The 121,896-nt window shown below is 52.1% G+C and overlaps 8 protein-coding genes and 1 long non-coding RNA gene across 18 annotated transcripts in view; all 9 read left to right on the top strand.

Moving 5' to 3' along the window:
* Positions 1-3,502: 3,502 nt before the first annotated feature.
* On the top strand, positions 3,503-16,141 carry KIF17 (kinesin family member 17; the record flags this gene model as incomplete). Its single annotated transcript, XM_082295595.1, is given in 15 exon segments — positions 3,503-3,595; positions 3,965-4,066; positions 6,360-6,549; positions 7,651-7,741; positions 7,743-8,068; positions 8,721-8,741; positions 9,091-9,188; positions 9,800-9,947; positions 11,265-11,286; positions 13,842-13,878; positions 13,880-14,077; positions 14,886-15,143; positions 15,404-15,451; positions 15,546-15,634; positions 15,748-16,141. Coding segments are annotated over 15 exon segments (2,100 nt in total). The 5' UTR covers positions 3,503-3,517.
* Positions 16,142-16,209: 68 nt separating this feature from the next.
* Positions 16,210-21,600, top strand: DDOST (dolichyl-diphosphooligosaccharide--protein glycosyltransferase non-catalytic subunit). Its single transcript, XM_082295707.1, has 11 exons — positions 16,210-16,353; positions 17,503-17,613; positions 17,841-17,927; positions 18,183-18,286; positions 19,067-19,161; positions 19,487-19,580; positions 20,002-20,150; positions 20,425-20,572; positions 20,691-20,811; positions 20,952-21,058; positions 21,149-21,600. The coding sequence occupies exons 1-11, from the start codon at positions 16,215-16,217 to the stop codon at positions 21,296-21,298; spliced, it is 1,305 nt and encodes a 434-aa protein (XP_082151833.1). The 5' UTR covers positions 16,210-16,214; the 3' UTR covers positions 21,299-21,600.
* Positions 21,601-23,031: 1,431 nt separating this feature from the next.
* On the top strand, positions 23,032-45,601 carry DDI2 (DNA damage inducible 1 homolog 2). Of its 2 annotated transcripts, XM_082295546.1 has the most exons (10): positions 23,032-23,200; positions 27,734-27,863; positions 28,833-29,063; positions 30,964-31,090; positions 32,908-33,035; positions 33,571-33,699; positions 34,451-34,554; positions 34,966-35,155; positions 39,267-39,329; positions 39,423-39,541. In XM_082295546.1, exons 1-9 carry the CDS (start codon positions 23,063-23,065, stop codon positions 39,281-39,283), a joined length of 1,194 nt encoding a protein of 397 aa, XP_082151672.1. In that variant the 5' UTR covers positions 23,032-23,062; the 3' UTR covers positions 39,284-39,329; positions 39,423-39,541. The 2 variants fall into 2 exon arrangements, with proteins under 2 accessions (XP_082151672.1, XP_082151671.1); XM_082295545.1 differs by lacking the exon at positions 39,267-39,329 and having other exon boundaries at positions 39,423-45,601.
* Positions 45,602-50,390: 4,789 nt separating this feature from the next.
* Positions 50,391-75,888, top strand: PLEKHM2 (pleckstrin homology and RUN domain containing M2). Of its 2 annotated transcripts, XM_082295919.1 has the most exons (20): positions 50,391-50,561; positions 61,023-61,129; positions 61,281-61,390; positions 62,825-62,924; positions 63,411-63,498; positions 63,977-64,163; positions 66,375-66,434; positions 68,701-68,935; positions 69,999-70,751; positions 71,015-71,084; positions 71,165-71,255; positions 71,539-71,603; positions 71,952-72,040; positions 72,613-72,745; positions 72,826-73,016; positions 73,303-73,368; positions 73,722-73,881; positions 74,092-74,271; positions 74,355-74,471; positions 74,810-75,888. In XM_082295919.1, the coding sequence occupies exons 1-20, from the start codon at positions 50,502-50,504 to the stop codon at positions 74,945-74,947; spliced, it is 3,000 nt and encodes a 999-aa protein (XP_082152045.1). In that variant the 5' UTR covers positions 50,391-50,501; the 3' UTR covers positions 74,948-75,888. The 2 variants fall into 2 exon arrangements, with proteins under 2 accessions (XP_082152045.1, XP_082152046.1); XM_082295920.1 differs by lacking the exon at positions 66,375-66,434.
* A 1,007-nt stretch (positions 75,889-76,895) lies between these two features.
* Positions 76,896-79,080, top strand: SLC25A34 (solute carrier family 25 member 34). Of its 2 annotated transcripts, XM_082295653.1 has the most exons (5): positions 76,899-77,437; positions 77,971-78,036; positions 78,380-78,532; positions 78,623-78,757; positions 78,849-79,080. In XM_082295653.1, the coding sequence occupies exons 1-5, from the start codon at positions 76,982-76,984 to the stop codon at positions 79,029-79,031; spliced, it is 993 nt and encodes a 330-aa protein (XP_082151779.1). In that variant the 5' UTR covers positions 76,899-76,981; the 3' UTR covers positions 79,032-79,080. The 2 variants fall into 2 exon arrangements, with proteins under 2 accessions (XP_082151780.1, XP_082151779.1); XM_082295654.1 differs by lacking the exon at positions 77,971-78,036 and having other exon boundaries at positions 76,896-77,437.
* Positions 79,081-79,238: 158 nt separating this feature from the next.
* TMEM82 (transmembrane protein 82) lies at positions 79,239-82,462 on the top strand. The gene is made up of 6 exons (XM_082295655.1): positions 79,239-79,504; positions 79,588-79,660; positions 79,876-80,050; positions 80,794-81,202; positions 81,775-81,962; positions 82,075-82,462. Exons 1-6 carry the CDS (start codon positions 79,426-79,428, stop codon positions 82,138-82,140), a joined length of 990 nt encoding a protein of 329 aa, XP_082151781.1. The 5' UTR covers positions 79,239-79,425; the 3' UTR covers positions 82,141-82,462.
* A 2,177-nt stretch (positions 82,463-84,639) lies between these two features.
* On the top strand, positions 84,640-87,545 carry FBLIM1 (filamin binding LIM protein 1; the record flags this gene model as incomplete). Its single annotated transcript, XM_082295645.1, has 8 exons — positions 84,640-84,675; positions 85,435-85,652; positions 86,033-86,166; positions 86,258-86,369; positions 86,459-86,628; positions 86,721-86,899; positions 86,996-87,113; positions 87,432-87,545. Exons 2-8 carry the CDS (start codon positions 85,460-85,462, stop codon positions 87,543-87,545), a joined length of 1,020 nt encoding a protein of 339 aa, XP_082151771.1. The 5' UTR covers positions 84,640-84,675; positions 85,435-85,459.
* Positions 87,546-91,668: 4,123 nt separating this feature from the next.
* Positions 91,669-96,145, top strand: LOC309581224. Of its 3 annotated transcripts, none has more exons than XR_014227030.1 (5): positions 91,669-91,805; positions 92,159-92,464; positions 93,014-93,157; positions 94,607-94,735; positions 94,983-96,145. It is a non-coding gene; the product is annotated as an uncharacterized lncRNA (long non-coding RNA). The 3 variants fall into 3 exon arrangements; XR_014227031.1 differs by having other exon boundaries at positions 93,014-94,274; XR_014227032.1 differs by having other exon boundaries at positions 93,014-94,278.
* Positions 96,146-102,284: 6,139 nt separating this feature from the next.
* SPEN (spen family transcriptional repressor) overlaps positions 102,285-121,896 on the top strand; it is a 65,601-nt gene continuing 45,989 nt past the window's right edge. For all 5 annotated transcript variants that reach the window (XM_082295716.1, XM_082295718.1, XM_082295717.1 and 2 more), the window contains exons 1-2: positions 102,285-102,448; positions 120,471-120,791. In XM_082295716.1, the coding sequence (XP_082151842.1) occupies positions 102,366-102,448; positions 120,471-120,791 (404 nt within the window). In that variant the 5' untranslated portion in view covers positions 102,285-102,365. The remainder of the gene's footprint in view (positions 102,449-120,470; positions 120,792-121,896) is intronic.

Here is a 121,896-nt window from a genome sequence, read left to right as displayed (position 1 = left end):
ACCCCGGTGTGTGTGTGGGGCTGACCCCGGTGTGTGTGTGGGGCTGACCCCGGTGTGTGTGTGTGTGGGACTGACCCCGGTGTGTGTGTGTGTGACTGACCCCGGTGTGCGTGTGTGGGGCTGACCCCGGTGTGCGTGTGTGGGACTGACCCCGGTGTGTGTGTGTGTGACTGACCCCGGTGTGTGTGGGGCTGACCCCGGTGTGCGTGTGTGGGACTGACCCCGGTGTGTGTGTGGGGCTGACCCCGGTGTGTGTGGTCTGACCCCGGTGTGCGTGTGTGGGGCTGACCCCGGTGTGTGTGTGTGTGACTGACCCCGTGTGTGTGTGTGGGGCTGACCCCGGTGTGTGTGTGTGGGGCTGACCCCGGTGTGTGTGTGTGTGACTGACCCCGGTGTGTGTGTGTGTGACTGACCCCGGTGTGTGTGTGGGACTGACCCCGGTGTGTGTGTGTGGGGCTGACCCCGGTGTGTGTGTGGGACTGACCCCGGTGTGTGTGTGTGGGGCTGACCCCGGTGTGTGTGTGACTGACCCCGGTGTGTGTGTGGGGCTGACCCCGGTGTGTGTGTGTGGGACTGACCCCGGTGTGTGTGTGTGGGACTGACCCCGGTGTGTGTGTGGGACTGACCCCGGTGTGTGTGTGGGACTGACCCCGGTGTGTGTGTGTGTGACTGACCCCGTGTGTGTGTGTGGGGCTGACCCCGGTGTGCGTGTGTGGGGCTGACCCCGGTGTGTGTGTGACTGACCCCGGTGTGTGTGTGTGGGACTGACCCCGGTGTGTGTGTGGGACTGACCCCGGTGTGCGTGTGTGGGACTGACCCCGGTGTGTGTGTGTGTGACTGACCCCGGTGTGTGTGTGGGGCTGACCCCGGTGTGTGTGTGACTGACCCTGGTGTGTGTGGGACTGACCCCGGTGTGTGTGTGGGGCTGACCCCGGTGTGTGTGTGTGACTGACCCCGGTGTGTGTGTGTGGGGCTGACCCCGGTGTGTGTGTGGGACTGGCCCCGGTGTGTGTGTGGGACTGACCCCGGTGTGTGTGTGTGGGGCTGACCCCGGTGTGTGTGTGGGGCTGACCCCGGTGTGTGTGTGTGTGACTGACCCCGGTGTGTGTGTGGCTGACCCCGGTGTGCGTGTGTGGGGCTGACCCCGGTGTGTGTGTGTGGGGCTGACCCCGGTGTGTGTGTGGGGCTGACCCCGGTGCGTGTGTGGGGCTGACCCCGGTGTGTGTGTGACTGACCCCGTGTGTGTGTGTGGGGCTGACCCCGGTGTGTGTGTGTGGGGCTGACCCCGGTGTGTGTGTGACTGACCCCGGTGTGTGTGTGGGACTGACCCCGGTGTGCGTGTGTGGGGCTGACCCCGGTGTGTGTGTGACTGACCCCGGTGTGTGTGTGTGGGACTGACCCCGGTGTGTGTGTGGGACTGACCCCGGTGTGCGTGTGTGGGACTGACCCCGGTGTGTGTGTGTGTGACTGACCCCGGTGTGTGTGTGTGACTGACCCCGGTGTGTGTGTGACTGACCCCGGTGTGTGTGTGGGGCTGACCCCGGTGTGTGTGTGTGGGGCTGACCCTGGTGTGTGTGTGTGGGACTGACCCTGGTGTGTGTGTGGGGCTGACCCCAGTGTGTGTGTGACTGACCCTGGTGTGTGTGGGACTGACCCCGGTGTGTGTGTGGGGCTGACCCCGGTGTGTGTGTGTGACTGACCCCGGTGTGTGTGTGTGTGACTGACCCCGGTGTGTGTGGGGCTGACCCCGGTGTGTGTGTGTGGGGCTGACCCCGGTGTGTGTGTGGGACTGGCCCCGGTGTGTGTGTGGGACTGACCCCGGTGTGTGTGTGTGGGGCTGACCCCGGTGTGTGTGTGGGGCTGACCCCGGTGTGTGTGTGTGTGACTGACCCCGGTGTGTGTGTGGCTGACCCCGGTGTGCGTGTGTGGGGCTGACCCCGGTGTGTGTGTGTGGGGCTGACCCCGGTGTGTGTGTGGGGCTGACCCCGGTGCGTGTGTGGGGCTGACCCCGGTGTGTGTGTGACTGACCCCGTGTGTGTGTGTGGGGCTGACCCCGGTGTGTGTGTGGGACTGACCCCGGTGTGTGTGTGTGGGGCTGACCCCGTGTGTGGGGCTGACCCCGTGTGTGTGTGTGTGACTGACCCCGTGTGTGTGTGTGGGGCTGACCCCGTGTGTGTGGGGCTGACCCCGGTGTGTGACTGGGGCGATGGCCATGGAGGCAGTGAAGGTGGCCATGCCCTGGGGTGCTGGGCGATCGCCGGTGTGGACAGCGGTGGGGCCGGTGCCTCCTGTGGAGCCCCCCGGGCAGTTCTCCTTCAGTGGGGCGTTCAGTGAGGAGCACAGCACCAAGCACGTTACAACGAGATCGCCTACCCGCTCGTGGAGGTCAGTGGGGACCCAGGGCAGCCCCACACAGCCAGGGATGGGGGTAGTTTTGGGCACCACAATGAGAGAAAGAGCTCCAGGAGCATGTGTTCAATGCTCTCAGGCACAGGGTGGGATTGTTGGGGTGTCCATGCAGGGCCAGGAGTTGGACTCTGATCCTTGTGGGTCCCTTCCAGCTGAGGATATTCTGTGAACACATAGCCTGAGACATGGGCTGAGGAGTTTTACAGGTGATCCCTAAATGGAGCAGGATCCACTTGATCTTCCCCACACTGGAAGGTGTCCCTGCCCATGGCAGGATGGTGGAATGAGATGAACTTTAAGGTTCCTCCCAACCCAAACCTCAGCCTCGCTTAGACTGGCAAAATGAGAGGGGATCCATTTGTTTCCTTGTTAACAGATGAGCACAGAAAACAGCTGTGGTGAGAAATGAACCTGTTAAGTAAAAAAAGACCAACCTCCCTCCCCCAAAAAAAGTTTTTTTAGAAGAAGTAACATGGATTAAATGGCTCATGATGGTTTTAAGATGGAAGTTCCTGATCATGAGAACAAGCAGGGCTAGAAACAGAAGATACTAGATTAATACGTTCTTTTTTTCTTATTTAAACCTTAAGAAATCCAATTATTTTCTGTTCCTACCACACTTCTCTGAAATAGGGACAAGTGACAGTGAGCAGCTTGCCAATCAAAACTTATTCAACACTAGAGACCATCCCTTTGGCCACCCGACAAACAACTATTGTTGTAGTTGTCTCTTTCAATCTCATAAGATTTTGTGCCCTATGGCAAAAATATTCTGGTTTTCTAAGTGTTGGTGTTGTCAACTGCTTTTCAACACCTGCATTGCTTCAAGATTCCCAGTTTTAAGAGAAAAACATTGATTTATATGCTAATTTTGTAATTACTATACTCTGATGGTGTGTGGAGATTAAGCAGCTGTTTGATGTTTACTTCCAGCTCTTTCTTTTAAATACCTTTTAGGGGGCGGGGATGACTCTGGACAATGTATTTCCAGTTAGGCAAAGATGATGGTAGTTTTCTTTGGTTTTTTCCCCATTTCCAGGGTGTCACGGAAGGCTACAATGGCACCATCTTTGCCTGTGGCCAGAGTGGCAGTGGGAAGTCACTCACCATGCAGGGAGTTGTGGATCCTTCCTCACAGAAAGGGATCTTTCCCAGGGCATTTGAACACATCTTTGAGAGCACACAGGTGGATGTGAAAGAAATCCTGTCGGTAAGTTTTTACTAGAAAGACTTTTTTGGTGTCCTATCTCAAGAAGTGAGTGGTGATGGCACATGAAGTGTGAATAGGGACAGGTTTGGGGTGCACTGCTTCTCATCCTTAAGCTGAGGCCTGTCCACAGTCCGATGAACTGCACCCTTATCCCACACGACATTATGGACCTGAGGTGTGGAAGGACCAAAAGTCCCTTGCAGTGTTGAGTGGCTCCAGCTGGTTTGAATTGCCAGGGGAGATTGGATGGGGTGCTGATGGGTGGTGGGCACCCAGCTGTGGGAGGGGCTCTGTGGGCTGCCCGTGCTGTGCAGCCTCTCCCCAAATCCTCCCTGTGTTGTGCAGTGTGCTGAACATGCCAAGCTCTGGCTGAGAGCCTCCTACCTGGAGATCTACAGTGAGGACATACGAGACCTTCTAGGAGCTGACACCAAGCAGAAGCTGGAGGTGAGGCGGACTCATGGTGTCTTAATTAAGTGCTTTAATTAGCTCAGATAGGTGTTACCATGACTTACAGAAGTGCAGCAATGGTCTCTGTCAGAAGCTTGAGTGCTAGAATATGAAGTTATGTGAGGAATATGGAAGCTAAGAGGGGCTTTTGAGGGACTTCAGTGAAAGTTTAGGAACAGGATGCAGTTGGAGACATGTGTGGTGTATCCCACATGATAGTGGCTGGTAGCTCAGCAGCAGCTCTGTGAAAGTCCTTCACTGGACAAGGATGGAATAAAGTGCCCATGGGGCAGTTTCTTCCTCATCCTCTTCATCTCATGCTTGTCTCTAAAGCAGGAGAATTCTGGGCTTTATAAATGTTAAATCTGATCCAGTGGAGCCATGGATGATCTCTTTAGCTGCCTAAACCAAAAAGGCTGATCCATTTTGAGGGGCCACAGCAGGTATTACTCCCCATGGGAACACATGTGAAGTTTACAGGACCGCAGGAGGGTAAACTCTCCTGAAATCCTAATCAGGGGGCTGATCTTTATAACATTTACCTCTTGGTGGCTTTGCAGATCTTTTTGTATGTGTTCCTGGAGGGAGCCTGAAATCTCCTGTCCCAATTTGCTTCCTTGCAGGACTGCACTGGTAAATCAAACCAAGGCAGTAGCACCTTGAGACACTCTGGGATGGCAACAGACGCAAACTGCCTTACAGGGTAGATATTTCTAACAGCTTTCTGGCTTTAAGGCAGGCAAACCCCTCTCTGCTCCATGTTCCAAGTGTGCTTCACCTGTCTGGTGCTGAGGGAGAGTGGGAGAAGGGGACTTCTTGCTGCAGTTTCCCATCCTTTGTTCCACATCCGCGGTGACACGGGTTTCCATGGTGACGCAGTTGGCACTGGGAGGGCAGGAGCTGGGCAGAGCAGTTTCCAGGGTAACTCTGTCACTCTGCCTGTTGCTGCCTCCACTGAGTACTTGAGGGAGTCGTGTCCTGCGGAAACAAATCCCAGGCTGACCCACTGCATTCCTCTGTGTCCCCCAGTTCCCCCCTGAATCCCATTTTTGTTCATTCCTTTGCCTTTCACCTCAGTGACTACAGCCATGTCCTTGGTCAGGTGTTCCTTGGGGACTCTGCAACGCCCCCAGACAGAGCCAGGCCAGTCCTGAGGTTCTCAGTAGCACAGGCAAGTCACAGTGTATGAACACTTTGGCTGTGACTGTACCTGGATTCATCCCGGGCATCGTGGCTTTGGAACAAGGATAAATCCCACCCAGTTAAGTTTTCAGCCACTTTTGCTATGTTCTGTGGGATTTTTTAACAGCAAACACTATTTTACATCATTTCTTGTGAACATCACTGAAGTATCTGAGCCTCCTCTTTGGAAGTCACAGTGCCAAACGTGGTCTGTGTTGCTCTGTCGTGACAACTGTATCTCGATATCCCAGCTGACATGATAAAGATAGTTTTAGTGATGAACTTAGCAGATGTGGGGTGTAACAGAGCTGTGGAAAATTAATTCAGCTCATTTAAAATTCCCAGTGTGGAGGGGGCTGGTGTAGGAGTGCAGGGATCTCTGGATTATTTGTATTTTTTATGTAGGTTTGATGGGTAACTCAAAACTTTGGATATTTCCATTGCTTATTAGCATTCTGTATGAAACTTTTCATCTGTGTGGTTGATAATTACTGAGAAGGTGCTGTTGGGTATTTAATTCTCTGCCCCAACCAAGGGGCCCAAATAGGATTTTTGCTCATTTAAAAATTTATTAATCTGGAGAAAAATGATGACAGTTCACCTGTGTGTGACGGGTGTGACTCTGGGAATGCTGTCAGTGAGCTCAAGCCACCCACTCAGAGCAGAGAGTTCAGCAAAGCACTGGGAACAATATCTGGGAATATTGTATCTGTGCTTTGATATTAAAAAAAGCTTCCTATGATTGAGGAGATCTTAGAGCCTTTGCCATAATAGGTGAGATGTATTTTGATTCTTGTTTAAAATATGCAGCTTAATAATAGAGAAGATGGAGGGTGGATAGGAGCTGGGTTCCTCATGGCCTGGGGGATGTCTGAATCAATCAGCAACTTTTTTAACTTAAATTCTTTTAGCCATGAAGGTGGTTCCCTCTTTTTCTGTGGTTTTATTCCTCCTTCAGAAATAAGGCTTTTTGGTGGCAGTCAGATGTGTTTTTCTCATACTGCAGTTTAATTTCATGTAGCACGCAAGCTTCCAGGCCATTCCCAGTGTAATTTTCCATGGTTTCAGTGCCTCTGGTCTGACCTGGTTTGCGTTGTCCTGTTGGCAGCTGAAGGAGCACCCAGAGCAGGGGGTGTTTGTGAAGGGGCTGTCCCTGCACGCCGTGCCCAGCATGGCACAGTGTGAGCAGCTGGTGGACACGGGCTGCAGGAACAGAGCAGTGCTCTTCACCCTCATGAACAAGGACTCCTCCCAGCCCCACTCTGCCTTCACTGTCAGGATGGAAATCTGCACTGTAGGTGGCTACCTGGATGTCCTGCCTTAGGCCTGGGCCTAGCAGGGTGCAGGATCTGTGTGGTCACTCATCATCCCACAGCTACCCTTAGATCCCAAATGATTGTAGGTCCAGGAGAAAAATCCTCTTCTCTGTGAGGGTGGGGAGGCCCTGGCACAGGGTGCTCAGAGCGGCTGTGGCTGCCCCTGGATCCCTGGAAATGCCCAAGGCCAGGGCTGGACGGGGCTTGGAGCAACCTGGGATGGTGGAAGGTGTCCCTGCCCATGGCAGGGGTGGAATGAGATGAGTCTTAGGGTCCCTCCCAACCAAAACAATGCAGGTCATATCACCCGACAATTCCTTCACTGAGCTTAATCATAGGGCATATTTTTAAAAGATGGAAGAATCCTTTAATAAAGTTTTAGCGACTAATTTTCGTTTCATGAGTATCTTATTGGTATTTCTTTAGTTGGAAGAGCTGCCTCGCTGGGTCCGAACAGGGCGCTGGAGAGGGCTTTTCTGGGACCAGAAAATTAATCTCTGCCTTGTCTTTGACCCTGGCTGCAAACAGCTTGGCTTCGTTTTCTTCAGCTGTTTCAGTCACACAACATCTTCCAAAATTGTGGTTCCAGATGTTGATGACAGTACCTCATTTTCCACTCAGTAAGTGAGGGATTTAGGGAGTTCCTGAATTAGTACAGACAGTGGATGCATTGTGTGGGTCTATCAAATCCCAATTTTAATCCCAACAGGGAAGAAGAAGTGTTTGCACTCCTCTTCTGTGCTCCATATTGGTGCAGGGCCCTCAGTCTAGGCTGAATTTCTCTGATTTCTCTGGCTGAAATTGTAAATACTGTGGAAATATATGGAGGGGGCAGTGTGTGTGTGTGTTCAGAGCTCACTGGGAGAGTAAGAACAGGCATGAATTTTTATTGTGGATCCTGCTGAAGAAAGCACTAAAATGTGCAGTGTTAAGATTTAAACAGATCTTTATTTGCTTCAGGGAGTCAGGCCCCAATGCAGACAGAGAACAGGGCTGGAGCAGGATGTGGTGCTGAGAGAGTCCTGGCTCTTGACTGTTGAGATGCTTCCTTCTAAGAGCTATGTGGGAATTGTTTCCATGCAGATGAGCGAGGGCAGGACCACCTTAGGGCTGCCAAACTCAACTTAGTGGATCTGGCAGGAAGTGAGAGACAGTCAAGAACTGCTGCTCAACGGGGCCACCAAAATCAACCTCTCCCTGTCCGCCCTGGTCGATGGCAGGTGCAGACACATTCCCTCCCGAGACTCCAGGCTGACCAGGCTGCTCCAGGACTCCCTGGGAGGGAACACCAGGACCCTGATGGTGGCATGCGTGTCTCTGGCTGATGACAGCTGTGAGGAAAGCCTCAGCACCCTGCGCTATGCAAATCCAGCCAAGAACATCAGGAACAAGCCCTGCATCAACGAGGACCCCAAGGATGTGCTGCTGAGGGAATATCAGGAGGAGGTTAAGAAGCTGAAGGCCATTCTGGCTGAACACATGGACACAAGTGACTTGTCGGGTAGGAGAGTCCTTATTGGCTGCAGAGATGTCAAAAAAGGGGGTTTTACACATAAAATGCTAGCTAAATTTCACCTCAACCTTTCCCTTACCTATTGGAGGAAGAGTTCTCCATTCTGGTTACAGACTTTTCCTTCACTGCTGCCAAATTGACCTTATTCCACTGGCAAAGACCATCTCAATAATCCAGTGTTTTCAATAGTGACAAATTCTGTTAGAAAATGCTGACATGATTCAAATCCTTCGTTATTTTTGGTGATTGTGGCTAGAATTTGGTCAGTTGCAGAAGAGAGGTTTCGGCCAGAAGAACAAAAATGAGCTGCAAAAGAAATAATACTGTAAAATTCTTTATTGAATATATATATATGTATATATATATATTTTCAAAGTGAGCATTCAGCTCTTGTTCTCCTACCATGTGAATGTTTGGCACTACAAGAGAAGTTTTGCCCTCCTTAGGGCAGTGCTTGAGGACTCAGCCCAGCCTCAGCACACTTGCTCTTTCCTCTGGAGGAGGAACAGCAAGTGTAGGAACAAATGGGGAAAAACAGTCTTTAGGGAGCTGATCACCTGGGAAGAATTAAAAAAGGGCAACTTTCAGCAGGGGAATAAGGCTGTAGGATGACTTTTTCCCCCTTTCTGCCACCTTTCAGAAATAGCTGTGAACAAAGAAGGTAATTTCCTTGCACTTTTCATTTTCCCAGTGTCTTTTATCTCCCAAGTCTGTAGCATAGCCCTGGAAAAAAGCCTCCTGTTATTCTTTGAAAGAGATATTTGTATCTATAAATACCATATAATTAAATTCACTTTCATGTTTCCCCTGAAGCTGGAACCTCTGCCTCTCTCCCCACACCTATGGAGCCCCAGGCCTGTGGGTGTTCTGGCAGCGAGCGTGGTTTGAAGGAGCACAGGGGTTGCCATGTTCTTTCTTGGCACCCACCTTCTTTGTTCTCTTGCCAGGAATTCTGCAGACAGTCCCACCCAGTGACTGTGAGTGATTTTTATTTCTACTTTGCTTTGTAGGGCTTCTACCTGCTGAGGCTGCTCACCTGGGAGCAAATCCAGCTCCCTGCCTCAAACCCCAGGTGGATCTGGAAGCAGAGAAGCAGCTGATCGGAGAAGTAAGTTGGGAAGGGATATCCAACTTTGAGTGGCTTTGACTAAAACTTTGTCATAGTAATCATTACAAATATGGTTCAGCCTTTCCAGAACACTTCTCTTTTTCTATTTCTTTCTCTATTTTCTAATCCTTGGACTTCTCCTATGAACAGACCATGTGTTATGGAGGCCATGTGCCTTATTACAGCCCACCTCTTGTTCCCACCTCTCTGGAGATGGATTAGAATGTATTCCCAGGAAGAATTTTTGGAGTAACTACATGTGAAATTGTCAGAGAAGGGAGGAACAGAGTTGAGGAAAGCAGTAGTCAAAGATGTTAGGAACAGAGATGAAGAAAATGAGGAATACAGAGCCAGGAGGAACAATGAGGAGCCAGAGGGAAACAAAACTCTCTCCTTGCTCTTTAGAAAGTTCATTCCAGGGCACCACAACCACCCAAGGCAGCCGTTTCTAGGGCTGAAGAGTCACTTTCCATCACTACTGTGTCAAGTCACAGAAAATGTCAGTGAATACGGGGTGGTGGAGTTGTATTGGGATGGGTGTAAGGTGTGACCTGGAATGGAGCTGGATGTGACCTCGGGAACAGTCACAGCGCTGTTGCTGTGCCTTACAGGAGTACAAGGAGAGGCTGGCCCGGCTCCAGGCCAGCTACCAAGCGGAGCAGGTGCCCCGCACCCACCTGGAGAAGGACATCAGCAGCCTGAGGGATGACTTTGATCTCAAGGTGTCTGTTCTCAAGGATCTCCTCAGGAAGGAAGCAGGTGTGGAGGAGGCGGGTGGAGGCTGCGCAGCCAAGCCCAGGTGCCCTCAGGAGCAGGGGCTGTTTCTGCAGTCAGATCTGTGGCAGCCACTGCAGCCTTTAAAAGGCAGCGGCTGCTACTGCAGCAATGCTGCCTGGCAGGAGCAGTCCCTGCTCCCAACCCGCCCTTATCCACAGCAGGAGCAGGAACTCTGCCTCTCCTGGGCCAGATTTAAGACTGTCCCAGCTTTGTCCTCTCCCCTATTTCCCTGATTTCTTTCCGTGTCGGGACCAGCCTGACCCAACCCTGTAAGCCTTGAGGCAATGAAAAGCCTCATTTTTGAATGAAACACCTGCTTTTTGCCCACGTAGCAGAGTTCCCCCTGGCTGAGGGCAGCGTGTCTATGGAGCAGAGGTCACTGCTCTGTCCCAATCCCACTGGACTCTCATTCCCGAGGGCGGGGTGGCTGCCGCAGTCTCTCCCTCCATATGCAAATGTGCTGCGGCACTTGCTCTCCCGGTGGATTATCCACACCATCGCTCACTGCAAGGCAGACATTCCTCTCACATCCTGTAAATTGTTGCCAGCTCTCCTCTCCATTACTACTTTTCATTGACACCCGCAGTGCCTCAGGGCATGGTTTGCAATGTGTTTATACAGCACTTATCACCCACTAGCAATCGTGGAACCTATATTCTTCACTTTTGGTGCTATCAGTTTCTAAGGTGAAGGCTTGAGAGGTTCTTTATTTTTTCCCCTCTGATTACAAATCAGAGCCTCTGAAATGGATTATTTTTGGAGCCAGGCTCTCCCAGCCCTGTACAATCTGCATTCCTTACCCGATACACCCTCTTGGTCTTTCATGGTTTTTACTGACGAGCAGTAGGTGAATGACAGTCCTTTTCCTTTCAAACACGTCATTCCTAGCTTTGGGTGAAGGCTTTGGGGGATGGTTTCACAGATATATGTCTAGTTTTTCACAGCTCATTACCAACATTGTGGGGATTTCCACTTTTCAGCTGACACATGGACTAGAACGACCTCTGGCCAGACACCTTCACATGAAGCTGGTGTTGCTTCAGCGCAGGAAGAGCCAATGTCAGCCCAGGTACCCTTGAGGCTCCTTCTCCCCTCGGGATGAATAAACCTGAGTGGGTAATGTTGTGCTTTATCTCCCCCAGGACTCTCATTGCGTCTTTCCAGAGCTACAGCCTTTGTTTTCCTTTTGTCTCCAGCACTCAGCAGCACCTGGGACTGTCACAGACACTGGTGGGGTGAGCAGGGGCAGTGCTGGAGCAGTGGGAGCTGTCACTGCCCCGGGGATTTCCCTGCCTGCAGACCAGCAGCTGGTGCTTGCCAGGTCAGTGATATCCCTGCTCATGCCAACTGTCCCCTGGGCAGCACCCACAGGCAGCAGCAGGTGCCTTCTGCCATGACACCACAGCTGCTGAGCTCCAGCTGTCAGTGCAGCCCCAAATCAGGCACATGTGAGTTAAAATGATGAACTGGTTTGGGTGGGAAGCTCATCCCATCCCACCCCCTGCCATGGGCAGGGACACCTTCCACTGTCCCAGGCTGCTCCAAGCCCCTTCCAGCCTGGCCTTGGGCACTGCCAGGGATCCAGGGGCAGCCCCGGCTGCTCTGGGCACCCTGTGCCAGGGCCTGCCCACCCTCCCAGGGAACAATTCCTTCCCAATATCCCATCTAACCCTGCCCTCTGGCAGTGGGAGCCATTCCCCCTTGTCCTGGCACTCCAGGCCCATGTCCAAAGTCCCTCTCCAGCTTTCTTGGAGCGCCTTTAGGGCAGCAAGAGGGGCTCTAAGGTGTCCCTGGAGCCTTCTCTTCTCCAGGCTGTTTTTACCCCAAAAGTAACTTTGCCCTATTTGGGTGGATGAAGAGCTGTTCCTCGTGGTGCTCGGTGAGGCCAAGCGCCAGAATTGTGAGAGAAAAATGGGGATGTTCAAGTCAGCAGACGTGGATGCCAAAAAGTGTGTGTTCCTGGTAACAAATCCTGCCTGGAGCTGCAGGCAGGGGAGTCTTAAGTGCCCACACAAGTTATGGAGATGCCTCCTTTTCCTCTTGAAAGAGGTCCTTGAAGGGTACTTGGAGCCCTCTCATGTACCTACAGGTAAGGCAGCAGCTGTCCTGTGGCTCATGGGTGGACTCTTCCCATCACTGAGGCCACTTTTGCCTCCAGCTCATGCATCTCACAGTGTTTGCAGCACATCAGCCAGAACTGACAGCAAAATTTCCCAATAATCCTATTTTAGGGGCACTGTCTCCTGGAGGACAGGGCTGGGATATGAAGGATGCAGGCTCAAGACTTGTGCTCAGCCCATCTCAAAGGCAACCCCTTTCAAGGTTTTCTCCATGTGAGAGCTATCCTGAGAGAATTCCCTCAGCCAGAGTACACCACCATGTACTGAAGCAGCATGGGGGCTTGGGCTGCTCCAGAAATACACGACTGAAGCAAATTCTGCTGGTTTCTTGCTTACTCCATTGTGCAGAACGATATCACAATTAGAAAAGCTCAACCTGAGATATGCTGTGGATGACAGAGTTTGATTCTGAACAGTTCTGTGGGTTTTAACCAGCCCTTTTGTGGGTTTTAACCAGTCTTTCAGCTTTCCTGTGGCATGTGCTTGCTCTGTTGGGTCTCTCCTGGTTCAAAAAGGAGCTGCTATGAATTGCAGAACAGCAGTGTCTGTAATTTGTGGGCAGTTCTGTCTGTTAATGGAGAGATCTTCAAAGAGACCCTTCATTTGGATATCAAATGTTAGTGGTCCTATTGCAGGACTGGTCCTATTGCAAGAATTAATCCTATTCCTTTTGTGTCAAACAAGGGAAAATGCCCTTCTAATCACATTGTTAAATCCAGGTTCTGTGCAGATTGGGCAGGAGGGTTTGGTTCCACAGGCATGGGGATTTCAAAGCTGCCTGTTCAAGCTTTACACATCGGGGCAGCTCAGCAGAGCAAGGATTGAATCCTTGGATTCAATCGTGTATTAAGCAAAGGAAGGGGAAGGTCGCCTGGCGGGAGCAGTGCAGCAGAATAGCAGGTCAGTTCTGGGGGAGAATGAGCCATTTCAGAGGGTTTGGAGATAATTAAGAGGCTGTTATCAGTAAAGGGCTTATCAGCCAATTTGAGCCAGTGCTGGCCTACCTGAGCTATCTGCTCTGCTCCAGATCCTGTGCAGACAAAGGAATGGCTCTGGAGCATGGCTTTATTTCCATGTCAGAGCATGATTTCAAATACAGGCCTGTGCCAGTGCTCCATTAACAACACTGAGGTCACACAATCATCAACTGTGGCTGATACTACCCCAAAATGGAAACGACACTGTGGGTTTCAGCTCTACCACTCCCACATCCACCATTTAAAATAACACTCTGTGTAATTTTGGCACCTTTTGTGCATCTTAAAAAAACCCTAAATGTAGTAATATATTCAATGTTTATTTAAATAAGAATTTAAATATACATTACACAAAACAAGGGATTTAAAGAGAATTTTGTGAGCGTAGATATGGATTTCTGGACATCCTTGTTGACTGAGGTGTTTGGAGTAACACATGCTTTGCCTTTGTGGAGTATTTTGCCCAGAGCAGCTGTGGCTGCCCCATCCCTGGAAGTGTCCAAGGCCAGGTACTGGAAGGTGTCCCTGCCCATGGCAGGGGGTGGGACAAGATGGTCTTTAAGGTCCTCCCAACCCAAACCATTCTGGGATTCTACTTCTGACAGAAACTGTTAATAATAAGTAGAATTTGCCATGATAACTCAGGGCAAAAAATCTTATCACAATTCCCAAGTTTCTGTGTTTCCCTAAATGTCACCCATGGAAGGACGTGCATCCTCCGTGCTTGTGCAGCCGGTTCTTAGTACCACTAAGCTCAGAGAAGTGTTTCCCTTCTCCAGGCTGCAGATGCTGGAGCAGCAGGCGGTCGGGGGAGAGAGAACAAGCTCAAAACAAGGACCTGAAGGAAAAGCACAAACGCCGGAAGAAATACGCGGACGAGCGGAGGCTGCAGCTGGTGGCTGCACTGCAGGAATCCAACCAGGACAGCAGTGAGCGGGCTCTCCTCAACGTCTACGACTCCATCCAGGAGAAGGTTCGAGCCAAGAGCAAGATGCTGGAGAAGGTGCAGGGAAAGGTGAGGGAGCAGCTCCTTCCTCCTCTACATCCCCGTTTTTTACGTTACAGGGTTTAGGGCTGTAGGTTTAGAGAATGACTCTGGCTGTATCAATATTTCATACACCACGTGGTTTGTGTGGGTTTTTGCGAAATCCCAGATGCAACAGCCCTCAGGTGGGGAATTAAGCTTTTGAAGCCCAAACCCCACCAGTTTTAAAGGCTCGGTGATACTTGGCTGGAGGAGGATGTGTTGGGATGGGAGGGGATGCGACTCCCTCTGCTGACCTATGGATCTGCTGCAGCTCCCATCAGTTCTAAGCACACTTTCTGGGGGAAGAAATAAAGCATAAAAGTAACGCTCTTAAATTTTACATTTAAAATCTTCATTTTCAAAACACTTGAAAATCAGTTTTGCTCTGATATTTAGTGGCAGAATCAGAGGGGCTGCAAAAAAAATTACATTTGTGTGTACAGTCCTAGACCTGCACATGAAGGACTTGCTTTATTTGGGTATTTAGGTTATCAAATAACTATTGCACCTTTTTAAACGAAGTTAGGAACTTCCAAGAGTTCCAACACTGCAACAGTAAGATTAGCTTCAGGTTCATTCAAAAATCATCCCTGTGGAGAAACAGGAGAAATCTTTCTTTAAAACAGACATGGAATAATATCTGCACACAAATTTCATGCTAATTTGTACCTAAATTAGAAATCTTTCCAAATATTGAAGCTTTCCTGACTGTCTTTCTCTAGCTCGCAAATTCCTGTACTCATAGTAACCATCGGTCTCTCCGCCTTATAATCCTGACCATTCGTTTTGTGGCCAGCTCCGGGCTGGCCAGACCGAGATCAAAGACCTGCAGCTGGAGTTTGGGCTGGAAAAGATGGATTATCTGAGCACCATCCAGCACCAGGAGCGGGACCTGATGCTCTGCCAGCAGCTGCTGGATCAGGTGCAGTCCCTTGTCCACCGCGACTGCAACTGCAGCAACCTGGAGAAGATCAGGCGTGAATCCGTCTGGGATGAGGAGAGCGGCTGCTGGAAAATTCCAGAGCCTGACATTCAAAAAACGCACCTGCCGCAGGTAAGGGGACAGGGCCCAGGTGAGAGGAAGGTGCTGTAGATGTCCGGAGGGTGATGCAGGCACGCAGCTGTGACAGGCTGTGTGCAGTTATAACATCTTCTACATAAAGTTCGTCTGGAAAGTTTGAATAACACGATCTAAGGTGGCACGAGGTGCGGCTCCCTCGGGAATCTCTGAGCAGTGCCGGGATCAGGGAGCGCAGTCAGGGCAGCAGTGATTGTTCTACACACAACGACTCTTAACGCCACCTCTTCCCACAGCCCAAACCTGCCCGGACAAGCCCCTCGAATGAGAGCGGGGAGCCAGCGGTATGGCCCATTCCTCCTCCATTTCTATCCCATTTTACCAATTTCGCCTTATCGCTGGGGCTGCTGACAGCGTTTCCCACCTGGACCACTGCAGGCTGGTGCTGGACAGGAGCGACAGCGAGACCACCGCCAGCAACTACTTCCGATCCCGGCGAGCCGGCCAGATCCTGCACCCAGACCAAGGTAACCCCCTTTTCCCAGATACCGCCGGCACTCTTCATTTCCCTCCTTTTCCTTGAGGAATCAAATGGCGACCCACCCAGGACCAATTCTGCCTCAACCCTTTGACCTCTCAGGGGTTTCTCGCAGGTCCTGCAGCCACCCACCGCAACCCCTTCCTCTCCCCTTCCAGCTCCCGCAGGCTCCGAGGGGGCTCCGAGCAGCGCCTGCACCATCCCCCAGCCCCGACCCTTCCGCCTGCAGTCCCTCGCCTTGGCTGCCACCGCCGACGCCAAGCGCAGGAGGGGCAAAGGCGGCTCCGGCAAAGGCGGCTCTGGCAAAGGCAGCTCCGGCGGCAAAGCCGCTTTTGGCCCACCGCGGTGTCCGAGAGCAGAGGGCGGCGGGGCCCTCCCTCACTCCTCCCTCACTCCTCCCTCACTCCTCCCTCGGGCGGCGGCGTTTGCGCTGCGTGCCGGCGCCGCGGAGCTGTCTGTCGCTGATTGGCTTGGGGCTGCGGGGCGCTGGCTCTGATTGGCTGGAGGCTGCGCGGCGCTGCGCTGATTGGCTGGAGGCTGCCCGCTTCTGAGGTGGTTCGGCGAGCAAGATGGCGGCGGCCGCTGTGGCTGTGTGGGGGCTGCTGGCGGCGCTGGCGGCGGGCGCTGAGGGGGGGCCCCGCACGCTGGTGCTGCTGGAGAACGGGAATTTGCGCGACACGCACTCGATGTTCTTCCGCAGCCTCGCGGGTACGGAGCGGGATTCCGGGAGGGGTTGGATGGAGCGGGAGGAGTGGGCTTGGGGACCCAGAGTCAGGATGGGGGAGAAGGTTGGAGTTACCTGAGGGAAAAGGGGATATTTGGGGTCTTCGGGTTAGGCCGAGGGAGGAGATGAGGTCCCCTGGCGGGGCTGAGGGCGGAGCCAGGGGTCCCTTGCTGGAAGGGGGGGTGTTTAGATTCCTGTGGTCAAGATAGGGGTCCCCTAGGGCAGAGGGGGGTGATCGGGGTTTCCGGGTCGGGATGAGGGAGGAGATTTGGGATCCTGCACCGGGCAGAGGGAGGAAATTGGAGTTTCCAGGCGGAAAAGAGGGGTGTTTGGGGTTCCCATGTCAGAGTGGAGGAGGAGACTGGGGTCACTGCCAGGCTGAGGGAGCAGATCGAGGTCCCCTGAAGGAGAATGGAGTGTTTGAGGTCTCCTGGTCAGGCTGTGGGAGGTGATGGGGGCTCTGTGCCTGCATGAGGGAGGAGATTGGGTTCCCCATGTCAGAATGGGGGAGGAGATCGGGGTCCCCTGGTCAGGCAGAAAAGGAGATTGGTGTTCCCGGGGAGAGGGGGTTGTTTGGGTTCTCCTGGTCAGAATGAAGAAGATTTGGGTCCCCATGTCAGGCTGAAGGAGGAGATTGAGAGGGGAGTGCTGTTGGTGTCCCCCGGTCAGGCTGAGTGTGAAGAAGGAGGAGATTGGGGTTCCCTGGTTTACAGGGAGGTGTTTGGGTCCCTTGGCCAAGCAGAGGGAGAAGACTGGGAACCCTGTGCCAGTCTGAGAGAGGAGATTTGGGTTCCCTGGAGAGTGGGGGGAGGCTGTTTGGGACCTTCTGGTCAGAATGAGGCAGGAGATGGGGGCTGTTTCCCCAGCTGTGCTGTGTTTGGGTCCTGCGCAGCGTCAGTCCCTGTTCGATGGGTGACAGCAGGGCATCCTTTGACATCTGGGCTCTTCAGGGGATCCACCCCCTTGGGTTTATGTGGGAATCCTCATGTGCTGCTCCTAAAAAGCCCCTAAGCCAGTTTTTCCAAACCACTCTTTCTTTGGGGGAATAAACCTCTGGATCCTGCTGCTGCTTTGCTGCTCCATGGGTGGTTTCAGGCCATGCAGAAGTTGTCACTTTTGTCTCCTGGCTGCAGACAGGGGCTTCGACCTCACCTTCCGGACAGCGGATGACGCCGGCCTGTCCCTGATAAAATACGGGGAATTCCTGTATGACAACCTCATCATCTTCTCCCCATCCATAGAAGGTAAATCCGTAAGGGGAAAGCTCTGGTAGCATTTCTGGAAGAGGATTTCCAGCTGTTTTGTGAATTTTAGTTAAATCTTACACTTTAGATGTACTCAGTAGCAAACTGCAGCTCCATCGTGGCCTGTATTGGTGGTTCTGCCATAGATTTGGTGATTTGCCATGGTTTAATTCTAATGGGAGGTTATTTCTGAGCTCTAGCCATGAATTGTTGCTGTTTGCTTTCAGACTTTGGTGGGAACATCAATGTGGAGACCATCACCGCGTTCATCGACGGCGGCGGCAGCGTCCTTGTCGCCGCCAGCTCAGACATCGGTGAGTGCAGATGTTCCCCTAGAGAATTAACTCACTGCAGCAAAAACAGCTGCTCCTTGTGCACCTCGGGTTTTGTGCTGTGAGGAAATGGGTGATTAATGCCTTTAGTAACATGTTCAGTGGGAATGCAGCTGGGGAGGTCATGTTGCTCCCTGGGGTTTGGCTCATAGAGCGTTGAACACATGACTCTCAGCTGAATTTACTTTTTCTTTTGAGTTTGTGTCTTGTAACGGAGAATCTGTTGTGTCCCTGCAGGTGACCCCCTGCGAGAGCTGGGCAGCGAGTGCGGGATCGAGTTCGATGAGGAGAGGACAGCGGTCATCGACCACCACAACTACGACATCTCCGACCCCGGCCAGGTAGCGGCTTTGCCTGCACCCTTGGGCTGCTTTAACGAGCACGTGGGTGCAAAGCTTTAGGGACAAGTCCTCTGGCCCTGTTCTTCCCATTTTTCCTCTATCCCTTCTCTCCTGTCCTTCTCCCAGGAAAGTGGTAAATAATCCATGTTGCAACATTCAGTTCTGCTGCTGTCAGCATCCTTCAGGCTCTAGTTTCAGATGGTCACCGTGTGCAGGCAGGGAGACTGATTAATGCTGGTTCTGGATCCCTCTGAAGCTTGGGGGGAATTTCACATGAGGATGCAGTGTGTCCGACACCAAGTGCAATGCTTCAGATGTGGGAGGGGAGATTTTCAGTCCCAGATTTTCAGATCAGTATAGAAACACAGAAACATTTCTACAGTTTTTCCTACCTGGTATAATCCAGCACTTTAAAATTAAATTATATATTAAGGTCTGAACTAAATATACTCTGATCATTTTTTGTTTAAGGTAAACTGTTGAAGCAGCACATATGTGCATGTTGTCCTGGTTTGAGAGTGAAGGTTGCTAAATACAGGGAAATTAAACACTAAAGGTGTTGCTGTCTTTATCAAGTGGCAGTTTATATTTCCTTGAGGATCAGTATTAACCTAACTTGATTATAAACAGAAAAATGCTGTTGTTTTGCTTTTTAATTGAACTACAACGTTCACCCAACAGTTGTAATTGTCTGTAAAAATGAAGTTAACTTTTAACTGCAGAGCTGTTGTTGTCATTAAACCCCGACTCACCTCACACAGATCTCTCTCGTTTCCCCAGCACACGCTCATCGTCGCCGACACTGAGAACCTGCTGAAGGCCCCCACCATTGTGGGGAAAGCAGCACTGAACCCCATCCTGTTCCGAGGAGTTGGGTGAGCAGCAGGGGCTGAGGTGGGGGTAGAGCAATGGAACCAGTGGTGTTGCTGTGAGGTGAGCATGGGGTCAGCCACTGGGGCTCTTAATGTGAGCTTAACAAATCTCTCTTGATTTCAAACAAAAAATAGAAGGAAACCCTCCAAAATAGCTTAGTTGTTGACTTAGGAATGGTTCCTAACAAATTAGTGGTGGAAATATTTAGTTTCTCAGCAGGTTCAAAGGGTGAGAAGGTCCATGGGGTTGACCAGGTGGCCACACGCTCCTCTGGGTGTAGGGGGCCCTGGGGATCTTTGTGCTGCTCACTGTGGCTTTCCCTGCAAGGATGGTGGCTGATCCCGACAACCCGCTGGTGCTGGATATCCTGACTGGCTCCTCCACCTCCTACTCCTTCTTCCCAGATAAACCCATCACTCAGGTACGCTCCCTTCCTTTCTCTGCTGTTTTGAGCTGTGCTTCTGCAATTTAGTCCCTTTAAATTCAGCTGCTTGGGAAAATCCTGGAGTGTTTGATTTCCTGATTGGTTTTGAAAGGATTGGGCTGTTGGCTGCTTCCCCATGTTGCCTTGGGAATCTTCCTCTCTGCTTTGTGCTCGTGGGGAGGTGTTCAGTGTGAGGTACACGTGCTCTGGAGGAGAGGCCGGCCTAGATCAAAGCATCTCTCCCATTCCATCCCACCCGGAGTGGCTATCAGAATCCTATTCCTTCTTTTTCTGAGCTTCGTGGTCGCTACTTAACTGCAGCTGGTGCTACGACAGCCAGACTGTCCCACTCCACGGCAAACTCTTCTTCATGCATTCCCCAATGGGCTAAGCCCTGTTCCACCTCGTTGCCCCGCAGTACCCGCACGCGGTGGGGAAGAACACGCTGCTGATCGCGGGGCTGCAGGCGCGGAACAACGCCCGCGTCGTCTTCAGCGGCTCCCTGGATTTCTTCAGCGACGCCTTCTTCAACTCCGCCGTGCAGAAAGCGACTCCTGGCTCCAAGAGGTGCGCTGGCTTCCCTGGCTGAGGAATGTTTGGGGAGTGGTTTGAGGACAAAAGTCCTGGGAAACAGGCAACAAATGTTTATGTTTTGGGAAAGAACAGAAAGCTTGAATTGAATCGGGGTGACATGTCTTTCGGTGTTGCGGAACAAAGAGCTTTGGAAAGCAGCTCCTTCCTCTAACCTCAGCTCAGTTTGTGTTGCTTTCACATCTGTTTGGTTTAGTTTGGGTTTGGCCCCTGGGTCTTCTCGGCTGTCTCAGCCTCCCGTGTTCCGCAGGTACTCGCAGACAGGTAACTACGAGCTGGCCGTGGCCCTGTCGCGCTGGGTGTTCAAGGAGGAGGGCGTTCTGCGCGTGGGCGCCGTGTCCCACCACCGCGTCGGGGAGCTGGCGCCGCCCAACGCCTACACCGTCACTGACCTCGTGGTGAGGCTGCCGGCCTGGCGGGGCGGGGGCACGTGGGGGCCGCCTGGGAATTGGGGAACATTGGAGCTCGGAGTCGGCCGAGGCTCGTTTTCAGGCATCGCTGGTTCGTTTGTCCCAGGAGTACAGCATTGTGATCGAGAAGCTCGCTGATGGCAAGTGGGTACCCTTCGACGGGGATGACATCCAGCTGGAGTTCGTGCGCATCGACCCCTTCGTGCGCACCTTCCTCAAGAGGAACGGTAGGTCCCCATCAGGAGGAGCAGGAGGTTCTCCTCAAGAGGAGCAGGAGGTCCCATCGCTGCTCTGGCCCCACACTGGGGGTGTTTTCACCTTCCACAGCTTCTCGTGTCCCCTCAGTGTCACCCTGTCTCTCCCTCAGGTGGCAAATACAGCGTGCAGTTCAAGCTGCCGGATGTCTATGGCGTGTTCCAGTTCAAAGTGGATTACAACCGGCTGGGATACACCCACCTCTACTCCTCCACACAGGTAAGCGTGGGGGAGTGAATCCCACCCTGTCCTGGCAGGAAAGGCTGCCCCAGGCTGCTGGACTGCAAGGGCTGCTCTGTCCCGTGCCAGGTGTCCGTGCGTCCCCTCCAGCACACGCAGTACGAGCGGTTCATCCCCTCGGCATATCCCTACTACGCCGGCGCCTTCTCCATGATGGTCGGCCTCTTCATGTTCAGCATTGTCTTCCTGCACATGAAGGAGAAGGAGAAATCCGACTGAGCTCCCTGTGGGAGCCTTTTCCTGGTGCCAGGAGGGCCGGGCAGTGCTCAGAGCCTCGCGTGTATCCGTGTGAGGACTGGTGGGTGCCGGATGCACTGTGGGGCTGCGTTTGGTCTTTTTTATTTTTACACCTGGGGGGGTTGTTGGGAATGAAAATTAAATTTTGGGGGGGGAAATCCATTGCCAAAGTCTCTGCAAACCCGGGGACTGAAACACTTCCGGTGTTTACTGATGAATCACTGTTTGTTTCACTTCATTGTTGGAATGATTTGGATTGCAGATTAACTCCCAGTTCAAAATAAAGTCCCTCGTTCCTCTCACCCTGGAGGGGAGTGAAGTGAATTCCTGGCGTGGGGCATTCAGTGCAGTCCTGGACCTGAGGGCTGTGTCCCCACCTCACCCTCGCCCGCTCCGGGCGTTCACCAGGGTGAGCTGGGAGAGAACAGTCAGATGGCGCTGGGGCTGGAGAGTGCTGAAAGGCAAAAAGCGGAGTCTGGGGAACTTGGGACACCCCAAAAAGCACAACGAAGGGTCTGGGCTGTCACCAAAGGCACACAGAGGACAGGACACCTCAAAACCCACCCTGTGCCCCGTAAAGCAAACAGGTGAGTTCAGGGATACTCCAAAGGCTCAGCAAGAGCCGGGGATCACCCCAAAATGCACACTGAGGTGTCTAGGGGAAAAAATACCAGCTGGAAGATGTGATCCCAAGAAAACTGGAGTGAAGTGGAGGAGCTGAAGGGGTGGCAGGGGTGTGAGATGGAGTGAGCGGCTTTTGGGGTGCACCAGGGCTGTTTTGAGATGGAAGGTGGAGAAATGATGCAGGGGGTGACGGGGTCAGAGGTAGCAGTGAGTAAAAGGGTGAAGAAGATGATGAGGCCTTGAGGGCCAGCAGATGGGACTCAGGGACCCACAGGGATCCCTGGGATACTTGGGACATGGGGACCAGCAGGGGCACAGGGACAGCCAGGGCAGGGCACGGGACCCCCAGGGGACACCTGGGACAACAGGGACCACCGGGGCCACAGCAGAGTCCAGGACACTGATCCCTGAGGCACAGGGGCCCTGGCACACAGGGGCCCCCCTTGGGTCAAAGGGACACAGGGAGTGCCAAGGGGCACAGAGACCCCCTGGAAGCACATTGGCACCAGGGATCCCTGCGGACAGAGGGACCCCGGGGACATCGGGGACCGCCAGGGGGCACAGGGATCCCTGGGGAGACAGGAACGGCCGGAGGACAGCTGGGGACACTGGGCCTGCCGGTGCCACAGGGATCACCGGTGCCACAGGGATCGCCGGTCACCAGTGATGCCCAGGGCCATAGGGACCCCAGAGGAGCACTGGGGACACCGGGAAACCAGAGGACAGCCGGGGACACCGTGGGACACCAGGGGACCCCAGGGAATACTGTGGGACACAGGGACACCAGAGGACCCTGGGGGCACCGTGGGACACCGGGACAGCAGAGGACAGCCGGGGACACCGTGGGACACAGGGACACCCGGGCCCTGGGGACACCGTAGGACACAGGGACACCAGGGGACCCTGGGGACACCGTGGGACCGGCGGTGACACCCGGGCCCCTCCGGCCCCGCCCACGTGCCGGCGCGAGGAGGGGGCGGGACCTCCTCCCCCCGGCGCTCTTCGATTGGTCCGGAGGCCGTGATTGACGTGGGCGCCTGACCGGCGGGGCGGGCGCTTTGCGACGGCGGCGCTTGACGGCGGCGGCGGCGGCGGCGGGTGCCGATCGGGGCGGGGGCGGCCATGCTGCTCACCGTGTTCTGCCTGCGCCGCGACCGCTCCGAGATCACCTTCAACCTGCAGGTGGACGCCGACTTCGAGCTGCAGAACTTCCGCGCCCTCTGCGAGCTGGAGTCCGGCATCCCGGCGGCCGAGAGCCAGGTCAGGGCCTGCCGCCGCCCCGAGCTCCGGGGAGGGCCCGGCCGGTGCCCCCGGGTCGGGGTCTCCGGGGCTGGGAGCGGCCGTGTCCCCTTCTCCCGCAGGGTCGGGGTCCCCCGGGATGGGAGCGGCCGTGTCCCCCACGCCCCGCGGGGTCGCGGTCCCGGGATCCCCCCCGGCCGTCCGGAGTTTGGGGTTGTTTGGGGTGGCGGGTCCCTCCCGGTGCCTCCCCTCGCCGACCTTTCGGGTTTGGGGAGAAACCTCTCGCTTTTCGCTCAAAATCCTCTCGGGAGAGGGCTCCGAGTCCCCGGTGACTCGTGGTCCCTCCGGGAAAGGCTCGGTCCGCGCCCGCCGCGCAGCTGAAAGGGGGAAAATAATGTGGGTTTGTTTTGGTTTGTTTTATGTTGAGGTTTCGGAGGAATTTGATGCTTAAACGGGGCAGGAATTGGAGCGAGGGGAACAGGAGTCGGAACGCGGGGAAAGTGGTGGCCCGTGGGCTCCTCACACCCCGGGAAACGGGGCTGAAATCAGTTCGGGAAAGGGTTTATTTATCCCACCAAACCCCTCCCCGGTCTGGGGCGGAAAGGGCACATTGAGTCTTTTCCTCCCTTTTTTCCACACAGGTGTGGGGACCGAACAGGCACATCCGTGTGGTTTTCCCAGCAAATATCCCTCTCCAGCCCGGATCCACGGCTCACTCGCGTGCCAAAACATGGGGGAGGCTGCGTGTGGGGGCGGCTCTGGGCCATCTGTCTGGGGTTTGCTCATGTTTTGGGTTCAGTCCCGCGTTTTTGGCCGTTCCTCCCCGTTTGTCCTGGGCAGGGCGGTGTCGGCTCCTTTTCTCGGCGCCGGCCATGCCTGGCAGAGTTTGTGGAGTTTAGTGGTGGTGGCTTTTGCTTCCCGAGCCTTTTCCCAGTCTAAATTAACAAAGTGATTTTCCGGCCAAGCCGAGATTAGTCAGCGCTGGAAGAGCTGCTGCAGGGGCAGCCCTGGAGCTGGAGTGTTCCTCACCCAGCAGGTTCCCGACATTTGGCTTTCCCTCTGCCTTGGGAGAGCCTTGTTTTTTGGAATGGGAGGTTGGTGTTGAGAGAGAAACAGTCTCAGAACAGGGGTAGAAAATCCGGGTAGGGTGGATTTTCTTTTAGGAAAAAATCTCTTGGTTTTGGGCAGGTGGAAAGGGAGAACCCACCTCACACAAAGGTTCTGTGCTTCAGCAACCCCCCCGTGGCTGTGTCACAGCCACCAGTGAGCTCCCAGATCTGGGGACAGCCCCTGAGTGGGGGACTCTGCAGTGGCTTTGACATCTCCAGGCATGAACTGGAGCATAAACTCCTCACTGTCACCTTTGTCCCTTGTGTCATGGTGACCTGCAGCTCTGGGTCTGATTTAGGATAATGAGGGGTCACTTCTCCGTGTATTTTTTGTCAGGAGTTCCCTTGTTTGAGTTTTTCCAGCACAGCTGACCTGTGTGGGGTTTGGGTGCTGCCAGCCCCAGGCAAGGGGAGCAGCGCTGCGCTTTTGTAGCCACCCCTGCCTTCCTTCTGCTCATCCATCTGCCACTCGTGCATCATCCTGTGCCGTGTCGTGTCGCGTTTTCAGGCAGTTATTTATCGCTCCTCTCTCTTCTCTTTCTGCCTGGCGTTTGTGAGGTGTTTTTAGGACCTTCAGTGGGGAGAACAGGTTGGACGTCAGCAGGAATTTCTTCATGGAAAGGGTGGTCGGACATTGCAAGGGGCTGCCCAGGGAGGTTTGGAGTGCCCATCCCTGGAGGTGTCCAAGGAAGGACTGGACGTGGCACTCAGTGCTCTGGGCTGGGGACAAGGTGGGGATCGGGCACAGGGTGGACCTGATGATCTTGGAGGGCTTTTCCAGCTTCAATGATTCTGTGAGAAAGTTATAAAGATAAAGTTATCAGTGAAGCAGCTCCTTGTGTGGAAAGATTTTGCGTTGTTAAACCACAAATAGGCGGTTTTATGTTTACCAGACTTGGCTGTTTTCTGCCCTTTTTCCTCAACCAAGGTGAACCTTGCATTGAAGGTGCTGTGTTGGCATGAGAAAGGATGCATTTCGTTGTAAGGGGTGTGCAGGGTGGAGTGAACCACTCTGTGTGGAGAAGGGTTAATCCCAGCCTTGTTCTTTGCTGGTTTGGGCAGTGAATTCCGGGTGCTGCAGTCTGGGGTGGGGCAGGGAGCTGTGAGGTGTCCGAGGGACAGCTTTGGGCACAGGTCGGTGAGATAACAGAGGTGGCTGCTGGTGGCTGTGGTGATAAGAGGAGCAGGGCAAGGAGAGGGGAAACGATCTGACTTTCCACAGTCTCCTCCACACACCAAGGCTGTGGCTTTCCTGGAGAAGGGATAGGAGGCTCTCAGCAGAGCCACACTCTTCATTCCTTCCCTTCATTTATTTTCTGTATGTGCCCTCCCTCTCCTGTGTCATCCTCAAGAATATTTGATGGGTCCAGGATCTGGCTTGATTGATGGCTGCAGGTGGTATCCAGCGCTCCTGGTTGGGGTTCCCTGCTCCACGGGGAGGTTCTACCCTCTGGCATCAAGCACAATGAATCCATCAGTGCCTGCATCCCTGTCTGAGTCACCTCCAGAAGAACCTGTGTCTGGTGCCTGCCAGCCAGCAGAACTGCCATGAACCAGACAATCAAAAGGCAGCAAAATCCAATCAGTTTGTTTTAAGAGTGGAGCGGAATGGGTCAGAAGTGGATTAACCCGTGATGCTAATGGACGTGGTGCGAGTGCCAGACGCTTAATTCATTGTCTGGGATGTAAGGCCAAATGCTCATAAATCCAATCCCAGCAAGATGACAGAGGTAAAGCCTCACTTAAACTGATTAACTCGTCTCTTCCAGAGTGTCTGCGCGGGGAATCTGCCATTTCAGATTTGGGTGTGCAGCTGGGATTTATGACACACTGGCTGTTGCTGCGGCAGCACCGACTCAGGCCAGTAACATGAGAGGCTGCACTGGGGCTCTGCCAGCACCAGCTGACCTTGGTTGTGCCAGTGGTGTCGTGTGGGGTAGAGACCAAACACCTTCAGAGCGCTGCACATGGGCCCTGGGAGGGACCTGGCTCGTGAGGTAGCGCTGAGGCTGCGCACTGTGGTGGTGGGGAGGAGGTAGGGAGCTTGTGCTCGGTTCCATCGTGTGTCTTTCCCTGATTCTCTGATTGCTGCCCTACGGGGTTCTGGTCATTTGTGCTCCTCCTGCCTTGCCTCATTTTGGCACTGCTGCTGACAATGGATCTCCACTGCTGAGTGCCATAGGGAGAGTCTGTGTAAGATTTGGGAGTTGCTGGAGTGAAGCAATGAAAGTCTGTAATGTCATCCAGACCTTAAGACAGGTACTGATTGGTTTTTTTGGATGTTGTTGGATCTGCTCACTGTGATAGCATCAGGCAGAGCCACAGCCCATCCACGCTGGGACTGCAAAAGCTTCTCCCACGAGGCTCAGCCAGTCCCAACCTGTGGCAAACGTGTTGTTGCTGAACTGGCCTTTTCCAGCCCCAAAGAGATGGTTTGGCTAAACAAGGTGGTGAACATGAAATTTGATCGTGTGCCTGAGGGGCTTAGGCCAAGTTCTCGGTGCTCTGGACTGCTGCCAGGGCAGGAGGTGGTTGGGCCGATCTGCCTGGTCTCGCTGTGCTCCAGCGACGGCACAGAAACCTGGCGTTGCCAGATACCATTTCTGGGAGCTTCTGTTCCAGCTTTATTTTACATTTTGGGCTTTCCCATAACTTAGGGCCTCTAGGTATTACGGGTCTGATGTTCATGGAAATACTCTGTGGGGATTATTCACCTTTATCTTAGTGTTTTTATGTTTAGTCTGTGGACCCCTTGTTAAACCAGGTTATCAAAACAGAAGTGGATGTGAGTTTGTGTTTTATAGTCACGAGAAGTTCATTCCCTCCATGGGACTGATGGCAGTCTTGGGAGCAATGCCTTTGGGTGCTCCGAGTCTGGAGAGTTACATCACTGGAGTGAACTGGAAAGCATTGAGCTAATGATTGAGGTCCCCGTAAAACTGGTTATTCTGGGGAGCTGAGTTGTGGGAAGAGGCAGAATGATGGATGTTGGGCTGGATCATCCCTGGATCTACTCAGATCAGCGCTGCTGGCATGTCTGCAATTGGTCCGGGGTCAGTGGGTGCTGACTTGGGGGCAGGGAACGCTGCAGGAAACGTCCGAGGCTTGTGTGATCATAGAGGTTGGAGTTTGGGAATGTGGGCAGACAGTCCTGGTCAGGACTTGCTTCCCTTTAATGATCTTGGCCTCTGATCAGGGGAGACCAGCCCTTTCTCTGTGGCTGTCAAACCACGGCTGGATTTCAGCAAGACCAACCCCTTGTTGTCCAACCACGAACGTGTCAAGGCCCTGCCGTGCCTGAGGCCGGGCCTGTGAGGACATCACACCTTCCCTTCTGAAGCTTGAGATGGATCTGGAAGATTTACTGGAATGTTTTTTTTTAACATCTTGCTTTTTTTTTAAACTGTTTCTCTGCTCGGTGGTGCTGGTGGCTCTCCTGGCACAGATTGTTTATGCGGAGCGGCCGCTGACCGACAACAACAGGTCCTTGGCCTCCTATGGCTTGAAGGATGGGGATGTGGTGATCCTGCGCCAGAAGGAGACGGTGGAGCCACGGCCTTCCATGCGCTTCCCAGGTGAGAAAGGCTCTGTGCCAACACTGTCTGAGATTCATCAAGACTTACCCAACACCAGCTCCCGTGAGTGTCCTTTAGCACCTTCTATGCAAAGCACTGAGGGAGGGACGGTGGCTGGGATGAGTCAGGGGGGCTTGTAAATGACCATAAAGGCTTCTGATTTAGTGTTTTATTCTGAGGAAGCCAGTACCATTTTACTTTTTTGGGGGGGAAGTGTGGAGGCAGTGAGGAGGTGACTGGTTCAGAACAGGTTTGGTAAAGGTGTGTGAGGTCTCCTACAGCCACTGGTTCCCTTCCTGCTGGATGTGATGGCACAGTTGTGTGAGTGCCTCAGACCCAGGAACAGCCTCTATGGACATGTGTCCTGAACCTGCCCTGTGGCAAGTTCCCTGAGGAGCCACATCTTGCCAAACCCGGTGGCTCGATCATGTGTGCATCTGGGAATGCCCTGTGCCTCTGTCCTGCCTTCCACAGCCACTCCTAGCAAATCCCAGTCATAAAATATCCCTAGAAAAGGTGCCACAGGCTGAGAAGGGCATGGGAGCATTGCTGAGGTCCTCGTCCTGCCTCAGCTGGAGGATGGGTACCTGCAATGCAGGTCTGCAGGAATGTTACTACTTTTTTTTTCCCCTGCTTTTTTTTAACCCGAGAGACTCCAAAGTGCCTCAGAGCCACTGGGTTTAGCCCTGCAGTCCCTCCATGAGGGATTCATGTTTGTGGAGCTGGGAATAACTAGTCAGCAAGTGCATTTCAGGGGATTAAAAATGGGGCAGGCAGACGAGACCAGTTACATAAATGCGCCAGCGTTGCTAACCCAGTAACCCGGGGACGTGGCTGTGCTTCCGACACAAACTGCTGCTCACAGAATCTGCTCTCGTGCAGCATTAAGGGGCAGCTCATCCTTCCCATGGTTTTTCCAGCAGAATTGTAACCACGAAGCACCGACACCTCTGCTCTTCCTCCCTGCAGGTCTGCCCAGGATAGATTTCAGCAGCATCGCCGTTCCCGGGACATCCACGCAGCAGCACCAGCCCCCGGCGCAGCGTCCTCGCCCATCACCTCCGGACGCGCCGTCGTTCCCTCAGGGCCTGGACAACCCGGCGCTGCTGCGGGAGATGCTGCTGGCCAACCCCCACGAGCTGTCCCTGCTGAAGGAGCGCAACCCGCCCCTGGCCGAGGCCTTGCTGAGCGGAGACCTCGGTGAGCTGGGCTTGGAGCTGGTCAGGGTCGGCTCCCATCAAAGGCAGCCCCAGGTGTTTAACGCTGGGATGTGCTGCAGGCTCCTTGATGGTGCAGATAAAAGGTGCCAGTTGGGAGCACTCAAGGCAGAGTTCCTCCATTTCTGGGTGTATTTCTTCTGCTTGGCATCTTTAATATCCTCTGTCTCCTGCTCGGAAATATCAGATGCACAGATGATTTGGGTGTCTGTGAACACAAGTGGCTCAGCTCCTGATTTTTACACTAAGACACGCTCTTAATGCACATTTTCAAATAAAGGTGGTGTGTTTGGTGCATCCCAGATCCTGCTGGGACTCAGCAGAGAGCAGCAGACGCGAAACCCAGCTCTGTCTGTAGTGATCATGTGCTGTGGAAGTGAATCACAGAAAGGGAGAGGGAAAGGAACAAGGAAATGGTGTCTTTTAGGAACTTTCTCAATAGAAATAGTCAAACATGTGAGTTTCTGTTAATCTTGGAAGTGTCCGCGTGTTCTGGGCACAACTGAAGCCTCGTCCTTCACTTCCTATGCAGCTGATGTTGGTCCCTCATTCTTCCTGTGGTGAAAGATTTGAACTCCGGTGTCCTTTCAGTGTGAAAAGAGAGGAGTTTTGGGTAGCAGCAGATGAGCTCCTGAACCTTTGCAGGATGTTTAGTTGGGAGATAAATCCCGTGGAGTTTGGAGAAATAAGTGAAGAGAAGGAGCTTCTAGCAGGAGACTTTATCAACTTTCAGGGTTACATCCGAGTGATTTCCCTCTGTCAAAGGAAGCCAGAAAGGAACTTCCATGGATATTGTCAGCCTGTTCAGTTTTAAACTCTGCCTTTAGTTCATATCCAGAGCTGAAGTCACATTCTTTGCACTCTCAGGCATCTTCAGGCTTCTTGCTGGGAGTTTTTCCCATCACCTTGAGCAGGGGTGCTGCTCTTGGCATGGGAAACCAGAGGTTAAGCCAAAGACACCCAGAATTGGCCCCTCTGCTGTTCTGCCTGGTCAAGCTTTGACCCAGATGTTCATTTTCAGTCCCAAATCGCCGCACTGGGCTGTCAGGAGGAAGTGGTTTGGGCTGGTTTTGCCCTTGTCGTGCTGCACTGCTGCTACTGGCAGTGTTTGGGCACAGATCCAGTTCAGCTCTAGCATGGATTCCCAAATATCTGCATAGATCCGTGCCCTGTGGCTGTTCTCAATGAAGGCACCTGCTGTACAAAAGCCTAATTTCAAAAATCCAACAGTCAAACATACTCAGTGCCTCCCTGAGCACATAGCAGCCTTTGAGCCAGAGCTGCTTCCTGGGAACGGCATCCCTGGAAGCAAACCCAAACCCTCCATGTGTACAGACCTTCACGGACTGCCAAGTCCTTTTGGGGACGTACGTGATCCCATTCAAGTAGTAAAAAGTGGCCAGAGGCCATCCAGAAAAAGTGGGAATCTAAAAACTGTGGTCTTAAAATGTGCATTTAGACCTAGTGTCCTGGCTAGCACCTCCTGGTTCCAGTGGTAGGCATTCATCTTTAGGGATTATAATCTCTGGCTTTGCCACATTCCTTGGCTTTGAAAGAAGTTTTGTCGTTAGCTTTTGTGTGGGTTTTTTTAATTTTTTCCCTATAAAAATATATGTGCCAGGAAATTGAGTTTGATTGTGCAGTGTTTGGGTAGGGACATGAGGAGAATGAGCTCTGTCCAGTTGCTTTTCATCTCGGCAGGTTCCCAAGCTTGCCACTGATCCTCTGAGGTCCATCCATGCCGCCCTCAGAGGAAGCTTTTTTCCGTGTGCTGCTGAGTCTATTCCTCAGCTGGCATCAAAAGAAGCATTTGCTGTGCCAGAATTTGATTTGCAAGAGTAATTTCCAGTAAAAAGCATTTCTTTATCTCCTTGTTCCCACAGAGAAATTCACCAGGGTGTTGCTGGAGCAACAGCAGGACCGAGCTCGGCGGGAGCAGGAGAGGATCCGGCTCTATTCCGCTGACCCCTTTGATCTGGAGGCACAGGCCAAGATAGAAGAAGACATCAGGTAACAAACCAAAGCGGCTTGCAGGCTTTGGGGGTCCTCTCTGGGGAGAAAAAACTGCTGTGTGCTTCTATCCATGGTGTTTTTTCCTCAGAGAAGGCAGAATCTAAACACATTCCTTGTATCAAGGCGTTTGTTTGCAGGGCAATGCTCTGGGTCACCTTTGCATGTGGGAAGGTTGGGATTTGGGAACATGTAGGTGCACCGCATCCTTTAGATGTGTCCAGCTGAGATCACAGAGCATTGTTCCCTGTAAGGGTGGAGAGGCCCTAGCACAGGTTGCCCAGAGAAGCTGTGGCTGCCCCATCCCTGGAAGTGTTCCGGGTTGGACAGGGCTTGGAGCAACCTGGGATAGTGGAAGGTGTCCCTGCCCATGGCAGGGGGTGAAACTGAATGGTCTTTAAGGTCTCTCCCAACCTGAACCATTCTGGGATTGTGTGATACGAGGTGACAGCACTGTTGTCTGTGCACGTGATGTCTTGGAGCTGCCTGAGCTGGTCCGCTCTGAGACTGGAGCACTTGTGGAAAGCACATCTCCTCTTGAGAGATGCATCTCCAGTGCCTGGGGCATGTTTTGAACCCAAGAGCTGGGCTGGTGTTGTCTCCCAGCTGAGCTCTGCACAGCAGCACAGCGTCGTTTCTCCCAGCTGCCCTCAAGATTTGGTTTTGCATCCTGCTGATTGTTCTGTGTCTGGCTGATTCACTGATGAGAGGTTCTGCAGAAAAGAATTCTGCACATCAGCTCGCTCCTTCTTGCTGCCTTCCAGATGTAACTGTGTTGGGCTGAGGATTGATTTCTTCAGCTGAGTGGTAAATCCTTGAGTCGGTTCATGGCCAGTGGCTTTCCCCAATAACAAAGTGTCTGTCTGGTACAGACCCATTGTTGGTCAGAACCAAAATTCACTGGCACTAGGAGTGGTCTCATGTTACAACTGACAAGGTGTTGGTGCCAGATAAACACTCAGCAATGCAGAAAATAGTCATTTGTAGATAGTGAAACATTGCTTGGAGGCACAGGAACGCTTCCCTTCTTCCTTAGATGAGGCACACATAAAGGGGATGCACCCAAGGCTCTGCAGCTGTTTGGGAACACTGGGCTGAGCCGTCCCCAGGTTTCATACCCCACTCAGTGAAAAATGAAATTACATCAAAATTAGAGCCTTTTTCCCCTTTTTGGGGAGATAAAGCTGTTTCGGATGCAGTCACTACGGATACCTATCACTTCCGGGATTATCCTGGGGCTGCCAGGGACTCCTTGAAGAGCAGTTTTTCTGTCGGCTTGAATTTGCACCAAGGGCTGGTGCTCCTGGTGGTGTTCTTTCTGCTGTTTTGCTCACCTCCCTCCTTTCCTATGCCTGGAAAAGGAAAGATACCAGGGAAACCAGAGGATTTTAATGTTCAACTGCTGTGTGGGATTCCAGTGATGTAGCTACTGGCAACATCTCCGTGTGCCCTCGGCATGACTAACGAATCCACAGGTTTTTTGCTCTGAGTTCTCCAGGTTATCGTGGATGACAGGTTCCTATTGGCAACACAAGGCTGTCAGGAGCTGAGGGGTGAGTTAGGCTGGGGTTGGAAGCGGCAGTGGCTGCTGAGGAGTGACTCAGTGTCTCTGGACTAAGCTGAGATCATTCCTAGCAATCCTCAGCTCCAAGGCCTGTGTTTCGCTAAGGAAGCGACCTTTGCAGTGGTTTAAATGTGTGTTTGTAAGGTGAGCAGCAGCAGGTGGGATTTCCAGGTCTGTCTGTGAGTCAGGGGGATGTTACAAGGTCTGGTTGACAGACATTTTGATTTTTCTCTCTCTTCTCCACAAAATTCAGGCAACAAAACATTGAAGAGAACATGACGATAGCAATGGAAGAGGCGCCCGAGAGCTTTGGGCAGGTGGTGATGCTCTACATCAACTGCAAAGTCAACGGACACCCCGTGAAAGCCTTTGTGGACTCAGGTGCTTTCTCCACGCTCTCCTTTCTGTCACTGAGGGCAACAGTAAACATTCCAGTAGTTTTCCCAAAAAATCCTATAACAAAGCACTGCATGACAAGATTTTGAAGTGCTTTACTGAATCCTGAGCCCAGCCTGGGTGAGCAGAGCAAATCGTTAGGAGAAGCAGTGTGGGAACACCCTGGATTAGGGCTCCTGGGAGAGTTTCTGGGACTGCCGTGCCTGGAAGGTCACTGCTGTGTGTGTGTCCTATCTCGTTTTGCAGATGGGGGGATTTCACGTGCCTTTAATGTGGTGGTTGTCATCTACAGTCCTCCAAGGGGAAGTCCTTGGGGTTGTTCCATCCCTACAGTAATGGTCAGTGCTGACCCATGTGTGGACAGCCAGATCAGCACAGTGGGATTCACAGGAAGCCTTTATGCCCTGGGGCAGGTGGGTTGGTTTCCCAGCCACTGAGTGCCAGATCTTAAGCTCTTCCAGGAGAAAATATAAATTCGTGCTGAGCTATCGGGATTTAACACGAGTTCTGTTGCTGGTAGGTGCCCAGATGACCATCATGAGCCAAGCCTGTGCTGAAAGGTGCAACATCATGAGGCTGGTGGATCGGCGGTGGGCTGGCATTGCTAAGGGTGTTGGGACACAGAAAATCATTGGCAGAGTGCACTTAGGTAAGTACTGGCATTTTTGGGGCAGCTTTAGCAGGGGTTTAACTGCATTTCCCGCAGTCTTGGCACCGAGGAGTGTCTGGGTTGGTGCTGTAATTGTTAGAAGCTCCTGCAGAGTAAAATCAAAGTGCATCTGCAATGTGTTTGTCTTGGGCACAGAACTCTGTTTTGTCTCATTTAATGCTTTATTTTAATGGCATTACTGTAACACTTTGAGGTGAGGGAGTCCCAGCTCCTGCACACCTAGAGGAGATGTTCACTGGGGGCAAAACCCAAGGTGAAACACCACGACCTTCCTTCCCCATTTTGGGTGGGACTGCTGGGCAGGGTGAGCTACTCAGGAAGGGTTCCAGTGCAGTGCAGTGTTTGCTGTTCCTTTGGAAAGAGAAGCCTCTCCGTGCTCTTGTGCAGCTTTTCTGGATGGAGGAGATTGTCCTTATTACTGAAAAATCGAATCTGTTTGCTGTTGTTGCTGCTTAGACTTGTGCTCTAATAAACTGTTTGTAGCCCCTCAAGCTTGGAGGGTCAGAGAAGCAGGACTCGAGGTTCTTAGGCACATTGGCTTTTAAAATAATTAATTTGGGACCATGGCAGGCCTGGCAGTCCTGGGGCTTGCAAAGGGCTGGACTTTTTGTGACCAAAACAGTGCATCAGAGTGCTGCTTTCAGATTTGCCCAGACCTTTCCCTGGAGGTGGAAGAGCAGAAAGCAGATTTGTTGTGCTGTAGTGGGAACTTCTCTCCCTTGTGTTTCAGCTCAGGTGCAGATTGAAGGGGATTTCCTGGCGTGCTCCTTCTCAATCCTTGAAGAGCAGCCCATGGACATGCTCCTAGGACTGGACATGCTTAAGAGGCATCAGGTATCAAAACCTCTTTTGAAACAGTTACCTGGCTCTTGCAGGTTTAGTGAGAAGTGCAACATAAATGCCTGGGCTGGGAATTCATTAGGATTTTTCTGGGGAGAGGTGACGGTGGATTATCTTCCAGCCTGGAAGCACGTAGACTACATCCGTCATGGACAGTTCTGGGGTGCCTGGCTGCTGCCTGGAGCCTTTTGCTCTGATCAAAGATGCTCAGAGCTTTCCAACTGAATGATTTATTCCAAATTGAGTCAGACAGGGCCCTTTGCTTAGAGCTGATACTCCTGGCCCACCCTTACCTGCTGTGAGCCGTTCCCATTGGAGGCAGATTGCCTGACTTCGTGTGTCCCTTTTTCTCTGGGAACTGCCTGGCTCTCCGCAGGCCCCTGATGTCTCGCTGCTCTTTCGCAGTGCTCCATTGATCTCAAGAAGAATGTGCTGGTGATCGGCACCACGGGCTCGCAGACCTCGTTCCTGCCCGAGGGCGAGCTCCCCGAGTGCGCACGGCTGGCGTACGGCGCGGGGCGCGACGACGTGCGGCCCGAGGACATCGCCGACCAGGAGCTCGCAGAAGCAATACAGAAATCCGTAGAGGAAGCAGGTACCGGCAGGAGCCCAGTTGAAATAGGAATCCGTGTATTTTTTTTTGCTGCATGTCAGGATATCTGTGAGCAGTTTCCCTTCCAGCTCCTGGGAGCAGCATCAGCCAGTAAAGGGTGGAGAGAAGGGGCTTTATTGTTGCTCATGGCCTCTGAGTGCACTTCTCTCTTCCTTTCTGGGCTGCAAAACCTGCATGAAGGCACAGGGGCTGTTTGCTGTTTAATTTGTGCTTTCCCTGCAGCTTCCCACACGCTCTGGTTTCCTGGCTTTCAAGGTGTGGAGGTTAATGGTTGTCTGTGGCTGGGATCACGTTGTAGTACCCAGCAGGGACATGGCTCAGCTGTGGTGCTGCTGCAGCCTCGTGTGAGCACAGCTTTGGGGAGGCTTCCCAAACCCTGCTCTTATTGGCTGCACCACGTAAAAATAGAGCAGCTGTAGTGGTGACAAAAGTTCATGACAATTTTTAGAATTCTCACTATTTCAGCATTTTTCCCTGGAATGGTGCTCGTGCCCTTGGAGGGGGAATTGCCTCCTTGCAGATGCTCTAAGTTTCGAAAGCTGAATTCATGTCCTCAGCCTTAAACGTGACCTGCAGAGAGAACTTTCACCCTCCTGCAGTTTTGTTCCCAGTATCCCTGGAATCCAAACGCTGCACGAGTGCTGTGACTGGGCTGCAGGGGATTTTGGTGGCTGCAAAATTTAGTGAAGTAATTTTATTTTCAGCCAAAATAGCTGAAAGTCGAGTGATGAGCCAAAAACGGTCCGAAACTCAGATTTTCTGTTCAAGTCCTCCCTTAATTCATCTTTTAGCTAAAGGGAAAATTAATTTTTTCCCTGCTGTTCCAGAGAAGCTGTGAATACCTCAGGGTGTATTCCTTAAGCCTTTTCCAAAACTTCTAAAGATAACATTTTATATCCAAGAGTTCTCTAGAGACCTTTGAGTTTTACTGCTCATTTTTCTTCTGACAGAATGCAGTAAATTCTGCTTCCTACACACAAGTAGAACTCTTTGCTGGGTCAGGTTTAAGCTGATCAACATTTTTGTTGCTAATTTTTTAAGACTCTAGCATGCCCATATATAAAATTGAAATGAGATAAAAAGATTTAACCATATATTACATATATATTTTTATATATTTGTTAGATACTAAAATTTGTATATATTTAACTACATATATCTATCTATATATCTATATAGACGTATATATATTTCTACAGCTGTATCTATCTAATTGAAATGCACTGAAATTTTTCTTTAACACTTCTCAGTTACTGTTTGACAACCCAAAGAGTAAGCAGTTAGTTACAAATATTGAAGTTGATAACATTAAGGGGAGCACAGGACTGTGCTTGTTGCTCCTTTTGGCCAATTTTCTTCCATCCTAAGAATACAAGTTTTCCAGAAATGCAAAACACCTCGGAAGGAAGGTCTGGCATTAATAAATCAGTAAGAAACAGTTTAAATGTGTGACTTTTCTAGCCAAATTTGAACGTTTATTAACTCAAGTTGCAGCCAGTAGAGAGAAACACAAACATGGGTTTGACCTTGTGATCAGGTTTTGACGTTGCTAAAGGTCAGGCTCAGGAGCTTGGGCTCTTGTCTGTTCCCACAGCCTGGCAGGTGTAAATATTAGTTCTTTTCCTGTTAAAAATTGTAGCCTGATGAAGCCTGGGTTAGCTTTTGGAATATATTTCATTTTTGGATGAGACTTTGCAGATATTATAGTTGATTGGATTTAGTTCTCCGTTGAAAGGGTCAAATAACACAGCCCTAACTATGAGTCTTTACAATAAAAACATTTAAGTCGAGTTTTTTTAAAAAGAAAAGTGCCTGAAATGACTTAAATCCAAGCTGCTTATGTACCACATACAGTTCTAAGGACCATGAGCCTTTGTTCAGGCTAGTCAGCACTTGGACACTTGCCGTTGATGCTGAGCCCTAGAGGAATATAAAAGATTTATGGGAATAGGAAATCCATTTTGTGTGTTCACTTAATGCTCACAGAACACCAAGGCACAGAACTGAAGTGGCTCTTGTTCAGATTGACTGTGACAGTCCTGGTAGTTCTAGACACAGTACCAGCCTCTGGCCCACAGGCTTTTGTTGGCTGTATCCTAAAATGTCAGCACATTCCCTCTTTCTCTCTTCCAAAACTTGAGTTGCTGCTAGGTGGTGCCAAGAAAACCAGGAAAGGAAAAAACAGAAAATGGAAGAACAATAGAAAGAGAATGTGATGCAGCTCCAAAGAAGCTCAGCTCCCCGCAACATGTGTGTTCTTTTATAACAGCAGGAATTTTTGCTGGCTTCCAGGAGATGGTACAACACAAATGGCTGTGTGCACCTGGAGGCTATTAAAGTGCTTGTTTTGAATGCACCTGGATTATCCTTGAGCTTTATTTAATCCCCTGAAGCCCACTTTAGGGAGCTTCATGATTTCTGTCAGCTGCCTTGCTGGTGGTTCAGCACCTATGGAAGGCAGCGAGGTGGAGTCCTGGTGGGGTTCACTGGGATCCGGGTCCCAGTCCTCATTTATTTCTGAGGGCTTGATGCTCTTTTGTGCCAATTTCCTACTACTGGGCAGCTTGGTGATCATGGACGATTACAAGCCTGGCAGCAAAACTGGAGCTCTTCTGCTGAGGAGGAAGTGTAGCCAGGCAGTTCATCCCACACACACCTTTTCATCCAGGCAGCCTCAGTCCAAGTCACTGCCACCACAAACAACTCAGGCTGTTCCTGGTACAGAGAGGAGTTTATCCCTCATGGTGCACGTTGTGGGGAAGAGTTTGTTCCCGGTTTTAGCTGGACCAATATCCCTGGTGGGGCTGGGATTCAGCTCCTGTGGATACCCCAGGAGAAGGATGACACTGAGGAGTGCTTGGCAGAAAACCAGCTCCTGCTGCTACCTACATGTGAATCCCTGATGTGTTTGATCAGACCCTTATTAACGATCCAGCGGGTCAAAAGACAGTTCTGCTTTCTCCCTGAAGGGTTGGTTTAGGAGCAGAGAACATGAATGTAATCATTCCACGTAGAAACAGAAAGGATCCATCTAGTTTTCATCCATATCCTCTGTCACAAAGCTCTTTCCCACCCTTAGGAAAGATGAATAGTGGGGTGGTGTCACTGCACTGGTTTTAATTAACAGAGGATAAAAGGAACAGGGCTGAGGAGAGAAAGACAGATTTCTGTTGTGTTGTGGAATTAAAACAGAATCCTGGCTGGAGGTGTGGGCATGGTGAGCTGTGCCCCAGTGCTCATGTAAAAAGAGACTCCAGGAAAACCAGTGGTGTGTGTTTAAGACCACTGAGTTTGGGAAGGGAAAGGGCAGCAAATCACAGAACACCTGTGACCCTGGGCAGAGCAGGGCTGTGGTGGCAGGACAGGAGCTCCTGCAAAGTTGTGTGAGTGATTTAACAAGGTGAGAGCGCTGATACATCAGCAAGATTAGACTGTCAACAATATAAGGTCACTTAATCTCCCCCGATAACCACAGCCAGTGTTTGGTGCTTCTGATAGAGATCTGCAATTCATCTGCTCTCTGTGAGGACAAGGAAGCAGCAAGCTGGGTTTGACTTCTGGCTGCTTCTCCTTTGCTTTGCTCTTCCCAGCCTTGGGCAGCAGTTCTTTTGGGGGATTTCTTTCCCCCTACAATCTGTACACCTCCCTTTTGCAGCTGGCTGGTGTTTGGTCACCTTCTCTTGGGTCTGATGGCACTGCTGGGAGCATAACCCAAGAACTGTGTTGCCATCTCAGTTCCTATATCCCTGAAACGTGTCTCCTGAGTATCTCCAGCCAAAGGGAGAACAGACCAGTATGGCACTAGACATGTGTTACACTGTGTAGAGTTTACCAAGTGTGTAGTATCACCCACAGACTCCTCTGTGGCGTAGACAGTACAGAACAGCCTTTAAATTGTGCTCTGGCAAAGTTATTTTTACCTTGATGTGCCGAATTTGCCAGGCAGAATCCTCCTGGGAGGCAGGAGCTCCTGCAGCCTCCGTGGCGTTGTGCCGGACAGTTGGGAGGGGAGCTGTGCAGGACTGTAACCATGCATGGTGTGTGCTCTGAATGCTAACACGAGTTTGGTGTGTTTGTTTCCTAATCCAAACAGAACGCCGGAAGCCTTGATGCATGTAGTGTGTGTTTACTGCAGCTGGAGTGGGCCACAGACCAGGTATTTAGAGCCACCCGTTCCAGTTTGTGCTGCCACGCTGTGAACGGTGCTTCTGCTGTGTCCTGACTGCTCCTTTCCTTCTGTCTTCCATAGAGAATAGTGACAAAGAAACTACCTCACTGGAAATGCCCTCATTACCAGCTTCTGATGGGTTTCAAAATCCAGTCCAGTCTTCAGGACTAAATTCCAAGATCTGTAATCCCACAAATCAATTACTTGATCGTTCTGTCTCTGCCCCTGCTTCAATTTGCTCATCCGAATCCAGCCTTGCAGAGCCCATTGATCCTAGAGCCGTCAAGACTTTTGACTCTTCACCTGAACACCAGATAACCCCAGAAAGAGAATATCCTCTGGTATTGCAGCATCATTCCAATAGCTCTTCCTTGGCAAATAATGACCCCTCTCCACACACCGGGGATGGAACCTGCCCCAGTTCAGCTTGCCTTTCACAGAAGACACTCAAAGAAACATTTAGTGCTGACATTTTAAAGGAATGTAATGCTGAAGGGCAAGATCATGGTCAGGAACATCCTCTGGAAGTGACAAAAGTCAATTTGGCTGACACTGCTGCCAAGCACAGGCAGAATAAAGATGTCTGTCTGTCTTCAGAGCAGGAGCAAAAACATGAGCTTCCCACAGACCATCGGACGTGCAAAGAGCCAGAAAAGGAACATCTTGAGGAGCAAACTGAGACAACCGACCCAGAACCTCCTTGCTGTGTTGGTGGGGTTGAGAAACCTGCTGTGGCAGAAGCCAAGCAGCCAGAAAATCCTCCCATGGAAATGAGAGATGGACTGGAGAGAGCAGGTCTTTCCTGTGTGAAAAGGAGTATCCAACTGTCAGCCTCCTGTAGCCATGTGCACATGGAAGCCTCCATGGAAATAGATGCAGTGGAGCAGGCTGCAGCTGAAGCGCAGAGCTCAGCAAGGGAGCAGAAGCAGCAGACTGAGAACAGATGTATATCCAGCCTGAACTCTGATGCCTTCTCCATGGAGGTGGAGTTGCTGAAGTCTCCATCCTCCTTGAGTGGTCCACTTTCCACCAGTGATGTCCTGCAGCCTAAAAGCACTAGTGAAATTCCTGCAGAGTATCATGAGTTGGCTAATTTGGCAGCAGACAGCTCCTTCCCCTCCAGCATCCACCAGCTGGACACGGATCCAGGAAGACCTTCAGAAGAGCCATGTTTCCCTCTAGCATCAGCCTTGAAAGAGCTTCACAAACTCTTGGTTATCAGTCGGAAAGGAGAATGTAAGATCCTTGCCTCGGAAGAAGTCTCACAGCTGGAAGTGGTTCACAGAGAGCCAGCAGTGCAGCAGAAGGGACTTCCTGAAGGTGAGCAGAAAGGCTCAGATCCAGCCAGCCAGGAACAGAGCTGTTCCTTTGCTGAGGTGAGGTCTGAGGGTGGAGGAGCAGAGGGGAGCCAGCCTTGTGATTCTGGCAGAGAGCATGTCAGCACTGGGCCCATCAGTCCAGGGCAGCCTGTGCTCGGGGGAGGTGCTTTAGAGAGGCAGAAGGGTTCAGGTAAGAGCGATGTGGTCATGGAGAGTTCTGCAGCCACCCCTGGCCAGCAGCAGAGCCCAGAGCAGGGGGAGGTTTTGGCAAGAGCTTCTCAGAGTCCACCGAGTCCAACTTCGGAGCAGAGCACACCTGTTTCCTCCACACCTGCTTTGGGTGAAGGTGCACTACAGGATACTCAGAGCCTGTTCACAGGAGCACCTGGGAGAAGTGGCAGTGCTGCTCCTGAAGGTCCGTGGCCGCTGGCTGGGAGTGAGGAACCGCTGCTGAGCCCCCCAGCCGCCTACACCAGACTGACCACACGGGCTTCTGCACCCCCTGCTTTCCCTGCCGCTGATGTTGACCGAATCCTCGGTGCTGGTTTTACCCCGCAGGAAGCTCATGAGGCCTTGGAACAAGCGGATGGAAACGCAGATCTTGCTCTTCTCATTTTGCTAGCCAAGAGCATTGTTGTTCCTACATAACGGAAGAGGGAGCTGACTGGGGGATCTTTTCTTCTACAGGAGTATCTCAATTACACACCACAATGGACGAGCAGAATGTTGAGCCAGATTTTTTTTAATTATTCACAGCCAAAGTAACATGTCTCTTCTGTTTCACTCATTAGATTTGGGCCTTGAAAAGAAAGAAAACATCCTTGCATTGTGTGGACAGGATAGCTTTTAATCATGCATACTGGATTAAAACTACTGGTTTTATTTAAAAGTACAATTTTAGAATGAGCTCCAATGCTACGAATAAAAAGCAGCAGCCACTGTGCTCACCGCCCTGTCTGGCACAAAGCAGGTTGTGACAGGAATTAGCCACACGTGCACAGGACGGGAGGTGCACACCGAGTCCAATGTGGACTCTGGATTTGTTGCAGTTCCTTGGAACCCAACATGCAGCTGTTGAAATTATTCTGGCAGCTACTGAAGGTGTGTAGATGCTTATGGATGTGTAAGGCTTTGCCAGAGGAGTGAGGGGGTTTTGTGGGAGTGTGAGATTTTGTGTGTGCATAGGGAAGGCTGATGCTTATTTTTGCCAAACCCTTTTACGCTTTGATTTAGAGTTGGACTCAATGATTCTTGTGTGTCCCTTCCAACTCAAAATATTCTCTGATGCTCTTGGGCCAGTGTGTTCCAGTTTACAACATGGGGATAGAAGAAGGGAAGGGATAGAATTTGGTGCTACCAAAACTTATACGTTTTAACTTATTTGAAGATGTGCTGGTATTAACTGTAGGGACGGGGGAGGGAAAAGGAGTACTGACTTTTTTTTTCTAGCCTTGCCCACATCATGTTTTTCCTCATGCAAAAAGAACAAGCTCAACCAGTTTAGGGCTAAACCTTAATGATGAATTTGTTTAACAAACCAACTGTGTGTTATGGCTCTAAATCTCCCTGTGCCCGGGGAGGAATGAACTTCATCTCAGTGGCTCCAAGCAGGGCTGTGATTGGAAGAAGGAAGAATCTGCTTTGCTCTGGTTTTTCTGGATGTCTGGGGTCGATTGGCCTCTTGGCTATGGAATGCCATGGCTGGGGGCTGCTGATCTTGCACCTCCTTGAGAGCGAGGGCTCCCCAACAGGGTTCACAAAACAAATGCACTGACGTGGCTTCTGCATTACAACCATCGTGGCCTTCTGGGATATCTCTGGTGAGTCACCTGCGTTGTGAGGCCTCACCGAGGCTGTGCTGTAGGAAGCCCTTTCCAGATGCTTTTTTTGAGGGGGGGTGGACTCCTTTGTGATGGTCTGCAAAGCCCCAAAACTCTGTCAGAACTGGGGAAGGAAAGCGTGGCTGAAACCAAATTTTAAGTAGGAACTTTGATTTAGTCCCACTTGCAAATCTCAAAAGTGGCTTTGTGTTAGGTGTTCGTCTTGAACTTGACATGTTGAGCTAAACCTGGAGCAATGGCTCAGCAGCACCAGACACATTTTTGTTCATGGCTTCCATGTGGTGTTGTCGTTGTCTCAGGCCTGTGTCCTGGTGTTTGTGTTCCCTGTTGCTTTAGCAGGTCTCCTATGTGTGTGCTGGGCTGTTTTTATGCAGGTGGCATTTAAAAACAACACAGATTTGGTTTCATCTGTCACCTCACAGGAGTTTGTGCTGTCATTGAGTGCCAGTATCAGATTTGCCTCAGACATTTGGGCAGCCAGGAGATCCTTTGGAGTAATGAAGGGCTTTAAGGCATTCTGCTGTCAAATGGAGTTTTTCCATGAGCTGGGATGGTACCATCCAGACTTAGAGCTGTTTTGGCTTATATCCCTCTGCTTGTGATACCAGCAGCCAGCACTGCTCTGTGTGGGAAGCAGTGCTTGGCTGTCTGCAGCAGCATCCAGTGATTCACTTGAGGCTCTGCTCAAAATGAGTTACTGAGGCCAGACTGCGCTTTCTCATCTTCATGGGGCAGGTGGTAGAGTTACCCCTGCTGAAGGTTTGGTTTAGTATTCTTGAAATGAGCACCTCAAATCAGCAGAAGCCCCTCTGTGAAGGGCAACGCTTGAGCTGGTACAGGAGTACAGTATCAGCAGGTCTCTCTAGAAGCCTTAGGAAATAGGATCTATCAGACCCATTCCTGTCTGCATCTGGTTCACCATCAGAAGCAGCAGCAATGAGGCTCCCAGATCCAGAGTGACTTCAGACGGCTGTATCTGCTCCCGATTCGCATGGTGGGGCTTGGTGAGGTGGAAGCAAGGGAACGCGGGAGCCAGGGGCAGTTTGGCTCTCTTGGATGCGGGAGAGCTGAACCTGTGCCCTTCGCCTGCGGGTGGATCTACTGCCAGCTGCTTGGAGCAGCAGATGTTGCTATTCAGTGTTAGCTACTCAGTGTTGGCTACTCGCTGATAGCCCCCTTGTGTCACCCTCTCTGTTTTAGAAGCCGTTGCTCAGCTGGGCCAAGTGGTGCTGCTCTGCACTAAGCTGGTGACAGGCTCTGCTCTCACAGCCACGCTGACTTAGGCTGCGCATCCAGAATTTATGCTATAAAAGCTTTAGAGCATCAGCCAATCTGCTTCAATGCTCACTTTTATTCCTTGTCAAATAGAAACTTTGAATCCCACCCTTCTGCCAAAGCTATATGGAAGCATTTATCCATAGTGCTAGAATTCCGTGCGTAAGTCTCTAAACTGCTAGAAACAAACCCTGACCCCCAACTGATAAATATTTCTAAAACTCTTTTATCAAGTAGGTCCAAGCCTGGTGATTTAAATCTCTTAATTTCCAAGTCTTGCTTTGAGTGAATGGCTATGTGCTGCTAAATTACTTAATAATTTTTTTAGGAGCAAGATTTAGTATAAAATTGGGGCAGTAGTGAGTATTTAAGGTTAAAATAAAATGTAATAGAATGTGTGTTTAGCAAACGCTGTCTAAAACTTGTCTTTGTTTCAACGTGTGTCCTCTCTGCTGCATGCACACACACATCCTGTGTTCAGCCTGTGGCAGTCCCTGTGCTGACCTGGCCCACAGAGTGGGAGTATTTATAGGGAAGGAGGGATGGCAGAGTGCTATGGCTTATCGGCTACAGCAGGGGATAAAGGTACCACCAATAGCTGTTCAGGTTTCCAAGGAGCCAGGTATCCCGGCCTCAAATCAGCCACCTCGTTCTTTTCTGTTCTCCCTCCTCATTAACTACTGCTACAGTGTCCTAATGTCACATCACTTAACAAAGGGATTTCACCATGGAAGTCCAGCTCTAGAGAGTAAAGCAATGCTCAGAAGGTGCTTGGTAAAGCTCCCAGCACCTGTGGGGATCCATGTGGGTCTGTAGAGCTTCTTTCTGGGTGTGCCCTGGAGCCAACCCTGGTTTCTGAGATTTACTTTTTTCCTTAAAAATACCTTGGCCTCCTGGTGACTGCATGTTTGTGTACACAAGGCCGCAGGTGAACATAGAGGTGATGTTAAGTGAAATCCCAACATCTGGAAGTTTCTGGGCATGGGTAATTCTGACAAGAGGAGGGAATATTCCTGGCGACCATCCGTGGCATGTTGACCTGCTGCAGGACAGAGCTGAGCTACGCTGTTAACGACAATCTCTGCCTCCTTGCTGTGTATGTTTAACTTTCTATGTAGACACTTGGTCTCCAGGACTGTTAACCTTGTACGTCCTCCATGTTTTCCTTCTCTCCCTCTTGCCGTCTCCTCAAAAGTAGCAATATTTATGTGTACTTGCTGAATGCTCAACTTCAGATCAGTTTTCTGTAAAACTGCCATTGACGAACAAAAGGAGGAGCAGGTCCTAGAGGTTTCTTCACCAGACTTGGACTTCTTGCCAAACAGCTCCCCAGAACTCTTAACAGAAAATCAAAGAGGAGAAATCCAGAGGTATTTCTGTCTGCCTCTCTCGGAAGTCAGCTTGGGAAACGGGGTCGGTTTCATGTCCATCATTCCCCTCTGAAGCGCCCAAGAGATTTCTTCCTGCACTGTGTAGACGAGGCTTAGTCTGTGATCCAAAGCGCAGCGGTTTGGGTCACACTTTGACTGATGCTTCAGAGTTTTACAGACTCACTTAGGGAACTTGAGAGAATCAATACTCAGGAATCCTAAAGCTGGTTGCGTTTTGTGTCATTGACTCTTGTGGGCTGAACACGCTGCGGCCTCGCAGGCGGCTGAAGAGAGGAGTGGGTGTGTCATCAATGGGATGTGGTTCTGCCCAAAGTAATACACACTTGATTCTTTTTTTGATTTTTTTAATATTGGGGGACTGTTTATCAACAAATTATGTGTAAAAAAAAATTTGATATTTTAAAAAAGTTGAATAAACACTTTATCATAATGTTGCTTGGTTGGTCTGTCTGTATTTCTGAGGTTGGCAGTTCTCTACTCAAATCCTTCTCTGCCTTTTTTCCCAAAGCCAGTGGATTTTCCTTAACATAAATGCTCCCATTTTGAACATAATGAGTAGAAATCTGTGGGTAAAAGAATTCCAGTTGGGAGGGCCTGAGAACAGGCATGAGAAATTCCTGTATTCCCTTTACTTTGGGGATGGGCTGTTGGGCCCTTCATGGAGGACTTGGAAGAGCATCAGAGTAAACACAAAATGTAGCACTTGGCCATGGCAGTGTCTGCTGGGAAGGTGATTGAGACGCTCCTTGTCTCCTACTTAAATACCTCATTTCCAGCCCAGTTAGAAGATGGTTTTATTTTTCTGGAGCTGGAAGCTAATTTCTTGGGACATTAAAAAAATTGGCATTTAAATCCCTGGAAAGCTCATGAGAGTTTTAGTTAGAAATAACCTTTTTGAAGTTCCATTCTCGTAGTGTCACATAGAACAGGTTTTAGAAAGGAGGAGTAGAGGATATTCCTCCTCTGAAACTTGGGGTATAGTCACTAACCCTAAGTTCCTCTCATGGAGGAGCACTTCCTTTTTCAGATCCAGAAAACTTCCACTTTTCCTTGAGACATCACTGAGGTTTTGGCCATTTTAAATCCCTCCTAACCAGAGCTGTCGGTGCTGGTACCAGGTAAGAGAGACACAAACACAGTGGGTTATGATTCAGTGGCTGTGACAAACTGGGCAGTGGTTTCCTCCTCACATGTTCAGAGCTCTGCAAGTGATGCTGGTGTCGCTGTTAGAGCTAAGTGAGGTCTTTGATTATGAGGCAAAATCACACTTTGAATTCAACTCTCAGGGTGGGAAAAGGGAAGGTTTGATGTGTGGGCTGCTACAGCCCCATCATACACTGGCCAAAGGGTTGCTGCAATTTCTTCTGCTGGGAGATGATTTAAGGACTGAACACTCTGGTTCAAAACTATTTTGAGCACTTGGGCCTTGTTTGTTCTGCTTGATGAAGATGGTTTTATTTTGGTAATGTATAAAAATGAAGATTAATGACACAGTTATGTCCATGTTTGGGATTGTCCCAGTTTGAATTGGCCTGATGTCCTGAAGCTGAACCAAGGGTAGGCTGTGGCTGCCCCATCCCTGGAAGTGTCTAAGGCCAGGTTGGGTGGGGCTTGAAGCAACCTGGGATAGTGGAAGGTGTCCTTGCCCATGGACATGGGATGAGGTTTAAGGTCCCTTTCAACCCAAACCATTCTGGGATTCCATTAATTGGGGCATTGGCACCCTGAAATCTGCAGCCTTTATAGAGCCAAGAGAGGGTCAGGCCGTGTGCAATAAATGTACACTCCCAGTTGGTGTTTTCTTTGGTTATCTTTTGTGGGCCTTCAGGAGTAGAGGTCTCTCCTAAAAACTTCCCGCACAGGTCTGGAGTTTAAAAATAACAACTGAAGGTTTTTTGAGCAGTCACGTGGATGCAGCGGCTGCATTAAGAGCAAGAGTGGGATGCAGAGAGGTGAGTGTTCCTTCATGCAATTTCCTGCCCCAAAATAGTTCAAGGAATGGTCAGCAGAAGGAACATGACTGAGCCATTGCTCAGGAATTCCGCAGTGCCTCCCATCAGCCCCTGCCCGGCCTCTCTGCAGTCCCACGTCTGAGCACGTGCCTGGTGTGGCTTTGCCAAGGTAGCCACTTTTTGGGCGGGTTTGTCACCAGAATGGGATTTGGGAAATCCTGCTGGCCCACCTGGCTTTTGATTCACTGTGACTGTACATCGATTATCTGCTCTGCCTCATTCCCTGGGGGTACACTGGGGGTGCCGGGACCCCTGGAAGTGTACCCACTCCACTATGACATAATTACCTCCAACAACCATGCGTGCTAATTACAGGGCGCTGTCATGATTGCCAATAAAGCACTGAGTCACACAGAAGGATGTGAGTGTTGGTGACTGAAATCCTTTCCAACAGCCACTGCCAAAGGAATGTCTGGTTCCCAGTCTCTGTTAACAAATGGAAATTGGAAGGAGTTTAAAACCAAACCACTTGTGCCTGGCTGTGGAAATGGAGGTGTGCTCACAGGCCTCACTGTTGACTTACCCTTATAATCCAGCAGTTTCTTCCATGATTTTCCTAATACTAATTTTTTTTCCTGCTGGAATCCACAGTGCTGCAATGTTTCTTATGCCTCTTTAATTTCCCCCCCGATCACTGGGAGCATTACTGAGGTGCCCTATGACCGCACTGCATTAGGTGGTATCTTGGGAGTACCTTGCACGTAACACAACTTGCTGCAGGAGGTGATTCCTCTCAGTGACTCGCTCTGTCCTTCCTCGCTCTCCATCCATGACAAGCGCCTGATGGCTATTTTCCTTGGGGATCACGTTCTCCATGCCAACTTCAGGCTGCAAATACTGAGCAAAGAGTTAAAAATCTCTTGGGAAGAGGGTGGGAAGCAACCCAGCACGTAGTGGGAGTGGGATGGATTCCCCCAAGCTTTTCTGAGGAGGATGGGAGCTGTCTAAATGCTGGGAGCAGGGAATTTTCCACGTAAATCCATAATTGGGTGGTGGGTGCTTTAAGGGATTATAACCAACTCGTTTTACTTGAAGTAAAAAAAATACTTGGGGGATTCAAAACATTCAGGAAAACAGCAGGACACCAGGAAGTCTGTTCCACCAGAGAATCCCAGAGTGGTTTGGGTTGGAAGGGACCTTAAAGCTCATTCCAACCCCCATGGGATTATACAGGTGTAGGTGCTGCACCTGGTGCCTCTGGAGCAATGAGGAATGCAAATGGATGCACGTACCTGCTGGTGCTGTACAGCTCGTTTGCCTTTATGCTTTAAATCCTAAAATCCACCAAGAAAGAATAAACTGGCGTGTGGGATCTGTTGGGCTGCTTTAAAAGGAGATGACTTCAGTCTCTCCAGTGACTTGCTGGGGATCAGGCTTGGATGTTTCAGGCTCAGGATTCACTCCATTCCCCCCCAGTTCAGCAGGAGAGAGTCACCTTCCTCCCCACATGCCAATACAAGCTCTGATCCTTGGGATCTTCCTTAATGCAATGTTTCTGCTTCTCCAGAGGCTAGTGGGGAGCTGGGAAAAGAGTTTTTTGGTTTGGCTCAGTTCTAACCCAAGCACTGTTCCCTTCCTTTCCCTTCCCTTCCCTGGGAGTTTCTCCCATGGTTTCCAAAGCTGTTAAACTGGCTGGGCTGTTCCTGCAGGGAAAGCGCAAGCTTGGCTGGCGTGGCTTTTCCATCTAAGCCCTTGCTCAGCCCTTTCCTTCCCTGCCAGCAGGTTATTTACAGAGGAAGGGGTGGGAATGGCAGGGAATGCACTCCTGGAAGCTGCTGGCTTTCACATTTTTAATTGCTTTTACTTTCAGTTCCATTTTCAGTTATGAGGGTCGGGTGATTCAGGCGCTAAGCCAGCCCCAAGTCACAACCCTTTACCTCAGCCTCAGGTTTTATTTATAATTTATCTTAAATCTTTGTACCAATTCCCATCTCTGTCCTGTGATGGCAAGTGGGGCTTGTATTTGAGGTTTTTAGGAGCTTTTCCCACCAATGGAGGCTTGGGCTGGAACAACAATGTGGCCCATTTTTGGATCCATGGTGCCACCCAGCACAGGGATCCCAGCAAAGAGCTGGATCCCCTGAGATCAGAGCAGAACTGAAGGAAGCAGTGCTGAAGCCTGAGGTGGTGGGATGCCATAGGGATCCCCCACTTTTCCCTCACTGATTATTTCCTTTGAGACCAGTGCCCCAAAGTGCAGCAAAGCTGCAGGCTGGGCCCTGGTGGCTGATGGGCACCTCATGTCCCAAACCCACTGTGTGTCCACTCAGCAGGCACCCAACAGCACTGTCCCCTCCTGTCGCCCTGGACTGTGAGAGAGCCAACACCATCTCCCCTTATCCCCGTCACATCCCTCCTTGCTGTGAGGGAATCAATGCCACCTTCACTTGTGTTTCCTCACTGCGTCATGGGAGTTCCAAATGCATTCTCCCCTCACAGAGGTCTGGGCCATGATGGACCCAAAACCACCTCCCCTCATGCCCCTCAGTGTCCCCAGTGCCATCTCCCCCCACATCCCCTCACTAATCCCAGGGCTGTGAGGGAGCCAGTGCCACCTCCCTATATGCCTTCACCGTCCCCAACATAATCTCCCCTCATGTCTCCTCACTGAGCCCTGGGTTGTGAGGGACCCAGTGCCACCTTCCCTCACTGTCCTCAGAGCCACATCCCCTTGCCTGCCCTCACTATCCCCTCAACTGTTTCCAACGCCATCTACCCTTGTGTTCCTTCACTATGCCCAGCGCCACCTCCCCTCAGGGGCTCATGAGGGACCCAACGCCAGCTCCCCTCACGGGGTCACGAGGGTCCCACCGCCATCGCCACGGGCGCCATTTGGGGCGGGCTGGGTTCAGCCGGGCTGGGCTCGGCTGTGTTCGTCTCCACTCGGCTCTGTTCGGTCTGGTTGGGCTCGGCCGTCCCGGCTTCGGCCCCGCTCGGCCCTGTTCGGCTCAGCTCGGCCCCGCTCGGCCGGGCTGGGCCGGTGCCGTGCTCTCGGGCGGGGCGGGGCGGGGCGGTCCCGTTGCCGGCCCGGGGCGGGCAGCGCCGCTCGCTCCCTCCCTCCGTCCCTCCCTCCCTCCCCGTGACCTCAGTTCCCGGCGGAGCGCGGCCCTACCGCGGCTCGGCTGCGCTGCGCTCCCGCGGGGCCCGCTCGCCCCCGCGCCCGGCCATGGCGCGCTGAGCGCCGCGGAGCCGCCAGCCCGGGGCCGGCCGGGGCAGCCGGCAGGACGGAGCCGGCAGGACGGAGCGGGCCCGGCGGGCGGGACGGCGCTCGGCCTGCGCCGGGCGGGCGCGGCGGGCGGCGGCAGCGGCGGGCGGAGGCGCCATGGAGCCGGCGGAGGTGAAGGACCGCATCTTGGAGAACATCTCCCTCTCCGTCAAGAAGGTGGGAGCGGGAGCACGGCGGGGGCTGCGGACACCGACCCGCGGTGCTGAGGGGACTAGGCCTGGGGACATCCCTGGGCTGTGGGAGTTGGGGACAGCCCTGGGGAACCCCTCTGCCGGGGCTGCGAGGTTGGGGACAGCCCTACGACAGTCCTGGAGTCCGGGGTGTAGGCCGGTGCTGTGCTGTGGTGGACAGCCCTGGGGACACCCCTTGTGGGAGTGGGGACCCCCCTGTGCCGGGGACAGCCGGGAGGACAGTCCCTCTGCCGGGGCTGTGAGGTTGGGGACAGCTCTAGGAGAGCCCCTGGGGCTCCCTCACCCGGCTCTGCCAGGGCTGTGGGCCTGGGGATGGCCCTGGGGACCCTCGTCTGCAAGGGATATGGGCCGGGGGACAGCCCTGGGACAGCCCTGGGGACCCTCCTCTGCTGGGTTATAGGGCTGGGGACAGCCCAGGAGACCCTGCTCTGCAAGGGCTCTGGGCCTGTAGGCAGCCATGGGGACCCCCCTCAGCTGGTGCTGGGGGCAGCTCTGGGACCTCTTTCTGTCCTGTGGCTGAGAATGGGGCTGTGGGCCTGGGGGCAGCCCCAGGACAGCCCTGGGGACTCCCCTCTGCCCAGGGGTGCACGTGGGGGCTGTCTGCCAGAGGTGCAGGGCTGGGGGACACTCCTGGGGACCCCTCAGACACACACCACTGCCATGGATGTTGGGTTGAAGGATGGGTCCCCATGGACCCCCTGCCTGAGGTGTGGGGCTGGGGGACAATCCTATAGACCCCCACACCCAAGGAACATCCCAGGGATACTGATGAACTCTGATACAGGAGTGTGGGGTCAAGGGCACTTTTGGGGGTGTCCTTGGAGACCACCTGTGTTGAGGGTGTGAGGTTGGATGCAGCCTTTCTGGTGGTGGGGGTGGCACATCTGGGGTGTGGGGTCACCCCCAGGACCCTCTGTCTCAGTTGGTTGGGATATACTAGGATTCTCCCACCCAGGGTTCCCCTTTTCAAAGGACAGGACTGGGGGGACCCCTCTTCTGGGGGCTCTACTCAGGAGGGATTTGGAGTCCAGCCTAAAACCGTCTTTCTAGAGGTTTTCTCTCCAGCCAGGCATGCCCAGGGCACGGGATAGAGGGGCAGGACCTGGGACATTCTCCTCATGGACAGAGGGGATGTGTTGTTCGTTCCTGTGCCCTGCTCTGTGCCCTCAAAACAGGGCTCTGAACACGTGTGCTCTCACCTTCTCCTTGCCTCTCGTTTCTCCTCGGGTGGTTCCTTAAGGCCCATCCTGGTGGTGGAAACATCTGTGAGCTGGCACAGAGGGGACCAGGACAGGCACAGAGAGGACCAGGATGCTGGAATCTTTGGGAAGGCCAAAGGAGTGCATTGTAAGGACGTGCTGGAAGTTTTGGTTTGGCCCACATGTGAGCTCCAACCATCCTTTAAAAAGAACCCCTGCTCAGGAGCCGGGGGAAACAGGAGTTTCATTTGTGTTTGTCCCAGGTTTTGGGGGAAAGGCTGTCTGGAGTCGCTGTTGTTTCTCCAGTTGTTGGGTTTCCTCTGCCTTATGGAATAGGAGTTTTCCTGTGCTCTGCAGTGTGTCCTAACACAGATTCATCCATGAAAACTTGTCCTATGAAGACCAGCACGAGTGAATTCTGGCGCTATATAAGAAAGGGATGGCTGGACACTGCCTCTGGGGCGTAGGATGGATGTGCAAACCTCTCTCAGCTTTTTTCTTCCATGGATGACCCTGACCTCTGATCTCTTGCATTTTTGTCCTCTAAAAATTAAGGATAATCTTGTATCTATCTGGAAATCAGTGGATGTTCATCCTGCTCTGAGCTCTGTCACAATGCTCTGCAATGTTCCTGCCTCAGTTTCCCTGTACATATAAGGAATACAACTTCCCACACAGGACTGGTTGGACATAATTTATTTGCATTCAGAAAATCCTTGGAAGATCACATTTGGAAATGCTAAAAAATCAACATGATGTTTATTTTAATTATTGTTGTGATTGAAGAGGACTCTTCAACTCCAGCTCTGCCAACACACCTTGGCTTGCCCGATCCCTGCCAACTCCTGTCTTGGTCCAGCAGTGAAAATTTTGGGATTTTCCAATCCTGTCTCTTCATTCTTGCTCAGAGCAAAACTGAGGGAAGTGTAGGAACCTACTTCAGGGTGCTGGATTAATTTCTACCATCCTAGTGAAATCAAACTCAGGCCATGGTGAAATCCCACCCTACTTTTTTACCCCCAGGATGCAGTTCTCCTTCCTCAGGGAAATTGCTATGGAGCTGCTTATTTTTCCCAGCACTTACCTCTCTGACTTCAGCCTGTAATCCCTGATCCTTTTTTTCCCTGTGAGTGGCAAGAGTAAAGTACTAGGTTAAGGGAGCAAGTGGCTTTGTGCTGGGAAATCCTGCTCTCTTTCGTCCTTGTCTTGAGTAACTCCTTGGCGCTGGAATTGTGTCATGGGGCTTGGAGTTTTCCGAGCATCCTGCCTCTGATTTAAAGCTTCCTCACAGTGTGGGTTGCTCACTCCTTACTTTCACCACCGGTGCAGGTGTGGGATGGAGGGTTTGGATGTGTCTGTGGTGATGGTGTGGGTTTTCTTTTCTCGGCTGCACACCCAAAGAGGAGAAAAAATGCCCTATTTTCATGGAGTTGCCTAGGGAGAAGCACCCTATGCTTGGCAGCCTCGGATGGGGAAGAAGAGCAGCAGCACAGCCCTGGGGCAGTGTTTGACACTCAGGGCTGTGACAGTATCTGGCTGTAATTTCAGTTTTTACCAGTGCTGCTGGATTTTAGGAATGGGGAATTTGAGCACAAGCGGTGGGTGAATTCTGTACAAATCCACAGCAAAAAAATGCTTTGATTCCAAGCAAATCCCGCAAACCTCAGTGAACAGGACCATTTCTCTTATTTTCCTGGAAAGACATGAGGGATGGAGCATGGATGGAAAAGTGGCAAACTTGCTTGCAGAGGGTAATTCCAACCTGTGGGATTCTCTGTGTGTTACCAGCTACCAGTGGGAGATCAGTGGTAGCTCCGCCATGGATTTTGGAGGTGTGAGGTCAGAGGTGTAAAGTCAGGCCTCCACTGCAAAAAGTGAGGAAAACACCTACCTTAGGCAAAACAGGCTTCTCCAACCAGAGAAATGTCAAGAGGTTTCTGCTCTTGGTGGCCTCAGGAGAGGCTGGGAAAGCTCAGCACTGGAGAGCTGGGTCCCTGCTTCAGTTCCAAGGGAATTGGGAGCATGGTTTTGGTTTACCATCTACTGCTTGTCCTCTGTGTCCTCCCTGGGAGCTGTAAATTAATTCCCAGGGTGATGCTTTCTGCACAGATGGACAGTGTTACTTCTGTCTTGTTACCGTTTCTTTTGCCTTTTCCCACTCAGTTCCGCTCCTGCTAAGAGGGCCATGTTCCAGCTCAAATTACTGCACAAATTAATGCCTAACCCTTGCTTTTTGCAAAGATTTAGGGCTTTATTGAGGCAGAAGGCTGGAGATGGGCATGTTATGGCTCAGTGTGCAGGCCCTTGTTCACTCAAGTGCTTGTCTCCTTCTAGGAGATGCTGCTGTATGTGGTGGAAGTGGGATGAGAGCAGCTTCCTGGTGCTGCCCAGGTGGACTCTAAACACACCAGAAATGCAAACAACTTCAAATCCAACCTTGGCCAAGCATCTCCTGGTAGCCAGGAGCTGTTACAGGTTCCCTGGTCCATGAAGCTGGTGGTTTGTGTTCTCTTGGGTTTTCCTGGACATTCCCTGGGTTCAGGAGGGGTTTAGTGCTCTCCTACTTGGGATTAGGTGGTGAAAATACTAAGTCCTTAAACAGTGTTATTGTTGACAGTTCCAGGAGCTGAATGTAAAATCAAAAAAGAGGTCAGAATCCCAGATTTTGGGACTCCTCTCTGGTTTTCAGGCCATTCTGCTGGTTTTGAAGGACACACGTTGCCATGAACCCTGGAGCAGCTGATCCTTGGTGCATGTCAATCAGGTGGAGCGGTGGTTTTTGCTGACGTTGCAGGAGTTCTTGCCAAAAGCTCTGGCTCTGCTCCGTTTCTGCATGACTTTGGGAAGGTTTCCACTGCTCTCACAGCAAGTTAGTGCTGAGCCCTTGCTGCCTGTCTCTGGGTTGGATTTTTAGCCCTGTACCTTTGAAATGCCTTTGCATTTCCTGTGCTGCTGAGCTCTGCTGTGACACCTCTGCTCCTGCATGGTGAGAGAGGGTGGGTTTGGGCATGGCTTAGTATCCCCGTGCCCTGGAGAGGAGCAGGGAGCTCTGGAGTGGAGCATCCCTACTCAAATCACGTAGGGAATGTGCTCATCTCTGCCTGGCTGGATTTATTTAGCTCAACTGCTGTGACATGGAGGCAGCAGCTCTGGAGATGTAAAAACAGCCAAAGAGTCTCTTGCCTTCTGTTCCCTGTTGAGGGGCACCTCGCTAGCTCAAAGACCCCAGGGGTTTTATCTCTGCCAGGGTCTTTCCTCTCTCTCACTCCTCTCCAGGCCACATCTGTCGCTGCTGCAGGGACCACTTTAAGAGGATAGTCCTGCCTGTTCCTTTGCCACATGTACCAGGTTTGCCAGCTGCCAGAAACCTGTGGGTGAAGGTAGCAGCAATCTCATGGAGCTCCTGAGTTGTCCATGAAGACAAGACACAAGGGTCACTCAGGTGCTTTTAACAAGTCCACAGATGTGTTTTGCTGGGCCTCCAGGGGCTTTGTCTCTATGGTGCTGTGGTTCTGCTCTCATCACAGCTGTGTATTGCTTAGGTTGCTTGAGTATTTCAAGGTTTATCTCTTTAGAAATTCCTCTTGCCTCATCCCAGCGATCAGGAAACTTCCCTGCCTGGCCATCCAGGAGCCACTCTGGTAGTCACACTGACCACCACAGGTCTTGTGATGATCCGAGGTTCATTGTCCACAATTTCAAGGGGATTGGGTTCTGCAGGTACCTAAACTGATGTTTGTCCTCTATAACACCCAAAATCAGCTCTGGAGCTGAGGGTGGACAAGTCTGTGATAACATTTTGGGAATTAAAAAATCCCACTTGTTCTCCTCCCTCTAACACAAAGCATTTCACTGGGAGGGCAGTTGGTTTAGGAGGGTGAATTTTGGCCATGGTTTTCCTGAGGAGCTAAAGCTAAAGCCTCTGAGCCTCTCTGCCTCTGATTGCACAATTTCGGTGGCTGTTGAGTGATTTCAGCTTTCTCCACTTGTGGTGAACTGGTCCAAGAGGTGTAACTGAATTAACCACGGGCCAGAGACTGTGGTCAGTGGGGAAGGACTCGGAGCTGCGATACCCAGCGTTTGTGGGAGCAGCAGCTCTGTGGGACAGCAGCACCTTGCTTGCTTCTGGTGTGTTTGCCACTGGACTTGTTTTTTTTTTTCCCATAATATCTATTTTTTTCTGTTATGCTGAGCATGTGACCTTCCCATCTGCCTTTGGTTAGCTCAGGGATCCTGTTTCGCTGCAGCCAGTTCTGTGCCTGGCCCCTGCTCTGCTCACTCTGACAGAGGAACAGGATGCTCCCTAAGCATTCCCACTGGAAAAAATCCTATCCTTGTCTGAGCCACACATGTGTCCAGCCTGCTGCAAGCTTTGCTGCTTAGAAATAGTGAAGGAAAGCCCTGGAAAAGCCTGGGGGGGTGTGAGCTGAGGAGCATATGTGTCCCAGGAGGTGACAACCTTGCTGGCATTGGATTGGGAATGCATCAAAGCTCAGTGTTTCCAGCAAGGAGCAACTTTGCTGTGGGTTTCAGCTTCACCTGTGTCAGGCTCCTGTTTCTCCACATTTCCAGGCTGCTCCAGTGGCACTCGTGGTGCCTTCCAGGTGCTGATGCTCTTGAGTGTGCCTGGTGTGTTTTTCCTAGCAAAAGCCCAAAGATCCAGGTGATGCCCATGAAGTGGGAAGCTGGGCCCTGAGGCCAGTGCTGGTTTGGAAGTTTGTTGTAAGGAATGTTGAGTCAGATCGTGTGTGTGACTTCCAAAATGTCCTGCTACAGCTGAGTTTTAGGGGTTTGTATCATACAAGTGTAAGAGAGAGACTAGCATCCCTGCCATGAAATTCAGCCTGCTGTTATGGATGGTATGGAAAACTAGGAGTTTTCCAGGTACAGGAGTTCAGCCTCCTCTTTATCCATTTGCCATTGAATGTCTGTACCCCCTTAGCAGGTGTGAAAGTGACAGGTCTGAGGTGTCTGTCCTGGCCCTTCCCACTGGGTCTTCCCTTGGCACTGAGCTGTCGTCATTTGGGACAAGGTCAGTCGCCCTTTTTTGTGCTCCCTGGAGCTCCAGGATTGCTCCTGAGAGTGCTCAGCTCTTCCAGCTGGGGAAAACCCCTCATCTCAGTCCATGAACTGTGGGTGGGAATGAGGGTTTTGAAGCACCTCTCCCCTCTCTCATCCCAGTTAAGGAGCTGAGGAGTGCAAGGGATGTTTGTTGTTCTTTCACCGTGTTTGCCCTGGCAGGGAAATACCAAGCAGAACAAGTGAAATGGAATTGATGTTGGACAGCTGCTGGTGAAGATTCTGCAGGGCAGATTTACAGAGGGGAGATGTGGACTCAGTTGGGTTGTGGCCAGCCCTGAACAGATCAGGAGACTATTTCAGTATTCCAATAAGTTTTTAGACTTACAGGAGAGATTTCAAAGGAGCCACCACAAGAATGATTAGATTTGGGAATGGGCTTTCCAGAACACCTCCCTGATGTTTTGTTGGCTTCCCTTGCAACACAAGAGCTCTGCAGATCAGCCTGGAAAACTTCACCCTCGTTGAGAACCACTGCAATTAACAGGTTATAAAATTGTGCAAGGAAAAGCCTCTCTCCTGCATGCCAGCGTGGAGCGGGGTGTGTCACTGCCAGGAAAATGAACTTGTGATTGATAAACAGCAATTAAATAATTAAATCATCCTCCTCCTCCTCAGTGGGGATGAGGTGCGAGTGTTCCCTGGTGCCAGCCAGGTCTCTGTTCCCGTTGGACAAACACCCTCCTGCTCCAGGCTCTCCCAGGTGTGTTCAGCCCGTGGCTGAGCTGTTGTGGCCCTCTCCCCGAGCAGGTTCTGTCCCACGAGCGCTGGTGCTCAGACCTGCTTGGGGTGCAGAGTGGTCCCGGTGGGTGGATGGCAGGAATGCCTTCTGCATGCCAGCAGTGCTTATTTTGGCCACAGGAATGTCTATAAATAGCCCTGGGTCAGGGCTCCAGGCATTGCCGTGCCCCTCACGAGTCCTCCATCCGAGCCAGCCTTCAGCCCTTCCTTCTGGATTTGGGGTGCAGAGGAGACATGGGGAAGAGCATCTCTTCAGAAAACCCAGGGTGATGTTTGTAACCCAATTATTTGCCTCCTTCCTGATTTCCCTGGCTCCAGCCCGGCTCACTGCCCAGCTGTGTCAGGGAACTGCTTTGGGGATGCCTCATGAAGTTTTGTCGCCACCTCCCAGACAGGTCTGACTGCTGAAGGAGAGGCTGGTTCAATTATCCATGTGTGTTTTATAACTATTTACAGGAGACTCCATATAAACACTCCATAAAATGCCATTTTTCGGGGCAGTGTCACATCACTCCTGCCATCACCATGCTGAGGGGCAGGTGCTGGGATCATTCCCCATGATGCTTGTGGTTGTACTTCCTACAAAATTGGATCTTTGAAAAATGGTGCAGCTGGACTTTGTTCCCCAATTAGAAAAGCTGTTTCATCCTAACTTTTCTCTGTGTGTCTTCACCCTTCTTCCCAAGCCAAAAACACCTCCCCATCAGCTTTCGCAAATCTTTCCCCACCCTGGCTGGAGGGATAACTCCACCCAGGAGATCCCAAGGCTTGCTGTGTCTTGTTTCCTCCCTGGCCAGGTGGTGGCTGGGCAGGGATTCATCTCCCTGATCTCTTTTGGGAATTGTGCTCCAGTGAGCTGTGCGTGCCCTTGGCTGGTCCCTGGAAGCCTTGGGCTGTGTTTATTTTGGAGGGATGCTGGAAATGGCACCATCCCTGGGTGCAACGCTGTATGGGGCCGTGGTGGCACATCTCAGTGGGAGTGAGCCCTTGTGAGCTTCCCTGTGACCCACAGCTCCTAAAGGGCCGTGACTCGGAGTGCCAGAATCCCAATCCCAAACTGCTGAGCGCGCGTTTGCCGCTCGCTGGGCTGGTGTGACCCCGTGACTCAGAGCACAGCACAGTCACACCAGCTCATCCTTTGGCTCCTGATGTGTCACAGGGACAGGGTTGAGCCTTTTGGGGTGGGTTTGCTCTGGATATGGCCATGGGGCTGGGTTTTCCCGCAGCCTCCCCGGGAAGGGGGATGCAGGGGGAGCTGGTTTGTGCAGAGCAGGAGGCTCAGTGCTCCTTGTGGAGCAGCTAAAAGGGACACCAACCCTTGGTGTAACGCAGAACAAACCCTTCAAAACCTAAACCCCTTCCTGGGGGAAGATTGGGCTTTTCTAGGGAAGAGAAAGCCATTTTTTAGATGCAGACAACCACCATTTGCTAATAGTTTGCACCCTTGGATGACGGGAGCAGGTCAATCCATGGAGAGGGATGGGAGCTGTGCACTGGCTGCAGGAAGGAGCATGACAAAGTTCTGAGTTATTTTGGGGGGGGGGAAGGAGGAAAGAAAAAAGAGGAAATATTTCTATTTCCTCATCTCTTTTGCTGCCCAGGCTTGGAGTGTCTCTGTCACGAGGAATTCCTCCAGTCAGAGGCACAGACAGGCTCCAAGTTCCCTCCACACTGACCTCCCCAAGCTGTGTCTCCTTTTTTTTGGTGGTGAGCTAATGAAATGCCTGATTCATTCTTGTTCCCCCCAGCTCTCCCCCACAGCTGCATTTCTCCAATCCAGCACAGAGCCTGCAGAAACTTCCTCCAAGGAGTGCCCCAGCTCCCTGCAGAACCCACAGCCTGGTTGGGACAAGCTGGGAATTTCTGCCTTCAAATGCTGGCTCATGTCCTGTGAGACCTTTGCTTCTGCCTCAGTTTTCCCAAAAATGGGATATTTTAGTGAGCTCCAGCTCTTGGAGATCATCCCCATGACTCCATCTATCCATCACCTGAGGAATATGGCTCTAAATTATGATTTTCTTTCTTCCTCTGGTGTCCTTGCTGCAGCTTCAAATACTGGCTGCAAGTACCTCCTGAAATTTTTCTTAAATAGTGGAATTTTAGGGCATTTTCCTCTCTGTTTCAGTGTGGGCTGCCTATGAATAGTGGGAATCTTCTGGAACAGCTTCCCCCCAAAAATGGATAGGAGCTGCTGAGCTGAAATGCTCCAGGTCTCACCTGGGTGTTGTGAAAACCCCTGTGGATCTCCGGAGCACCCACAGGTGCCTCTGCAAACACCACCTTGTTGTGGATCTGCTTCCCCAGGGGATTCACCTGCGGAACAGACGGGACAGGGACAGGCAGAGCAGGGCTGTGCCATCAGACAAGGGAACTCTGGCTGCGATGCTCCAGGCTCAGCAGTTTGTTCCCACGTAAGGGCTGGGACCAGCTCCATGCAGGAACATGCCTGGCTCCCCATCTTACCTAAGAGCTCCAGAGGGATTCAAGGTCTTCAGACCAGGAGGGTGTTGGAGCTTGATATGTTTATATTCTTAAGAGTGTTGCTGGGATCAGTTCCCAGGGGCTGTGAGGTGTTCTCTGACCCCTGGATAACTTCACATGAAGTCTGGATGATTTTTCTAAAGGACCTTCTCTAGTAAAAATTCTGGAGGAGAAACCTGTTTTGGGGGACAGGTCAGACTTGACAAGCACAATAATGTCAAGTTTTACACATCTATAATCTAGCGAGGTTTGGGAAAGACGTGTCAGGTCACTAAAATAACACACATATTGTCTGTAATATTGTTGTGGCTCAGCTGAGCTGTTCTTGCTCGTTGCCAGCAAACAGCCATGGCCTATCCAGCTGAGATTACATCCTGGGAAAGTAATCTCCCTGCCTGGATGCCGAGAATGTGTGAGACAGGACCTAAATAGATCCGTAAGCTCCGGGGGCAGGAGGAGGCTGGTGGGTCAGCTGGGAAGGGATATAGGATTTGGGTACAAGGGGATTTCTGGCAAAACCGAGGAGAGGCCTCATCCATGTCAGAGCTGGAAACAGAGCAGAGCTGGGGTTTATTTCTGCTCTGAACCACTTTGTGGTGGCTGCAGAGGAACCACCAGACCCCGCTGTAGTGTTGGCTGGGAGGGAAGAGGCTGCTCACCAACAAGAAGTTGATTGTTCACCCACCACAGCACTGCTGGGCTGTGAGATGTGGGGACACTGGGCAAGGTTCTCCCTGTAGTTACTGCCTTTAGGGTCCTCTCAAAACCAACAGCTATGCCCTGTAAGTAAAACCTGTGTCAGGGTTTTGCAAGCTGAGAGATCACAAAAAACTGTTTAATGCTGGATAGGAGCATTTTGGCAGCTCCACCTGCTCCTCGTGGGCTGGAGAAGGGCGTTCCAGCCATCCCATCTCTTCTTTTTGCAGCTGCAGAGCTACTTTGCTGCCTGTGAAGATGAGACACCGGCCATCAGAAACCACGACAAGGTCCTGCAGCGGCTCTGTGAGCACCTGGACCACGCTCTGCTGTACGGGTGAGCCTGGAGCCCACCTCTGGGATGCTGCTGTTCCCCATGGAAAAAGCCTGGTGTGGAGCCTCAGCATGGGGAAAGCATCTAGGCAGGGATTGGGGTGGAGATAATGAAGCTTTTGTTTAATTTTTCCCTGGGATTTTTCTTCCTCCAGGCTGCAAGATCTTTCCTCAGGGTACTGGGTGCTGGTCGTTCACTTCACGCGCCGGGAAGCCATCAAACAGATCGAAGTGCTGCAGCACGTGGCTACCAACCTGGGACGCAGTGAGTATTCAGTGTCCCCAGCTCTGGGCCTGGGGACACCTGGGGAGCTCCAGGTTGTGCTGAGGAGTTGGGGCTGCTGGTGGATTGAGGGAGCCATTGGAATCCAGGTTGCAGGCAAAGGAATCGCAGAATCATTAAAGGTGGAAAGGATCTCTAAGATCATCGAGTTCTACCATTAACCCAGCCCTGCCATGTCCACCACTAAACCATGTCCCCAGGTACCACATCCACATGTAGTTTCAACATTTCCAGGGATGGTGATTCCACCACTTCCCTGGGCAGCCTGTGCCAAGGAGGTGGGAGTCCTGCTGTGACCACGTGAGGTCTCTAGAAATAATGTCACCATGCCTCGGGGTCAGGTGCTGAGGTGTAGCCCAGCTTCTGCTGCCCTGAAACCCAAGGAAAGGTTCCAGACAGATGGGAGTCCGGTGGAGCCATGCCCTCAGGAAGAGTTCCTGGCATAGGGTAGCACTTGGGAAGGATAGGAAGCCTGCAGGGCTGTGGCCTTGGGAAGGATTCCTGGCAGATGGGAGCTCTGTGGGGTCATGCTCTTGGAAAGGGTTTGTGGTTGATGGGAGCTCTGTGGGGCCGTGCCCTTGGGAAGGGTTCCTGGCAGATGGGAGCTCTGTGGGGCCGTGCCCTTGGGAAGGGTTCCTGGCAGATGGGAGCTCTGTGGGGCCGTGCCCTTGGGAAGGGTTCCTGGCAGATGGGAGCTCTGTGGGGCCGTGCCCTTGGGAAGGGTTCCTGGCAGATGGGAGCTCTGTGGGGTCGTGCTCTTGGAAAGGGTTTGTGGTTGATGGAAGCCCTGTGGGGCCGTGCCCTTGGGAAGGGTTCCTGGCAGATGGGAGCTCTGTGGCGCTGTGCCCTCAGGAAGGGTTCCTGGCAGATGGGAGCATTCCCTCTTGCCCCACATCTTGCTGTAGCAGTCATGTGCATGATTCTGCATTTTCCCTGCTCCCAGTTGTCCATAGCAGATGTTTGGGACCATCGAGGCCGCTTTTGACGCAGGATGGTGCCCAGATCCTCTGTGCCTGCTTATCCAAACACCCATCATGTCCTGGGCCTGTACTGGTGAGAGCAGAGCTGAGCACAGACTCCGCTGTCACCTCTCTCTGCACCAGAATTTGTGTCAAATCTCACCTGGGGTGATTCACAGCAATTCTCCCTCCACCTCTCGCAGCATTTCTGGCAGGGCTCCCATCTTGCTGGAGATACACAGTTGTGTGGCTACTTCTTCACCTGTCTCTCACCAATTTTACTCCAAATCATGAATCCCTCACTGGCATTTTCCCTCCCAGATTTCCCCCACAGTTGCTCCCCTCAAATGATACAAATGAATGATCTGAGGAGTTTTAACTAATTCATTATTATTTCTAGGCTTGTTTCACTTCTCATGTATTTCCAGATAAATCTCTCTGCTGCTCTGTGTTCCAGGCCGGGCCTGGCTGTACCTTGCCCTCAACGAAAATTCCTTGGAGAGCTACTTGAGGCTGTTCCAGGAGAACCTCAGCCTGCTGCACAAGTATTATGTCAAGTGAGTATCCCAGCTCCTTCTCCTTTGGGCACTGTTTGACATCCCTCCTTGTCAGAAGCCAGCCTGAATTTGCCAGTGGAGGACAAGCAGCTGATCAGGGTTTGATTTTGTTCCTTGTGGGGTTTACCTGGTTGATTTGAAGATTCCAGATGTGGACACACTGTCCTCTTATCTCGGTGAGGCCCTGCAAGCATTTCTCCTAGTTCCTGCTTTTACTCTGCAGTCCCCTTTATATTTTTCCATGGTTTCCAAGGAGCTGCCGAGCTCCTGTTCAGGCACCTGGCTCTGCTGGACACCTGGAAATGTGGCTGTAGCTCAGTTTGGGGACAGCACATAGTGGCTGCCTGTGGAGGCAAGGAGTGGGCTGCCAGCTCTGGGGCCGATCTGTGGCAGCTCAGAGACACCTCCAAAGAAACAGAAGGGCCCTTGTAGCTGCTTCTCCTCTTTCCCACCTCTGTAAAGCTCTTTTGTTCCTCCCTGTGGCAGGAACGCCCTGGTCTGCAGTCACGATCATCTGACCTTGTTCTTAACGCTGGTGTCCGGGCTGGAGTTCATCCGCTTTGACCTGGACCTGGTGAGTGTTTGATCTGTTCTCCCGGCTCTGGGAGAGCAGGAATGCGGAGCAGGGAAAGTCCAGGGTGGGACAGGTTCCAGGACTTGGTCCAGGGTGGACCTTCCTGTTGACCTTCAGCTGAAAACGTGACGCTGATGCTTTTGGGAAAGACTTTTAGGTCTTTGGGGATCCAAGAATGGGATTTTTTCCTGTTGCTCAGTTCTTCACTGTTTGGAGGAGGAACAAGGCAGCTGCAGGGCAGATCGGTGGGGATAAAGGAGTTGAGTTCTGCAAGTGTGGTACGAAACCCTGGCGTCCCTCCAGGAAACACAAATCCACTGGATAACCCTCAGTGAAACTGCTGGGTTTCCTCTGAAATGGACACTGAGAGGGAATGTTCAAGGGACAGTCCCACTGTTCTGGTGGGGCGGCATTTCCCCCCAGCTGTGCCAGTAACAGTGACTGGAGCCTGACTCACACCGCGTTCCCTGCCCTGCAGGATGCTCCGTACCTGGATCTGGCCCCGTACATGCCGGATTACTACAAGCCTCAGTACCTGCTGGACTTCGAGGAGCGCCTGCCCAGCTCCGTGCACGGCTCCGACAGCCTCTCCCTCAACTCCTTCAACTCTGTCACCTCCACCAACCTGGAATGGGACGACAGTGCCATTGCTCCATCCAGCGAGGGTCAGTGGGTTTTGGGGACGGTGTGGGCAGGGCTGTGTTGTTCACACATCCCCTTCAGATAAGGTGGCAAATTTTAGACTGGAAGAGACCAAAGCAAGAGACCCAACAGCCAGACTGGGAGTCTCTCCTGTCTTACATCCTTGGGAGACAGGACAAGGGGAAATGAGTTTAAAGTAAAAGAGTTTTAAATTAAAGATGGGAAATTTAGATGGGATATGAGGAAGAAATTCCCCCCTGGGAGGGTGGTGGGGCCCTGGCACCAGGTGCCCGCAGGATCTGTGGCTGCCCCATCCCTGGAAGTGTCCAAGGCCAGGTTGGACAGGGCTTGGAGCACCCTGGGTTAGTGGAAGGTGTCCCTGCCCATGGCAGGGGGTGGAATTAGGTGAATTTTAAGGTCCCTTCCAACCCAAACCATTCTGTGATGATTCTGTGCCTCTGACTGGGAGAGAGGGACTTTCCCAGGTCCCATTCCTGTCTTGGGGGTTTTAGCAAGAACTGGAGGAATCTCCCCACAGAGTGAAGGCCGTGCCTGTATCTGAATGTGGCTTCCAGGTCAGCAGGGACACAGGGCTGCAGGGGAGGCTTTTAAGTGCTTGTTTTGCTGTCCAGAGACCCACGTGTGCTGGACCTGGTGGGGAGTAGTTTCCAGAGTCTTCTCTGTGTCTGCAGTCTGGGAGACAGACAGCCAGTGGTCTCAGAGGTGCTGGTTTTTTCTGTTTATACATCTTGAGCAGGCTGCTGATAAATTGTCCTACTCACCCCCTTATCCCTTCAGAGAGGCTGGATGTTGTTCCTGGTGACCTGGGCAGACATGTACCTTGTGCCCCATGAAACCACTGCAGCCAGAGCAGGGAGCTTCTGTCCTGCATCCATGTTCACAGGAAGCAGCAGCTCTGCTGATGCTGTTCCTAATCCAAAATCCTGGGTTTTGTCAGTTTGAGCAAAGGGGATTCTGGAATAGAATTGGAATGGAATGAACTGTTAGCTGGATGCAGGGAATTTGGGACTGAACCCACACACAGATGGGTTCCCTCAAGACAAGGGTCACCAGTTGCCCTTGATGTGCAAGACAGAACCTCAGGTATTAAAGATGCTGAGAAGGAACAGCCTGGGATGGGCATTAAAGTTGTTCTAACAAAGGGCTTGGAAGCACAGCACTGGTTTGGGCTCACCCACATCTGCACTCAGGAAAGGGTTTGATTTCAGGGACTTGCTCATGCCAAATTTCCAGCATCCCAGGAAGCTGAGAAGGCAGGAGGAGCCTAGAAATAAAAATCAAAGGAATAAGGTTCTCTGTCCCCAGAGGGTTGGCATAAGCAGCTGTTCTGCTGCATCCCTGGGTCTGTGTTCCTGCTCCTCCCTCAGCAGAGCATGTCTTGGTGCCAGACATCTCCTGCCTGTCCCTATCACTAGGTGTCCCTTGGGTTTGGCTGCATTCTCCAGCCTGTCTGGTGGATGGGTGCTTAATGCTCAAGAGAAGAGGGATTTGGAGTAGAGATTCTGGAGATGGATTTTGTGTCTGGCATCATCTCAGCCTATTCCATGTGTCCAGGCAATGGCTGTGCTGTGTGTCTCAGTTTCCCCATGCACAGAGGGGTTTGGTGCTGATGTAGGAATGCTGGACCAGGATCCAGGAGGGCAGGAATTGCTGCTGCTCCTCTGGTATGGAGGAGTTTAACTTCTCCCTGTGACTATTACCATGCTCATCACTTCAACAGGAGCATGTCTCTACCCTGAGAGTGTAGGTGGAACTGGGGATTGTAGGATCAGAGTACAAGATTTTCCCTTTAATCAGATCCCTGGCTTTGCAAACATTCATGAGTCAAACATCACAGTATCTATGGGAGGTAAGTGTGAAGTGGGGAAACGGAGGCACAGAGAGACTAAATTGCTTCCCAGAGAGGATCAAGCCTTAGGTGACGCTGTTTATCTGGTTTAGCTTCCCAGCAGCTTGAATAAAGGGGCCTTCCCTGGTCCCTTTGTAGCTCCCGTAACACTGTTGTTCCAGAAGGAACACACATCAGTGCAGCTGGTTTCCATTCACATCCACATTCCCTATTTTCTCATGTGTTTCAGATACCAGTGGACGATTGTTTTGTTTCTCCCCATTCCCATCTCCCTCCCCAAATCCCCTTCACACTCTCCCCTCTCCCCACTTCGCTCCCCACTACTTGTATTTCTAATCCTGAGTTTTATCCCTCATTTTTGTAGATTATGATTTTGGAGATGTCTTTCCAGCAATGCAGACCATGCCCAGCAGAGACTGGGAAGGTGGGACACGCTCATCTCTTACAGCATTTTGGTTTTCTCTCTGCATTGCTGCCCCCTGAGCTTGCTGCATGTTCCCATGTTTGTTTCTTTAACAACCAACTGCCCTGTCCTGATGGAATTCCGTACAGGCCCAAAATGTGGGATGTGCCAGCTGCCCTCATGCCATAGATTTCCTCTGTGGGGTAAAGCACACAGGGTGCTGATTGAAAAACTGATCCACCATCATTGGTTTCCTGAAAGCCCTGGAAAACAGCTGAACTAATTATGCTGCCTTTAATTTTGGGCATTTTGCAGGGATTAATTTGGGAGGTTTTGTTTTCCCTGGATCATCCTGTCCTGAGTCAAAGCTTCTCCCGTGAAGCCACAACATCCAGCACATGGCCATGCTCAGTTTGGCTCACTACATTTGTTATTTTTATTGATTTTACCACTTTTTAAACCCACTTACCAGCTACCTGTGGCCTTTATGGCCAAGAGCACGTGCCCAGCTTAAAGGAATTTGTTCTTCCTCCACATGCAGCCCCTGTGGACATTCTCTTTGTGCCACTGGAGCAGGACCCTGTCTGCTTCACCCCCAGAGGAAACACACCCACACTCCATCCCTTACAGCTCAAAGCTGGATGGAGCCTGATGGTACCACCTGAATATTTGGGGAATATTTGGGCAAATCTGCCTGAATTCCATGTGGCTTGCTCTTGGGCTCTAACACGCTCCCTCTTATCTTCCTTCTTTCCCCACGCACAGGGATGTCACAGAGGTGGTTTAACCTGTCCCTGGAGGGTACAAACCACATTTCCAAACCCAGGGTGCAGCCAACAGCTCCAGTATGGGTGTTGGGTGGAGGCTGGGAGAAGCTGAGGGGTGCTGGGGGCAGATCCCTCTGGATTTGAGGCGCACACAGCTCCCATGTGCAGGGTGGTGCTGCTGGGATCCAGCACGGCTCCAGGCTGAGCTTCCTCAGCCACAGGGAAATTGTCATCAGAACCCCCTGCCAGGTCAGCTCACAGATGGATTCCTCGTGGGGACAGAGCAGAGGTTAAGAAGGTTGTGCTGTTCCCCATTTTCAGCAAATGCATTTTGGGATGAAATTCTGTATTTTGGACAAAGATTGTTTTGTCTCATCAGAACCAGCAGGATTTAGGCCAAAGAAGTGATGTGGATTTGGTGGTGCAGCCTGGGAACCCAGGGCTGAAACAGCTCTTAAATGTTTTGTTTTGTTTTATTTATGGTTGGACTTGATTATCTTGGAGGATCTTTCCAACCTAAGCAATTCCATGAATTTCCCTTTAATGCAGGTATTAAAACCCGATTGACTTCCCTGGTAGAGCTCACACCCTGCTCTGGGGCAGGTTTTTCAGTGGGAACAAAGTGGCATTTTGGAATCATCCAGCACAAACTGCCTGGATTAGAGTTTTACAAGAGGTTTCATTCTCCACCTCAAATCCTACAGCCCAAACCAGTCTGCCAGGGCTGTGCTTCTCTTCCCAAGGGTCTTTTTAGCTGGCTGTGGAAAGGAATCATAGAGCCATGGAATGGTTTGGGTTGGAAGGGACCTTAAAGATCATTTCCTTCCAATCCCTTGTGGGCAGGGACACCCTCCACCAGACCAGGAATGGTGCTGGAGAAGAGAAGGGCATGGATAAACTTCCTTTAACCATGATTTTGGATGGATAATGGATAATAATAGTCCCAGCATGACTCTTGCAGCCCTTCTCCACTGCTTTTTTTCCCTCTGAAGACTAACATGGGCCCAGCTGTTCATGCTCCGCCCCATCTGTGCCACCTGCTGTCCTCAGACCCCCATGAGTGCTGTGTTCTCCCTCCAGCACACTCCAGCCCCCGTGAGTGTCTCGTGTGAGCAGAGGAGAGCAGCCAGCTCCCTCAGGATCGCTGTTCCATGGGCTGGCTCCGTGTCTGCCCTTCAAGCCGAGCAAGCCCCTTCCCACGGCCCTAAGGCAGGGGAGAACCAGCAGCCGCGTTGCTTGCTGTCATCTTGCTCAGGAACAACGGCCCCGAGTCCCCTCAAACTCTTCCTACAGACACTGCCTCTGCTCCTCAATCCGGCTGCCGGCTCCTGGGTGACGGAGCTGTTGTGTTCAGGCATTCTCTGACCTGCAGGGGGGTGCTGGGTCTCATGCTGGCCTCCCCGTCCCTCCTCGCCAGGAGGGTGCCCACACAGTGCCCCGAGTCCCCAGCTTGGCTTGATCTGGCTCCATGCAGGAGCCCGAGCTGGTGCTGATCCGCTCTTCCCGCCTTGTCCCTGCAGACGGAGACCTGACGGACACGCTCAGCTGCCCGCGCTCCACCGCCTCGGAGGCCAACGGCAGCAGGGCCGCGGTGAGGAGCCCCACGCAGCGCCACAACCCCTTCAACGAGGACAGGGCCGAGGCGCCGTCCTCTGCCGACACCACGCCGGTGCACGCGGCCTCCCGGGACAAGGCAGAGGCCACCCCCGAAGGAACGGACCAGTCTGAGAGCTGCACGGAGCTGGAGGTCATCAGGTAGGGACAGAGCTGCTGGCCTGAGAAGGGGTGGTAGATGTTGAGGATGTGCCACCTCTTCTATCCCAGCAAGGACGATGTTTGTGCTGCAGCCTTTAATCAGCCCTGTGGGGCTGGGCTCGGGTCTTTGTGCTGACTCCACATCACCCCCTTTCCCTGCCAATGTGTGTGTCAGAGGGCTCGGAGTAATCCATGAGCTTTTATGTGGAGCTCTCTCCAGCTGGTGGCAGCTTTGCAGCAGCTCTGGGGCTTGAATCTTCTCTCCCATCACGTCCCTCCTCCTCTTTTGTTAATGAGCTGTGGCCAAACCTGTCACAAGAGATGCCTCTGCAGAGCTCCCGGCCGGTGTTTGGGCGTATGACTCCTGCAGAGGAGATCCCCAGGGATCCCTCCCAGCCCTCAATCCAGACAAAGAGCTCAAGGCTCTGTCTGCTCACAGCCAGTGATGGGGACACCCCAAACCCGCCCAGCAGGGCTGTGCTTTGTTCTCGTGCCCAGTTTTCCTGGGGAAGGAGCAGAGGAGCTGGGTTTTGCACATCATCCCACATGGCAGGCACAGGGAAGGAGAGCACTGGGCTTGCTTCCCAAGCAGGGGTGACCTGGCAGCAGTTTGGGTGCCGTGGGTGCCGGAACACTTCCTCAGCACATCCCGGTGTGCTCCAGCCTGCATCTCCCTCTTCTGGCAGGCGGGGACACAGCATTCCCACTTCTAGAGACGTCCTCCCTTCCCAGCTTCTTGATCTCAACCAGGGATTTCTCCCACATCACTTGAGCTCCACAACCATTTGTGATCCCTTTACAGCTGAAAGAAAGCTCAAGGTGCTGTGTCAGCAGTGATGCCTCTTTTTGAGATAGGTAGGAAAAAGTGTCCATACCTTGTGTCTCCTGAAAAGCAGCACAGAGATGGGGGCTCTATACAGCTGCACACTGAGCAAGGTTCTCAATAGAAGGATTTCTCTGCAATAGGGAAAACTGCAAAGGAATGTCGTTGGGAAAGGGTTGGACCCCCTGCGTATTTCAGAGTCTAAACAGGCACAGCGAGTGACGTTCTTCTCTCTCACAGATTGGCCAAGAAGAAGAAGACAGGCAAGAAGAAGAAGGTGAAGCCTGAGGAGGCAGTGAACAGCCCAGCACCCGCAGCGCTCGAGGCCAGTGGGGACAGCGGCGTCAATGGGTTCAGTGACAGGGAGGAGCCGCCGAGGGACGAGGGCCCCGCTGCCCCGGGCGGGCCGGAGGAGGGCGGGGAGCGCGCCGCCCTCGGCCCGCTGGCCCTGCGCATCCCCGAGATGAAGGACACGTCCATGGAGAGCGTGGGGCAGCCCCTGAGCAAGGTCATGGACAGGCTCAACGGGCAGCTGGACCCCGGGGGCTGGAACGCCGCCCTGGAGCCCCCCGGGCGGCCCTTTCGGACCGGCACGCCAGGGGAGACCCCAGATGGATCGTCCTCTGGCGACTTTAGCGAGGGGATTTCAGCCCCCATGGACTTCTACCGATTTACCGTTGAGAGTCCAAACGCTGCTGCACCAGGTGGTGGCCACCATGACCCTCCAGGGCCTGGCCAACCGCCACATGTTTCTGGTAGCCCTGAGGCTCCTGAAGAAGAAGAAAGCAGAGAGGGAGAAGCAGTTGGGGCAGTAGAGGAGCCTGAAAGGACGAGTGATGAACCTCAAACAAGCCAGACAGAAACCACCAACCCGCCGGCTCTCTGTGAGCCCAAGAAGGAGCAGCCCAGCCCTTCCCCGAGCAGTGCTGAGGACTCTGGGGTGGAGGAAGGGCAGGGCAGCCCCTCGGAGCTGACCCATCCCTCCGAGTTCAGGTGAGGATGGGTTTGCTCAGCAGGGAGACCATCTTCCAAACAATCTTGAGCTCAAGTTGACGCCTTTCCCCTTTGTCCTTGGTTTGGGGGCAAAGCCCATCCTTCTCCAGGATGAAGAGGAGGCACAAAGGGTCAGGAAGAAAAGGTCTTGGGGAGCTAACAAGTGCCCAAATCATGGGCATGTTCAACAAGGAAGGGGATTGCCCTTCCTGGACTCACCTGGCCTCACAACTATGTCCATCCTCTGCTGTCTCTTTCCACAGGGTGGATAACAACCATCTCCTCCTGCTGATGATCCATGTCTTTCGGGAGAACGAGGAGCAGTTGTTCAGGGTAAGATATCTCCATCGATCGAAGGACCAGCTCTGTGCCTGCATCAGCCCAGGGCTGAGCGCTCTTTTCTTTCCATGCAGATGATCCGAATGAGCACGGGGCACATGGAAGGGAACCTGCAGCTGATCTACGTCCTGCTGACGGATTGCTATGTGTACCTCATTAGGAAAGGTATGTCACCCTGACAGCCCCTGGGCTCAGTGGCCGGGAGGGGGGCTCCATCTGTGGCTTATCCATGGATTAGGCCACCACAGCTCGCTGCCTTCACTGCCAGTTCCCTTGTGTCCCCTGGTTACAGTAGGGAGCTCCGATTGACTTGTCCCCCAAGGAGCCCTGGGACACGTGTCCCATGGCTCCGTGCTGCCTGGGACATGGCTCGGTTTGCAGGTCCATCGCTGCTGCTGCAAAGGGGGTCCTGTGCCCCCCTTCACGTGGCTCTCTGTGTCTGTGCCAGGGGCAGCGGAGAAGCCGTACATGGTGGAGGAGGCCGTGTCCTACAATGAGCTGGATTACATCTCGGTGAGCCCGGCCGGGGCGGGTGGCCAGGGGCAGCCAGAGGCGAGTTGGGAGTCAGTTCTCGCCTGTCCAAGGGTGAAGGTGCCAGGAGCATCACAGTGGGGTGTGTTTGTGTCCATGGGGTGTGTTTGTGTCCATGGGGAGTGTTCTGGGCAGTGAACCTTTGAGACTGGGAGAGTTGAAGTGATGCCCCTTCCAATGCCACCTCTGTGGGTGCCCACCTTGCTCACATCTTTGCATGGGCAGCGGAGTGACCACTAACCCTCTCCCCGGGGCCAGAAGCCCAGTCATCCCTGCTCTGTTGCCCCTCATCCCGTGCCTGGCTTCCCTAACCATTCCTGTGTGGCACAGGTGGGGCTGGATCAGCAGACAGTGACCCTGGTGTGCACCAACCGGAGGAAGCAATTCCTGCTCGACACGGCTGACGTGGCTCTCACCGAGTGAGTGGGGACTCGGAGCATGGAACTCTGGAATTCTTGAACTTGAGGAATGTGGGAGACTCCAGAGACAGCCCTTTATGACAGTCCTGCCACCAGTGGGAGGTTTGGGGGTTAGTTTGATGCCACCAGACAGCTGGAAATGCCTCAGGCATGGATACAACCTAAGTGTCTTCCCTGGATAAACAGTCACCCCATCCCTCAGTCTGAGCCTTGGGGCTCTGGGCAATGCAGACCACATGTCCTTTGTGTCACTCGGGATGAGTAGGGACAAACTCTTCAGTTCCAAGGCATGTCCCCAGGTCCCTGTGTGTGCTGTCACCTCAGGGAGGTGACCATCAGGTCATAACTGGGATCTGTTCTGGGATGAGTGCCCACCTCCCAGTGTCACCCGTCTCCTTTCTGGAGTTCAGACTTTGCAACCTCCCATCACCTTTGGTCTGTAGGTTGATTTTGCGATTCTTTGGAAGACCAGAGGCCCACGGTTAAGGGGAGCCCCTTGGGCACCAGACTGTATGAGAGAGATAAGGGGCTGTTTGCCCCAGCCTTGTCAGAAATCTCTGCCTTCCTCTCAGGTTCTTCCTGGTCTCCTTGAAGTCAGCCATGATCAAAGGGTGCCGGGAGCCCCCATATCCCAGTATCCTCACGGATGCCACCATGGAGAAACTGGCACTCGCCAAGTTTGTGGCGCAGGAGTCCAAGTGTGAGGTGAGTTTGGGTATCGCCACCGTCGCTGCGGGTGACGAAGGCTCACGGGAGCCTCCCTTGACTCCTCCTGGTTCTCACAGGCCTGCAACGTGGTTGTGCGTTTCTACGGCCTCGTTCACTGGGAAGACCCCATGGACGAGGCGCTGGGACCCGCCAGCAGCAGCTGCTCCTCGGCGGAAAACGCCGTCACCAAGGACGGCATCTTGCACTACAAGGCGGGGACCTCCTACCTGGGCAAGGAGCAGTGGAAGCCCTGCTTTGTGGTGCTCAGGTGGGCACCGGGGCTGTGGTCAGATAGGGCTGTTGGGAGAAGGTGCTGGGAGCAGTCTGCTGCCCGGGAGCTGCGTGGGAGGTGGAGAGGACTCATCCTGGCACCTAAAGGGGCCAAGCCACTGGTTTGGTGGCTAAAGCCACTGGTTGTGGGTGCCCAGCAGCAAGAATGTGACCCCACAGGGCTGTGTGGGTGGAGGGCAGGGCAGGGGTGGCTGTAGGACCAAAGGCACGGGACCAGAGCTGAGCTGACTGCAGTTACCCCCTCTGATCTTCCCAAACGGCAGCAACGGGATCTTGTACCAGTACCCGGATCGCACGGACGTCACCCCTCTGCTCTCCATCAATATGGGGTAAGTGGCTGGTAGGACACAGCACCGAGACTCAGTGGGGATCTGGGGAGCAGGAGCTACCCGGGATGTCCAGGGAGGGCTCACTTCCTTCCTTGGATGGGGCCTCGGGCTCTGAAGGGTGACACATCCCTCTAAGAGCCATGCTGGGAGACCCACTGTGCTCACCTCCAACTCTCCTGCAATGTGCAGAGCCTGGAGATGGTCCTTGGAGCAATCCCAGGGGATGTCAGAGATGGGAAATGGGTGTTGGGAAGAGGGGTGAGGTGCTGCCCAGGGAGGGCAGTTGGAGGCTGTTTTCAGGCTCATGCTGGCCCCTCCATCCCACTCATCTCCCTCCTCCCCCTCTCTCCCAGCGGCGAGCAGTGCGGGGGATGCCGGCGCTCCAACACCACCGACCGGCCCCACTCCTTCCAGGTGATCCTGACAGACCGGCCCTCCCTGGAGCTGAGCGCCGAGAACGAGGAGGACATGGCAGACTGGATGCAGTACTTCTGCCAGGCTGTCTCCAAAGGGGTGAGCCGGGGACAGGCCCCAAGCGTGGGTGCTTTGACCCCCTCCTTTGCCCAGAGCCCCTTTGGCACTGCCGAAGGGAGCAGGAATGTCTGGCAGGATGGAGCAGGCAGCTTTATCCTGAGCCAGGAGGGTTTCCTTCCCCACAGGGGGCCCCATGGAGATGGGGCTCCGTCATACCAGGTTTCACCCTCCCTTCCCTGCCCCACACAGGTGATCCCCCAGGGTGTTGCCCCGACGCCGTGCGTTCCCTGCTGCCTGGTGCTGACGGATGAGAAGGCTTTCACGTGCCACGAGGACTGTCAGACCAGCTTCTTCCGCTCGCTGGGCACCGCGGAGCTGACAGACATCACTGCTGTCTCCACAGAGGCCGGCAAGGAGTACTGTATCCTGGTGAGTGCAGGCCTTTGGGACCTGCTGACCTGGGGCTGGGTGAGCACCCAGTGCTGACACCCGGCCTCTCTCTTGGTATTTAGGAGTTTGCTCAGGACAGCAAGGAGTTCCTGCCCCCCTGGGTCCTCTATTTTAGTTGCACTACAGAACTGGAGAGGTTCCTGTCAGCGCTGAACGTCGCGTGGAGGAACATCTACCAAGTGAGCATGTGGGGCTGCCTCACACCCTCATCGCAGGAGGGAGGGCAGAGGGGTGAATTTGTCCCTGTAGGGTGAACCCAGCTTTCCCACAAAGGGCGGGAGAGCCACAGAGTTCCTCTGGGTCCATATAACCACAGGATGTGGGATTTAGAGCCTGGCAAGACAAGCCATGAGCATCCAGTGCTGGCAAGGGGAGTGGGAGGAACCTGGGTCAGCCCTGCTGTCACCATATTCATGACACAGGCGACTTTCCCATGTGGATTTGAGGTGGTTTTACAGCAAGAGGGAGAAGGGACCATTGTCTGTTCCTCTCCTGATGCCCCACACCCGTGTTTCAGGTCGATCTCCAGCACAAGGCCATTCTGGATGCTGCCGTGAAGAAGAAATGTGAGGACGCCCAGAGCCTCATCAACAGCGCGTGGCAGCGCAGTGACAGCCTCTGCCGGGGACGGGCAGAGCGGGACCCCTGGTGTTAACCCTGGCCAGGGGAGGACAGCTCACGGGGGCCCATTTTTGGGGATCCAGGGCCTGTATCTGGGCAACTGGCACCCCAAACCCTCCTGCCATCGCTTGGTCCCCACCAGGGCCGTGCCTGCAGCATGGACCCCACGCTCTCCGCCGAGCCGGGGACACCTGGCGTGGTTTGGGGAGCAGCCGGATGCTTCACCACCTGCGCCTTCCTCCTCGTCCAGCTGCCATGGGGCAAATAATTTGCCTTTCACAGAATAATATCCCAGTAGTAGTGAGGGTGAGGGTGGGAGCGGGGTGGGCTGGGACGAGTATCCCCATTGTGGTGGGGAGCAGGACTGAGGACTTGTTCATTTTCGAACAGGGTCGGGGCGCGGAGGGGCGAGGCAGGAAAACTCAATCGCTACCGTGCATGTTTTGTTGCTCATACAATCACCGAGGATGGCACTGCTCTGCCTCCTTCTGCAGAGCTCGCCCAGGGCCTCCGGACACCACTGAACCCCTCTCAGCCTGTCCAGGAGCTTTGAGGCTAAGGAAGAAGGAATGGGGCCAAATCTTTGGCTTTAAAGATGGTTTTAGGAAATCTCAGCAGCCGGTTTGTGGTTTGGACGCTGGCCCTGTGCACTGGGGGAGAAGAGATGGAGTTCCACGTTCTTCAGGTGTCGTGAGGGACATTGTCATGTGGCTGCCACCAAGCACGTCCCCATCTCCTCGACTCACTGCACCTGAGGCCAGCAAGGACCCTTCGCCACTTGCGCTCCACAACGAGCACTTTGGGGCACAACCCCAGCTTTTAAATAATATTAATAATAATAATAACCTGGAGACCTTCTCATGTAATATACGTTCACGGGGCCTTTTTGTGGGAGGAAATGTACGTGACTGAATGTATATGTACATACATCTGCTTCCTTTCCCCCTCCCCAAATAAATAGACCTTGGTAACTCAGCCTTGGCCCTATGCCAGATTCTGCCACCAGTGGCTGCTGCTCCTCCTCCTGCCGTCACTTCGGAGCCTGTGGAATGGCTCGGGCGGGGAGAAAGGGATATTTGGTTGAAAAGAGGGAGAACGTGCACCTCCCATCTCCTCGCTCAACCGCAGCAGCGTTAACTCTGCGGTGGGACACGTTCGTAGGAATTACCCATCAGGACACAGTCTTGATGCTTTGTCCTTGTTCATCTCTGGAGCCAGGAGTTATTCCCAGTCCCCTGGATCTGGGAGATCCAGTCCAGACAGGAAAGAAACAACCATGGGGCCAGCCCCCAGCGCCACCCACTGTCCTCATAAACCCTCCTTGACTTCTGACATCAAAACGAGGGTGTTCGGGGGCTATCGGGACTGGGACAGCCCCTGGCATGAGGAAAATATTGGGGCCGAGGCAGCCACTGGCAGCGGACAAGCTTGGAACATGGAGGCTTCACACGTCCTCCCCCTCAGTAACCACCGAAGTGCCTCGGCCATGGAGTAAACCGGGTCCCCGGGGGTCCCTGCGCAGCGCTAAAAATAGGAGTCCTCGGCGGGGGCGGGACACCGCCGTCCCCCACCTCTCGCAGCATTTTCCCGCGGGAAGTTCCAATTTCAAAGCACCGGGAGAGGCGGCGAGACCCCCGCAAGCCCCCCCGCCCCGCGGCCACCAGCGCAGCGAGGTGGCCAGTCCTCATCCTCCTCCCCAGGCTGGCCGGGGCGGGGGGGGGACGGCGTGTGCCCCCCAGAACTCCTCTCGCTCTCCGTTTCTGTTTCAATTTTATCCCGCCTTTTTTTTTGGCCTGCTTTTCCCTGTTTGCGCCGGGGCAGCACCATCACGTGAGGCGGGCCCGGCTGGCCGCGGCTGCCGGGGCGCGCCGGTGCCGGGCGGCCGGACACGCACCCCCAGCCCCGACCTTTGCCCCACATCCCTTCCCCAAATTGGGGGCTGGATTGGGGGGGGTTGGTTTGCAGGAGGCGGCGCTCGCTCTCGCCCCCCCCCCCCCCCCCCGGATTTTTTTCCCTGCGGTTGTTCGGGAAGGTGGAGCCTGGGGCCGCCCCCGCGGGCAGGTGCCGGATGGCGGCGGGAGCCCTCGGCCCCTGCCCTTCTGACTCCCCGCAGGAATTCCCGTACCCGCCCCCAAACAGCCCTCCGGCCGGGGGGGTACCCCCGGCCATCGACCTGGTGCTGGGGGCCACGGCCGGGTGCTTGGCCTGCTTCCTCACCAACCCGCTGGAGGTGGTGAAGACGCGGCTGCAGCTGCAGGGCGAGCTGCAGCCCCCGGGCACGTACCCCCGGCCCTACCGCGGGGTGCTGCGGGCGGCCGTGGCCGTGTGCCGGGCGGACGGGCTGCGGGGGCTGCAGAAGGGGCTGGCGGCCGGGCTGCTCTACCAGGGGCTCATGAACGGTGTCCGCTTCTACTGCTATTCGCACGCCGAGGACGCCGGCTGGACCGGGTATCCCGGCGGGACCGTGGCCGCCGGGGCCGTGGCCGGGGCGGTGGGAGCCATCGTGGGCAGCCCCGCGTACCTGGTGAGTGCTGCTCCGCCCCAAAAGCCGTGGGGTGGGGGTGTGTTTGGGGACACGCTCCCCCCCCCAAAGGTTCGGCATTTTGGCTGCATCCTATAAACACTGTCTTGGTGCATTTCCTCGTCCCCTGCTTTGCGTCACCCCCCCAAAATGTGGGGCTGCCCTGTGCATGCATCCCCCACCTTTCTCCCCCAAATCCCCCTCAGAAAACCAGCAGAGAACTCCCCCATAAGGAAGTTACCCTAAAAGAAATTGCGGGGGTTTCCCCCCACTCCCATTTTAGAGGGTCTCCCCAGTTTTTTGAGGTTGCAGAGCTCCAGCAGTGGGTGTTTGCAGGGTCCCTTTGCCCTGGGTGGGAGGGGTAAAAAAACGGGGTTCAAAGTCTGGAGTTCCCACTTGGCTACTCAGCTGTGTCCCCCACATCTGTTGGAGGGGCTGAAACTTCCCCTCTAAATCTGCTGAGAAGATGGGGGGACCACAGCCGGTTCCAGCGAGGGCACTGGGGGGTTTTGTCACCTGGCATTGTCCCCCCCAAGGTCAAGACCCACCTCCAAGCCCAGACACTGTCGGCCATGGCCGTGGGCCACCAGCACAACCATGAGGTGAGTGGGGACAGGGCTGGGGTGGGGGCACACAGAGGGTTTGGTGGCACCTTGTCTGTGCACGCTCCGGGACTCAGCAGGGACGATGCTATTTTGGTCAGCAGGAATTTAAAGCTGTTGTTTGGCCGCTTGGCCCCGTAATGATGCTATAAATAACAGAGCGAGAACAGAGGGGGTGTGACAGGCACATGGGGCTGCGATACCGAATCCAGAGAATGCAGACCCCCTGAGATCTCTCCAAAGCCAATAGTGGCTTCGTGTCACCAATGACCAACAGGGGTGGGAAATTTTGGCCAGGTGGGATGCACCATTCCCATTTTCCCCAATTTCCTCTCCTCCCCAGAGTATCTCCAGCGCTTTCAGGAGCATCTACCAGCAGCACGGGGTGGTGGGGCTGTGGCGGGGGGTGACGGGCGCCGTGCCCCGCGTGGCCGTGGGCTCGGCCGTGCAGCTCGCCACCTTCGCCTCCGCCAAGGACTGGGTCTGCGAGCGCCAGGTGAGCGGGAAATGTGCCGGATCCGGCCGCCGCCCGGCCCCCGTGCTCCCCTTTATGGTTGGGAAGAGCTGACGCCGGCGCTTCCCGCAGTGGTTCAGGAAGGGCAGCTGGGCGGCGGTGCTGGCGGGGGGCATGGTGAGCGGTGTGGCCGTGGCTGTGACGATGACACCTTTTGACGTGATCAGCACCCGTCTCTACAACCAGCCGGTGGATGCCGACGGCACGGTAAGGCCACTCCGGACACAGCTCAGGGGACACACGGCTTTTCCCGGGATTGCATCCGGCAGGGGTGCACAGCTGGCTCCTCCCTCCCCAGGGCAAGCTCTACCGGGGGTTTTTGGATTGTATCCTGCAAATTTCCAGCAAAGAGGGGCTGCTGGGCTTGTACAAGGGCATCGGTGCCGTCTACCTTCGCCTTGGCCCCCACACCGTCCTCAGCCTCTTTTTTTGGGACAAGCTCAGGAACATGGTTCAGCACTATCAGCCCCCAGGGCTGTAGGACAGACTCCTGCCACCACCACCGATGTTAATAAAGAGGTTTTTCTATTTTTGGTGTTGTTTCGGGGTCTTTGGGGTGGTGCAGATGTGGGGGGACAGGACCTGAAATGCTGCAATGCCTTAGGGTGGAGAAGAGAATGGCAATGCTGGGGTGGGGGGAGAGTTAAAGGCGCTGGTGGTCCCTGAGCCCCTCCATGTGCATCTCATCCCTCTTCTCGTCCTAATTTTCACCTCCACGGGGCAGCTGGAGCTCATCTCCTCCGGCCGGGGCTCCAGCTGCCCTGGCTTGCCGCAATAATGATTTACTAGCCGGGGGGGGGGGGGGCACTCCCCGCCTCCGCCCCGCGGACCTTGGAGCCGGGGCCTGGCTACGCTGTGGCTTCTCTCCATTGAAAATGTTTTCCCTGGGGTCCTGGCTCCCGGCGTTGCCCGGACTGGCGTGGGGCTGGGCACTGCTGGATGCACTCCTGCAAGGTGAGATCCCCCGATGGTGGCCCGGGGACAGCCTGGGGACAGCCCAGGGAACACCAGTGACCCACTACTGCCTTTCCCCACAGGGCTGGTGGGTGCCTGTGCCGTCTCGGTGCTCTGCAGCCTCCTGAAGGTTTATCTCTACATCCAGTGCGTGAAGTAAGCACCAGTCCTTTGTCCCCTCGGAGGAGGGAGGTTGGTTTTGGGGATCTGATTTGGGGATCTGCTGTTGGAGGATGGCTCTTGGCACCCAGGGGTGCAGGGCAGGGGCTGCAGCCTCTGCTGCAAAGCACAGAGGGGGCTGTCACTAAGGCTGTCACCCCATTTTGGGTGACATCCCCCCTGGCTCAGCATTCCTCCCCTGCTGTCCCCAGCAATCCGGAGAGGCAGGTGGAGAAGGAGGCGATCGCGTCGCAGCGGCCGCTGCTGGAGCCGCTGCACGTGCTGGTGCTGACCGGTGTCCTGGCCCTGGTGGGCTCCCGTGTGGCCGCGCTGGTGGTGCTGGAGTTCTCCCTGCGTGCCATCTCCACCGTGCTCTCCCTCGGCAAGGTGAGGTGGCATGGGGGAAACTGAGGCACGGTGAGGTGTGGTGTGGATGGAGCTGGGAAATTGTGGATTTGTTCAGCACCCACAGGGGATGGAGGGGCTGTGCTGTGGAGGGGGCCGTGTGTCCCTTTGCACCTGAGCCAGGTGTGCCCAAGTGGGCAGGAGGCCGATGGCACCTGGCTGGTCCCAGTATGGGCACAGGCCCAGGGCAGTGCCTGTCCCTGGTGCTGGCACTGCTGGGACACCTCCAGTTCTGGGACCTTTGTGATGAGGACACTTAGGGGCTGCAGCATATCCAGAGATGGGAACAGAGCTGGGGAAGGGGCTGGAGCGCCAGAAGCAGCTGAGGGAGCTGGGAAAGGGGCTCAGCCTGGAGAAAGGGAGGTTCAGGGGGGACCTTCTGCCTCTGCACAACTCCCTGACAGGAGTGGGGGTTGGGGTCTGGTCCCAGGGAAAAAGGGACAGGATGAGAGAAAATGGCCTCAAGCTGAACCAGGGGAGGTTTAGATTGGATATTGGGAAAAAGCCTTCATGGAAAAGGCGCTCAGGCACTGGCACAGACTGCCCAGAGCAGTGCTGGAGGCCTCGTCCTGGGAAGGGTCCAACAGGTGCTTGGATGAGGCACCTGGGGACATGTTTAGTGGTGAACGCGGCAGTGCTGGGGGAAGGGTTGGACTCGTTGATCTTGGAGGTCTTTTCCAACCTCACCAATTCCGTGATGCCACGACCCCCGTGCTGCTTTGCAGGGCGCCCACAGCAGCCAGCTCTACCTGCTGTGCCAGTACTCGCTGGGCTGCGGGGTGTCCTGCGGCCTCAGCTTCCTGCTGGAGGGGGCTCCGCACCGGAGCTGGAACCTGGCGCTGGCGGCGGGGCTGGCGGGGCTGCTGGCGCTGCACGCCCGGCGCCTGGCCCGGCACGTCTGCGCCCTGTACGAGCTGCACAGCCGGGCGCGCTACTGCGGCGTCTGCATCCTGCTGCTGGCCGCCGGGCACGGCATCCCGCGCCTGCTGCGCAACGCCCTGGCCCTCACCTTCGCCGTGGCCGACCTGGCCGCCGTGGAGCTCATCAACCGCGACTTCCTGTCCACAAGCGAGGCCGTGCGGTTCTGGACACCGCTGACCATCTGCTACACCCTGCTGGTCGTCTACATGCAGGGTGCGTGGGGGGCTGGCCCGCTATGGGGGGCTCCGGGGGGTACGTGGGGCTGTGTGGGGTCTGTTGGGGGTGTAATGGGGGGTATGTGGGGGATGCTGGGGGTGTGTGGGGCCACTGGAGGCCACCTGTGGCTGTATAGGGGGCAGATGGGGGGTACTGGGAGTATGTAGGGGGTACATAGGGTGTCCTTAGGCTGTATAGGTGGTATATATAGTACATGCTGGGGGTGTATCGTGCACATATGGGGCATCCTGGGGGTCTGTCGGAAGTATACGGTGCATTCTGGGGATATATGGGGTGTCCTGGCGGTCTGTAGAGGGTGTATGTATATAAATCCTGGGTGTTCGTAGAGAGTACTGGGGGTGTGTAGAGAGTATGTGGGATGTCCTGGGGGTACCTGGTGTGCCCTGGGACCGTATAGGGGGTCCACGGGATGTACTGAAGGTATAGCGGGTACATGGGCTATATGTGAAGCCACCCCATAGCACCCCTGGAATGCTTGGTGTCCCCATTGTGGGGCTGGGAAGGTCCCCGTGTCCCTGTGGTGGCTCCCCAATGCCGTGTCCTCGCAGAGGAGCCCCGGCAGAGCACGGGCAGGGGGCTGGTGTTCCGGACCGTGGTGGTGCGCATGGGCGGCCTCTTCATCCTCCTCCTCACCGTGGGCCGATGGACCGACATCCTGCACGTCTTCGTGTCGTTCCTGGGGGAGCTCTGGTGCCTGCTCTGCTCCGGGGTCCTGCTGGAGTCCTGCTGGAGGCAGGTGAGAGGGGGGGACAGCTCCCTGCCACGACGCTGCGTGAGGGTGAGGGGCTGGCGGCAGCCCCGAGGCCACGATGGGGGCCTTTCTACTTCTCTCTTTCCATCTCCCACAGGATTTTGCCCATCAGCCTCGCTTGGATAGTTCATCGGGATCTGGATCGGAGCAGACGTCCCGATGAGCCGCGGGGTGTAACCAGACAGCAGAAATTCAGGGTGGCTTCACCGGGCACCCCCAGAATCCCCCCGTTGCAGATCCCCCATGGGGACTAAGGAAAAAAGGCCTCCTGGAAGGCATCCATGGGATGGAGGAGGTCAGGGGAAAGACTCACATGGCCCCTGGTTTTTGGGGGGACCCCATAAGGTTGCAGCACTGCTGGGGTTTGTTCTCTGATCACAGTGGGACTGCGGGATGCTGATGGGTGTCCCATCCTCGCTGGCTGCAGGGCCACACTGTCACAGCACAGGGCCTCTAGGGGGTTACAAATCTCAGAAAATAAAGTTTTTTCCAGCAAAATCCATGGGTGGAGCAAGCTGAGGTCCCGTTGTGCCGAAGAGGCAACTTGGGATGGTGGTGGTACAGCTTTTTGAGGGAGGTGGGTAGAACTCCTCCTTGGGAAGGGAAACTGAGGCAGAGTGGGGTGACCCTCTGGGAAGTACCCCTGTGCCTCAGTTTCCCCCTGGCTGCAGCCTGCTGTGCTGTGCCAGGGGGCAACAGGCCCTGTGAAGGTGGGGTGCAGTTTGGGAAGCGGGGGTTCTGGCTGCCTGGGCATGGGCCCCCAATGCGGGGGGGAGCAGGAAGGGGTCTGGGGGCACCAGGGGCTCTATAGGGGTATATGGGGCACCCTGGGGCTCTAGGGGGGCACATGGGTGTCCTGAGGGTGCATAGAAGAAATATGGGGCATTTTGGGGATGGAGCTGTATGGGGGGGGTAACTGGGGCAGTATTGGGGGGATAGGGCTTATCCTGGGGGTATGTGGAGGTATTAAGGCTGTATCGGGGTACACAGGCACCCCAGGGGTGTATGGGGGGCTCATGGGGCACGCCGGGAGGCTGGGTGCCCTGAGGGGGTGTGGGGCTCTCACCTGGGAGGGGGTAATCCCAGAGCATATAAGGGCACCCGCGGGGCCTAGGGCACCCCGGGGTAGGTGGGGCACCCTGAGGACAGACGGGGCACCCGTGGAGCACTTTGGGGTGCATGGGACAGTCGGGATGCATGGGGCACCCTAAGGACACGTGCCCCCCTCTGCCTCCGCCCGGGGCTGTGGGGCAGGCAGGGGGGAGGAGGAAGGGAGGTGGAAGAGGAGGAGGGAGGAAGGGGCGGTGATGCCGGGCGGCTCTGCCTTCCCGCTGCCCCCGCCGCGCCCGCGGAGCGCACGGAGGGACCCGCACCGGCTCCCCAGGTAGGGGACAGGGACGGGGACGGGGACAGGGTCACCCCCGAAGGGCTGCAGGGCCACCCCCGGGCAGGCGAACCCCCCGGGCAGGGAACCTCGCCCGCAAGGTACGAACCCCCCAGGTAGGGGACCGGGGCCACCTCAGGTAGGGACCACCCCAGGAAGGGGAGAGGGGACACCCCAATATGGGACACGGGACCCCCCGCGTGATGAGATAAGGACTGCAGAGCCTTCCTGGGATGAGACAAGGGGACCAAGAGCCACCCCCAAGGAGGGGACTGGGGACTCTCCCAGGGAGGGGATGGGGGACTCCCAGGCAGGGGGACACAGTGGGGCCACCGCCCCATAAGAGACAGGGCACTCCCAGGTAGGGGACAGGGAGCTGTGGGGCTGCATGGTGGGACACAGGGGATGGCAGGGGGGCTGCAAGGCCCACCCCCCAGGTGGGGGACAAGAGGACAGTGGCACCACTCGGGGTGGGGGGAGAAGGGACACCAAGCGTTGTGTCCCCCCATCCCATCCCTTTTTCCTTGGGCATCCTCGGGGCACCCTCTGACAGGTCCCCGGGGCAGGGGACAGAGTTGAGGTGCAGCTCTTGAGGGCTGTGTCCCATCCCACTTTTGGGGGGTGTGGGGATACCCCACAAGTGGCCCTATCCCCATCAATCCCACCTGAGCTCCCATCCCAGGGGATTTTAGGGAAACCGGGGCTGTTCCCTCCCAGTGTGGCCTTGGCCACCCCAAACCAGGATGGAGCTACATGGGGAAGGGGGACCCCCATTAATGCACCCCTCAAGCCTCGACCAGCCCGGTGGCCCCCGGCTGGGGGGGACCCGGGGGTGCCGTCACGGGGCCGCCGGGATGCCGTCAGCCCCGGCACAAAGAGGAATGCGATGAGCACATGGTTCTCATTAACCCCGGAGAAATTTTTTTTTTCTTTTTTAGGTTGGTTTTTAAAAATGATTATTATTTTCTTCCCCCCCCCCCCCCCTCCCCCCCCCCAGTTTTCCGCAGCTCTGCTGGGGAGGAGGAAAAGCGGCGGCTCCAGTGGGTGAGGAGTTGGGCGAAGGCCGGTAGCGCCGGAGCCCGTCCGGGGTTTTGCCGGCGGGGAGGGAGGGAAAGAGGGAGCGAAGTGCTCGGGGTTCTTTTTCCTCTTTAATCCCTTCCCTGCTTGAGTCAGAGGCTGAAGTCACCGGCAGGAACATCCCGAAGCTTTTCCCCCACCTCGGGGAGTCTGTCTGCCCCTGAAAGGATGTGCTGACCGCCGTGAGTGGGATTTTGGGGGAGCGGAGCCGCATGAGACTGGGAACTCATCACACAGGTATTTCTCAAGCTGCCGATTCACCTCAGGGATGAATCCTGCTTCACCAACACAGCGCCCTGACTAAAGCCTCAGGGCTCCCCCCCTTCAAACCATTCCATTTGGGAAGGCAAAGCTTCGCCCCAGCTGCTTTTCCCATTGGGAAGTTGGATAAACAGCCCTTTTCCTTCCTGAGCAGGGTTTCTCAGGATAGGGTGCATCCTGCCTGTGCTGCCGGGTGCTGCTCAGGGGATGTGTCGATGTCGGGGACATGGTGATTCACAGCACGGCACCTCAGTTTACCCACCTGGGAAAATAAAAGGGGGGTTGTGCTGGGCTGGAAGTGACTGGCAGGGAATTGGAGTTAGGGAGGGAGGGAATGGGGATGTAGAAACATTCCAAAAAAGGGGTTGCCAAAGCAAAATCCTATTGCAGCTCTGTTTTTCAAAAGGAAAGGTGGGTTATTTCCTGCTGTTCATGTGGAGTTTAATCACAGGTGAGTGGGAGCAATAAGAGGAAATACAGGGGATTCAAACGCTTATGAAAAGGTGGGATTTGGCCACAGAGGTGTGGAAATGGGAGATACCAGCTGCTGCCTCACCAGGAACTCTGTACCCTGTGTCCTCCCAGGCACGAGACCATTTATTGCTGTGACGTGGGACGGGGTTCCTTCTCCCTTTCCGGGAGAAGGGAGGCGGGTTGATGCCGAAGGGCAACACGGCTGCAGGAGCTGCCAGTGCGCCCGGGAGTTTGACTCTCTTTTTTTCTTATTTTTCCTAGAATTAACCCCTGATCCAGCCCTTCCATGGCTTCAGCAATGTTGCCGGGGAAAGCAGAGAAGAGAATCGCTTCGTCCATTTTCATCACCCTCATGCCACCACGGAGGGACATGGCCACCAAGGAGAAAACCCAACGGGAGCCACAGCCTGATGGTGCCGAGGTCCCTGGCACCCATCACCCCCAGATCCTGCTGTCACCCCCTGCCTTGCCCAATGGAGGTGAGGAGTGTCCATAGGGGGCTGCGAGCAGTGGGGAAGGATGATGACGGGGCCAAGGAGGTTGTGGGGATACTTTGCTAAAGGATGCGCGTGCAGAAGGGGATGTGGGGGTATTTTTGGGGGGGTTATTCCCTAAATCCCTGCACCCATCCCGGGATGGATCCGGCGGCTCCTGGGGAAGGACTGTGTTTGCTCTCCATTGCCGGGTGCTTATCGGTGCTGTTTGTCCCCTCTGGCCATGATGGCGTTTGCTTTTGGGGCAGGTCAGCAAGCGCTGCTGCAAAGCTGTTGGGGCGTTATTGTGACAGGGTGTTATCATGATGGAGTGTTACCGGACATTATTGATCCCCTAAACCCCCCACATCTGTCTGTTGCCACAGAAACCCACCCAGTGGCCCCTGTACCTTCATCCCCACCGGTCCTCACCCTCTCTGAAGTGCCCCAGCCCTTGTCTGCGGAGGCGCTGGGTCTGGCACTGCAGCAACTGGACATTGCAGCACCTGCCACCCTCCAGGTGAGGATAACAGGGTGCAGACCCCCAGTGCCTCAGTTTCCCCACCTGCAAGGGCATAAGTAACATGGCTTTGCCTTTCCCCACTTGCCAGGCCCCTTCCACCTGCCCTGCTGAATTGAAGCCGCCCACATTTTGCCAGGAGCAAGCAGGCAAGCAGCAGTGGCAGGATGCAAATGGGTACCCAGAGAGGGACAGCTCCAGAGGTAAGGGGAGACCCAGCTGTGCACAGGCTCATCCCCACTTGGGGAAACTGAGGCACGCAGCTCCGAACCACTCTCCCTGCTTCTTGCAGACATCTGTGCCTTCTGCCACAAAGTGCTGGGGCCCCAGGAGCCGACGGTGGAGGCGATGCGGAAGCAGTACCACCCTGACTGCTTCACCTGCCGCACGTGCCACCGGCTCCTGGCCGGGCAGCGCTACTTCCAGAGAGATGGGTGCCCCATGTGTGACACCTGCTTCCAGGTACCCATCCTCCTTCAGGGAAAACCAGCACCCTTGGAACTTCCCTTGGGGCATGGGCTGGTGTCTCATGGCATGTGTTCCCTGAATTCCAGGCCACGCTGGAGAAATGTGCCAAGTGCCAGGGGCTGATCACGGAGCACATCATCCGTGCCCTGGGCAAGGGCTACCATCCCAGCTGCTTCTCCTGCGCTGCGTGCAGCCGGGCCATCGGCACCGAGAGCTTTGCTGTGGACGAGCAGGGTGACGTGTACTGCGTGCCCGACTTCTACAGGTGGGCAGTGGGGGAGTGTCTCCCACACTGGGAGTTGGGTTTGGCTTGTCCCCGTCACCCGGCAAGGCTCACGCTGCTTCCGCTTGCTCCCATCAGGAAATACGCTGCGGTGTGCAGCGCCTGCGAGCGCCCCATTGTCCCCCACGAGGACGAGGACACCTACAAGATCGAGTGCCTGGGACGCAGCTTCCACGAGAGCTGCTACCGCTGTGAGGTATGGCCCCGGGGGTTGGGGAGGGCCCCCAAAGCCTAGGAGGTGGCACTGAGCCTTGGCTGAGCACGGACACACGGGATGGCAGCACCCACGGTTGTTTTTTAGCCCCCAGTTTATCTTACCAGTAATGGGGAGAGGGAAAATAAATAAATTGGGTGGTGGTGATGATGATGATGTGTTTGGAGAGCTTCAGCTTTGCACACTTTTGATGTAATTTGTCACTTTTTCGGAGTGCTGGTGGGTTTTGCAGGGAAAGTAGGATGTAACACAACACGGGGACCGCTAAAATGTGGCTTCCTTTCCCCCTCTTGCCCTCAGAGCTGCAGGATGCCCTTGTCGCCAGAGCTGACAGAGAATGGGTGCTACCCCCTGGACGACCACCTCCTCTGCAAGTCCTGCCACGTCCGCTGGCGCAACGAGTCATCCTGCTGAGACCCTGCAGCTCATCAATCTCCCTCTTCTAGTGCCAGACACCAAAAAGGGGGTGCTCCCACTGGGATGCGCCCCGTGGCTGACCCTGGGTGTTTGCTGCACCTCCAAATTACTGCAGAACTGGGTTTTCATCACCAAAATGTCCCCAGGACCCTGACCCAGTGGGCTGGCAGGGTGGAGAATTGTGGATATGTCCCGGCACAGCTCTGCGCTCATCATGAACATAAAATGCCCTGACAGAGCAGCAATGGCAGAGGAGTGAAGGTTTTAATCTGTATTTCTTTTTTTAAACTCCTTTTTCAAGGCCAGTTTGGTTTTCTTGGGTGGTGGTTCTTTCTTCTTGAGCTTCCTTGGGGTTTCACTGAAGTGTTTCTCTCTGTGGAGAGAGGGCACTGATTTAGTTACTCAAAGTCAAATAAAACCCCAAGTTTAAAAACTCTCATTCCTTTCATCCACCCTGCATTCCAAACCTATCAAATCCAAGTTTAAAAATAAGGAAAAAAAGCTGGTTTTGGATTTTCTAGGCGTGGCAAGAGTCGGGTCACTCAGGTCCATAACAGTTGATTTTGGAGTGTAGCGATTTGGCAGATGCTGCTGTCACCTGGGGGAGAGGTGAGTTGGTTTTTAGGGTGGATTTGGGATTTGGCGATGTGCCGCAGTGTTGATAAAAGGGGTTTTGGTGTGGTTTGAGGTTTTTTTTGCTGACTGACTGTCCTGAAGCCGGTAGAGGGCAGCCAGAGCACGAATTCCTCCATCAGGCACCAAAACTCGAGCTAAAAGCATCCCGGAGGGCCGGGATGCGGGGAAAGATGGACAGCCCCATTTCTGCATGTTATCCAAGATTCTATCGCTCTGCCAGTGGAAGCTTTTTGATCTTCTCTCAGTCCAGGCCTCAAACCAGCAGAAACGTTTCTCAGCGTGCCCAACATCTGTGCAACCGATGTTGCTGGTGCTTAGTGGTTTTGTTTGCGAGGGCGTTGCAAACCACGCAGAGAAACTTTTTAACTTTCTTTTTAACCAAAAGTGCTTAAAAAGCCACAAATCAAGAGCAGAAAATAGCAAGAGCATGTGAGATGATGTTTAATGCTTTCCTGATGGAAAATGGGAGCTGTAAGTAAAGAAAACAACCACCAGACCAGCAGCTCCTGGGTCACATACAACATCTCTCCAGCGTGTGCCATCTTTATGAGTGAAGGGGTTAATGTTGGTTAATTAATCACATCAATAACTATTTCCTGATGACTCTTCCCCGTCTACAAAGCTTATTACTCAGCGTTCGTTAACGAGCATCTCCGGGCCATCAATCAGGTCATAACTTGCTTTAAACATATTTATAAATAAGTTGTGGTCTGTCCCAGTCACGTAAGTTGGTGGCTTTGGGTCCAGTTGGGTGGGAACTCCTTGTCCCATGCCAGGAAATTCCTGTGCTCCATGTCAGCTCTCACTTTCCAAAGCTTCTTGCACTGTGAGGAAAATCTGGCATCAAAATGATGCTTAAAAAGTAAAAAGGCATCAAAATGATGCTAAAAAAGTAAAAAGATGTGGCAGTGGCCAAAGGGAGCAGGAAAAAGAAGGTCCAGAGGGCAAGGGCTGCTTGCTTTTTGTAATATGGATATTTTTCCACGCAAGGTTTTTGGGGAGGATGGAAGTGCAACGCTGAGTGGTGTTTTGGATGTGTTATTGCAAACTGCGCTACCCTTCCGCAGAGGAATGGTGGGAAGGAGTTGGGTATTTCCCCCTTGGAGCCTTCCAGGATGGGCTGTTGGCACTGGGACTGCGGAATTTTTGGCTGGAGGTAGGCAGGGAAATGCTTTTATTTACAGGCAGCCTTGGAGAAGGTCCTGGAAAGCAGGGAGAAAGGCAAGGCACTGCTGGAGAGTTTGGCAGCATGGTGAAGGGATGTGACGTGGCCAGATTTGGCGTGATTTTTCAGGAGTGGAGGGTGACAAGGGACAGGGATACATGGACACACGTAAAAGGCTGATTTAAGCCATCTTCTTCCCAGATAAAGGGAAAAGCACTATGAGCTGAGGTGCGGGGATCACTGCTTTGCCTGAAAAGCCTCCCTCGGGAGGAGCTCGAGGAATTCTGAGCTGCATGCAGGAGATCCTGCAGGGGTGAGACTGCAGGAGCTGGATCCTGTCCCACTGCCGAGCAAACGCAGATTGGCTGCAATGGCTCAGCCTGTCCTTGGGCTTCTCACCCCGTCACAAGTTCTTCTGCAAGCACCCAGGTCTGCAAAAATAAACCAACCACATATCCTGCCTGGAAAAATAACATTTTGGGGCTCCAAAGCTTGGTGGAGTCCCCACCGGGACCACCCAGGTGTAAAACCCACTCGATGTCCCTCCTCTTGTCCCTGTAGCAGTGCCAAAGGGCAGCGAGGATCCCAGCGCTCTGAACTGCTCTGGCCCTTCCCTTGGCTGCTGCAATAGCCCCGTCAGCTCTTGCAATCCCTGTTGGCAGGCCGAGGAGAGCGGGAAGGACCTGGCTGCCTTCCAAGGAGCAGCAAATGCAAATATTTCCTCACTTCAGGCTGGGTGCGGCCCGCGGATAAAATTTCCTCGGGCTTTCCCAGCGAAGGCATCTGATATCTTGCTCTGCTGTGAGGCCAACTTGCTCCCAGGAATACAATGGTGCATCCCATAAAAAAACCCCAAAGGTTATCTTTTTACAACTCAAAGGACTGCCCGATTTTTTAGAAAGAGGTTTTGAATTGAAGAAGGAGCTGCCAGACACAGCTGTAGTGGTTTTAAATTAGTGGTTTAAGTGTTGTTTCATTAAAAAAACCCAACCCTTTTTGCAGGTTTCTTTGGAAAATGGAAGATTTATAGTGTGGCACAAGGAAAGTGGGATGATAGAGGGGCTGGAAAAGGTGCTGGGAACAGGGTTGGGTGCTGGTGTTGGTTTTTCCTCAAATAAGATAGAAAGAGCTGCAAGAAAACTGGGTGTTTCCTTTGGAGCCCAGGTTAATGGCAGCCACATCCCAGCCGGCTCCCTGCAGCGTTGTTCTTCCCCATAGAGCATTCAGACTTATTTTCTGCACTTTCCTGTCTTTGACACAGCCTAAAAAAATTATATTTCTTAAATGGAAAGCAGTCTGATCCTGCTGATTCTGGGAGAGACAAAAACCAGCAGGGATTATAGCAGGAACAGCCCAAGTCTGGATTTCTCCAGCTCATGCAGCACAGGTGGGATATATACATATACATAAATATCTCTCTATATATATTTAAAATATATATATATATAATTGTATGCTAATATTCTCCTTTTTCCCCAATTTTCCTGGCAAAATGGAACCACCCACTGCCACACTGTAGTTTTAAAACACATTGGTTTTGATAGCAGGAGGGGAAAGAGATGAGGTGAGTGCGCAAGCGCGTTACCAGGCTGCGAGTGCTACACTGGCTTCTTTATAAAATAAAGGATAAAAAGCCCAACCCACCCTATTTCTGAAAACAGATGCATAGCACATGCCTGCAAGCAGCGTTTTGCTATTTCATGTCCCAGATTTCCTTCATTGTATCAGTGATTACAGCATCCTGCAGCCCTGTTTCCTGAAAATTACCGATTTTCACCCATACTTGGCTTTGAGTGCTTCAAGTTATATCTTTATTTTGCTGGAACGTCCACTAGAGCAGTGTGAGTGAGGTGTTTTATTAAAATAAAAACATGGATATTTTTCGAAGAGGTTATCCCCTTTGTCAAGGTGGATTATTGACCTCAGGGATTTATCACTGGTGTAAAGAAGTGGAGAAGGACGAGGAATAAATATATATAATGTAATAATATATCCCTTAATTCTCAGTGCGGCTAAACTTTTCCTCACAGCCAAACTGGGGAATATGCTTTAATCTCATTTATTGGATTGCTTCGTCTGAGTATGGATTTTATTTTTTTTTTTTTTTTTTTCCTGAAGCTATCGGGCTCTAGACGGGGAGTTAAGGACAAAGTCTTTCGTGAGGAAAAAGAGAAATCCCTGAAGAAAAAAGAAAAAACGAGGAGGAAAAGGAGGGTTTGGGCTGACAAAAGGCGGCGCCGGCCGGGGCTGCCCCTCAGGCGCTGCCCCCCCGCGCTCGCTTCACAAAATGGCCGCCCGGCGGGGCCGCAGGAGCGGCACTGAGGCGACAAAATGGCGGCGGGCGGAGAGCGGGGGGAACGACGGGCGAGGAGCGGCGGCGGGGTCGGAGCGGCACGGGCACGGCGGAGGGGCTCTGATCCTGTGTGAATCCCCTTCGGGCGGGCGGCGAAAGAGTTGTGGGTGAAACCTGACCTTCTTCTTCTTCCCCATCCCTCCTGCCCTTTTCTCCTCGCCTCCTGTGAAAAAGGATGTGAAAATGGCCAGAAATGGCGCATTTTCATTCAGCCACGGCAGAGCCCCCGGTTTTCTCCCCTCACCTCAGGCCACCGCTGCCTCACCCCTACTCCCCCCCGGTCCCGCAGTGTTACCCTTAAAATGTTATTTTATCCCTCACAGCCAAAGGTTTTTGGCCCAGAATTGCGCTTTCCACACGCCACTCACCCTCCCCTTCATCATCACCACACGCACCCCCAAGGTGGGTAGTTTTATGCCTAATTCTCTGCTTTTCCACCGCTTTTGTCCTTTGCAGGGGTTGAAGCCGCCATCTCCCGCTCTCTTCACGGCATGGAAAATCCCCAAAAGTGCTTAGGGGAAAAAAAAAAAAACCCAAACCACCGAGAAAAAAAAAGTCCCAAACGCCCGAGGATTGATTTATCATCGGAGCCGGAGTGGTGTGGGAAGAAGCCATCGCTGCTCGCCTGCTCCCCACAACAGTTTGCCCGCCATTCGCTTAATTAAAATAATATATTGGTGTGATCAGACGTGGTAATACCATTTAAAAAAAACCCCAAATCCCGTAACATCCACACGCTCGTTGTTGGAGGCTGCAGCCAAGGTACCACGCTTTTTTTTTTGTTGTTTTAAATATTTTTTTTTAATGTTGCATTACCCTTTTTTTCTGCATCACGGTGTTGTTACAGGCTATAACATTGCCTCATTTCTTAAAAGCTACGTCCCTAAAATACTGGGTTTTTTCCCATAGAATTGCAGATTTAGGCCTATACAGATGCTCTTTTATTTCAGCAGATACAGAAATACTTACATATATAAAAATACAAATGTATAAATACTGCTATAAAGTTCATATTTTTATAGATATGCCCTTTTCCCAGGGATTACTTAGAATATAAAATAAGCCCACACACTTAAAAACTATAATTTAATTATATATAATCACTGTAACTTTGGTCCGTATATATCTTCGATTTTATATACATGTATTACCTTTGTTTTCCTCCATTGGTTTCCTACTACAATGTATCCTAAAAGCAGGAGAAAAAATGCCACCAAAAATAAAAGAAGAAGAATAACAAAAACCAACCCATCTCTTTTTTCACAGTCCATGATGGAAGTTTGTGCCTGAATGTTTTTATTTGTTCCACAGAGATGTAGATTTTCCTTGGGAGATTTGGGAAGGATTATTTTTTAATGAAAAAGAGGAAAAAAAAGACACCCAGAAAAAACAAAAACAAAACAAACAGTGAAAAAGAAACAAAAAGGAAAAGAAGCACAACAAAACCAAACCGCAGTAAGTGAAGCTGCAAACGCAACCGAATAGTCCGGATCAGACAACTCATTGCACAAGAAAAGAGGATAAATGGAACTGCTATGGCCGGCTTTGCTGTAGATCCAGGAGGAGGGATCAGCTCCTTTATCCCACCATCTCGCGCTCCAAACACCACCATTTTTTTTCTTTCTTTTTTTTTTCTCTCTCTTTTTTTTTTTTTTCTTTTTTTTTTTTTTTCATGTGCTGTGTTGGAGCGTTTTGTTTCCAGCCGAGGCGGCTGCACCACCCCCCGACCCGGGGCTGCCAGAGCCGCTCGGGGGGCTTCACTTTTACAGAGATCTCTGTTTTTCCCCGGCCTTGTGCAATCCTCTCCCTTTTATTACAAGGGTTTTTTTTTTCCTCTCCCCTCTGCGGCTATAAAGGTTTCTCTCTCCAGCTTGGCTGCTTATTCCAGAAGTTTCCACGGGGGCGGAGAGCCCCCACTGCGGCGCCTTTGCCGCAGCGCCGGGCAGGAGGAGGAGGATGCGGAGGATGCACCACCTCTCCCTGGCTGGGAGCCTCATTCCAAGCCTCTCCCCCTTGCTCCATTCGCCCAGCCTTGAAAACAGAGCGCTGGGAGGTGTTTGCAACTTGGTGGGTTTTGGGGTTTTTTTTTTATTTTTTTTTTTCTAAATAAATGGAAAGCAGAGCTGTCGCTGATGGAGATGGATGAGGCAGGGCTGGCAGCGCCGCAGCCCTGCTCCGGCGTGGCCATGGCACCGATGGCATAAGTGACCTTTCCCAGGCACTGGGAGGGGGGATTCCCCCCCTGCCCCAGCATGCTCCTGCTCGGAATTCATTTTAAATAGCAGGAGTATTATTTTTTATTTTCCTTCCCCCCTCCCCTTTCTCCTTCACTGTTTTTTTTTTTTTTCTTTTCTGAAGCTTCCTCATGATCTTTTATTTTTTTCCTGTGTGTGTTTTGAATTGCGTTTTAAAATTGCCCAGCTGGAGACAAGGCTTGATTAGAGCTGGAACAATAGCTCCCTTTTATTAATAACGGGAAGGATTTACAATCGTACAGCACCTTCCTTGGAAAGCTTTCCAAACCATTTGCAAACACTCACAAATTTCAGATTGCGCAGCCCTTGGCTGTGAGGTGGGTAAGTATTTAAATGGTGCCACCACCCAAAATCACCTCGGTGGCAAACCTCCATTTCTGAGTGCTTAAAAAGATGACAAATTTGGTTTGGGTTTTTTTGGTGGGGGATGGTGGGGGGCTGGGCTGGGCTGGGGTGGGGTGTGGGTCTGGCTAAAAGCTGTAACCTGAATCTGTAGATGCAGAGTATTTTCTGCGTCCTGGGAACTGGGCTGTTCTCCCTCCAACCATGCAGCTTTCCAGAGCTGAGCTGTGGATTTGCTGCATGTCAGTAAACATCTGCTTATGGATTTTTAAATTTTTTTTTTTTTTAATCCATTCCCTTTTTGCAGTCCCCAAATGACCTCCTGCAGTGCTGCCTTCACTGTAGTTCCACCACAGCTTTGCACTGGAGCACTAATGTGTGTCCCTGCGAGCCAGAGTGACCTTGCTGGGGGGACTGGGCCCACCGAGTGATTCAGGTGCTCTGCTTTGATCCCAAATCCCTGTACCCTGTTTTTTTCCAGCACATCCCCTCACGCAGGGGGATGCTGCCGTTATGGGTTAAAGCTGTTTCATGCCTTATTTTTTTTTTTCCTCTGTGGTTTTTTTTGGGGGGGGGGTGTTTGCCTTTTCTTTTTTTTTTTTTTTTTTGGTCTTGTTGGTTTGGTTTGGTTTTTATTTCCAAGGGAAACAATGTATTGTTTATGTAACTCCCCTCCACAGCAGATCCCTACAAACCACGCAGGGATCCAGGAGTCACCCAGGCAGTGGGATCTGGCCTTGCCAGGAGCATGAGGGACAAGGCTCCAGCCATGTCTGCATGTGTCACACATGGGCCACACAAACCTGCAGTGTTCCTGTGGTTACTTCTGTCTGCAGAGCATGAGTGGGTCCCAGGGTTTCCCCTTCCCACTGCTTGCTGGTTCACAAAGGCTGATGCTTCTGGAAAAAGCTCTGCCTTGTGGCCTTTAAAATAAATAAATAAAGCGGCGCTGCTGTGGATTAGTCATCCTTATTTTTGAAGGAAGCTGTTTGCCAGCGCTGTCCGTATCACGCATGTGCGTGTGAGATGGGAACTCCAGAAGGCTGGTAATGCGCTCTGCTCGCTGCTCCTTGGAGCTCAGCCAGCCGGGCTTCATTGAGCTGTTCCTGGCAGGTGGAAAAACCGACAGTCCAGCTTTCCAGACCTTTCCCTCCTTTTTTTTCAGTGCTGGAATCTGCATTGGCAGGTGTGCAAATGTGGAGATTGTAACAGCAGCAAGTGAGGATGGATGAGCTGTTTTCTGGGGTCACGTCCAACTCTAGAGAAGAACCCGTGGTGATTTATAATTTTTTTCTTGTCTCTGGTAGGTTTTACTCTGAGCTCCACTGTATCTTGTGAGAAGACTGAGTTTGACCCTTTTGGCTACTAAAAATGGTTGTGTTTTTAAACCTCGGTGCTTTTTCCCTTCCCTGTGGTCATGCAGAAGAGCAGGCAGTGCAATTAAACAGTACGGCAAAGGGCAGCTCCCTCCCCCTTTCCCTTTCAAAAAATCCAGAGTTGTGTGTCTTGAACTGCTGCATAGGCAGAAAACATACAAAGCCCTTGTCAGCATTGTGCTGATGTGTGGCACATTAAAAAAAATACACACAAAAGGGGTGGGGAGAGCGGGTGCCTCCAGGGAGCAAAACTGTGGGGCCCCTTTCCCTCCAAGCCTACAGACCTACGTGAGATATTCTATTCCTCCTAATTTTGCTCTGGCAAAGGCAGTGGAGGTTGGAGGGAGTGTTGAACATCTTAAATTGTGTTGATGAAGATCAGGGTCCCCTTGAGTTATAGTTTTTTGTCTGAACTTTCTCCCGCGAGATGCAGCTGGTTTATTACTCCATTTCTCAAAGTCCTGCTCGCTCGCCAGGAATAAGGAAAACGCTTCTTTACTGGGTGTCATTTCTTTTGTTGTGTTGCAAAGGTAATAAAAAGCACCTGGTGCTGGTCTCTCCCAGGTCACACATGACTTGGAGGCACAGCTTCCCGCAGTCATTAGTGCACAGGGAGTGCTGGTGGTCGTTAGCCACCCTTAATGAGGATATCAGCATCGAGATTCCATGGATGCCACTGGCTGACCAGGCCCTGGAGAAGCCTCTTAGGAGAAATGATTTCACTGACTGGTTGCTGCAGGGATTTCTAGCACAGCTACGACTTTATCCTTTTTTTTGGCCAAAATTAAGCACAGGGTGAGGATGAGGTGGCCAGGCCAGATTTCATACCCTGCTCCCTGTGGTAGAGCTGGTGTGTGAACAGTGGCTGTAGCTCCTGTGCCTAAAGCCTTGTTTGGAATTAGCCAGTGTGGACAGGGATTTGGATTTTATTCCCTCATTAGGGCTGTGATGGTTTGGAGATACACCTTGTACTCTTCATAGGCCTTTGCTGGCAGGGAGGTTTGGAGGAGCAAGAAGCTGCCTGTTGGGATGATTCCACATTTTTCAGGCTGGCACACCCTGTGGGACTCTAAATTACTTTCCTTTGGCAGTTTAGGATAAACGAGTGAGAATTGCCTTCTGAATGCTGAACTTTTACCACCCTGAAGAGTTACTCGAGCTACATATGTGATATTTCCAAGCTAAACAAAACCTGAATTTCCAGTGCCAAAGAGCCATACAAACCTCCACTCCTCTGTACAGGAGAAAACCACGGTCCTCCAAACTTTGCTCTTAGCCCAAAGAGTTAAAAAACTGCAGTTTGAGATCTGCAGAGGTGAAAATAAAAGCCAAAGGCAGACGAGAAACTTCTCCCGTGCCATGTTGGAGGAGAGGCTTTCGAGCGCAGCAGGTGTCAATGCGCAAACATTTCTCTTTGTGCTTTCTCTGGAGTGAAGGAGTGAGAACTCCACAGACATGGGGTTGCTCCTCTTAATTTAAACACCCTCATGTTGCTGCGGTATCAAAATGGTGTTTGATGAAACCAAAGCTCAGATGGTGGTGGCTCAGTGGTTTTTTTGTGCTGGGTGTGCTGATCAGTCCAATGTGGAATGTGGGGAGAGCAGCCTGTAGTTTGCAGGTTTGGACTGTGGGGTTTGTGCTAAAGCCTTGTCCTATAACATTTCCAGTGTAATTTCTGAGATTTTTTTAACCCCATTGCACACAGGAAAAAATCACATCTGGATGTAGAGTTAGAACAACAATTAGGTGTTAAAAATGGCAAAGTACAGGATTCAGTGATCTCACCAGGCCTAGGGGATTTATATCCTTTGCAGTTGTCCTGTTTGGGTATCAAATCACATGGAACTAGGGATTTTTTTTGTTTGTTTTCTTTGGTTTTCCCTTAAAATGCAATCTTTTGCAGCCTGGAAGGCCACAGTCCTGTCTAGTGATGAAAGCCCTGTGTTTGGGGAGAACCCTTGTGAGGTGAGCAGACACAGCTCTCTGGCATGTGGTTGTACAGGAGTTTGAGGGCAAGGGAAGGCAGGGCAGAAGCTGGCACTGTGATATTCCTATTTTTTTCCCAACAACAGGCTAAAAAAAGGTGTTATTTCTAATATATCTACCACACCATAAGTGAGAGTAAACTCTTGTGCAGTCCTATGTCGGCATGTGGGATTTGGTTGTGTGGCTCAGCCATCACACTGGGCTCTGCTGCTGAAGAAACCTCTGGTTCTTTGTAGCAAGGAATTTTAAAAACAGAAATGTGCTTTTATATAGAGATAAAAATGGGTTCAGTGTCAACTGAAGTCCAGGGGCCCCTGGTCTATTGGGGCTGTGGGATGTGACTGGTGCTAAGCCACTGGCTAAAATGGTGGCATGTTGTGGTAGCTCCCATCCCTGGCACTGTGGATAACAACACCACAGGGAAGGGCATTGGAAAATAAATTACTAATTTCTGCGTTTCAAAAATGTGAAGGGAGTTTTCTGCACAGAGTCATCTTGTCAGGAAGATCTGGAGCACTAACCCTCAAAAAGAACTGAAATCAAGAGCTTTATTAATATAAATCTGTGCTTTGTGTTGCTTAAGGCTCCAGAACCCGGCTCCGTGCTCCAAGCGTTTTCAGCCCCTAAGCCAATAACCTCTTGGCAACAAATGGGCCTAAATATCAAGCAGCACCAATTCCTTCTTGGAGAAAATGAGCATAAAGCAGAATGGGTAAGCAATAAAATCAGGCCAGTAATTCAGGCTGGCTTAAAAAGGAGATAAAAGCCTAGCTGCAAATTTGATACTCAGCTGCCATAGTGTTCTTTTAATAAATACAATCAATGAGCAAGGAAGGCACATAAATACATTTTACCCTGACAAGATGGTGGCTGATGGAGCTGGTGTGTGCTCAAACAAAGGAACACTCTGATTGTTTCTTTGGGCTCTTTGCTGGGAAACCTCCTGCTTTTCTACAAAAAGCAAAGAAACTGGCTGTGCACTGGTGGTGGGGATAATCCTTGTGTGCCTGCTCGGATCCCTGTGAATCCTGGTTGATGTAGCCAGGGAGAGGTGTAATGTCTGCCTTTCCCGGTGCAACACACAGAGATGTTGCTGAGCCAGACGTGAGGGTAGGAAGTTATGGCCTGAGCAAACAGAGCCCTGGTTGCTGTCCTTGTTCGGTATCTAATCTTTGCTTTTTGAAATGTTTGGTGAGCAGTCTCGGCAATGCGTGGCAGCTCCGCTGCTTGGGAAAGGCGCAGTGTTCAAAATGGATAAACCTGCCTTTTGAAGCATTGTGCCTGCCCACTTCTATTTATTGCTGTTTCCTCTTCAAAAAGTGGCTGCTGTGTGGACCCCAAGGATGTTTTCTGCTTCTCCTGCCCCCTTTTTTTTTTCCCTTCAAACTGGAGAGCTGCTAACTTTATTAGCGCCTTATATGGCAGCCCCATTTTCTCACGCCTTTAATGGCTCTTTTGATGTGTCCTGTTCTTGCCTTGCTTTTCCTGACATGAACGTGGTGTTCAAGCTGAGATGGGTTTATAACCTTCTCCCTCACTAATAAATGGCCTGGCACTTTAATCCTCTCCAAGCACTGATAAGAAACATTGAGATGTTTTAACTGTGGGGTTGGCTGAGATGTCCAGAGATAGCTGGGCTGTCAGCTACACCCTCCCAGGAGTAATTTAAATTGTTCCTTGCAGTGTGTATCCCAAAGGCCGAGGGCCATCGGGTCATGGAGAACAGCTCAAGTCCCCTTGTCCTCAGCTGTTTGGCCCCTGGGAAGGGCAGCACACAGGGCAGTGCATCCGTGTTTCACCCCTGGGTGATTGTCATGCTGTCACTCGTGGCAGGACACTGGGCTGGCACAAACGTGTGTCCGTTCTGCAGACACAGGGATGGTGTTGGTCTTTCATCACAGCCCCTCTGGCCTGCTGAGGGGAGGGTTATACCTGCTCTGGTCTCCAGCCTGAGTCTGTGTTCTTTGAAATCTTCGACTGAGCTGGAGGGATCTGGTTACAGCAGCATCGCTGGTGCGGCCGCAACTGGGAACAGTTTCCCTGCAAAGCATTTGAAGAGTATCGGGATGGTCCAGAGCTTTGTTTTGCGTCACCAGCTGGCCTTTGTGCTCCTCTTCCAGCTGGCTGTTGTGTACATGGAACCCTCCTGGCACTCGTCTCAGCCCTCTCCTGTCAACAGAGTCGATGGCTTTGTTTGCGACAGCTCCCAGCCCCTGCATGTCCTGTGAGATGGCTGGGTGACAGCAGTGACTCCGTGTGAGATTCCCTGGAAGGACCTGGGAGCTGGTATGGTTTCCTCATGTCCCTCGGAGGTGCCACCCCAGCAAGGAGGAAGAACAATTGGAATTGCAGTTGCAGCAAGTGCACTCCATCAGAGAGGGAGAATTCGTCATGGAGAAGTTGTTTGATTTTTTGGCGGTCTTGGTTTGGGTTTTTCCTCTCCAAAATGGAGAGCCCGTTAAAGGCAGAGACATGTAGGAACTGCTCCTTGGGCTTCCCACCAGGTAAAATGGAAAGCTGAGCTCAATTCCACGCTGGAAGCACCAGTGAAGCGTGTTGGCAGCGCATTTTCTCATGCACACGTGGCTCCATCACATGTTTTAAATAATAGATGGTTTGCGTGCAAGGAGGTGTTGGGATTTTTAATTAATCGGTAGATCCCAGTTTGGCAGAGCCCATCATCACTGGGGAAACTGAGGCATGGGGCTGCCAAAGGATGGGCTCACAGCCACTGGAGTTGGGGACAAGGCTCGGGGCCACCGCAGATCGAGTCCACGTGCGTCAGAGATCTGATTAAATCAAGAGATTTGCACGTTTGTTAAGCCACTACAGCTCAGTGACTTTGACCAGTAGCGAGGTGGACTTGTTGCCAGAAGGTTACGGTATCCGGCCGGACCGGGTGGCAAAAGGCAGCTCTGACAAATAAAACGTGGGTTTGATCAATACCAAAACGTCATCAGGAGACTTTGGCCATGGAAAATACTGAACTATGGGTTTGCTGTGTGGTGAAAGCAGTGAAGGTTTCAAACACCAACACTCGTGGCTGTGGGTGTGTGTTTTATCCTGACCTCAAGCTGCTCGGAGTCTCACAGTGGGAACCGGTTGGGCATTTTCCTTTTAGGACATAGGTGTTTTTATCAGTGCAGTGGCATGTTTTGAAAAGGAAAGAAGATCTTGTTGGTTAAAAAGTGTCTAGTCCTGTGTTGCAGAGCTGGGGTGTAACAGGTCAGGCAACTAGAGATGGGTGATGTTGGCAATTTCTTCACCCCATGTTAATTAACGAGCTCTGCCAACCCCCGTGGGGGAGCGGGAGGGAGTTTCTCGTGTGTGGTTTAAGGCAATGTGGTCTCTGTTCTGTTGGAGGAAGTGCCTCAGGACAACGTGGCCACCCGGTTTGGTGGAGGAAGCGTCTCAGGGTGACACAGCGTCCCTGTTTTGGCAGACGGAAGCATTTGGAGCAGCCGGGGGGATTTGGTGACCCCCCTGCAGCCCCCTGGGGGTTCCTGTTGCTCTGACCTTTGGAGCCAGTAGAGGTACCAGAGCGCAGGGCCCTTGCTGCCACCACCTCAATCAATTTTTCACTTGCCTGTCTGGTGGGCACGGCCTGGGTGTGCACTCACCTGGGGATGAAGGTAGTTTGTGGCCCAGGATTTTGAAATCCTTATGGTATTTAGGGGAGCTGTAGGTTTGGGGGTCAGCAGGGGCCCCTGGCTGGGTGAAGCCCCTTTGAGCTGTGCCAGCGGGACCTTGCCCTTGCAGGGCAACCCATTCTGTCTCTCACAGCCCCCCATTACAACTCCCCCAGCCCAGCATTACGAGTGTCCCAGTGCCCCGTTTCTCACAGCCCCTCATCACAACTCTCACAGCCCCACTACAATTTTTAAAGCCCCCTGTAATGATCCTCACAGCCCCCCAATACGACTCAGAACCCCCCGTTATGTCTGAGTCTCCCATTAACTCGCACAATCCCAATTCTCTCATCCCCCCGTTTCTCACAGCCCCATCCCGATTTTTCAGCCCCCCAATACGTTTCTCACCATCCCGATTCCCACATCCCCCATCCCAAACCCCTCATCCCCCCGTTTCTCACACCCCCGTAGCCCCCGCCCGCCCGGCGCACGCGCAGTCCCGCCCCGCCCCCCTGCACGGGGCGTTGCGCGCTCTCGCCCCGCCCCCTCCGCCGGCCCCGCGGCGCGCGCCCCGGGGCGCAGTGCGCCTGCGCGGGGGCCCCCGTGTGGCGCTGCGCGAGGCGCGGGCAAGGGAAGGGAAAAGGGAAGGGGAGGGGGGGAGAGCGAGCGAGCGAGCGCGGCCGGGCCGGCGGAGCAGCGGGAGCGCGGGGGGGGGGGAGGAGGAGGAGGCGGCGGCGGGGGCGCCGCGCTGCCGCTGCCGGAGGAGGAGCAGGAGGAGGCAGCGGGAGCGAGCGAGCGGGCTGCGCGGCGGGGGGAGCCGGCGAGGGAGCGCAGCCGCGGCGGAGAGCGAGCCCGGCGCCCGGCAGCCGGCCCGGCGGGCAGGGGGCCCCCCCGGCGGGGATGGTGCGGTCCGGCGGCCGGTGGCGCTGAGGGCGGCCGGGCCCCGCGGCGGAAGGGGCGGAGGGCGAGGCGGAGGCGGCGGCGGGCGGCGAGCGGCGGCCGGCGGCGCGGCGCGGGGGCAGGCGGCGGCCGGGAGCCGGGGCACGGGCGGCGGGCTCGCCCCGCGCCGCGCAGCATGGTCCGGGAAACCAGGCACCTCTGGGTGGGCAATCTGCCGGAGAACGTTCGCGAGGAGAAGATCATCGAGCACTTCAAGCGGTGAGTGGGGAGCGGCGAGGGGGGCCCGTCCTGCCCGATCCGCGGTGTGGGGAAAAACGAGGGGAAAAACGTGGGAAAGGGGGGGAGGAGTGCGCAGGGACGGCGGTTCCCGTGGAGAGGAGGAGGAAAACAGCGCTGTAAATAACCCGCGCCATGGCGGGATCGGCGGCGCGGCCGGAGCGGGGAAATACAAAAATGGCTAAAAATGGACCCGAAACGACGGAGCAGCAGCGAGTGGGGCTCGGCGGTCAGCACGGAGCGGATCCCATGCCGAGGATGTCGGGAGGCAGCGCTGAGCCTGGCCGACGTGTTTTCCATTCCTTTTTTTTTTTTTTTTTTTAATTATTCAACGCTCGGACTTTTTTCTGTTTATTTTCGCCCATTTCACTGCGTTTCCCTCCCACCTGGAGCTGTGGAGGATGCTGCGTGTCCTCCCGAGGTGCAGCGAGCTGTGGGAACCGAAGCGCCTGCAGCTGCGAAAACGTGACTCTGGGGAAAAAAAAAAAAAAATCACACAAACCCACGGAGAAAACACAGGATCCTGCACGCGGGAAGCGCTCTGGACTCCTTATATCGTGCTGGGTTGTTTTTTCCTTTTTTTTTTCTTTTTTTTTTTTGTTGTTGTTGCATAGGTTAATCCCACTCATAAGGAAGTAGTAGCTGTTTGCATGGTTGTGTTTTTTTCTTCCTACCTCCGTCTTTCCCTGCGAGGAGGAGGAGGAAGAGGCTTTTCCCCCGCCGCCTCAGCAACACCTTTTTCCTGTGGAAATGCTCTCAAGTTGATGCACCGCACGCTGGAAGCTGTTTTTTATGGAGAAAAAGAGAGTAATGAGCCCTACTCAGCTCGTGGCCCCTCCAGGCGCTTTGCTTTAATCCCACCAGCAGAAAAAAAATGGATTTTGAAGCTTCCTTTAATCTTCCCGTGCTGGAAAAATGACGGAGCGTCCTTAATAATGAGTCACCATGGGAAAAATAGATGCGGTGACACCGAGGGGGAAAAAGGAAGGTCCCGGCGCCTCTTCCCTGGTTTCTGGTCGTCTGTTGTGGAAGGACTGAGGGTCTGGCATCCCCCTCCATCCTCCTGGCCCGAGCTGCTGCAGCAGCCAAATCCCATCTCCGCATCCTCCTCGCTCTGAAATTGCCCTGTTTTAAGCGAGCTGCTTCTTTTTTCACCATTATTATCCCCCTGAGCCCAGAATTCGCCGCTTGGTCCGTGCCAACGCGCAGGATGGTGGATGTGTATCCAGGGTGGTTTGTCGTGTCCCTCAGTCCGGGTTACGTGACCCAGTGCTGTACAAAGCCAGGTTTTGGGGGAAAAAGCTCGCTCTAGGGTTACTTGGTTAATTCCAGCCGTAACTAGCTGAGGGAATAGGCACTCCATAGTGGAAATCTGACATTCCTGGGTTTTATTTTGTCCAGTCCCACTCCTTTTATAATATGTATTAAAGCAGGGAAAAAGTTGCTATGGTAGTGTTGCTTGGAGATGGATGGGAAAAATGGCAGGCGCTGAATTAATTACCTTTTTTTGGTTGTTTTTACCTCGGCAAGTTGCGATCGGAGGTTTGGGAAGGAGATTTGTAGCCAGGCATTTCTCCCTGTTTTTCCAGCGTGATTTTTGCCCGGGATTTGTGTGTTTGGGTGAGGCTGATCTCACGCCAGTAAACACAGTTAAAACACGCTTCAGCCCTTTGGCTGCAGGTACTAAGCTGGGGGGAGGGAGTGACACGCCGCCTCCGAATGCTGCTGGGGTGTAACCACTGGAATATTTGTGGCTGGAAAAGGGGTGAGGGGGTGAGCGCGGAGCCGGGTCCGAGGCTCGGTGTGTAGGTGCTGTAGGTGGACAATGGAGCAAGGCTTCCTTTGTATGCCCGTGCTCGCCTGGGGGAAGGGACACGCGCTGCACAAGGATTGCACGGCGTGGTGGGTTTATCCAGAGGGAAGGAAAGCGGCTGCCCGGCCATGGAGGTGGGATGGGGAAGGCTCCCTCCTTGGAAAAGACTCTGCAGTTGGGAGAGAAAGTCTTTTCGGATGGAGCGGGGCTTGGCAGAGCCCAGTTCCCACCCATCCCCCAGCCTGGGAATAGGGCGAAGCGCGTGCGGGGAGGCTGAGCCATGGGAGCCATGGGAGCGGGGCAGGGTTTGGGGGAAATACCGCCTAAAATCTCAACTGGACTGCGGCCGGGAATCGCCTTACCCCCGGAGCCTCTGTGCAACTCACCGGGGTGTTTGTTTTTCCACTCTGCTTGGGAAATACTGTCCTTCCCAGATGGAAGCCCGTTCGCAGGGCTGTTGCAGTCTCTGCTGGGGGCGAGTTTGAGAAACAACCACCTTGTTTCCAAAAAAGAAAAATTCAGAGAAAGCTCCTAAAACTTACAACCCGGCGGGAGTGCGAAGGGTTTTTCCCCCCTTCACTTAACCACGGACTGTGGGAACCTTGCTTGGCTTTGCAGCCTCACAAGGAATTCTTTTAAGGGATGAATTAAGAATTTTGAAGAAATATATGTTTTTATTCTTTTTCCCCAAATGCTTCTGATGGGTTTGTTTAGTTTAGTTAGGTGAATGGAAATAACACTCCCTGCTGTGAATTCTTCTCTCAAATTAGAGAATACTGAAGCTGGTCTCAAGAAGCACTCTCTTACATGAGCAGTGCTATTTTTTTTCCTTAGAAGCCCTTTTTAAAATCTGTTTCCTTGATACTGAAGGGGATTGCAAAGGAGAGATTTTCCATGCATTTAAATACATTGAAATTGTCTTTCAGTTTCTTAGCCAAATACTCCCTTTTTAAAAACTTTTTGCTCTTTATTTCCTTTCAACTGAGCTATTTAGGACCCTGAAATAGAAAAGCAACCAGTGCCAGTATTGGAGATCCACTGCTGAGGTGGAATAAGTAACGAATCTGAGTTAGGATCTGGGAGACGTGAGCTCGGGGAAGTGGTGGGAGCAGTGGTTTGGGTTCACCTAATTAATGCTGGAAAAAAACCCGTCGTTCACCATCACTGAAACAGATGCTCGGCAGCTTGCAGAACAAGGTGACTAAATATAGTAACAGTTGTCCCCAACACAAGTGCTACCCTTCCATATTTTTTTTCCTCCCTGTGTCTTCTTCCAGTTATCTGGAAGAACATGGCTTTGTCCCTTTATTGGCCTTTTAAAGGGCAAAGAGGAGTAAAAGCCTCCTAATGATGGACCATGTGACTGTCGTGTGCAATCTCCTGTGTTGGGGGAGAATGAAGGCATTCACAGTGGCAACCAAGTCCAGGAGAAACCCTGGATTTCAGGAAACAAATGTGCTCCCTGAAAATCAACCGAAATACATTGCAGATCAGGGCAATCTTGGAGGCGATGAGTAACTTCTCAGGGTTTTTTTGGGGTGGGAAATAGGCTTTGTGGGGCTTAGCCATGTTCCAGTGTCTGTCTCTCAGGACATGCTTTGGATACCTCCTGGAGAAGTGGCTGGCATTTAAACACAACTGTGAAAAACCTACCACGACAGCGAGTGTCTGTTTTCAGTAACTGCTAGAGAATATTTGGTCAGTTTGTGAGGAAACGTTTTGTCTTGACGGCTGGGAGTGTAAATTCAGCCTGGGAGGGTGGAATCTGTTCCTTCTGCTCCGTGTCACCGCTGTGGACTGAGGTGGTGTACGGGAATTTTGGTAGCTCTGGTGCAGGCTGTGACCTGGCAAGAGTGGTGATGGCTGCTGCTGGTGTGGAACACTTGGAGGAAAAACTTGCCACGTCAAGGTCTTGCAGTGCCCTTCCACGGGAACTGGCTTGAGTTTTCTAGTAAAGCTCTTAAATGGGTTCCCTGGCTTTTTTTGGTGGTCATTGATTAATAAGTCCTTGGATATCACTTGGGATGCAAACACAGGAATGTTTATCCTAACTCAGTTCAGCCTGTATAGATCCAGGTATATTTCTATTGTAGGAAAATACAGAAGTAAGGCCACAGAAGGAACTGTTCCTGTTTTGTCTCTCGATTTGTGTCACTTTAGGTATTTTCACAGATGAGGTACTGCCCTTTCCAGCTCAGAGCTGTAAAGGAGGGAGAGGGTAGAGTTTATGCCTGTGCTTTACTGGAGTGATGTCTGGAATAATGGGCAGCATCAGAACTTGTTTGTGCTGGTTTTATAAACACTTCCAGTAATGTAATCCAGAGACCATGGTAGGATGTTTGGTCAGGAGATTGGGCAGGGGGATTAAAAGAATTGCCCAGAATCATAAGGGGAGTACATGAGGTGAGTTCTTCCACTTGGTTCCAGTGAGAGTCCACCTTGTGCAGGGCGTAGGTTGGTCAGTCAGGTGGCTCTTTGGGGTTATGGTGGTGCTGGTTCTGGTGGTGGTTTTCCATTAGGTCTGTAATAATTCTGTTCCTAATACTGGTCCACAAGAGCCATAAAGCAGCGCAGGCATCACCTCAGTGGCATCCCAGTGCGTTACCCAGTGGTGTCTGTCTGCAGCTGCCTCCTGGTTCCCCCAGGCCGAGTCACGGAGGTGGGTCCCGAGCAGGCTGAGATCCATGGCTGCTCAGGATTCTGCTCTTTGCCTGCACTTGAGGTGGTAGCTGGTTGATGCCACACTGGCCGAGGAAATGGCTGGGTAATTATTTCAAAGAAACTTAATGAAAAGCCACAAAGAATGTAGATTTGGACTAAGCTTCTATCAAGTGGTTTTATACACTGAGCTGTGGTAGAAAGATAAGTTGATGTCACTTGGTCACAAAATTCTGTCATCTGCTGAGCCTGGCTGGCATTGTTTCTTCTCTGAAGTTTCTTCAAAGGTCCAGGCTGCATTTAGTTGTGATTATTTGTGATTTGATGTGAACAGCTTCTATTGTCGCTGAGCCGCTCAAGAGTGATGTTGGCTTTTGGTATTTCTTGCCCTTATTGTAAATTCCTTTGGTACAACAATAAAATAATCCCTTCAGAGTACAAGAAAACAGATTCATATGTTGAGAATTTACCAGTCCAGCGAGGCAAACAAAGGTATTAAATCCATTCATCAGGTCAGAACAGGAGATGAATAAAGGCTTAAATTCACTTCGTGATAACCTCGTTGACTGTTTTTTTATTCCTCCTTGCTTTTCATAGGCCAGAAAGTCATGCCAAGTTTCCTGGCAAATGACCTTATTGACGTCTTAAGGTGTGTCCAAAATTAGGTCCTTGTCTTTGCTGAGGGCGAAGAGGCACTCACTGGCTTTCCATAAAAAAGGAAGTAAATATCCAAATTAGTAGAAGGCAGTTGCAGATGTTGGATGAGGTGATGAGTCAGGGTGGACCTGGGGCTCCTCGGGAGCTTTGTTTTTGTGAGCTGATGTGTCATAGCTGCAGCTTGTCTTGCTGGTGTAATGGTTTCATGCTGCTGTTGGGTTGTGAGGAAGAGGAGGAGATGCCCTTTTGCATGTGAAGGACACGTCAGAAGTAGCAAACACCGAAACAGTCTTCTGAGGATGTTTGCAAAGGGGTAGAACTGAGGGTCAGCCCTCCTGGCTGCTTTTAGGCTGCTGAAGGTTTTGGGAGAGTTGCTGGATGTGAGTTGTGGAGCTGCCAGTGGGTTAGATACACTCTGGATTTGTAGCTACCAAAAATAAGAACCAGTGAGATATTTCACTTGTGTTTTTATTAAGTTCATTGAACTTGCTGAGGTCTGAGAATGCCCTGAAACTGAAGACTGCAAGGACAAACATTCCTAAACAATGAACTGAGGAATAAACTAGAAAAACAATTGCTCTCCATAATAAGATTGGAGTTTAGCTGCATCTTTGGCATGCTGATTTAGGAATCTTGTGGGAGGAACAGAAACCTGAGGATGGAAATTCACTGTGTACAACCAGCCTTGCTCCTTTCCTTTGCTCAAGTCTTTGACTCCTTGGACAGTTAATGAAAATCAGACAGAAGTTGCCTTCTTCATCACCCAGGCTACAAGTCAGCAGTGTTTCCCACTTGGTGATTGTATGCACACACTCATATGGAGGTTTCACCTTTCTGCCTGGGGAGTAGTGGCAGTTCAGATCTCCTGAAACCCATCTCCATCACTGCTCTGCGGCAACGCCTTCAGAGGTGGTGAAGGCTTCTGGACCATGAATAAAACACAGCAACTGCTTTGGTTTGTGCATTTCCATAGTTATTGTTTAACCTGCTGACGCTCTGTAATCGTCTCCTGGAATCTGTAAAATCCTGCAGTGTGAAGATAACATCCTTCAGTAAAAGAATAAACATTGTTCCAGGCTTTTCATAAATACGCCAGATAGATCCTAGGGCCTGCTGCAGTCTGATCTGTCAGGAAAGATTGAAGGCAGCACCTCTGAATTTGGTGGAAACAACATCCTTCCTGGGATGGATTTTTTGGAAGTGCGTTCTGTAGCTGTTGTGTGTGGCTGGCTCTGGGCTAGAGTTTGTGTCTCTGTGCCTTGTGCGAGGTCCAGACCTTCGTGGTGACTTGGGTGAGAAGGAGCAGAGTTTGGATGCGAAAAGAACATCAATTTTCTGCTCAGACAAACTGATCGTGGGAGGACAGCAGCAGTCTGTCGCAACGACCGTGTTCTGGTTAAAGGCTTGGACATTTTTAAGAACAAAAGGGAGCTTTTTTTGCTTCCTTTCTCTTCCTCTTTTTAATTAGATTCAGCAACTTAAAACTGAAAGTACTTTTTTTGTATAAGCGCACTTAGATCTGGAGCATGGGCTTCCGCATCTGATCAGAATGCCCTGAGCGTGCTCTCATCTCTCCCCTGAAAAGCCAGAGAAGTCCAAATGTCTCTCGAAGGAGGGTGAATGGATGATCTGCAGGGCTGTCTGGTGGATACTGCTGGTGAGATAGTTTTGACCTGTGTGTGTTCCTCTTGGATGCCCCTCTGTCCAAATGGAAGAGCTTCCATGTCTTTTATTATTCCCAGTGAGGTAGGAAATGAGAGCTGTGTTCAGACCAAGTTCCTGTCACAGAGGTGGTCAGGTACCCAGTCAGAGCTGGATTTGAAATGATCTTTTGGCTCAACAAAAAGAACAGACAGATTGTAAATGATTTTATTTAAGCAAGTAGTGAATCACCTGCAGTTTTTCTTCAGGAACAAAACTGAGCTGGTTGTGTTTGCTATCCACGGGATTCATTGAGAGTAACTTGGTGTCCCTGTCACAGCTTTCCCTGACTGTGTCTTTGGTGAGGTGTTCATCGCTTCCGCCTGGCACAAAGCTCCGCGCCGTGGTCCATCTGCTCCTGCCTCTGGGTGAATACCTCCCGTCCTCATTAACAGTGATGGCTGCCAAGGAGATCACAGAGGCTCGTTTAAATGTCCCTCTTTAAGCTCTCTGTGGCAGCTGCGGGTGACCTGTAATAGTTAATAGGGCAAAATAAGAAAAATAAATTGCCAAGTTGTAGGTTTAAAGAAGTCATCTTTGGAGGGGAAAGAAGTCTTCCGGCCTCATTAGCATCCTAACTGTGAGGGGAATAAAAGCTCAGGGCAGATGAGTATCTCCCTTGTATACGTAATCAACATCTGATTTAATTTCATGGGATCTGTGAGATGCTGCTCTTAGGAAGGCAGCTGGATATGCATCTAGACAGCCAATGGCCAGCACAGTCACTGCCTTGTAATCAAAGTCTCAATAAACCTTTGGGCTTTTTGTTAACTCTGAACCAACTTCTTGGAAGAATTAGTACCAGTGAAGCTTTGCCACATTTAAAAAATAAAAGTGGCTTCAAGATTGATGTTGGTAGATGATAACGCTGGTTGTGGGTATGGTGAGATACACCAGTTTTTTGGCAGCAGTTGAGCTCAGGAAGCATCTTTTCCTCTACATCCTCTCAGAGTTAACAGCCCCTGGGTTGCCTGCAGTTCATGCTCTTGCCTGGCTTGTGTCAGTCTGATTTGAAACTTAAAGGTGAAGCTGATCACTGAAATGGCATAAAATGAGGGAGCAGCTTTCCCAGCAGTTGTGTTGGTGTATCTGGTTGTGTGGTGTATCCTTGAACCGCAGGAGGAGCCCTCTTGGTCTGGTAGTACATGTTCATCTCCAGATAGAGCTCTGCTCAAGTCTTTGGTGTGGTGAGGCCTGCTTTAAGTCAGCTCGTAAAGCTGAGGTGTGAAACCTTGCCTGTTGTTGCGATGAAACTCAAGTTTCCAGCTCAGCTTTGCAAAACCTAGACTTTAAGTTGCACTAAAAGAAAAGCCATTAAAGTGTGGCTGGTTCAGGAGCTTGGCTCTGGAAAGTCCCAGGTTCTCGCCTATGGAGAAAGTGCCTGGAGCGCAGGTAGTCACTGCAGACACAACACACCCAAGCGTGTACCAGGCTCTTGCCGGGCACTTGTCAGTGGGGAATATTATTTTCCTTGGGCTGACACCTGGCTCATGCCAAGGACTGTGCTGCCAGTTGGTTTAGTCACAGGGACAAGCACTTTCTCCAGGGCGATGGAAGCGGTGAGTCATGAAGCAATGAAGTAACATTTGCAGATCTGTGTTTGGTGACTGGCTGGTGTGGCAGAGCGGGAGTGGCTGGACTGGCTGGGAACTGGCTGGATTTCCTCCCTGGTGTCAAGATCATTACCTCTTAGCATTGGTGAGCTTTCGTGGTTAGGGATTTGACTGAGAGTCCTTGGATTTCCATCAGAAATGAATTTCAAGTTGTTGAACCTATGGGCTAAACTGAAGCCGGTCACTTGTTCAAACCCAGATGAAGTTTGAGGGGGAAGAGCAGTTCCATCATTTGAGGTGGTCTCAGACTGCAGACAGATAAACTTTTCTTTTCTTCTGAAGTACCATTTTCTGGAAAGCATACAAAACCTTGGAGAAGAGGTTGTAAATGTCTGTTACTGGAGAAGTCTGTACCAGTGAGGACCATGACTTCAGAACTTTAAGATGATCCACATTTCAAGTACTCTGCAGCATGGCAGGGAGACCATAATGTTGTGACTCTGCATTTTCCTCCATCTGCTGCCGAATACATGCAAAGCAGAGCTTGGAGAAGCAAAAGTGAGATGGGGAATTACCCTTTCATGTAAGAATGAAAAACCTTGATTAATCAAGAGATTCCCCTACAGTTGCGATGCAGCGCGTTCTTAACATCAAATCCAAACAAATCCTAAAATCAGTCACGCAAAAGAACAGGCTTGAGCAATTCCCCTGCAGAAAGCATTGAATGTAGCCTATCACCGCTGGTGTTTTTGAAGCAAATCTGCAGATTATGCTTTAAGCTGGAAGAAAAAAAATGCCCTGGAGATGGAATTCGGCTAGGCTCTGTGTCTAGCGTGTAGGAACGTGACAGTGCGCATCTGTGTAGGCTGGGGATAAAGAATCACAACTCGTCGTGCTTGAGACAACACAGCTGAACATGCAGAGTTCCTACATATTTCTGTAACCTTACCATGCTTCTACAAATAGTGGTATTTACTCTGATCTACTTGGAGAGCAAGACTGAGGTATTCCTGCCATGTGTATATATATCTTCCCTAATCAATTTTGAACCCATTTGCCAGTTTCAGATAAACATGAGGGCGAAGGGGATATTCAGTCTCAGAGACACAACGTTCCTTTGAGTTTAGTGAAAACAAGCAGTTTTAATAGAGCAGAGAGACCTGATTAGTGGCCCCATGGAGAGAAAAGCTGCAGTGAGAGCACAGCCCTTATTAGACATTAAAGAATCCACATGGGAGAGAGGTGTTCCTGACCGTGGGAAAAGCTGCAGTGGGAACTGGCAGTTATTGGATGCCCGAGAATTCGACCTCAAGACATGCATCCGTAAGAAATGAGTCTTCATTAGTTCTGCTCACAAAGCCACTTTGATTTTTTTTTTTTTTAATAATATATATACCAATAAGGTAGGGGTGCTTCCATGCTTTTCTTTAATTGTTCCATAGCAACAACTAGGAAAAGTTCCTTAGGAAGAGGCTTTCTCTGTTCTGGCTGGCTGAGGTGGCCGTGCCTTGTCCGGTTACCGCTGGCAGCTGTAAGTGGCTGATGTTGTGTTGAGCCCTTCGCTCCAGCACGGTCGAGCTGTAGCTGGGCTGATGCAATGCTGGGTTCTCCTGACACTGCCAGCAGCAGAACTGCTGACTGGGTGAGGAGGATATTAAATGTAGCCCAGTGAGATGTTGCTTGGAGTGCCAGGAGGTGTTTTTATTCATCCAGCTTCATGTAATCCCCATGTCCAAGGCATGGGTTCAGCTCCCCCGCCCTTGTCTTCGCCCTGGTTTGAAAGGTTGCTAGGACTCTTCCTGGGGGCTGTTCTGTGTCCTGGGGGTCTTGCAGTGGAACTGGTCAATATTTTAAGGAATGGATGCACCTATATTCACGTGTGACCTGATGCGTGTTGGCTGCAACAGCTGATCTGTGGCAGAACTGGTTGTCATGGGGGTTGCAGAAAAATCTCCTGGTGTGTTGACTGTTGGATGAAATCATTGCTACTGACTGCGGCAACTATGAAAAAACAGTTTTAAATATTCTGTTTCTTCCCTTTGTGGCATGTAATAATTCCATTTGTATAGTAATACTTCAGCAGTATCCAAAAGGTCACTTTGCAATAAAGACAAAAATAAAATGTCTTAATTAGGAATCACTCTTACTTGGGGTCTTAAAATGGAGCATTTGGCTGAGCTGTAAAGCAAGAGGCGAGCATTTGTTTCGGCATGGAGTTATCTCCGGACTATCTGATCTGTTGAGTGTGTTGTTCCTAAATACCAGAGGTATCAGGAGTATCGGTGAATGTGCCTATGCTAGCTTTTTAATTTCCTACTTTGTCATCTCTTAGGGATTACGAGTGCAGACAAAGCCCTGGCTGTTTTCCGTGCGTGGCAGGAACACGTGCTGTATCTCATTAACAAAACTCCCGTTTGTAGTTGGGAGTTGGGAGATTTCCCATTGAGTGCTGCTGGGGGCCAGAGTGAGCTGCAAAGTCCAGAGGGGTCTGGGTTCAAATGGTTTGGGTGTTGGGGCAGGAGGGTAGAAGTATGAGTGTTGAGCTCAGGATTCACCCCAGGATTGTCTGGCAGAGCTCCGTAACCTCACTGATTGTTTCTGCTGCTGGATTTTGATGTTTCCCTGAAGATCTTTATTATGAGAACAAGAGCTGAAGAGAATGCCCTGAAGAACATTGCTTTTCTCCCCCCAAAGGTCGCAGAGCTAATAAAGATCACTCTAAACAGGTTTTAAAGCATCTCAGATTGTAATCTAGACATTTGATGATGGGACCTTGGTAATTAGGGCATATTTCTGAATCATTGTTGTCGCAAGGGCTGTTCTTGGTGTGGCTCGAAAACCAGAGCTCCTTGTGATATGAGGAGCTTTTATTTTGCTTGGCTCTAGGAAGGTGAAGGATTTCAGAGCTGCACATCATGTGGATTTATCACTCACGGATGAGCTTTCCTGCTTGTGATCGTCCAGAGTGCTGTCCCAGCCACTCGCTGTGTCTTACCTTTATACACACAGCAATTTATCTGCACCAGTGCCCTCAGCACGGGTGAGAAACAGGAGGAGCTGGAAACCATTGCACAGCAGGAGATGATGGTATGAGTTGCCATTATGGAATCATGGTGGGGTTGACTGGCACAACTGGAGTTCTGCAATGAATGGCTGTGACTTCTTCAGAAGGAATTTGCAAGGAAGAAGTGGTGGGGGTAGCCCTGTGTGTTAGGAAGTGTTTGGATTGTCTAGAGCTTAATGATGGTGGTGACAGGGTTCAGTGTTTATGGGAAAGAATGGTGGGATAGATATCCTGATGGGAGTCTGTTCTCGACCACCCAACCAGGAGACCAATTTCATCTGAAGAGACAGATGAAATACTCTCTAAGCAGCTGGGAGAAATCTCATGATCACCCTTGTTCTTGTGGGGGACTTAAACCTACCACGTCTCCTGGAAATACAGCAGAGAGGAAGCAGTCTGGGAGTGTGTGAAGGACACAGTTGGTGAGGGAGCCAACCAGGACTCGCTCTCGAGTTGTCCGTAGTAAATGCTGCTCCTGGTCTGCCCTGAATGCAGCTGCTGGCCCAGGCCAGCGGCCGTGGGGACGTGGCCATATTTGTCTGGAAGCATTTGAGATATCGTTTGGCAAATTCCCTAGGGCTGAGAGACAGTTCTACAAAGTGAAATGATTGTGGCTCAACACCTGACAGTTCCCCACACTTGTTAGACTTAAAATTAAGTGTAGTTTACCAGGATGATGGAATTCTGCTCGTTTCTATCAAGATCCATCTCAGTGAATTGGAATGATTTTTCCGACCAGCCATGTGCACACTCTTCTCAATGGCCTGTCCCTGGTTCCGCTGTCTGCTACAGGTCAGTTACTGTATTTATGAAACAGTCAGTGCAATTTTGAGTGGGTTTTTTTTAGATTCCTTGATTTTTCTGTGTCTGTCAGTCCTCAAGTCTCCTTCCATGCCAGGCACATGATAATACTGTCAAATTTTGAGTAATGCTCTGCATTACTTGAGGCAGAGTTTAATTCCAAAGACTTGTGCTGCTCAGGTCTCGAGGTGGTGAAATACCATCTTATATTGCTCTGCATATGAAATGCCCTTTCTAAAAAAAAATTTGTAAGTGTATAAATATATTTTATGGTAGTAAAGCACATGGCTATAATGAATATGAAGCTTGGAACATGGTGGGATGTAATTTCCTTAGGATAAGCATGTTCTAAGTGCTGTGTATTTCATTTATTGTATCACTGCCCTCATTGTGATCGGCTGTAGTGCTATAATCTTTGCAAACGCCTGTGTAGAGACACAAGTTCCCTTTGTGTTGCTGGCTCAGGAACTCTCACAGTGGTGAATATTAAACACCTTTTGTGAGCGGTGCGGGCGGGAGACGCTCACTGTGCGGTTCCTGCTGGGAGCTGCTGGTACTGGAGGCTGGTGCTTAACTCCAAACAGGATTTCTTCAGGATAGCTGTCCCTGTGGCTCGGTGTCCTGCTGCTGGTAAGATCCCAGTGTGGTCGGTGCTGCTCTTTGGTGTGTTATTTTGTGTATTCTATGGCTGGGAAGTGGCTGCACGTGCTGTTGTGGTAGGCCAAGTTTCTCAGGCTGTGAAATGAGTGTCCATGATAGCAGAAGACCCTAGAACTGATGTTCACGGACTCAACAGACATCCATTAGCCTGGCTAAAATTCCCTGTGGAGGGTGATGGCATCCTGCTTTATGGAGGTTTAGTAGCTGCACAACCTGGATTTCCCTGTACCCAGAGCAGACCTGCTTTGTGCAGGGGGAATGCAGGGCTGGAGTACCTCTAGTGTGGGGTATTTGGACTGATTTGGTGTCAGGAATCAGGAGAAGAGGCACAAACATCTGGTGAAGTATTATTTCAGGACACATTATTTTGTTATGAAATAACAACAAAGCCAGAGGAATGCGATTGGCCAAGGAAAGCTTCAAGCTGTGCGAGCATTTTACTGAATAATGCAGGCTGGGGCATGCTGGGGTTATATAATCACGGAGGAGGAAGGAGTTTGAGTGTGGCACGGCAAAATCAGCCGAGCTTTTCAGATGGCTAAAGATACCTGACTGCAGCCAAAGGGAACCCGAGTGAATACAGAACACTCGGATGTCCTGCTGTATCAGAGCATCTTATCAAATCATGCTTGCAACGGGCGGTGCAGAAACACGCACAGAAAAAGCTCCTGCATTATTTTGGGTCCCGCAGTGTCTCTTACATTTAGTAGTATGTGGAATGTAGCATTGTGCCAGCTTCTAAATAAAAATGTGGTGAAGTTTCTTCAGCCAGGATGTAGCTGACCTGCAGAACTCTGCAGTGATGAAGATGGTTGGGTATGAAAGGTCCTCTATGGAACTCAGCAAGAGAAGTGGGGAGGTACTGTGATTTAAAGGGGGATTTGGTTTATATTAAAAATTGAATCTCCCTCACTTCAACCCACCCTTTCTTATCGTGTACAGATATGTCCTATAAAGATCCTAATCAGTTCATAGACCATTGCAACTAAACAGTAAGGTTTGCTTACTACAAAGTTACTGGCTGGCGTTCTTATAGCCTGTGCTTGCTTTGGAAAGCTTTTGCTTGGAACAGCAGGGACTGTGCAGGAAGAGTGTTCGGAGTGAGCACCTGAGCTGAAGTGGTTTATTAAAGCTGGGAAGCCAAGGGTGTCAGTCCCCGGGCTAGGGAAGACTGTAGGGTGTGGGATGACTTTGGCTGTGCCTGGGTGACACGTTGCCCCTGGGGAGGAGGAACCAGCCTGGTCCTGCATTGGTGGAGGCTGTGTTTCCCAACCCGGCTGTGCTGTCTCCCGGTCTGGGAGGAGGAAGGGCTGGAGAGCAAGGGAAACATGCTGAGCAGCCGTGCCAAGAGCCCAGAGACATTTCAGCTGCTTGAATATAGAGGTGCTTTGATCTACAGTGAATAAACCGATAATGCTTAAATTATGAATTCCTTTTCTTTGTCTGAAAAGCTGGATTAGTGTGGCTTTGTTCGAGCGGTGATTATTGGGCAACTTTTTTCTGCAAGGGCTGCTCGATGTGTGTTTACAGCCGGGTGCTTCGGTCGTGCTGTGCTGCTGGAGGAGCTCGGTGACATAACAGCTCCTGCACGTCCTCGTCTCCTCTGCTTCAGGTTGAACTGTAAACCCTGCCGAAAACACGGCCTCAGCTGCCTTCGTAACAATGTGGAGCTAATGATTAATCGGCAGGAGTTGTGGACGGGAAGAGGCACTAAAAGGCCTTGTTTTTGTTCGAGTCTGCAGAGTGGGAGCTGAGCAAAGGCACCTCTTTGTTTCTGTTGGTCTGGCAGCGATTGCAAAACGCAGCCTTGGGAAGGGCTGATGTGCAGGTGTAGCGATACGAGGCGAAGGTTGAGAGGAGCTGTTCTGGCAGTGCTACCAAAGGTCGTGGCCATGCCTCCCCTGGCCTTTTGTCCCCTCTTCCCAGCCCTCTGCCCGGACAAAGGTTGCTCCTTGGAGCATGTTCACCTCCATCTTGCCTTGCTTCGGCACAGGGAAGCACGGTGCTCTCGCCGCCTCTCCTCCCCCGGCCTTTCACAAAGTGTCGTGGTTTTTTCCTTATAACGTTACTGTGCTGCAGTGAAGCCATGTGGTGATGCAGCACTGCAGATCTCCCTCCTCTCCCCCCAGTCTCCTCCCGGCAGCATCTGCCAAGACAGGAGCAGCTCGGAGAGACGCCAATGGGTGCGGCCGGGCCAGATCACTCGGCACATTGATCCTCGCGGTGGGGACTGAAGGATGTCTGCAATCACAGGACTGTGGCAGAGCACAGAAAATGCAAACCTTCCTCTTCCAGCAGCTGCCCTGGAATACTCAGGGCTCTCTCTCCTCGGTTTTTTCATCCCCTCCTTCTGCTCCCTTTCTCCTCCTCCCGTCTGCCTCCCTCGCTTTCAGCAAAGGCGATTGTCAGAGATTATCCTCGGGGCCTGTCAAGGGTACGGGGCAGGGCACCAAAGCGCAGCCTATATTTATGTATCTGGATAAGGGGGGATTAAAAGGTGCCGTTTTGGAGTGGAGTGATTTAGCACCATGGCTGCAGTGCAATACAGTAGTAGCCTCCCCCATCCATTTCTTATTTAGGAAAAAAAAAAAATTAATAACCAAAGTACACTTCTTCCAATATAAAAATTATTATTGGGAAGGGTTACACCTTTGCTAGGTGGTTTTTGTGGTAGATGGGGACCTTATTAGACTGATGTTTTGTATCCTCTGCTTTCTGAGCAGCACGAGCTCAGATATTTGAACATTTTAACACATTCTGGATCTTCTGCAGCAAAAGAATGATTGAGTTCTGACTGTGTGTGTATAATAACATGTACGTGTTAGGATTTCAGAATCAGGCAGTAATTGTCAAGGTGGTGAGCAGGCAGTCGTTCAGAGCCCAGCTCTAATATCACTGGCAGGCAGTGCTTCATGTGAGGTGGGCCATGGTGACTGCAGTCAAACGACAACTAGGATTTTAGGGATATTGATACCATTATCAATAGTATCTCAATCCTGTGCCCCCCATGAAGATTGAAGGCAAATATGGGCTTGTGTTGCCAGAAACTGAACATGTAAACAGTGAGAACAAAACGAAAGTGTGTGTTCTAACCAGTCAGTTTGGGAACTACCTGGTGTAGATATGAGGGTTGGAGCCCATCTTTGTTTGCAGAGAACTGGCACTGAAATGTATGTTAAAGGGTGATCCTAACTAGGATTCCTAATTACTTTCCGTATTTTTTGTCACGTTCATTCATGGCATGAACATTTTCTCAAATAGGCTCTTTCCTGTTTTCCTTCCCTCTCCTTCCTTTCCTGTTCCCTCTCCTGTTCTCTCTACATCTGCCACATCCAATTAGGCCATTTTTTTTCCTCACACAGATTTTATTAACCATATCCTCTACTTTTCTGGGCTTTCTAAATCTTGCTTTCAAGGCAAGATAATCATATCCCAGCTTCCAAAGAGAGTAAGCTTTGAGAAGCAGCTTTCGTGCAGTTCCATTTGCCATTATTTGAAGCTTGTAATTAAATAAAACACAAAGAATAAATAAAAAAAATAACCAGAGCATTACAGATTAGGCAACTCCCAAGAATTAACATCCCTGTGCTTTACCCAGGGGCACAAAGGTGAGAAGCTCAGCCTTGGACAGCTGAGAGGCAGGAACGTGTGTCTGGTGTGTGACTGTGTCTTTTTATGGCCAACAAGGCATTTTTTTCTTGGAAGATGCTCTGTTTGTGCACACATCCGTGTTCAGTGGAGTATAAACCAGGGAGAAAAGGGCTCTAAATCCAAACCAGGTTATACGTAAGTGTAGTAGGTCAGGCTGGAATGAGAAGGCAGCAGTCAGCGAGGCAGGTTTTCAGATCGTATTTAAGGATTAGTCATCCAACAACAATGATGAAATTGTAAGGTGTAGGAAAAGCCAGGCATGAAACCGAGGCAGCTCCGGGATCTGACAGCGTGTGTGCCTCAGCCTGGTGGTTGTATTCCCTCTTCCTTGTGTGTGTGGCTGAGAACAGTTTTGCCTGTGTAAGGTCTGTTTACATCTGTCCGGCATTGTGCTGCCTTTGTGCATAGAAATTTTTTTGCAATAATTCTTCACGGAGTTTACAAATACTTCCTGATGAGGTTTTTTTATTTGTGTATCCCTTTCCTCTATGACGGCACATTCAAAAATACACTTTTTGCCTTCTCTTGTCCTGGATTACCAGCTGCAGTTCAAAGCTTTTCCCTGGTTTGCTCAGAATCTTTTGGCTGAGAGAACCGAGCACCCAAACCCTGCAGTTGTTGGCTGTTAAAACATCACTGTGCTCATCCCTCCCAGCTTGTCCTTTCTGCTGTGAGTGGATGCAAGTTATTTAAATATGTTTTTACATCTTGTTTCCTTGTGTACACAAACATGTTTGGGTTTATTTTTATTTTACATAGACATTTACTCATCCGTAAGTGCCAGTGTTGCAGTTACTTAACATACATTACGTAGGGTGGTGCCACATTCCCTCTGGCATTCCTCAGCGCTCCTGTTGGGCGGCTGGGGCCGGAGTGGGAGTGGGAGGCTGAACCCCGGCAGCACCTGGGTCTGGGGGGTCCGTGCCGACCGCGCGTCCTGCAAGGTGTTGGGAGTAAACGGGTTTGAGATCAGGAACGGGGATCACAGTGGAGACTCTGGGTTAAATACAGATCGGAGTAGTGGAATTGCTGTGTCAAGGTCATTTGTCTCCTAAGAAAATTGTTGGCTGCCTGTATTTTTCCTCGTGACACGGTTTTGTTTTAATTGTGCCTCCTTAATTGTGTCAGACTAATGATGTGCAGGGTGCTCTGGTTGCGAACACCTTTCTGTTTCTTCTGCTGCTGCTCTGTTGCTATAAAAAGGGTGGTCCCATGGTAGGCTGCCCACACTGTGAGAGAGGAGTTTAAATGTAACCATGGAAAGTTTAAATGGCCTTTTCCCCCCTCCAAATGGCTTTTTCCCTCTTGGTGTGTCCCAACGATTGATTTTCCTGGCACATGGGAAGGGTGAAGGGTTGGCTGTTGATTTTGCAGGAGGCAATGTTACTAAAGGTGGTCTTTTCCCACCAGCACTAACCTGTGTGCTCTGCTTTGCTTCTCTTCCAGATATGGACGTGTCGAAAGTGTCAAAATCCTCCCTAAGAGGGGGTCAGAAGGCGGAGTGGCAGCGTTTGTGGATTTTGTGGACATCAAAAGTGCGCAGAAGGCACACAACTCTGTCAACAAAATGGGAGATAGAGACCTACGGACGGATTATAATGAGCCAGGAACCATTCCCAGTGCTGCACGGGGATTGGATGATACAGTTTCCATAGCATCTCGTAGTAGAGAGGTTTCTGGGTTCAGAGGAGGTGGTGGGGGGCCCACTTACGGCCCCCCACCATCACTTCATGCACGGGAAGGACGTTATGAGCGGAGACTTGATGGGTAAGTTCCAAGGTTTCTCTAGGCAGGTATTTTGTATTTGATATGGTGAGAAACACAAACTCGTATCTAGGGCCCCCAGATGGATTTAAAATTTTGGGAATTATCTATGTTTCCTATTTTGGGTTGGAAACAGAAGTGATTTCTATCCCAGTGGCTGGTACCTTGTGGATCCATAGAGGATGTGTCCTGCAGCTGGTTGGATATCTACCTACACTTGAAATAAGGTGGTTTTAATATGGAAGATTTCCTTTGGCCAGCATCGATATTGGAGTTACTCTTTTCTAGAAGTAACGATCCCATTTCTTGGATAATATTAAGGCCTTGCTGGATGTATCCCTGCTGCCAGATGGAGCTATCTTACTCTACAACATGTGGTGAAGTTCTCTGTGGAGTATCTTCGGAATACTAGAACCTAGAATTCGGTGAAAGCTTGATGCCTAGCTCTCAGTTCTCACTATACGCAGCGGGTATGTTAATTGGATTGTTACCACAAAATTCGTAGTAGACTTTAATGATGCGGCCCCTTGGATTCTACAGACAACACTTAGCCATGGAAATAACGCTTGGATGGAGAAGACCGAAGGCAGCTTGTGATGGTTCCATTTTGGATCTACATCCTTTCCAAGTTATTGGGATTATTCTTTCTGATGGCATTGGCAAAAAGAGATGATGGACATTACTAAATTTTGGAAATTATAGTTTATTTTTTTTTAAAGCTGGGATAAGAACTACTGCCTTGAATTTATTGGATGGTATACAGTCAAGACGCCAGTAGCCATGGGGAGTGGATTACTATCTAGTCTCTTAAAAAGCTCTCTGCTGCTCCACATTAAACATACGTTAGCTTTAAGGACGTGGTGCTAATACCCGTTTGTGGATACACCAGTGAGAAGTGACTGGGCTGGATGGTTACCAAGGCGGCCAGAGGATGCCTGCTGGCAGCAGCGTGAGGGCCCTCGGGCCTCGGGGGATCTTCTACCAGCTGCTTGATTCAGACTTAGGGCTGGAAATTAAAATTATGGATCTATTTAAGTGCCTTCTGTCTCAAGAAAGAAGTCTGGGGGTTTCAGAGTTACGGTTTCAGTCTGGGACTACTTCCGTCCAG

The sequence above is a fragment of the Coloeus monedula genome (assembly GCF_965178545.1).
Source record: "Coloeus monedula genome assembly, chromosome: 22".
NCBI classification, from domain to species: Eukaryota; Metazoa; Chordata; class Aves; order Passeriformes; family Corvidae; genus Coloeus; species Coloeus monedula.
This window is presented reverse-complemented; position numbering and strand designations above follow the sequence as displayed.

Bases quoted from the DNA above. Each gene is read 5' to 3' on its own strand.
- DDOST (XM_082295707.1), top strand. From the start codon at position 16,215: ATGGCGGCGGCCGCTGTGGCTGTGTGGGGGCTGCTGGCGGCGCTGGCG. The intron at 17,928-18,182 runs GTGAGTGCAGAT...GTGTCCCTGCAG, and splicing joins CGCCGCCAGCTCAGACATCG to GTGACCCCCTGCGAGAGCTG. The intron at 20,573-20,690 runs GTGAGGCTGCCG...CGTTTGTCCCAG, and splicing joins ACACCGTCACTGACCTCGTG to GAGTACAGCATTGTGATCGA.
- TMEM82 (XM_082295655.1), top strand. From the start codon at position 79,426: ATGTTTTCCCTGGGGTCCTGGCTCCCGGCGTTGCCCGGACTGGCGTGG. The intron at 79,661-79,875 runs GTAAGCACCAGT...TGCTGTCCCCAG, and splicing joins CTCTACATCCAGTGCGTGAA to CAATCCGGAGAGGCAGGTGG. The intron at 80,051-80,793 runs GTGAGGTGGCAT...GCTGCTTTGCAG, and splicing joins CCGTGCTCTCCCTCGGCAAG to GGCGCCCACAGCAGCCAGCT.
- SLC25A34 (XM_082295653.1), top strand. From the start codon at position 76,982: ATGGCGGCGGGAGCCCTCGGCCCCTGCCCTTCTGACTCCCCGCAGGAA. The intron at 77,438-77,970 runs GTGAGTGCTGCT...GTCCCCCCCAAG, and splicing joins TGGGCAGCCCCGCGTACCTG to GTCAAGACCCACCTCCAAGC. The intron at 78,758-78,848 runs GTAAGGCCACTC...CTCCCTCCCCAG, and splicing joins CGGTGGATGCCGACGGCACG to GGCAAGCTCTACCGGGGGTT.
- PLEKHM2 (XM_082295919.1), top strand. From the start codon at position 50,502: ATGGAGCCGGCGGAGGTGAAGGACCGCATCTTGGAGAACATCTCCCTC. The intron at 66,435-68,700 runs GTGGGACACGCT...TTGTCCCTGCAG, and splicing joins GCCCAGCAGAGACTGGGAAG to ACGGAGACCTGACGGACACG. The intron at 74,472-74,809 runs GTGAGCATGTGG...CCCGTGTTTCAG, and splicing joins CGTGGAGGAACATCTACCAA to GTCGATCTCCAGCACAAGGC.
- DDI2 (XM_082295545.1), top strand. From the start codon at position 23,063: ATGCTGCTCACCGTGTTCTGCCTGCGCCGCGACCGCTCCGAGATCACC. The intron at 23,201-27,733 runs GTCAGGGCCTGC...CTCCTGGCACAG, and splicing joins TCCCGGCGGCCGAGAGCCAG to ATTGTTTATGCGGAGCGGCC. The intron at 33,036-33,570 runs GTGCTTTCTCCA...TGTTGCTGGTAG, and splicing joins GAAAGCCTTTGTGGACTCAG to GTGCCCAGATGACCATCATG.